This window comes from Danio aesculapii, chromosome 25, assembly GCF_903798145.1.
Source record: "Danio aesculapii chromosome 25, fDanAes4.1, whole genome shotgun sequence".
In the NCBI taxonomy this organism is placed as follows: Eukaryota; Metazoa; Chordata; class Actinopteri; order Cypriniformes; family Danionidae; genus Danio; species Danio aesculapii.
Window position 1 is genome coordinate 31,177,790 of NC_079459.1, and position 144,179 is coordinate 31,321,968.

At 35.5% G+C, this 144,179-nt stretch overlaps 5 protein-coding genes across 6 annotated transcripts in view; 4 read left to right on the plus strand and 1 right to left on the minus strand.

The window, feature by feature from the left end:
* rbpms2a (RNA binding protein, mRNA processing factor 2a) overlaps positions 1–1,944 on the plus strand; it is a 16,924-nt gene extending 14,980 nt beyond the window's left edge. For both annotated transcript variants that reach the window (XM_056452111.1, XM_056452112.1), the window contains exons 7-8: positions 1,133–1,205; positions 1,275–1,944. In XM_056452111.1, the coding sequence (XP_056308086.1) occupies positions 1,133–1,198 (66 nt within the window). In that variant the 3' untranslated portion in view covers positions 1,199–1,205; positions 1,275–1,944. The remainder of the gene's footprint in view (positions 1–1,132; positions 1,206–1,274) is intronic.
* A 7,648-nt stretch (positions 1,945–9,592) lies between these two features.
* LOC130219316 (AP-3 complex subunit beta-2) lies at positions 9,593–92,800 on the plus strand. Its single transcript, XM_056451687.1, has 27 exons — positions 9,593–9,753; positions 32,210–32,285; positions 39,897–39,971; positions 40,075–40,079; positions 42,896–43,057; positions 43,460–43,526; positions 43,613–43,795; positions 45,859–46,035; positions 50,940–51,037; positions 53,347–53,401; positions 56,718–56,789; positions 56,960–57,022; positions 59,115–59,247; positions 61,573–61,682; positions 61,767–61,943; positions 64,968–65,154; positions 66,974–67,092; positions 73,739–73,853; positions 76,259–76,457; positions 76,546–76,717; positions 78,690–78,777; positions 78,851–78,960; positions 79,197–79,425; positions 80,853–80,937; positions 81,307–81,404; positions 87,145–87,283; positions 91,447–92,800. Exons 1-27 carry the CDS (start codon positions 9,647–9,649, stop codon positions 91,595–91,597), a joined length of 3,252 nt encoding a protein of 1,083 aa, XP_056307662.1. The 5' UTR covers positions 9,593–9,646; the 3' UTR covers positions 91,598–92,800.
* Positions 92,801–101,885: 9,085 nt separating this feature from the next.
* Positions 101,886–117,890, plus strand: cpeb1a (cytoplasmic polyadenylation element binding protein 1a). The gene is made up of 11 exons (XM_056451661.1): positions 101,886–102,022; positions 102,102–102,275; positions 107,150–107,358; positions 108,288–108,543; positions 110,152–110,265; positions 110,364–110,453; positions 111,409–111,545; positions 113,804–114,002; positions 114,283–114,377; positions 114,462–114,542; positions 116,923–117,890. The coding sequence occupies exons 1-11, from the start codon at positions 101,998–102,000 to the stop codon at positions 117,031–117,033; spliced, it is 1,491 nt and encodes a 496-aa protein (XP_056307636.1). The 5' UTR covers positions 101,886–101,997; the 3' UTR covers positions 117,034–117,890.
* sv2 (synaptic vesicle glycoprotein 2) lies at positions 117,891–130,928 on the minus strand. Its single transcript, XM_056451660.1, has 13 exons — positions 130,778–130,928; positions 128,605–128,661; positions 128,339–128,500; positions 127,465–127,627; positions 127,254–127,375; positions 124,001–124,164; positions 122,471–122,551; positions 122,290–122,388; positions 122,030–122,118; positions 121,026–121,153; positions 120,849–120,944; positions 120,352–120,511; positions 117,891–120,008 (listed from the first exon to the last, which is right to left on the minus strand). The coding sequence occupies exons 1-13, from the start codon at positions 130,839–130,841 to the stop codon at positions 119,825–119,827; spliced, it is 1,569 nt and encodes a 522-aa protein (XP_056307635.1). The 5' UTR covers positions 130,842–130,928; the 3' UTR covers positions 117,891–119,824.
* A 358-nt stretch (positions 130,929–131,286) lies between these two features.
* snx1a (sorting nexin 1a) overlaps positions 131,287–144,179 on the plus strand; it is a 27,331-nt gene continuing 14,438 nt past the window's right edge. The window contains exons 1-3 of the mRNA XM_056451594.1: positions 131,287–131,436; positions 137,263–137,842; positions 142,948–143,084. Coding sequence (XP_056307569.1) covers positions 131,335–131,436; positions 137,263–137,842; positions 142,948–143,084 — 819 coding nt within the window. The 5' untranslated portion in view covers positions 131,287–131,334. The remainder of the gene's footprint in view (positions 131,437–137,262; positions 137,843–142,947; positions 143,085–144,179) is intronic.

Genomic DNA, 144,179 nt, shown 5'->3' on the forward strand with positions numbered 1-144,179 from the left:
CATCTTGCTGAAAGATGTTTATAGATGCGCTGATAAGAGTTTCCTGCTGGCGTCTGGTCATTAGCACAGCTCGCATTGCTTCATTGTGAAGCATGCAGTAAAAATGCCTCTTTCTGCTCCAGTTTCAATACTCACTATAAATGTAGCACACACACACACACACACACACATATATACATATATATTTATATATATATATATATATATATATATATATATATATATATATATATATATATATATATATATATATATATATATATATATATATATATATATATATATATATATATATATATATATAATTTTTTTTTTTATTATTATTTGTTTATTGTTTTTATTACACACACAAAGCTTGTTTTTGCAATAGTAGTGATTTTAATAAAGGTATTTGAACACTACAATTCATATGAAACGGAGTATACTTTTGTTTTTTAATAATAATAACTATATCTATAAAATAAATCGATGATAAATGTTAATTTATTATTATTATTAAGTAAATTCTATCATGATGATAAAATGAAATCCATTTATATAATATATAAATGTTGTTGTTGTTATTATATAAATAATAAATGGTCATTTTTATAATAATAATAATAATAATAATAAATCTATAAGAAATGATGATAAAATTAATCAACAAATAAAATATTTATATAATATATTATTTATAATGTATTTTTATTATTAATTAACAGTAGCAATAAATCATTTATATAATAATAATAATAATAATAATAATAATAATAATAATAATAATAATTTATTAACTTGTATATATTATATAAATATTTTATTTGTTTAGATTTTTATTATTTTTTTTATATTTATTTATTTTATATTATATAAATAAAAATGGTCTTACTACTGCTGTTAATAATAATAATAATAATAATAATAATAATAGTTGCCATAGTAATGATACTAAAATATGTATGCATTTATGTATTTTTTATTTATTTAAATGTATTAATGCATCTTATAATAAATAAATAAATAGTGTAGCCTATAGAGTAGTAGTAAATTCTAGTTCTCAATTTGACACATTTATGACTTAATAAAACATTAGTCTGAGAAATATTCCCATTAAATCAAATCTCATTGAATATTTCTATCTCCCCCGTAGATGCGCTGGTATCCGTCTCCCTCTGAAAGTTCTCAGCCGGGATGGAAATCACGTCAGTTCTGTTAAATAATCAGTGAGTATCAGTCATTTACCTCATCGCTGGTCTTTTCCTGAACATAAGCTGATCTTCTTCTCTCCACAGATGCCGACCAACACCAGATGTTTGGTTCTCCTTTTCTCCCTCCTGTGTGAACGAAGGACAACTGGGCTCAGCATTTAATTTAATCAGGTTTATTTAACGGACAATCAAAAGCATGAAGGATTATTTTTCTTGAAGCGGTAGAGATACTGAGGACTCGCGGTACTGTTTCAAAACGCGTCTCGCTGCTCTTGTAGATGTACGTTTTCATCGTTCTGCATGCGTAAAGGCATGAGTTTTAAAATGCAAACTACTTGTCTGTTTATTCGCAAGTCCCAGTTTTTTTCCAGCCTCTCGTTTCTATCATTTGTAAAAGGTGAAGACATGAATTCGTTTGTTTTTTTAACTGACGACATATGCACTGGGTATTTGTTTTTGTTTGTGATCCTGATGCAAGTTTTTTCGTCTTCATGCGTCTTGCCCTGAATTCACAGACCCTCCGCTATCTGTGTCTGCTTTGAGAATATTTGAACAAAAAAAAAAAAAAAGAAATGTACAAGTGTTTCTGTACATTGTGTAATGAGTATTTATGCATTTATTTTTGTTTCGTGCAATTAAATAAGTATATATGTATGAGCAGTTTAGTGTTGCCTTGTTATTATTTTGTGGTTGTTGATGATAGTAACGCTTTACAATAACCGAACATGAATAATGATGTATTATGTAAACTAAACATTTACTTTTATTATGAATTAATGATGAGTTAAGGCACGCGCTAATCATAAACTAACTTTAACATGTGTCGCATGAGTTGCCATAGTAATGATACTAAAATATGTATGCATTTATGTATTTTTTATCATTAATTTAAATGTATTAATGCATCTTATAATAAATAAATAATGTAGCCTATAGAGTAGTAGTAAATTCTAGTTCTCAATTTGACACATTTATGACTTACATTTATAACGGCGATCTTCGTTAGTTATGATGTTAATGTATTAACATTTTAAGCTTGCGCTAAATGTAACCAATATGAACTCATGAGCTGTTCTTGTATGATTGTCATGACTTTACTTGCAGGGGAACATCACCATTAACTCATCCTTAACTACTCCTGAACCCATGTGTTTAAACTGATGTTGACAGCACACGTTTCTATTGTCTATTTTAGTGCATTTACACTGAATAACATGCATAAAGAGTTCATGAGTAGTTAAGAATGAGTTATGATGTGCCCCTCCAAGTAAAGTCATGATATAATTATACATTAACCATCATGGACTCATGAACTGTTAATGTATGATTGCCATGACTTTACTTGCGGTGGCACATCACTATTAACTCGTCCTTAACTACTCATGAACTCTTGTGTTTAAACTGTTGATGTTGACAGAAAACATTTCTATTGTTATTCAGTGTAAATGCACTAAATCAGGGGTCACCAATCTTGGTCCTGGAGGGCCGGTGTCCCTGCAGGGTTTAGCTCCAGCTTGCCTCAACACACCTGCCTGGATGTTTCAAGTTTACCTAGTAAGACTTTAATTAGCTTGTTCAGGTGCGTTTTGATTAGGGTTGGAGCTAAAATCTGCAAGACACCGGCCCTCCAGGAACAAGTTTGGTGACCCCTGCACTAAATGGACACGCGTAAAGAGTTCATGAGTAGTTAAGAATGAGTTTTATGATGTGCCCCTCCAAGTAAAGTCATGATATAATTGTACATTAACCATCGTGGACTCATGAGCTGTTAATGTATGATTGTCATGACTTGCGGTGGCACATCACTATTAACTTGTCCTTAACTACTAATGAACTCTTGTGTTTAAACTGTTGATGTTGACTGAACACTTTTCTATTAGTTGTTCAGTGTAAACGCACTAAATGGACATGCACAGTGTTCAGGGGTAGTTAAGAATGGGTTTTAAGATTGTGCCCCTCCAAGTAAAGTCATGATATAATTATACATTAACCATCGTGGACTCATGAGCTGTTAATGTATGATTGTCATGACTTTACTTGCGGTGGCACATCACTATTAATTCGTCCTTAACTACTCATTAACTCTTGTGTTTAAACTGTTGATGTTGACTGAACACTTTTCTATTAGTTGTTCAGTGTAAATGCACTAAATGGACATGCACAGAGTTCATGGGTAGTTAAGAATGGGTTTTTAAGATTGTGCCCCCCAAGTAAAGTCATGAAATAATTCTACATTAACCATCGTGAACTCATGAGCTGTTAATTGTTACATTATTTGAACTGTTGTTGACTGAACACTTTTCTATTGTTATTCAGTGTAAACGCACTAGACTGACGTCCATAAGGAGTTCATGAGTATTTAAGATTTAGTTAATGATGATGTGACCCTAGTAAAGACATGATAGAATTATACATTAACAGCTCATGAGTTCATGTTGGTTAAACGAAGCATAAACTAATGTGGTAATACATGAATTGACAAGCTCATGTGTGAATAACAGCAATCTTAATTACTTGTTAGCACATGATTGCTTATGTGACTCTTGTTGTAGCTGGTTCATAATTATCGCATGAATCCATAATAAAGTAATATTTAGTTTACATATTAATACATCATGTACTGCTATTGTAAAGCGTTATCTTGTTAATTCAGTCTATAATCTGTTTGGAGTAAATAAGTGCAATTCTTTTCTTTTTTTTGTTTGTTTTTTTGCTCTGTGTTACTGAAGTTTCCCAACTGTGGCAGTACTGCGACTTTAAATGGACTGCTAACATGAGATTGCTGTATTATATTAAAAAAAAAGTCAATCTTTTTTTTTCAGAATGTGAAACTGGAGAATAAAAGGAAATCTGAGGATGTTGCATGTTTCGAGTGAGTTTTGTTCCCTTGTATGGTGGTTTTTTCTGTAACTGTATGGGGTATTTTAGTGTTCATATCTGCTCTCTCGTCTCCATGTTTTGCCTTTTAAGGCATCAGATCCCAACCAGCTGTTTCCAAAGCTTCATCTAATCGCAACACAAGCACAGATCTGGCCGGCGTTTATTTGAGCAGCGCTAGTGTTTTCAAACTACGTCTGAAAGTCTAATGAAAGGATATCAGTGGGTAATTCAATTTGTTTGAATGGCACTTTTACAATGTGTTCCAGATCAGCTTTGCTAGAAATAGTGCTTTACTAACTGCCAAGTGAGCAGTTTGAGGGATGTTTATGAAAGACTGGGGGCGGGGGGGCTTATTCGTTTTGGCCATTTATTTTCTAGACCGCAGCTGTTTGGAGGGCTGAAAATGCATGCGTTTATCAAAATAAAATAAAAAACGTTTTCAAAGTGCAAGTTTTTAAGATATTGTTATCGTTTTAAGTATTAAAACCATAATTTTTGTGAATACTGACGTAATCCACATGTAATTTTTTTTGTTTAGGCGTAAATGTGTGAACTTAAACCAAATCAGTGTGTGTATATAAGCTGGCATCACCATATACTGGCCTGTCATGAACTGGGGCGGATCTAACCAATAAGCAAGGTAAGTGGCTGAAAAATCTGAGGGCACCCAAATAAATACGTAGAAGTATAAATGATACCTATTAATTATAAATAACATTGTTTTCTATTATATTTTGTACGGTGAGGGTCTAAAATTTTTAATTTTATCGTAATTAGTACATCTGCGTAAATGTGTCCCTCACCTTCAAACATGAACCAGTCAAATCAGTAAAGATTGTTTTTCAGTCAAGTCGAGCTTTGTCATTCTGCTACATGTGTGGACATACAGAGGAACCAAATGTTGTGTCTCGCTGGAACACAGTGCTACATAAAATAATCAATACAAACACAACATTTTTTTTTTTTTTTTTTAAATTAAATAAAAAATTCTATGCATAACTAACATATAAGTTATGAATTCATCTTAAGAAAACATCATTTCAAAAGTTTTACAAGATGCTTTACATGTTATTTTGCATTAAAATGAAATGTAGAAAAGACGATTGAATGATATAAAGGGGGGGGGGGGGCATCAAAATAAAAATTAATGCACAAAAGGTGCATTTTTAGAACTTTTGGGCTCCATGGCTGGAATCGCTAAAGGCCCCAAAATCACTAAATCCGCCCCTGGTCATGAAGAACACACCATTTTAAGTCAAGAGATGCTTAACCTTACAAGGCGGAGCTTTAGAATAGCAGTGTATGCGTCTAAAATGTACTACATTACTGGATAATGTTAGATTAAAATGTGCATGGACGGTATTCACCTTATTCTTTGTGTACGAGTGGGCGTAGCCATGTGAATCTTTTTGCCTCAAGACTTCCGGTCTCGTTCACTTTCATTCAGTTTTAGACGTTAAAAACGGCTTGTTCTGCTGCTTGATGTTGCAAACTAATATTTTCTTATTATATGATTCTGCTTTGTCTGGATAATCATGCAAATACTTGTTTGTAGAGAAAGTAGTTTGACCGTTTTCTGTGGTTTATTATTCCCAGTCATTTCTCCCAAAGGTAACTCAATCGGAAGTTCTAAAACAATGGCAAAAACTAGCACACTTTCACATTGAGGAATAAGGTCAACAAACAAAGTCAAAGTAATATTGATTTATATTTAGGATCTCTTTGAATCTGTGCATGTAGAAATCTAAAGAGGCCTAAATCGATTCTATGAATCTACATCATTGAATCTATTTACTTCTGTAACTATTTCAGTATTTTTGTTTTCAGGTGTTTTGAATATGCAAATGTTTCAATTTGAATGCAGCTCAGTTTATAAAATAAGCTAATCTCTTCTGCCTAATAATGGATTTATGAGACCTACTGTAGCTTTGTTCACTAAAAAGTTGGTTCTAATTGGATTAGCATTGTAAATCTGAAATACAAGTTCAGTTTCTCAGTCATTCAAACTCAACATTTGATGCAAGTTGAAAAATTCTGTAACAGTGGACAAGAAAAAGAATTTGTGTGTTGATTTCTCATGAATTTCTTCCTTCCGTATAAGTCATGCTAACCACATTATGCACATTTTGTTGAATGCTTAGTTTTGGTTGGCTGATGAACACTGTGCTGTTATTTTCAGATAAACGCACAGATGAAGTAGTTCCAGCAGGTTTTGACTGCTTTACAGTTCACTACGCTGAATTATTTCAATTATTTCACAGCCAAAAAATTAAAACTGAAGACTTTGGATGAAATGTGTAAAGATACTAGTCCTATATGGGAGCAGTTTGAGGACAAAAAAGTGATAAATGTTTTGTAATACAACATTTGAACAGTGTCTTTAAGAGTGGGAACCATAGTAGGCTATAAGCAGAAAGATTGACTTGAGATCTATGTATTTATATACATTTCTTCTGCCTTTTAGTAGATATGAGAGACTTGCTTTGTTTACCAAGTGGTTCTAATTGGATATGCAACCTAAACCATAAGTAATTTTTTTATTTCATGTTTCAGTTTAGGTACTATACTCAAATCATTCTGCATAAATCTGCAAAATTTGTACAAAATTATGCACAGAAATGGCAAATATTGTCCGTAGATTCTCTCTGGCCCTGGATATTAGTCGGCCTACTGTTCAGTATGCTGTTCTGGAGTAAATAATCCAGAAGTGCTGTCAGTACTGGTATTTATAAACCATGTAAACATGTTTCTGTCATGAAAGATATGTGTAATGTTGAAACATGGCTGAAAAAATGTTTGTCTGCCTTTGACTTTGGAGAATTTTCTGAATCCAACAGAAGTTTTTACGATTTCTCTCAACTATATTTGAGAAAATAAGATCTATCTATCTATCTATCTATCTATCTATCTATCTATCTATCTATCTATCTATCTATCTATCTATCTATCTATCTATCTGTGTTTCGATGACTAGGCTACAACAGTCTTTTTGTTAGCTTTGCATGAGATCGTAAGATGGCATGATGTCATGTTGGTATTTACATTAAAGTGTCAAAAAGACCCTTATAGAAAGCATTTCAGTAGCTTGATAAACAGAGAAAGGTTTGTGTTTGTTTAGTCGGGCTGACGTAAACTTTTGGCCTCAGAAATTCAAACCCAAACACCTACAGCGCAGACTCGCGCCAAGACTCAGGGTTTTATTGGTCTGCTTTCTGTGACGTACTTTTACAGAATGATGTCATATGTTTCTATTTTCGGCCTCTGGCTCTTAGTTATGCACGTTAATTCAATGTATAGACAATAAATATATTGTGTGTAAATTTAATCCATGCAGTACATAAAGGAAGAGTGACTTACGCAACGCTAGGTGAGGTGTGACATGAAGCTCTCCCTGCGGGAAAAAGCGAGTGATGGAGCGCTGCCGCCATCTTGTGGATAATCCTGACAAAATCAAACAAGAAATCGTACAAAATTACTACAAATTGTTATATAAATGTTTTTAAAAATGCATAATGTTGCCATGTAGCCTAATGTTTACATGTGGATTTGGATAAAAACAATTTAAACATGCTAAAGGTCACGCAAAGAACTGACTTTTGATTGGCCCAGAAAACTTTGCTAAAAATCAGAACCATTTTTAGTCTTATGTATATTTCCCTGTAGATAGATTTGAGGAAACACATAGCCTGAATGATTTCTCATATAGTTTTCGGAAACCTAATCAGGTCTTTCACTTGAATTTATATTTTAATTACATTTAATATATGCTAATTTATTCTCAGGAAAAAAAAAAATCAAATGCTGATTTTCCCCCTCTGTTTTAATGCAGTAATTCACTAAACTGTGAAGAACTACAATATAAAATATATTAAAAGATTTTATAATTATAGTTGAGGGCATAAAATATAGTATTTAGGCTATATAGACCATATTTAAAATGTGTAGTAAACAGTTGAATTCACTATTTGAACTTAGTTTTGACTGAATCTTCATTAAATATTTTGCCAAATTCTAAATGATTTTTTGGTGCTTGTTTTAGATGTAAAATACAAAACCGGCTTTAAAAAAAGTTCATAAAGGGCTTTGCTGTTGTTTAGAAGCATCACGATACTTAATTTTTTTTTTAATTAATTTACAATACTAATAAAATAAAAAAAAATACTGAAATTAAATACTTTTTTATATAAGTGCAAAAGATTGAATGCAAACAATATTAATATTTTTTTTCCCTACCGTATCTTACATGTAGGAATCACAGGTCCTCGCTCACACATGCGCGCGTCCCTGGCCCTGTCCGCTTAATCGCCGCGGAGGGGTCACGTGACTCGACCTTTTGAATCCATATAAAAATAATGAAAATTCTTGTAAGGTTATTGTTTTATTTAGCCAAAAGGTAACTTCAATATGCGTTGCTTTTTGGTTATTTTAAAAAGAACCTACGGTTAATATTCATTAATGGTTGTTTTTTAGGTTTTGTTTCTTAATATTTTGTTAGCATTCCTAGAATGTTCCGGGAATAATGAATGGTTAGCTGGGAGTTGATTTTGTTTTTATTTCACCTTATACTTTACCATCTTTTAAATCCTGGCAACTGAGGTCACCTTTCCCCCCATTTACTAGAAAAACAGTGTGAATTAAAAGCCAGGGGTAATGTTGGTTAAGTACAGTCTAAACTGTTTTATATATATTCATATATATGTTATATATGTTTCATATATCTTTTAAAGTTGAAGCTATCTTTTACATTTAAAGCTGTCATTTACTTTTTTCCTGCTACATCTCCATTATATCTCTAGTTGAAACTTCACATAGTATAACCGTTTGGAACCAATAAAGTTCTGTTAACATTATTCATCGGTTCTTCTTTTTTTATAACAAAAAAAATGTAACCTTCGTTTTTTTCATCGTATCTTGCAGGTAAGAATCAGTGTAGAGGTGCTCGCGCACGCATGCGCGCTCCACGTCCCTGTCCGTTTCAGCACCGCGTAACGGGTCACGTGACTGAGTCTTCGCGCCAGCTTGTTTAAACCAAATGTTCTCTAATGGTTGTTTTTTCTACTTTTTCATTTTTAACAATTTGCTTGCGTTCCCAGAATGATAAATGGTTAGCTGGAAGGAGTCTTTATTTCACATTATGTACTTTAGAGGCTAATTTTAAATCCACAGTTTACCAAGTAAAAAGGTTGTTTACGGAAAAAGGGACCTTCAATCAAGATTTAAAATATGTAATTTTGGTTACGTGATGTAAACTGTTTTATATATTTTACATTTGAAACTGTCATCTAGGCTACATCTTTTTTCTTTGTCCGGCCATCTCAACATGACTAGTTGATTTTTCACACAGTAACCCTGGGTTAACGTCTGGAACCAAGTAAATGTTCTGGTAACATTCTTCATCGATACTTGTTTTTATATTAAAAAAAAAGTTAACCTTCATTTTTTCACCGTATCTTGCAGGTAGGAATCAGTGCTCGCTCACGCATGCGCGCGCCCAGGCCCTGTCCGCTTCAGCACCGTGTAACGGGTCACGTGACTCAGTCTCCGCTCGCCGCCGCTCCGCATCATCAGCAGCAGAGATGTCCGCGAGCTCCGCGTTCAGCGATGAGAAAGGAGGCTCTTCCAGCGAGCCCGAGTACGGCCACGACCCGGCCAGCGGGGGCATCTTCTCCTCCGACTATAAAAGGTAAGACACGCCGAGTCAGTGCGCCCGGTGAACGCTCGCCTCCGGGAGCGGCCCACCGGAGCGTTTACCGTCAGAAAATCTCAGACGGGATAAGGGGCGCATGCGCGGATGAACGAGTGAATGCTGTGGAAAAACAAAGAGATGATAAACACGATGAAAGGTTGTGATGAATTCGTGTGAACGGAGTGTGTGCAGGTGTGTGTTTATCGTGTGTTCGTGCTTCAGCACCGGTTGGTGGACAGCGCTCCGGTCCTATATGATGACTTCTGTGCTGTTTAACACCTGCTTCAGTCGTTTATTAGCTGAAATTATATGTCTTTATCGTTAATAGCGATTTGCAGTGATTTATCGTTGTTTTATAATTACAAATATAGCCCTGTGATCTTTATCTCTCGCTATCCAGTCTTCAGAATTGCTAGCATTATGCTTACTAGCACAGCTACCTCTATTTGCTAACACTGGGTCAACCTTTTTTTAACCAAACATGAACGTTCTTGTAACATTCTTCTGGTTTTCTTTAGCCAAAAAGTACCTTCAATACATTGCTTTTTGATTATTATATCTTAAAGTAAAGCTACGTTAAATGTTCTCCAATGGTTGTTTTTCTGTTTTGGTTCCTAACATTTGCTAGCATTCCCATTTGCTAGCATTCCCAGAACATTCCAGGAATGATAAATTGTTAGTTTTTGTCTTTATTTCACATTTATACTTGTTATACCAACCACTCCATTAAAATAACTACTGGATTTTTAACATGCTAACCCCGGGTTAGTGGTTTTTGAAACTAAATAACAATCTAAAGGGAGCCTATAATGCTTTTAATGTTTACAACTGTAAATTAACATTCCCAGAACGCTCAGGGAATTTAAAAAATGAGTCTGAGAGTTGTTTAATTCATTGTGCTTTATTCTGGGTTTTTAATTCATGCTGTTTATCTTCGGCACTCAATATAAGTAATCACAAAATTACATGCTGTTTAACAGGGATAAAAGTGACCTTAATGTAACGGAGGCCAGCTAGTCATGGCTGTGCATGTAAACCCCACTCCTTTGACCTCTAAAGGTGCTCTAGCGACAGACGCTAGAGGCCATGGTCTTTAGCCTCCTTGGTAGAGCACCAGACTCCAATGCCGGAAGGTCGCCGTTTGATCCCAGCTCGGAGCGGGTTGGGTGGCGTAGGACCGGCTGGGTTACATTGGTGCCGTGACCCGGATGGGAGTGAGGTTTATGGGGGTGAGTGTAACGGAGGCCAGCTAGTAAGTGCTGTGCAGGTAAACCTCACTCCTCTGACCTCTAAAGGTGCTCTAGTGACAGACACTAGAGGCTATGGTCTTTAGCCTCCTTGGTAGAGCACCCGACTCCAATGCGGAAAGTCGCCAGTTCGAATCCAGCTTGGAGCAGGTTGGGTGGCGTAGGACCGGCAGGGTTACATTAAGTTTAACCTATTTTTCTTCTACTTTTATGTATATCTGAGGTTGTTTTCATTGAAGTAGATATCTACAGTACATCAAGTTCTTCCTTCACTCTCATTCCGTGTCTATCTCTTGTAAGGATGTGAAGATTAAATCTAAGAGATGGCTATCATTGTTGCCAGATGCTCATTCTCTGTCTGTGGCTTTATTTATAGCGCTTTAGATCAGTGTGATGTGTGAAGAATTTCAAGGCTCTGTCTGTTTTTGCTCTACTCTCCCTGTAGCTAATGGTTTCAGACTTTATTTATTTAAATTGTGATCCTAAAATCATTGTCATTTAAAATGTGTTTTTGGAAGCTTGGATCCAGTGTTGATCAATAACTAAAATTAATTTAATGTAAAATAATTAACAATGTATATTATATATGTAACAGAGGCCAGCTAGCGAAGAGCTATGCAGCCTCAAAAGGTGCTCTAGTGACAGACACTATAGAGGTCATGGTCTTTAGCCTCCTTATCAGAGCAACCGACTCCCATACAATGAATCGCCAGTTAGATCCCAGCTCAAACCGGGTTGGGTGCAGTAGGACTGGTAGGTTACAAATGGGGGCTCGTCCGGGACGGGAGTGAGGTTTAGGAGAGTGACTGTAACGGAGGCCAGCTAGTGAAGTGCTATGCAGGTAAACCTCACTCCTCTGAACTCAAAAGGTGCTCTACCGACAGACACTATAGAGGCCATGGTCTTTAGCTTCCTTGTTAGAGCAACCGACTCCCATAGAATGACTTGCCAGTTCAATCTCAGCTCAGACCGGGTTGGGTGCGGTAGGACCAGTGGGTTACATATATTTTAAAAATTATGTTTAAATTAAAATACCAAAATTACTATAATTGTAAAACTGCTAAATGGAAATGCATACGTAATGCCAGAATAGCACTTTTTAAATTAAATCTGGCTTTTTACTCAATCATTTAGTTTTTTTCCCTCTCAAACACTAGAGGGAGCCAAACACACACTTATTTTCACATCCTTTTTCTGTAACTTCAGTCAGAAGACTCACTCATTCTGTCAACAAACTTGACTTTACTACTGGTTTACTCCTTAGTGCTGGAAATAGTGTTTGAACTGAAATACTAATTATTCAAAATGTTAAAATGACTTTTATCATCACTTTTGATCAATTTAATGCTGACTAAATAAAATATCTTAAATCTCTGTGACCAAAAAAATAAATAAAGCAAAAATTACATTGACTCCAAGCTCATGAATGTGTTAGTGGATGTGGTAAAAATTAAAGTGAAATAAAAAAATCAGACTCAAATTTTACACAGCAGAGATTTCGGTGGTGATACAGCATTAACTCCACCAGGTGGCACTGTAATATCACAATTGATGTTTTAAGAAGCAAAGAGGCTTATTGGTGAAAGACAAAAGTTTATAATATCATTAAAAGGTTTATAATATAATTTTTTATTCTGTTTTAATGTAACAACAGTGTGAAAAGAATTTATTTATTTATTAGTGTGTAAATTTAGAAAAACTGTAACTTCCTCATCTGAAACGTTTATTTTCTGATGATTTAATCATGGCCATATGGGCCAAAAACTGTAACCAATAATATAATTATCTAGGGGGGGGGGGGGGGGTATGTGGGGCTGCGCAAGTAGACTACAGGATGGAAGGACAAAAAAAATTTTTTTTTTTTTGTAAATTTATGATCTTTGTTCGGATTCATCGGCATACCTGTCAACCCTCCCGTTTTTCCTGGATTCTCACGTATTTTACAGTTCTATCCCAATATCATCCCATACAGGTATTTTCCCGTATTTCTCCCGTATTTTCAGTCTTTCACTGAAGGGTGGTAATTAAACATTTAAAAGCCGAGCCTACCTATATGCAACCCATAAAGCCGAACCACCAGGGGCCGCCCCTTGCTCTTAAATGTGAATCTGTTCTGTGCTTTTGCTTTGTTTAGGCATGAAAAACACTTTAAAATAAATAAAAAAAAACGGCTGGATTCCCTTTCCTTTTCATTACAGGTGCCGTCTCCCCTTCATATGCAATCCTCAAAACAGTCATATAGCGGTGCGTGACTGTCAGCTGACGCGCCCCATAGTGATAAATTAGACGCTGTTTCCCAAACGGATTCTGTACGCGCTATTTAAAGCAGAGCGAAAGTCTGGGTTTTGGGTGTGTTTGAACAGACATATTCACATAATTAATAATAAAAATATCTAAAGATGACGATCTTGGTGGAGTTTTTTCAAACACAACAAATTTCGTCCTTAATGAGCATAAAAAGTTAGAGCAATTGAAAGCTTTCATTATATCGTTAAATGTGTGCATTTTTAAAGTGACACCTGTTATTTAATGTAATCAAACTTAAAAATCTAAATAAATTAGAGATTCATTCGTTGCTCTTTAATCAGAATGTGTAAGTTATACAGTGAAGAAACGGCTGAGATTTGATTGCTTGATTCTATTTCCTTATAATAGCTATTAACTTTAATAAGCTGAATTGTTTGCTAATGTATTTGCTGCTAATGTATACTATTAAATTTTTCTTTTGTAAATAATAATAATAAAACATATTACTGACCATTTATCTGTTTATTTACAATGAAAAAGCTCCAAATGAACATATTTAGTAATTTTTTTAAGGGGGGTTGGTGGAATCCCTTATTATGGTGGGCATATCCCTTATTTTCTCATCCCAATGTTGACAGGTTTGTTCATCGGATCTATTTTCGCTGCTAAAATAAACTAAAACTTCATTATTTCATCAAAAATATAAGTTTATAAGACTTAATATTATTAACTTGATTGAACTGTCATATGAAATCAGTGTCACATTTTCAATCGTGAGGAGATGGTCAATTGTCAGCTCTCTTAAGGCTGATTTATACTTCTGCATCAAGCGTATGCGTATGCTACGGCGCGGCCTACGCCTACCTCTCAAAAAAATGTAGCAACACGACGCGTAGCGCAAGCTCTGTGATTGGTCGGCTTGGTAGCGCTGATGAGTGTGGGCGGGAACGAGAGCCACGCGAGCCCAATAGAGCGATTGTTTACAAGTGTGGAGTGCCGTGAAGGAGCTCCAGATGGAAAGTTTTGTTTTGTGTTTACCTTATGGTTAACGTTGTTGCACGTCCGCCGGTTCCTGCCTTAAAATGAGCGAGTTTGAGCCACTTGTACATTAAGGAAGCGTTCATGAAAAAACAAAACACCAGCGAAGAAACCCGACACAGAGGAACATAAACACCTCACTGCCAACCAGTGTTGCCAGATGTTGCTGACTGTTTCCAGCCCAAAAGCTCTCGAAAAACCACTGAAAACCAAAAAGCGCCGCCCAACAATTAATAGACTATAATAACCTCGGTGGAGGCTGAGGAGCGGGGGTGGGGGGTGGGGTTGTATCGTGTCGGGAAGGGAGATCACAAGTGTTTCTACACTGTTCTAAGCATATGTATGCGAAGAACAGGGGCTGTGGCATCTCTTTGGGAGTTCAAAACAGGTGTATGAGGGCAGAATGGGGCTGGCGGGCACGCTGTTGCAAACCGCCAAAATTTTCACTACCCGCCTGTCATTTTTTTCCCGCAAAAATAAATTCAAAACCGCCCAATCTGGCAACACTGCTGCCAACTAGCGTTTTCTTTGTTGCAGAAGTATAAATGCACAGTGGGTCACGCCGATTACTTGACGCAGAAGTAGGTATGTGATGTATGTTGCTGAACTGTATTCAAATGTTGTAAATATAAAAACACCACATTTTTCAAATGTAACTGCAGTGTGTAAATATAGTTTATTTGTGTGTGCTGCGCTCATAAACTAGCTTGGGGGGGGCTAGCTTGCAAAAGGTTGAGAATCCCTGTTGTAATATATTTTATTTCCCACTTTACATTCAAGTTTCTCTCAAAAAAATGTCACAATATATACATTGAATGCTTTTCTCTTTTGATGATGTAATCAAGGCCATAGGGGCGGAGTCAAAACAGTAACCAATCACAAATTTGATCTCCCAACTTAGTTTCTTTCATAAATATGTCCTCATACGAACATGAAAGGCACTGTAAATGTGTCTTATTTGTTGTGAATGATGCAGAAATATGACAGCGGCTGGCATAAATATTTCCTCTCTCTGCATCTCATCATTTTCTGTGTTTTTGGCTGGGTTGTCACAGATCCCTGACACTGTTGCGCTGCAGGACTCATCAGTATATGTGTGTGTGTGTTATTGCAGTTCGACTGGTTCCACGGTAAACATGAGGACTAGCGATCCTCACATGCTGTTGCTGTTGGCAACACGTCTCTCTGATGTGCTACTGTACAGCTCTCTGTTAACAGCTGAATTAACAGAGAAGCAGAGACGCTAATCTATAGAGAGTCACGCTCAAATATTCATGAGGCTGCTGGAGATCAGACACACTCTGTATGTGACTTTAGAGAGATTCGGAGTTTCTGACGCATGAAAATGTCTCTGTAGAGGTCAGTGGCTTTTAGCACTGCGCTGTGAATTCTGCGTCTGTCTGTGAATTTGTTGTTTTTTTTCTCTCTGTGGCTCAGAAATGCCACGTTGGATGCTGGCAGTATGAATCTGATCAAATGAATCAAACAGGATCATTCGGTTTGATGAATTGAACTGTGTGGCTCAGTGGCTCAGATACTGTAACCTCACAGCAAGAAGGTCGCTGGTTCGAGTCCCAGCTGGGCCAGTTGGCATTTCTGTGTGGAGTTTGGGTGTTTCCCAGTACTGGGTTGCGTCTGGAAGGGCATACACTGCATAAAACATATGCTGGAATAGTTGGTGATTCATTCCGCTGTGGCGACCCCTGATAAATAAGAGACTAAACCAAAGGAAAATGATTCAATGAATGAATTGAACTGTAAATACATTTGACTGAAGAATTTGACTAAAGTATACTGATTCATATGAATCAAACTGTGTCCGGTATAATGAAACAGAATAATTTTAATCGAAATGAATAGCACACTGTGACCATGAATGAAATTGAATCAGATGATTCAAATGAATCAAACTGTGTCAAACAAAATTAATTGAATCGCTTCAATCAAAATGGATTGGAGAGAATGAAACTGAATCAAACTGAGTCAGATGGATTCAAATGAATCAAACTGTGTCGTATAATTAATTAAATCACTTCAGTCAAAATGCATCAGAGAGAATGAAACTGAATCAAGCTGAATCAGATAGATACAAATGAATCACGCTGTATCAAATGGAATGAAAGTGAAAAGATCTCGCTCTGATTGAAATAAACCAAACTGCCATGCAGAATGAACTGAATCATATTAATGAAATTGAACTGGAGAATAAGAAACTTACTTGAAATGATTCAAACTGTGTCATACATAATAATTGAATCACTTCAATCAAAATGCATTGGAGAGAATGAAACTGAATCAAACTAATTCAGATGGATTCAAATGAATCAAACTGTATCAAATGGAATGAAAGTGAAAAGAACTCGCTCTGATTGAAATCAAACCAAACTGCCATACGGAATGAACTGAATCATTTTAATGAAACTGAACTGGAGAAAAAGGAACTCAATAAGTTGATTCAAATGAATCAAACTGTATCAAACAGAATGAACACGAAAAGAACTCAGTCTGATTTAAATTATAATAGACTTTCATATTGAATGAACTGAATCGTTTTAATGAACTAGACAAAACTTCATCAGGTAGATTTAAATGAATCAAACTGATTTTAATCGGATTATTTGAAATACACATGCTTTGATTCATACAGATTAATTTGACTCAAGCTATCACACAGGTTGACATTAATCATATAGTCATGCATTTTGAATGAGACATACAATCTGAATCAAACTGCAGCAGAGGAATTCAAGTGAATCAAACAGAATGAAAGCAAATTAAATAATATCACTGATTTCTATTGAATAGAATGACAGTAAACTGAATTGATTCATACTATAATTAAATTGAATAAAACTCATACGTATTGAGACAAAGTAAATTCTGGCTAGCAAAATTAACTGAGCTGATCTGATGAAATTGCATCAGACAATAAAAGAAATAAATCAGAATGATCAGTGAATGAAACAGTTGTTAAATGCTATATTTGGCATACATTCCTAGTGTACTTCTTTATGGTTTCGTCATGATTTATGGCCTACTTTAAAAAAATAGCATGTGTAGAATATTATGCATTAGTAAAACAATAGCATGCAACATTGTTGTCACATGACTTTACATTCAGCAAGTGAAGAGGATTTGCATTTTAACAATGGTTATTCCATATTTTCAAGCTAGTTTTGTGTAATATAAACAGTTTTAGATTATTAGCCCTCATGATTAACCCAAATGATCTTTAACAGAGCAAGGAATTTTTCACAGTATTTCCTATAATATTTTTTCTTCTGGAGAAAGTCTTTTTTATTTTATTTCAGCTAGAATGAAAGCAGTTTTAATAATTTTTAAAACAATTTTAAGGTCAATATTATTAGCCCCTTTAAGCCATATTTGTTTTCGATAGTCTACAGCAGTATTTCCCAACCCTGTTCCTGAAGGCACACCAACAGTTCACATTTTCAACCTCTCCCTAATCAAACACACCTGAATCAACTTACCATAACATCAGAAGAGACTCCAACACCTGAAGTTAATGGGTCAGAAAAGGGAGACATCCAAAATATGTACTGTTGGTGTGCCTCCAGGAACAGGGTTGGGAAACACTGGTCTACAGAACAAACCATCGTTATACAATAACTTGCCTAATTACCCTAACCTGCCTAATTAACCTAGTTAAGCCTTTAAATGTCACTTTAAGCTGAATTCTAGTCTCTTGAAAAATATCTAGTGAAATATTATTTACTGTCATCATGATAAAAGAAATCAGTTATTAGAATTGAGTTATTAAAACTATTATGCTAAAAATGTGTTAAAAATATCCTATTTCCGTTAAGCAGAAACTGTGGAAAAAATATTCAGGAGGGCTAATAATTCTGACTTTAACTGTTTATCTATTTTAACCTTTGGCAAGTGGATCAGATCGAGAGTCAAACAGAAACAGAAGGCGCCATTGAGATGAATGGGAATCCTGACACATCAGTGTCTCTATTTGTGCTGCTGCGTGTTTTTGATCTAGCATTCAAAAAGGCGAATAATAACACAGTGGTTGTGCATTTTAACATCCCGAGGAGGGGGGGATTTTCCAGCGACAGGCTTTTCTCTGAGCAGCGTTTCTAGCTGAGTCATATCAGAGAGAGGGAGAGGCGGTCGACCCTTGCAGAAAATACGATAGAAAAGAGGACGAGGGACTGAAAAATGTGCCAGAGAGCTGGGAAAGAGCGATGGTGTGAATGAAAGGAGAGAAGGGGGGAGTGGGCGTGGCTTGTATGCAGTGGGCGGGGCTTAGCTCTGCTCAGCCATCAGAGCAGTGTGTGCTCCATCAGTCGGCTCTGAGCAGCAGGAAGAAAACGGCTTTTTCTGCTCCTCACGCGGAAAGATAATACAGACGCAGAGCTGTTTGATGGAAACAGCTCAAGGCCAGACCTCAGGATTCAGTACAACAGGCTGATACACGCTTTGTTTTGGCGTACTGCTGCTTTTGATACGGATTCTACAGGTGTGTGTGGGAGTTAGGATCATCTACAGGTGTGTTTACCTGCCTCAGGGATCTACCGAGCCATGACCACCATGCAGAAGTTGCTCCAGCTGCCGGTGAACGCGGTGAATATCGTGAAGAGCGTACAGGGGGTCGCTCAGGGTCAAGAGGAGGCCCTCAGCCCGGTGCTGACCCCCGATAGTGGCCCGCAGAACTGGTACAGCGCAGTTCAGCCTGAAGAACTCAGACATTTGAGATCCAGCGGGTTCGGTGGAGGGGGAGGGGGGGAGGGGTCTGAGGATCGGCCCGCCCAGGAGGAGGGGCTCACCAGCGTACAATCGCAACCTTTACGGTACGACAGAACGCACGTGTGATGTGATGAACTGCAAATGTTAATGATTGTTTTTAATGACGTGATTAAAAAAACAATTAATAATTAATCAATTAAATTTAAATAATTAAAAAATGTACATTAAAATAGATAAAATTAGTACACGTTGAATTACTTAGTTATATCGTTGTTGTATAAAGTTGTAAATTACAATGAATAGCACTGTATAGCTGTACAATAAATTTAAATGCATGTTAACCAAATTTCACTTCATACGAATTATATGTGTAATAAAATTTACAACATTTCATTTAATTAATTATACTATTTAATTAGGTAGTAAATGATTGTAATTGAAATGCGTAATATAATTGTAACTAAAATGAATATATTTCTGGGTCTTCCGGCTATGGAGTAAGGTGCGTAGAAGAAGGGCTCCCGATCTACATTGTTTAATTAAACCTGTTGCACGCTAAATATCTTCAGTTACCGTTAATTGATTAGTTTAGAACATTCTCAACCAAAATATGAGAATTCCAAGCTGAAGCAAAGCTCATTCTTCAGTTCCACCAACAACAAAATCTACAGCTAGCATCGCAGGCAAGTTAGCAGTCATGGCTGCCACCTCCAATGTGGAAAAACAAGTCACGACAGAAACTTTCGAATCCGTATATCTATAGACCTGTTGATTTTTGAAGTAACTAAACAGCGTGTTAGTATATATATATATATATATATATATATATATATATATATATATATATATATATATATACAGTTGAAGTCAGAATTATTAGCCCTCCTTTTGAATTTTTTTACACAGAACAGAGCAAGGAAATTTTCACAGTATGTCTGATAATATTTTTTCTTCTGGAGAAAGTATTTTTTATTTTGTTTCAGCTAGAATAAAAGCAGTTTTTAATGTTTTAATAACCATTTTAAGGACAAAATTATTAGTCCCTTTAAGCTATATTTTTTTCGATAGTCTACAGAACAAACCATCATTATACAATAACTTGCCTAATTACCCTAACCTGCCTAGTTACCCTAATTAGTAAAGCGTTTAAATGTCACTTTAAGCTGTATAGAAGTGTCTTGAATAATCTAGTCAAATAATATTTACTGTCATGGAAAGATAAAATAAATCAGTTATAAGAAACGAGTTATTAAAGCTATTATATATATATAACAAATAATTTAATTCATCTATATGCTGTTTATGTAAATATATGCATGTCATTTACCATTATGCAGATATATTTAGATTAAATATAAAATAAATTATAGGGTATTTTAATTTGAAAACTCCTATACGCTAAATAAATTGATTTCATGTTAATCATTAATTAATATATAATTTAATATAATATATTGTTAAATATATGCATTTATTTTAAGTAATACATATATATAATTGCATTAAAGAACTATATTTAAACATTTGAATCTTTAACTACATATAAAAACAGGTGTACATTTATTTAAAAAATATTATGAACAGATATATAATAATGCACATTAGATATAATTTTGATTAAAATATTTTAATTTATATTAAGCTTATATCATTAAAATGTGACTGGACTTATTTTTGATTTCAGACATTTGAGGACAGTTTTACACATTATTGAAGCCCCTTTAAAGATATTGCTATTATATACTGATATTAGTGTTTTTCTGCTCTTCTGTATCTCCTCTGCATGTTTTTATACACTCTTAAGTTTATAATAGTCTGCTGTGCACCTGCTTGTACAATGACACAAGAAAAATACGGTAGATTTTCTTGGAGATCTTTCTCCACACCTGATCCAGAAGACTCTTAACTCAGAGTTTGTGTCTTGAGCTCCTCAACAGGCTGTAATAGAGAGACTGAAACCCTGTGGAGTGTTGAATTATGAATAACTTTAATAATATGGAGCTGAAAGAGTCTCATGCATGAAGAAAGAGAGACGATAGGAGATATATTGCAAATCGGATTCTCTGCAGGGACACCATATTGCATTATGGCTATATGAAATGGCTTTTTTTTCTTAGTTAAATGTTCCTCTCATGGAGATTTGGAAAGACAAGGCTTTGCTTTGTGCTACTGGATATGTTTTACATGCTCTTGTGTTGTTGCTGTGACTTTAATAAGCATCAAATTTCCTTTAAATGGTTTTACATTTAGACTTTTTATAGCAACAGCAACAGTATGAAGAGATAATTGATGATGAGCTGTTGAATTATTCGACAATAATAGACACCAGTGGTGCAGTAGGTAGTGCTCACAGCAAAAAGGTCGCTGGTTCGAGCCTCAGCTGGGTCAGTTGGCATTTCTGTGTGGAGTTTGCATGTCCTCCCTGCGTTTGCATGGGTTTCCTCCAGGTGCTCCGGTTTCCCCCACAAGTCCAAAGACATGTGGTATAGGTGAATTAGGTATGAGTGTGAGTTGGGTGAATGAGTGTGAGTGAGTGAGTGTGTATGGATGTTTCCCAGAGATGGGTTGCGGCTGGAAGGGCATCCGCTGAATAAACTGTGCTTGATAAGTTGGTGGTTCATTCCGCTGTGGCGACTCGGGATTAATAAAGGGACTAAGCCGAAAAGAAAATGAATGAATGAATAATACACACCTCAAGATACCTCATGTAGAAATTTGATATATATGACTAATTTTGCAATTTACATATACGTTGATTCATTCATGTTCAGATTTCACATATATAAAATAAGTCATATATGCATCATAGACTTTAAACTGATGCAAAGATTTTTGTTTACAGTTTTTTTCAACCATTGGAATTACAAATATGTTCAAGTGTTTTATATGGTTGCCGAGAGAGCTTAACGCACTGCAATTTAAGAAAACGCACTAGCCGGGACGCCACTAGCTTGCATGGTTCGGGATCTATAGAGCTGCGCATCGTTGGATTTGCTCTTCAGTATTTGGACTCTCAGTAGTGATTATTAATCCACACTGAACTGAGCTCAACTGAACTGAACTTAAACACTACAAACTGAACTACACTGTTCCTATTTACTATGACCTTTTATGTGAAGCTGCTATGACACAATCTACATTGTATAAGCACTATACAAATAAAGGTCAATTGAATTGAATTGAATAGAAAAGAAACACCTCAAATTAAGAGAACATCTTCATCGGTTTGACAGCACTAGGCATGGGCTGGTGTAAGATTCAGACAGTATGATAACCTTGGATAAAAATATGACGGTTTCATGGTATCACGGTATTGTGCTCACTGCTCTAAAATATGTTCTATTTCAGTGTCTGGGTAAAAAACAAACACTTTTTCCCCCTTTAAAACAATATTTTCTATTTTTTAAAAAAGATTTATGATATTTTGGAGCAGTAAACACATCAGGCTAAATAATTCAACTGAATCATAGACTTCTGCTGTCTTCATTTGTTTCAAAAACATAGATTTATTTACAATTTAAAACGGCATCTTTGGATATTTTTTCTGCTGAAGATACTGCTGTGCTCCAAAAAAAAAAAAAAAAGTAAATAAAAAAATCTTACACATACCTTAGGAACGATATTACCAAAAATTTTGGCGGTTTTAAAACCTTGATGTTTCCAAACAGCGGTATACCTTGAAAACGCTTATCGTCCCATGCCTAGACAGCACACACGCTCAGAACGCAAACACTAATTAATGAGTAATGAGGGAATGAGTTTTCATTGCATTACATAACGTAATATTTTAGTGATGTCAAAACAGACAATGGTCCTCACAGATATGTTTATTCAGGGTCATAACTCTACATCTGAGGAATCACTAACCTTCACCTCTTAAATGGTAAAGCATATCAAACATTGCTGGACAAAACGTGTAAGTGTAATGAACAGTGTTTGAACACAGAGCTTATTATTCGCAATCTTCGAAAAGCCTATAGGAAAATCCTATGGGGATTTTTTTGATGAAACCAGTTTTATGCTAGCAGTTGATTAGCCTAGAAGATGACGTCATAGTTCCCCCACTCTATTACGTTGCTCCGGGTATGTTTGGCTGCACGTTTCAGATGACAATTCCACTAGAGGGCGCAGTGTATATTTTTTTGCAAATCTGAAATACGTTACTTATAGTAGGTTTAGTTGCATGTTTCAGATACAGTAGAAGGCAGGGCTTGTCCTACAGATCATCTAGTGAACCACTGAGCTTAACACGATCAATATTGTTTTCAGAAGCAAACATAGAGAAAAGTGCACTGCGAATACGACCACATAGTTTTACCATGTTACCTAGCTTCTCTCTTGGTGAACTGTTCTTCACCAGGCTTGCGAGCAAACTAGCCATGCCCGAAAAATTCTCCATCTGAAGATAGACAGGTGACGCAAACATGTTCGACTACAAATCGCAGCGTTGATTTGTGGTATTTATTTGTTGTTGTGCAAAGAACTCCATAAATATAATCCTTTACTCATCAGTAATATGTCCCTGTAAATATTATTAGGGTGAAAAGGAGCAAAAGCTATTGCAGTTAAACTGCCCCCTAGTGTTCACTTTACCTAAAAACTGCAGTCAAACGTATGTTCACATATTTCGTATTTAAACAAAATGCATCAAGCACCTCATATTTTTTCAGGGGCGGAGTGTATATTTTGTGCAAATCTGAAATATGTTACTTAGATTCAGATACACATCCTTCTTGTATAGTAGAAGGCGGGGCTTGTCCTACAGATCACCCAGCGAACCACTGATCTAAACCCGATCAATAGGATCTTCAGAAGCAAACATAGAGAAAAGTGCACTGCGAATAAGACCACATAGTTTTACCATGTTACCTAGTTTGTCTCTTGATGAACAGCTTCACCAGGCATGCGAGCAAACTGGCCATGCCTGAAAAGTTCTCCATATGGAGAAAAACAGGTGATGCAAACATATTCAACTACAAATCGAAGAGTTTTGATTTGCTGTTGCGAAAAGAACTGCATAAAATAAGCTTTATTTGTCAATAATATATCCCTGTAAATATCATTAGCATTAAAAGGAACAAAAGCTGTTGCAGTCACACTGCCCCCTGGTGTTCACTCTACCTAAAAACGGCAGTCAAATGTATGTTTAAATGTGTTTTTGAGGCACATATTTCTTATTTAAACAAAATGCATCAAGCACCTCATTTTTTCAGGGGCGTAGTGTATATTTCTTTGCAAAATCTGAAATACGTTAGTTAGATTCTGTTGCATGTTTCAGGTACACTTCCTTCTTGTATAGTAGAAGGCAGGGCTTGTCCTACAGATCACCTAGCGAACCACTGATCTAAACCCGATCAATAGTATCTTCAGAAGCAAGCACAGAGAAAAGTGCACTGCGAATAAGACCACATAGTTTTACCATGTTACCTAGTTTGTCTCTTGATGAACAGCTTCACCAGGCTTGCGATCAAACTGGCCATGCCTGAAAAGTTCTCCATATGGAGATAGAAAGGTGACGCAAACATATTCAACTACAAATCGAAGAGTTTTGATGTGCTGTTGTGAAAAGTACTGCATAAAAATAAGCTTTATTTGTCAATAATATATCCCTGCAAATATCATTAGCATGAAAAGGAACAAAGCTGTTGCAGTCACACTGCCCCCTAGTGTTCACTCTACCTAAAAACGGCAGTCAAATGTATGTTTAAATGTTTTTGAGGCACATATTTCGTATTTAAACAAAATGCATCAAGCACCTCATATTTTTTCAGGGGCGGAGTGTATATTTCTTTGCAAAATCTGAAATACGTTAGTTTGATTCTGTTGCATGTTTCAGAGACACGTCCTTCTAGTAGAGAAGGTCCTGCAGATCTTGTCCTACAGATCACCTAGCGAACCGCTGAGCTAAACCCGATCAATAGTGTTTTCAGAAGCAAGCACAGAGAAAAGTGCACTGCGAATACGACCACATGGTTTTACCATGTTACCTAGCTTCTCTCTTGATGAATAGCTTCACCAGGCATGCGAGCAATCTGGCCATGCCTGAAAAGTTCTCCATATGGAGATAGACAGGTGATGCAAACATATTCAACTACAAATCGAAGAGTTTTGATTTGCTGTTGCGAAATGAACTGCATAAAAATAAGCTTTATTTGTCAATAATATATCCCTGTAAATATCATTAGCATGAAAAGGAACAAAAGCTGTTGCAGTCACACTGCCCCCTAGTGTTCACTCTACCTAAAAACGGCAGTCAAATGTATGTTTAAATGTGTTTTTGAGGCACATATTTCTTATTTAAACAAAATGCATCAAGCACCTCATTTTTTCAGGGGCGTAGTGTATATTTCTTTGCAAAATCTGAAATATGTTAGTTAGATTCTGTTGCATGTTTCAGGTACACGTCCTTCTTGTATAGTAGAAGGCAGGGCTTTTCTACAGATCACCTAGCGAACCACTGAGCTAAACACGATCAATAGTATCTTCAGAAGCAAACACAGAGAAAAGTGCACTGCGAATATGACCACATAGTTTTACCATGTTACCTAGTTTCACTCTTGATGAACAGCTTCACCAGGCTTGCGATCAAACTGGCCATGCCTGAAAAGTTCTCCATATGGAGAAAAACAGGTGACGCAAACATATTCGACTACAAATCGAAGAGTTTTGATGTGCTGTTGCGAAAAGTACTGCATAAAAATAAGCTTTATTTGTCAATAATATATCCCTGTAAATATCATTAGCATGAAAAGGAACAAAGCTGTTGCAGTCACACTGCCCCCTAGTGTTCACTCTACCTAAAAACGGCAGTCAAATGTATGTTTAAATGTGTTTTTGAGGCACATATTTCTTATTTAAACAAAACGCATCAAGCACCTCATATTTTTTTGAGGTTCTGTTTTGGCCAACGAGCTTTCCATTAGTGAAATACCCCCTCTCCCCACTGTTGTAAATACCCAGAGTCAGATCTCTCGTCAGGACTAATTAATTTGCTAAAAGCTTCAGTATGTAAATCAAAGCACTGGTGTTCATGCGCTGCAGGTCAGGAGAGAAAGCCATTACAGGTTTGCATTCCCTCTGCATGCAGCAGCTCACACTGTGATCCTTCCTGCGACGCTGCATTGATAATCCCAAGCGACATGCAGTGCATTGAGTTTGTGGCGTATGAGATAAGAATCGCGGTATTTGACTGTAGCCTGTCTGCTGAATCACCAAGCTCGCGTTCATCCTCTTACGTCGCTCCGATCACGACCCACTGCTCGTGCATGTGCGCGCGCGTGTGTGTTTGTATGCGAGATAACCAAAGATGACTGAGTGCATCCAAAACACGCTCATGCATGGTAGGAAACACCACCCACACCTTCTCTCACACTGATATCTGACAGCGTTTATTTGGTGTGAGGCTCTACGGACCCTTCCAGCTTAATGAAAGCCGCCGAGGGAATCTTTATGGTTGTGTTGGGTGGGAGACTCTGGCAGCAAATCCATTCGCTGGAGTTTATTGCTCTCTTTGTTGCTGTGGAAACGCCAGAGAGCAGGACCTGGGTGTGTTTGCGAGATATCATAGTGGTTTAATTCCGGCGGCGGCGTGACAGTCAGTCACCGGGGGAATGTTTTTAATTAATGAATTGTGTTATCTCTCCGCTTTATAACGCTATTTGGAGGGAGCATGCGCACTCTGATTGGCTTGTTTGGAAAATGCTGAGATATGATTGGACATGGCATTATGATTGGCCTGTTTTTTCTGATCTATGATGACATCAGTGGAAATCCGGTGTTGCATCACTGCCTTTCAGGAGTTCATTTGAATATTAAAGTAGCGTGTGAGGTCAAAGCCAATCTGAAATCTTGATAAATTTAAATATATATATTTTAATGACCAGATTTTTTTATTATAATTTTTTTATAATGTTCATTTTAGGTCAGGCAGAAAATAATATCTCTGTATAAATAATATAGATACATAAACACATACACAAACACCATAAAAACCCACACACTAATTCACCGAACAAGAAAGTGTCAAGAAAACAGTTCATTTGAATATTATAGCAGCACGCGAGCTCATAGCCAGTCTGGATAAATTTGAGTAAATATTTAATGATCAGATTCTATTAGGTTCATCTTAGATCAGCCAGGAAATAACAAATCTGTATAAATGATATAGATACATACACACACACAAACACCATAAAACCCACACACAAGTTCAATTGACCGCACATGAAAGTGTCCGTTCAATATTATAGCAGCATTTTCATTTGTTCGTTGGAATATTATAGCAGCACGTGAAATCAGAGCCAATCTGGATAAATTTAAATATATTTAATGATCAGATTTTATTAGTTTCATCTTAGGTCAGCCAGAAAATAAGAATAACTCTGAATAAATAATATAGATGCATATACATATACACAAACACCATAGAAACCCACAGAGTAGTTCAGTTCACAAGCAAGAAAGTGTCACAATACAATACAAAACACAATTAAACACTATAAACATATTAAGATAAAATATCATACACAAATTGATGTGTACGTAAAATAATATTAAATAATAAATAAGTATATTAATTAATGACCAGATTTCCTGACCAGTTGATTAATTGATGACCAGTATTTATTTAATTAAAGATACTATAATTAGAAACTTTTTGAAATATTATTTCAGTTTAAATAACTGTTTTCAATTTATGGGCTCTATCATACACGCGGCGCAATAAGGAGCAAGACGTGTTTGCCCTGACGTGTTGCTATTTTCAGACCAACGCAACCTTAATTTTCCCGTTTTCCACCACATTGTTGAAATAGCAAATACATTTGCGGCACTTTGTGGACTCATGGGTGTTTCGGTTTAGAAAGGAGGAGTGTTGCGCCTCGCTTACACATTGCTTAATACACACAGGATGTAGAGCAATACGCAAATATCTGTACTAATGAAAAAGAGTTAAAGGATTCAAATATTATAAAAATTATTACTTTCTATATAAATATAAAAACCCCCGCCTTCATCCCGGGGGGCTTTTTTAGTTTATTCATGACAACTTGCTTTTGTATAATGTTATAATTATTAGTATTATTATTTATTATATTCATATTTATATTTGTTTTATTAAAAACAAGCTTAGATTTGTCCACCTGTCAGGTTTTGGACTTATGGGGCATAGCATATGTGTTTAGATATAAGTCAGTTTTTGACCACACTTCGTTATTATTGTTAATTTATTCGAAAATTAGAACTGAATTTAGAAATAGTTTTGAAAAAAATCTTTGTGCTTAACAACCTAAATAAATTATGTAGGCTAAAGGATGTCTATGCGTACAACACCGTTTCCTCATCCTTTCCTTTCCTTATCGTCCTTATACGTTTCCTTATCGAAAGAGAGAAAGAGAAAGTAAAAATAAAGGCCAACTGGAGGAGGCTTATTCTTTATCCTCTCGCTGCAGATGGTCTGTTTAACTGTTTTCTCGCTAGTGAAGAGTTCAGTTTTTCCACTTACAAAGTCCGCCATGTATATACGGATGAGCCATGGCGCGGCACAACTGACACTTAAAGGGAATGGGAGATGAGACTCTGATTGATTTATTCTCAAAACACACTCATAACACACTCATTAAGAGAATAAGCTCAACCCTGTTAGACCATGCGCCACAGCGCAGAGTGTATTTTTCCGTCCTTAAAATAGCATGAGTGGATTCGGACACGGCCTTAATGCTTTTGCGCCATGTGCTTTAGACTTTGCCATGCGCTTTAGACTAAAATAGAGCCCTAAATGTTTTAAGATGCTATTTATTGCAGATTTTATAAGCAAAAGTTTTGCTCTCTTCAGTGTCACATGATGTTTCAGAAATCATTAAGATGATAATTTAATAATATGATGTTTGCCACTCAATTTTTTATTAATGTCAATATTGAAAATATTGTTCTACTTATATTACATTGATTATTTGAAATTTTAAATCTTTTCCTTGTAATATTAATATTTTGCAACATTTCAAGCATTACACTGTCACTTTTGATCTGTTAAATCTGTTAAAATGGTTGTTATTATTAATAAGTAAAACCTACAATATAAATCTCAACACATAATTTGAATTGTGTAATCAAATTAATAAGATTTTGACAAAAAAGAAAGAAAATCGATATCATCACTGCCACAAAATCAAGCAACTTTTAAAACAAACACATTAATTTCTTTTAGAATCTGAGCATAGTTTGATATACAGCGGGGAAAATAAGTATTGAACAGGTCACCATTTTTCTCACACAACCAAGAAATCCATATTTGCAAAGAAAATAAATATAATTAGTTTATAAATGAAGTTATGTGTAATAAAATGAAATTACACAGGGAAAAAGTATTGAACACATGAAGAAAGGGAGGTGTACAAAGGCAGTGAAAGCCCAGACAGCAGCTGAAATCTCTCAGTAGTTATTCAGCAACTCTCTGCCCTTCATCAGTGTAAATGAATATCAGCTGCTTCAGTCCAACATCTATAGTACCAGGATGATAAAGATGAAACCATTGCAGCAAGGCAATGATCCAAAACACAGCCAAGGAAACTCTCAAATGCTTTCAGAGAAAGAAAATCAAGCTGTAGAATGGCCCAGCCAATCACCTGACTTAAATCCAATAGAAAATACAAATTAAAGATCAAAGATTAAAGATTTTGTTTTATTTTTATGTTCGTATTGTTTGGGTTTTTACCAAAATCTGGTTTAATTCCATGTCAACAGCTCCTTTAGAAATATTCTTCCCAGGAAAAAACATGACGAGTTCAATACTTATTTTCAGCGCTGTAAGTGCACTCAAAACAAATAAAAATTGGTGGGTTAAAAAGTGTTGTTTACATTAAATCTGAAAAGTGAACACAACATATTTGACCCAACAATCAATGGGTTACAACAACCCAGCATTTTCCCAAGTGTGATAGACTACTGCAGATCCTATTCATTCGCTCGGTTTGTGTGAATGTGTGTGTACTGTATGTGTGAACAGATGTCAGTGTGTTAGTGTGATTAATGGGAGAGAGACTCATCTCTCCATCTTTCACTCCACTGATCTTTACACACTCAAGGTGAGCTTTATTTAAATTGATTTTATCCTCACAGCAAGAAGGCGACAGTGGTTCGAGGCCCAGCTGTGCCAGTTGGCATTTCTGTGTGGAGTTTGCATGTTCTCCCCGTGTTGGCATGGGTTTCCTCGGGGTGCTCTGGTTTCCCCTATAGTCTAAAGACATGCCCTATAGGTGAATTGAATAAACTAAATTGCCCGTAGTTTATGAGTGTGTGTGTGTAAATGAGAGTCTATGGGTGTTTCCCAGCACTGGGTTACAGCTGGAAGGTCATCCGCTGCCTAAAACATATGCTGAAATAGTTGGCGGTTCATTCCGCTGTGGTAAAAATTTAGTTTTATTACTCTAATAATAGCTAAAGAGGTTATTCTCCAATATTGGAAAGCTAAACATTGATTAAACATTGATTAAACATTGATTAAACATTGATTAAACATTCTTTCTTTCTTTCTTTCTTTCTTTCTTTCTTGCTTTCTTGCTTGCTTTCTTGCTTTCTTTCTTTGTTTCCTTTCTTTCTTTCTTTCCTTCTTTCTTGCTTGCTTTCTTGCTTTCTTGCTTTCTTTCTTTCTTTCTTTCTTTCTTTCCTTCTTTCTTTCTTTCTTTCTTGCTTGCTTGCTTGCTTGCTTGCTTTCTTGCTTTCTTTCTTTCTTTCTTTCTTTCTTTCCTTTCTTTCCTTCTTTCTTTCTTTCTTTCTTTCTTTCTTTCTTTCTTTCTTTCTTTCTTTCTTTCTTTCTTTCTTTCTTTCTTTCTTTCTTTCTTTCTTTCCTTTCCTTTCCTTTCCTTCTTTCTTTCTTTCTTTCTTTCTTTCTTTCCTTTCCTTCTTTCTTTCTTTCCTTCTTTCTTTCTTTCTTTCTTTCTTTCTTTCTTTCTTTCTTTCTTTCTTTCTTTCTTTCCTTTCCTTTCCTTCTTTCTTTCTTTCTTTCTTTCCTTTCCTTCTTTCTTTCTTTCTTCTTTCTTTCTTTCTTTCTTTCTTTCTTTCTTTCTTTCTTCTTTCTTTCTTTCTTTCTTTCTTTCCTTCTTTCTTTCTTTCTTTCCTTCTTTCTTTCTTTCTTTCCTTCTTTCTTTCTTTCTTTCCTTCTTTCTTTCTTTCTTTCTTTCTTTCTTGCTTGCTTGCTTGCTTTCTTGCTTCTTTCTTTCTTTCTTTCTTTCTTTCTTTCTTTCTTTCTTTCTTTCTTTCTTTCCTTTCTTTCTTTCTTTCTTTCTTTCTTTCTTTCTTTCTTTCTTTCTTTCTTTCTTTCCTTTCCTTTCCTTCTTTCTTTCTTTCTTTCCTTTCCTTCTTTCTTTCTTTCCTTCTTTCTTTCTTTCTTTCTTTCTTTCTTTCTTTCTTTCTTTCTTTCTTTCTTTCTTTCTTTCCTTTCTTTCTTTCTTTCTTTCTTTCTTTCTTTCTTTCTTTCCTTTCCTTTCCTTCTTTCTTTCTTTCCTTTCCTTCTTTCTTTCTTTCTTTCTTTCTTTCTTTCTTTCCTTCTTTCTTTCTTTCTTTCTTTCCTTCTTTCTTTCTTTCCTTTCTTTCTTTCTTTCTTTCTTTCTTTCTTTCTTTCTTTCTTTCCTTTCCTTTCCTTCTTTCTTTCTTTCTTCCTTTCTTTCTTTCTTTCTTTCTTTCTTTCTTTCTTTCTTTCTTTCTTTCTTTCTTTCTTTCTTTCTTTCTTTCTTTCTTTCCTTCTTTCTTGCTTTCTTTCCTTTCTTTCTTTCTTTCCTTTCTTTCTTTCTTTCTTTCTTTCTTTCTTTCTTCATATGCTGAAATAGTTGGCGGTTCATTCCGCTGTGGTGACCCCTGATCAATAAGGGACTAAGCCGAAGATATATGAATGAATAGTGTGTCCGAATTTAAGTCTTCTTCGTAGCAGAAGCAAATAGAAGGGCTTTGTCTATCCACGTGTCGCTTATGAAACTGGAAATCATGCAGCGGATGGCATTTATGGGTGTGTTTTTGTCAGATGTGTGCGAATGCTTTTGATGGAGGTCTTAATTATATTTTCTCTGGTTCGTTTTTCTGAGCTGCTGAAGGTCCGCAGGGCTGAGATGTGTTTCTCTCAATGATCTTACAATGGACACCTTCCTGAGATTGTTAAAAGAGCAAGAACAAGAACAGCTGGTGAAACTTCTGTCTTTTGTGCTTGATTTCTTCAGACACGATGACCTGAAGGAGATGCTGGACAGTAATAAAGACTCCCTGAAGCTGGAGGCCATGAAGCGCATCGTAGCGGTGAGTAAAAGTTTATTGTGCTGCAAATAGATTTTTTAAAGGGCACCTATGGTAAAAAATCTACTTTTCAAGCTGTTTGGACAGCCATATGTGCATGTATGGTGTATAGACCGTCATATTGGGGTGAATGTAAACACACCCAGTGCTTTTTTTTCCAATTTAACAACATAAAAACGGTGGACCGATTGGAGCGGTTTTTAAACCGACTTTTACGTAGGAGTGCGATCCCCCCGCCCACCAATATTGATTGACAGGCGCGTCATCATATCCTCAGTTTGTTGATTCACGTCCGCCATTTTCAGCGTGAGTCGAAGCAGTATCACTAAAGGAACACGCTAGCTCTATTTTTAGATGCAAGGCTCATTGGGCTCAACAAAGAGCAATATTCTCCACATTATCGCTCTAATCGGAATTATTGGTTGTATCTTTAGGTAGGTTTGCAAACATGTGTACTTCTCATTGAGTCTACCTTATACTTCAGCCGTTTGCATTTCTCGCGATCCCAGAAGCTCCCTGTAATCTTAACTAGCATGCGTTTTAGAATTCTAAACATCGGTTTCTATCAGGGTACACTCAAGTCGACGGCTGGGCGCCGCGGACCGCTGCAGAAACCTATGTTTAGAATTCAATAATGCGTGGCGCGACGATTCGGGACACTTCATGTTTCTGCCGCGCCACAGAGAGTGTCTGGTGTGCCGTGTCGCGGCTTCGAGCGGCGCATCCGGTGCCTCAGTCAAAGTTAATTCAGTGTGCGTGGTTATTAGTTTCTGTGTACAAGCTCGGCACTTGAAACTAGCACACAGATGGCTGTAAAACTGTACAAAGACGCAAATGATTTTGTACTCTCTGCTTGGTCTGTGTCAGAGTCGTACATGTACGACTGAATGCTGTACCTCTCACTCCTACTCCTTCTCGCAGTCTGCCTGTCAGACTCTGTTGCAAACGCAGAGCGGGTGAGCTCATGGCCCCACCCCCTTGTTACGTTGGCGGGAAGCCGAAACTAATTTACATGTGAAGCAACACACCCCTAAATCAGCGAACTGTGGACACGCCCCCAACATGACACTTTTTAACACATTATAATAAAAAAATCTGAATTGTGTTTTAAACTGAACCTAAACTGGCACACTCAGAAGAACCATAATATTAATATTAAATCTTAAAAAAGAGGTAAACTATGGGCCCTTTAAATGTTTTCCAGTAGGATTTCGAATGTTATACGATGTTTGTTAGTACCTAAAATATACGAAAAATTGCTGAATCAAGATTAATTTATCTAACATTATTCTTATATATTCAGTTGAAGTTATTCACACTCCTGTGAATTCTTTTCTTCTTTTTCCCAAACGATGTTTAACAAGGCAAGGAATTTTTCACAGTATTTCCTATAATATTTTTTCTCCTGGAGAAAGTCTTGTTTTATTTCAGATAAAATAAAAGCAGTTTTTAATTTAAAAAAAACAAACATTTTATTGTTAGCCCCCTTAAGCAATATTTTCTCGATTGTCTACAGAAGAAACCATCATTACACAATGTTTATATTTGTTTACCTTAGGGTTCTATAAGGAGGTTGCAACTAATACAAGATGCAGCAGTCAGAGTTTTAATGAAATTGAAGAAACGAGAACATATTACACCAGCATTAATAGAATTACACTGGTTACCAGTGCACCGAAGGATACATTTTAAGATTCTTTTATTAGTTTATAACAGTGTTTCCCAACCCTGTTCCTGAAGGCACACCAACAGTACACATTTTCAATGTCTCCCTAATCAAACACGCCTGAATCACCTAATTAGAACATAAGAAGAGACTCCAAAACCTGAAGTTAATTAATCAGGTAAGGGAGACGTCCAAAATATGTACTGTTGGTGTGCCTCCAGGAACAGGGTTGGGAAACACTGGTTTATAAGGCACTCCATAACCTGACACCTTCTTACATTTCTGACTGCTTATTGAGAGACAATCCAAGCCGTTTGCTCCGCTCTTCCAGCGCTGGACTTCACTCTGTAAATCTAATATGATCTGGCGGCACCTCTTTTAGTCACTATGCTCCAAAATTTTGAAATTGTCTCCCAAATGAAGTGAAAGTATCCCCCAGCATTCATGTTTTTAATAAGTGTGTTAAGACGCACCTGTTTAAAACTGCATATGAATATAACAGTATGTGAAGTGTATGCATTATATGTATATATGTACAGTAGGTGTATGTATGAAGGCATGTACAGTGTGTGCATGTAAGGACTATTGTGTGTGTGATTGTGTAGATATATGTACATGTATGCTTTTATCTGAGTATATATTTGTTGTTTACTTTGCTTTATTTGTCTATACACTTTTTTTTTTTTGTTTGTTTATTTTGCTATGCTTGTTTGTCTGTTGTTTGTGAAGCGCTTTGAGTTGCATGTATGTAGGAAAAGTGCTATCCAAATGAAATCCATCATTATTTTTATTATTAATGACTTGAATAATTAACCTGGTTAAGCCTTTAAATGTCAGTTTAAGCTGAATACCAGTGTCTTGATAAATATCTGTCATCATGGCAAAGATTAAAGAAATCAGGTATTAAAAATGAGTTATTAAAGCTGTTATGTTTATAAATGTACTGGAAAAAAATCATCAGTTAAACAGAAATTAGGGAAAACAGTTAAAATACATGTACTAAGATATTTGTATAGAAAAAAACGAATTTTGTTATAGTGGATTCTGTTTACATCTATTTAGTGAAGTATTTAAATGTATAATGTTTTATTTAGGATGGTTCTGCACTCCTGTACAGACATTTAAGTTGGGAGTAACAGAAATGTGTTTTTATTGTTCCTGAGACAGAAATACTTGTCTCTCCTTTATTCAGTTATTTATCTAGTATATTTTAGGAAATGGAAGTTGCACCACATCATGTAAAATTGAGTTATATTACTCTAATAATAGCTAAAGAGGTTATTCTCCAATATTGGAAAGCTAAACATTGATTAAACATTGATTAAACATTGATTATTGCCTGAACTATTAGTTATGGGAAGTATGAAAGGATTAGATCTTATGCGAAATTGTGGTGACCCTTTATTATTATTTTCTTTCCTTCTTTCTTTCTTTCTTTCTTTCTTCTTTCTTTCTTTCTTTCTTTCTTTCTTTCTTTCTTTCTTTCTTTCTTTCTTTCTTTCTTTCTTTCTTTCTTTCTTTCTTCCTTCCTTTCTTTCTTTATTTCTTTATTTCTTTCTTTCTTTCCTTTCTTTCTTTCTTTCTTTCTTCCTTCCTTCTTCGTTTCTTTCTTTCTTTCTTTCTTTCTTTCTTTTCTTTCTTTCTTTCTTTCTTTCTTTCTTTCTTTCTTTCTTTCTTTCTTCCTTCCTTTCTTTCTGTATTTCTTTATTTCTTTCTTTCTTTCCTTTCTTTCTTTCTTTCTTTCTTCCTTCCTTCCTTCGTTTCTTTCTTTCTTTCTTTCTTCCTTTCTTTCTTTCCTTTCTTTCTTTCTTTCTTTCCTTTCTTTCTTTCTTTCTTTCTTTCTTCCTTCCTTCCTTCCTTCCTTCCTTCTTTCTTTCTTTCTTTCTTTCTTTCTTTTCTTTCTTTCTTTCTTTCTTTCTTTCTTTCTTTCTTTCTTTCTTTCTTTTCTTTCTTTCCTTTCTTTCTTTCTTTCTTTCTTTCTTTCTTCCTTCCTTCCTTCCTTCTTTCTTTCTTTCTTTCTTTCTTTCTTTCTTTCTTTCTTTCTTTCTTTCTTTCTTTCTTTCTTTCTTTCTTTCCTTTCCTTTCTTTCTTTCTTTCTTTCTTTCTTTCTTTCTTTTCTTTCTTTCTTTCTTTCTTTCTTTCTTTCTTTCTCTTGTTGAGAAACTGATTAGATATTCTTTTGAAGGAAGGAATTAATTAATTTATTTATTTATTTATTTATTTGTTTATTTATTTATTTATTTATTTATTTATCTATTTATTTATTTATTTATTTTTTTTTTACCAAAGTAAACTCTTTACTAATAAATATGTGAATTATGAAACTGGCCCTATTTATTTTGAGTGATAGAATGTCATTATATGGTGTCTTAATCTTAATTGTGTTTCAATGAATTAAAATAATAATAATAATAATAATAATAATAATAATAATAATAATAATAATAATAATAAAATATTAAATAAATAATAAATAATATTAATAAATAATAAAAAAATAAATAAAAATGAAACATTTTATTTCCAATAAATATGTGAATTACAAAACTGGCCCTGTTTATTTTGTGAATAGAATGTATGGTGTCTTAATTATTATATGGTGTCTTAATCTAAATTGTGTTTCAATAAAATAACATGTAAAAATAAAATTAAATTAAATTAAACAAATACATGGTATTGCCAAATCGATTTTATTCTCTAGTTTTAAACATGAACTCACTTTATTTTTGTAAAGAGAAAAAATAATATTCAGAGACACTTCTTTTCACATTTTCAGTTTTTCATTAGGATTACATTAGTCCTGTTTTGAATCTGCCACTATGCTGACACACAGGCATTTGTAGCCCCGCCCTCTTTTGAAAAGAGCATAATCTTATTTGAATTTAAAGCAACAGTTACCACAACGGCCCTTTTTGGATCAAAGCCTAAAAGGGTCAGTTTTAAAGAGTTATAAAACATTATCTGTGGGGTATTTTGAGCTGAAACTTCACATACACACTATAGGGACATCAGAGACTTATTTTACATCTAGTAATAAAGAACTTAATAGGACCCCTTTAAACTCAATTTTCACCAACAACAACATCCCAGCGCACCCATCAGATCGGACGTCAAACCGCACACAAACACACACAAATCTACATCCATTCTTTACCATTTCAGGAAAAACACATCAGGCCTCATGTCAGTAATTATATGACTGTGTAAACAGACAGAAAGCTGCAACTGAGGGCAGTAAATACCGCAGTCGCTGTGTGTTTTCTGAAGTCTCTGGGCTTATTTGTAAATGTTGCATCAGGTCTGTTTCTACAAGCCATTTCCAACAAGCTCTTTAGAAAAGAGGACTGAAATACGAAAAAGCGTTTATTATTGATGAGCGGTTTTAGTGTCGCTGTATTGTGAAGGATCAGATCAGAGCTGAAATATTTATCAGTCAGGGCCACAAACAGTCACCTGATACTGTTTCCGTTCACACACAGCACGGGCAGATCGTTCCTGCAGGAGGACAGGAAAACTATGCTTTTTTAAATGACTTATCATTTATTTCTGCCACACGTTTCTGCCACAGGAGGAGCTAACAGTTGTGAGGTATAGAGTCAGAAAGAAAGTCACAATTCAAACGAATTTCTTGTTTCTTAAAAACAAAAAGGGAACTACAGGTCAGACTATTTTGTCACTAATTCAGCCAAAAAGAGTCAGAGTTATACACTGAACTTGTGCGTTTACAACTAAGAGGAAAAAAAGTTTTTGTGAAGTTTGTCTGAGTTTAAAATCTTGCGATTCTCCTTTTTTATCTCACAAATGACTTTTCACTCGCAATGTGATTTATTTATTTATTTATTTATTTATTTATTTATTTATTTATTTATTTATTATTAATATTTATTATTAATATTTATTTATTATTAATATTTATATATTTATTTATTTATATTTATTTATTTATTTATTATTAATATTTATTTATTATTATTTATTTATTTATTTATTTATTTATTTATATATTTATTTATTTATTTATTTTTTTATTTATATTTATTTATTTTTTATTTATTATTAATATTTATTTATTATTATTATTTATTTATTTATTTATGTATATTTATTTATTTATTTATTATTAATATTTATTTATTATTATTATTATTTTATTTATTTATTTATTATTATTAGTTTATTTTTATTTATTTATTATTTTTATATTTATATTTTTATTTTTATTCATTCATTCGTTTTCCTTCGGCTCAGTTCCTTTATTCATCAGGGGTCGCCACAGCGGAATGAACCGCCAACTATTCCGGGATAGGTTTTACGCAGCGGATGCCCTTCCATCTGCAACCCAGTACTGGGAAACACCCATACACTCTCACATTCACACACATACACTACGTACAATTTAGTTTAGTCAATTCAAAAGTAGGATTTTGTGAATTGTTTGTTTATCAATTCCAAGTTTAATATCTTGCGATTCTCTGATTTTATCACGCAAATTACTTTTTACTCACAGTGTTATTTATTTATCTATTTATTTTATTTATTTATTTGTTTGTTTTTTATTGTTTGTTTGTCTGTTCTGAATTTAATTCTCATAATTGTCAGATTTGTAACATTGTCTTGTATTTCTCATATATATTTTTTACGGAAATTCATCATTTACTAACCCTTCACTTGTTCCAAAGCTTTCTTGAGTTTCTTTCATCTATTAAAAACAAAAGAAGATATTTTGAAGAATGCTAAAATCCTGTAACCATTGACTTCCATATGTATATGTTTTTCCTACTATAGATGTCTTAGCGTAAGCCTTTCTAACATTCTTCAAAACATCTTCTTTTGTTTTTAAGAGAAAAAAAGAAATAGAGTAATAGTGAGTAAATTTTCATTTTTGGGTGAACTGGCCCTTTAAATGAGAATTCATCAGAAAATGAATTTATTACAGTAAGTGTACATTTTATGTGTCCAAAGGTCGCCGTATAAATGTATCAATGCATACAGTTGATGTCAGAAAGATTAGCCCTCCTGTGATTTTATTTTATTTTATTTTTTTATTATTTTCTAAATTATGTTTAAAAAAGCAAGGAATTTTTTTCAGTATTTCCTATAATATTTTTTCTTCTGGAGAAAGTCTTAATTGTTTTATTCCGGCTATAAAAGCATTTTTTAAGCCATTTTAAGGTCAATATTATTAGCCCCCTTAAGCTATTTTTTTTATTGTCCACAGAACAAACCATCATTATACAATGACTTGCCTAACTACCCTAACTTGCCTAATTAACCTAGTTAAGCCTTTAAATGTCACTTTAAGATGAATAATAGTATCTTATATCTAGTCGAATATTATTTACTGTCATCATGGCAAAGATAAAATAAATCAGTTATTAGAAATGATTATTAAAGCTATTATGTTTAGAAATGTGTTGAAAAAAATCCGTCAAACAGAAATTGGGGAAAAAAGATACAGGGAGGGCTAATTTTGCAGGAGGGCTAATAATTCTGACTTCAATATATTTTTTTCATAATTGGACAAATTATTGCAGTCTCAGTCCCCATAAGTTCTTTAAAGGAACAGTTCACCCAAAACTGAAAATTCTGTCATCATTTTCACACCCTTCACTTGTTCTTAAACCTTAAAAACAATAGAAGATATTTTGAAGAATGCTAAAAACCTGTTACCATTGACTTCCATAGTATTTTTTGCCTAATATAAATGTCTTAACATTAGGGTTTCTAACATTCTTCAAAATATCACCCACCTGTGGGTTATTAAATAGTGAGTACATTTTCATTTTCGAGTGAACTGTCTCTTTAAATGAGAGTAACTTCAAAGCGATGGTTCATCAGATAATAGAATTATTATGGAATGTGCACATTTTAACTGTCCAAAGGACACTGTATAAGTGTATCAAAGCATTCAGCACCTCAGCATCTGTCTTTTGGTTGTTTTTCCACAGATGATCGCACGTGGTAAAAACGCCTCGGATCTTTTCCCTGCGGTGGTGAAGAACGTGGCCTGTAAGAACATCGAGGTAAGATAAAAAACACACAAGAAAACACCTCACAGCTCCTGGACGTCAGATATTCTGGCTCATATTAAACTTTAATCCTGTGTTAATAAGCAACAGTGACGAGGATGAGTTCATGAGTCACAAAAAGCTGGAGTGATGAGTCACACACACACACACACACACACACACACACACACACGCAAATACATGCTAAACTGTGTGTCATCTGTGTGCTTGTGTCACAGGTGAAGAAGCTGGTGTATGTGTATCTGGTGCGCTACGCTGAAGAGCAGCAGGATCTCGCTCTGCTGTCCATTTCTACCTTCCAGAGAGGATTGAAGGTCTTGAATAACACAAAATACACACACAATGCATTATTCATCTAAACGCACAACACATCTCTCACTATATCAAGAATATACATTCAAGTTTTCTTTTTTGTTGTCATTCAACACATCATAGCTGTATGGTAACATCTATTAATGCGTTTACTAACATGAACTAATCATCAACAGCACTTGTGCAGCATTTATTAATCATAATTGAACATTTACTAATGCATTATTAACATCCAAGTCCATGCTTGTTAACATTAGTTAATGCACCGTGAGTTAACATTAACTAACAATGAACAACTGTATTTACATTAACTAACGTTAACTAACATGAACAAATACTGTAGTAAATGGATTATTCATTGTTTGTTCATGTTAGTAAATGCATTAATTAACATTAACTAATGAACCTTATTGTAAAGTGTGACCATATATATATATATATATGTATATATAATGTTTTAAATTAAAAAGAAAAGTAAAAAATAAGAAAAATCTTAATGGATTATAATTGTTGTTATTATTAAATTATATGTTTTTTTAATATTGTAGTAGTACTTAAAATAAATATATAAATATTTAAATAAATATAATAAATGATAATAATATTTAAAAAATTATAATTAAAATGTAAATAAATTAAATATGTTAGTTTGAAGTGTTTTAAAATAGATTTTTCATTGGCTAAAGATTAATTATTAAAAACAGAATTATTTGTATTGTAGTTTCTAATAATCTAATAAATGTATTTTCCCACTTTAATTCAGTTGTATTTACAGAAATATTTTAAATCATTTAAAAATATTCACATATGCACACCCGGATAACTTTTTTTTATATGATTTAAAATATTTGTTGTTGTTTGTTTTAATTTAGTTATGTAAAAATATTTAATATAAAAGTAGTAAAATGTATATATATTGTCATATGATTAATTAATTCCTTAAATAAAAATAAATAATAAGTATTATAATAATACTTAATATATAATAAATATTTTATACATTTTATATATAGTAAAAAAAAAAAAAAATATATATATATATATATATATATATATATATATATATATATATATATATATATATATATATATATATATATATATATAGTTTGAAGTGTTTTAAAATAAATTTATTGCAATATTACTTTTCCTTGGCTAAAATTTAAGAATAATTTGTAATGCCCTTTTATTTAATTACATTATTTTCTGCTTTAATTCTGTTGTATTTACAGAAATATTTGAAATTATTTTAATTAATGATAATCCAGTTTTGCAATTTACGTACTTTTGACTGCAATAGGATACAGGATACATCATTAAGTGGTACTTTTCCCTTGTTTGCTTTTGGATTTTATCATTAGCATCTAGCTAGATTCATCATCATTATTATTTTTGTCTATTATGTTATAAGCTGCAGTAGTTTGTGCTTAATTTTTCTACTCAAAACTGTCATAGAAAATCCTTACAAACCTGTCCCATGTGCTGCAAGAGGTGTTGATAAATATTAAATCCAAAAGTCAGATAAAGTTTTCCAAATCTGAAAAGAATAATACACCATATCCCCACATACACTCATTTGGTCAAACTGCCTATTCAAAATGAACTGAAACAACACAATTCTTGAGGTTCTTTTGGGGGTAACCTTGTTGTTTTATGTTCCATTTACTTAAATTAGTAAAAAACGATTGAGCTAACTTAATTCCTTCTTGTTGTTCCGACACAATTCGGTAATTAAAGCTAGCTTTTTCCAGTTGAGGCAACTATCCAAATTAAAGTCTTTTTTGTCCTTTAACGACTTTAAAAGGGTAATACATATTTTTATCTCGACTCGACTAGATTATTGTAATGTCCTCTATGTGGGTATTAGCCATACCTCCATTACTCTTCTGCAGAGGGTGCACAATGCTGCAGCACGTTTGCTGACGGGGACACGCAAACAGGACCACATTACACCTATACTGGCTTCTCTTCATTGGCTTCCTACAGTTTAGGATACATTTTAAAATTTTAGTTTTGGTGTTTAAATGCCTAAATGGATTAGCACCAAGATACTTGTCCTCATTAATCCAATTGTACACTCCATCAAGGGCACTTAGATGTACTGATCAGCTACTTTTGGCTGTTCCACGCCCAAGGTTAAAAACCATGGGGGACCGTGCCTTTGCAGTGGTGGCCCCCAAACTTTGGAATAATTTGCCTCCCTACGTTGGGCAGGCTGCAACCCTTTCTGTTTTTAAATCAAGTCTTAAAACCCATTTTTACTCTTTGGCTTTTAATACCATATGAGAGTCATGTGTCTGTTGAATTTGTCCTTTGTTTTAAATGGTGTATGTGTGTACAGCACTTTGGTAAGCACTTGTTGTTTTTAAAAAGCGCTTTATAAATAAACTTTGACTTGACTTGACTTGACTTGACAAATCGATTGTGTGGAACCAACATTTCTTTACAGTGTAGTACTGAGATTACACCAATAGTAAACTAATAGTCGAATGCTCATTACACACTCTTCATGTGTGGCGTTATGGTCACTTAAATGCCCTCTAGTGTTCAGATGTGTGAGTCCCATTATTGGAGCATCAGTGAATGAATGAACGTGCTGTTGTCAGGATCCCAAACCAGCTGATCCGAGCGAGCGCCCTGCGTGTGCTGTCCAGCATCAGAGTGACCATCATCGTCCCCATCATGATGCTGGCCATCAAAGAAGCTGCGTCGGACATGTCTCCATACGTCCGCAAGACCGCAGCGCACGCCATCCCGAAACTACACAGGTACACACACACACCAAAGATATCACATTAGCTCATTCTAATGTTCTTTATTAGCAGGGTTTATTAAAAAATGAGGTACAGTTGAAGCCACAATTTAAAGGAACGTTCACCCAAAACTGACATTCACTAACTCTTTACTTGTTCCAAACCTTAATGAGTTTAAATTAATCTGTTAAAAACAAAAGAAGATATTTTGAAGAATGCTAAAAACCTGTAACCATTGACTTCCATGGTATTTGTTTTTCCTACAATAGATGTCTTAGCCTAAGTGTTTCTAGCGTTCTTCAAAACATCTTCTGGATTAGTGGCTAAATGCTTCAGCTTGTAGTTTATCTAGTAGCTTTGTGGCTTTGTTTGCACAATGTCAGAGCTGATGGTCTTTTGTCTCTGTGTTTTCTTCAGTCTGGACCCAGAGCAGAAAGATCAGCTGATTGAAGTGATCGAGAAGCTGCTGGCTGATAAAACCACAGTGAGTGAGCCGGTCATTTCAGCTCATCACTGAAGTATAGTCTTCATTCCTCAAGTCTCTGTCTGTCTGTCTGTGTTTGTGTTTAGCTGGTAGCAGGCAGTGTGGTGATGGCGTTTGAAGAAGTGTGTCCCGACCGCATTGACCTGATCCACAAGAACTACCGTAAGCTGTGTAACCTGCTGATCGACGTGGAGGAGTGGGGTCAGGTGGTCATCATCAACATGCTGACGCGCTATGCCAGAACACAGTTCCTCAACCCCAACATCAACGTGAGGGTCATTAGTACACATCTTACTCTTAAAGTCCCTGTGAAATCAAAATAATGTTTTTTAGATGCTAGTATCAGTTTGTTAGTCTTAAAGTGGCCGTGAAGTAGAAGTTAAGATTGTCTTTTTTTTCCATATCATGATGTACAACCAACTGAAACAGTCATGAAATGAGAAAAAGGCTGATGCATGATTTCAGAGGAAGACTGAAGAATGGACGAAAGCAGGGCAGCAACGGGACGCGCCCTGATAGCCCCAACATAAATGACGGATAGCCCCAACATAAATGACTGATAGCCCCACCCTTAAGAACTGATAGCTCCACGCTAAAGCACTGATAGACCAACCCTAAAGGACTGATAGCCCCACTCTTAAGGACTGATAGCCCCACACTTAAGGACTGATAGCCCCACATTTAAGGACTGATAGCCCCTCCCTAAAGGACTGATAGCCCCACCCTAAAGCACTGAAAGACCAACCCTAAAGGACTGATAGCCTCGCCCTAAATTACTGATATCCTCACTCTAAAAGTCTGATAGCTCAGCCCTAAAGTACTAATATCCTCGCCCTAAAACATTGATATCCACTGCCCTAAAAGACTGATTGCCCCGCCCTAAAGTACTGATATCCCCACCCTAAAACACGGATATCCACTGCCCTAAAAGACTGATTGCCCTGCCCTAAAGTACTGATATCCCCACCCTAAAACACGGATATCCACTGCCCTAAAAGACTGATTGCCCCGCCCTAAAGTACTGATATTTCCACCCTAAAACACTTATATCCTCGCCCTAAAAAACTGATAGCCCCGCCCTAAAGCACTAATATCCCTGCTCTAAAAGACTGATAGCCCCGCTCTAAATTACTGATTTCCATGCCCTAAAATACTGATAGCCCCGCCCTAAAGAACTGATATCCCCGCCCTAAAAGACTGATAGCCCCGCCCTAAATTACTGATATCCTCGCCCTAAAAGTCTGATAGTCCCGCCCTAAAATACTGATATCTCCACCCTAAAGGACTGATAGCCCTGCCCTAAAGTACTGATATGCCCGCCCTAAAAGTCTGATAATTCTGCCCTAAAGTACTGATATCCCCGCCCTATAAAGCAGGTCGCTCTGCGCCACGCAGCGTCATACATTTTAGAATTCTAAACATAGGTTTCTATCAGGGTACACACACCAGCGCCGCAAGTCGGTGGCTGTCCGCGGCACCTAGCCACGACTCGAATGTCCGCGTCTGGTGTGTGATACTTTTAGCTGTCATGTGCACGCTGTGTCGCGGCGCCGAGCGGCGCTTCCAGTGTGCGACCTGCTTAAGACTGATAGCCTGCCCTAAAGCACTGTTAGCCCCGCCCTAAAGCACTGATAGCCCCACCCTGAAGGACCGAAATACCAGCTCTAAAGGACTGATGTTCCTGCCCTAAAGCACTGATAGACCCACCCTAAAGTACCGAAAGACCCGCTCTAAAGGACTGATATCCCTGCCCTAAAGCACTGATAGCTCCGCCCTAGAGTACTGATATTCCCGCCCCAAAGTACTGATATCCCCGTCGTAAAGGACTGATAGCCCCGCCCTAAAAGACTGATAGCAAGTCCTAAAGTACTGATTATCCCACCCTAAAGGACTGATAACTCCAGCCTAAAGTACCTATATCCCCGTCCTAAAGGTTTGATAGCCCCACCCTAACAGATTTATTTGCATGGAGAAATTAGCATTGAGATTTATACATTAAAACTGGCAGTTTGTCACTTCTGCCTAAATGGATCAATGATTTTATTGACATCACCTCTCATCACGTTTCTCATCAAATCTTCTGACCATTGAAATGCTCTCTAGTATTTCACATGCCCCGCTCTCTTCAAGATGCTATTGCTAAATGCTATCAAGCTCAAACACTCTCACTGGCAGAGCTGTGATTAACCTGAAATGCTATTGGCTGTTTTTTTTAAAGGGGAGGAGCTTCTCAATGTCTCACCCTGTCTTCAATTATCAGATCAAATTATGTCACACATCAAACTAAAATGCACATTTTAAAGCGCTTCACAAGATGTGTGTCTGTGCACAGGAGTCTCTGTTGGAGGAGGGCAGCGAGAAGGCTTTCTACGCCTCTGATGATGAGGAAGATGAAGATAAGAAAGCCGAGGTGGCGGCTCTGGCCAAGAGGAAGCCGTATGTGATGGACCCCGATCACAGACTCCTGCTGAGAAACACCAAGCCTCTACTGCAAAGCCGCAACGCTGCCGTAAGTCACACTTTACTATAGGTGAATTATTGATTATTCTTTTTTTTTATATACCCAAAATACTTTATTATTTACAAACTGATCATTAATTTTACTTTATTTTTTATTAGTCCTCGGTTATTTTGATACATCAGCATACAAATACAGTCTCGGTCATACAGTGGAGGTAAAAAATAGTAAAGGGGGAAATATACAAACAGGTTAACATGGTAATACAGTCAAGCTAGGAGCAAAAAATATATACCATAGAATAGAAAATCTGGAGAAATGATTGATGTAATGCCAAAAAGGTGTCCATAGCTGCCAGAAGTCATCTGACTCTTGATGTATATCATAGGTGAGTTTCTCAAGTGGAAATAACGCACACACTTGAGACAACCGAATTATTGATTAATCTAATTAAACATCCTTATTGCTGTTATTATTATCTTAATATGATAGTGTTATTTAAAATTACCCAGTGTTGGGTTGCAGCTGGAAGGGCATCCGCTGCATGAAACATATGCTGGATAGGTTGGCGGATCATTGCCCATGATTAATAAAGGGACTAAGCTGAAAAGAAAATGAATGAATGAATGCTTCACTACATAATGATTATTATTTAGAAACAATTACTTATGCTATTTTAATGCTATAATGGCAAAATTTTACGTTTAATTTAATGATTTAAGAACAAACTTTTATTTTAATCTGTCAGACATTTTAATTGAGCATCAGTCCGGTCGGTCTCTTCAGTCATCTAACCAGAGACTGTTATGCATCCCTAAGTCGAGGCTGAAATGCAGAGGTGACCGTGCTTTCGCAGTAGCTGGTCCTAGACTGTGGAATGCTCTGCCCCTCTGTATCAGATCTGTTTCATCACTGTCTGTTTTTAAATCTAGGTTAAAAACTTATCTCTTTGATTTGGCGTTTTATCAGTGAGAATTGTCTGTTTTAGCAATAATTTTATAATTTTATATATACGTTTGTTTTTTATCTGTTTTGATTTGTACTGTGCAGCACATTGGTCAACCTCTGGTTGTATTAAATAGTGCTATAGAAATAAAATTGACATTGACATAAATTATATTGTTAGTTTTATTTTTTTATTTTGTCAAGCTGTGCCCTAATTTTTCTAATTCTGCTTGACTACAAATTATTTATTATTATTTAAAAATATAGTTTATTTACTTGTAATAATTGTCTAAAATGTTTACGTTATTATTGAGTGTGTGAATTTGAGTGTAATTTCCTACTTTCCTCTGAAAATTAATTTCAAACAAAACAAAAATGCTCTAATTTCAGTATTCTGTTCAGTATTGCGTAGTATTCATTCATTCATTTTCCTTCGGTTTAGTCCCTTTATTCATCAGGGGTCGCCACTGCGGAATGAACCACCAACTATTCCGGCATATGTTTTACACAGCGGATGCCCTCCCAGCTGCAACCCTGGTACTGGGAAACACACTCAATCACACTCAGACACTACGGCCAGTTTAGTTTATTCGATTCACCTATAGTGCATGCTTTTGGACTGTGGGGGAAACCGAAGCACCCGGAGGAAACCCACGCCAACACGGGGAGAACATGCAAACTCCACACAGAAATGCCAACTGACCCAGCCGGGACTCGAACCAGCGACCTTCTTGCTGTGAGGCGACAGTGCTAACCACTGAGCCATAGTGTCACCCCTGCTTAAAATATTAAACATAAAATGTATTTTAAATTTATTATGCATATGCATCATTTTCAGATTTTTTTTTTTAGAAGTATTTATCCGGAACCATTTTTGAAATCTTTTCCCCTCTCGAGTAAATGTACATTTAAATTAAATTTATATATTAGATTTAATTACAGTTCAGGAATTTAATTGCACTTCAGGAACTTGAAATGCCAAGTTGAATCTGATTGGAGCACAATCTTGTTTCTAAAAAAAAAAGTGCACATCAAATTAGAAAAAAAAAGCATTTCTAAATATATGTAAAGCCATTTAAAAGTGTAAATAAAAGTGTCTGCCAGACGCATAAATGTAATTTAGTTTTATAGTCATTAATTTTTATTTTATTTTATTAAAAATAAGTAATATTTATTAATAATAATAATAATAATAATAATTATAATACTTATTATTATTATTATTATTATTATTATTACAACAAATATCCTCCTGAGACCCTGCCCATTGACGTGTGTCCTCTGTAGTGGACATTGTGTTTTCATGAATTTTCTATGAATTTTTTGAGCTACTCTGTCAAGTCCTGTTGTACTGTTCAGAGGACATCCTGGGCTTTCTAGTGATATGTCATTTGATTGGCTGGCATGCTAGGATACACTTTTTACACTACACTGCATGGCTGACTTACAAAAAAGCACATTTTATGGTAAGGAGGGAGGTTTGTAAAATGTAGCTTTTTAAATGTTTAAATAATGTTTAAATAATTATTACATATATATTTGTTTATTAAAGTGTCAGGAACAATACATTTAGCTTGTTTGTGTTTCAAAATATCAGCCTTTTTAAATGTCCACTCTAGTGGACACCAGGACCATTTCATTTCTTCTTTTCGGCTTAGTCTCTTTATTAAAAAAAGGGGTCACCACAGCGGAATGAACCGCCAACTTATCCAGCATATGTTTTACGCAGCGGATGCCCTTCCAGCCGCAACCCATCACTGGGAAACCCATACACACTTATTAACACACACATACACTACGGACAATTTAGCCTACCCAATTCACCTGTACCCGCATGTCTTTGGACTGTGTGGGAAACCGGAGCACCCAGAGGAAACCCACGCAAACGCAGGGAGAACATGCAAACTCCACACAGAAACACCAACTGACCCAGACGAGGCTCGAACCCACGACCTTGCTGTGAGGCGACAGCACTAGCTACTGCGCCACTGCATCAACACCAGAACCATCTTTATTTAAAGAGCCCATATTATGGGTTTTTGAAAATGCTCTTCCATGTAGTGTGTAACACAGCTCTAAGTGAAGTGAAATATCCAGCTAAGGCTTAAATCTGTAAGTGTACAGTGTTTAAAACTATTGATTCATCTATAAAAGAGTCGACTCATAGTGCTTCAAACGAGTCGTCTTGATAACGAGTCATTAGGTGTTTCGCGATGACGCGGCTACGAAACACAAGCCTCGCCAGTAGTTACGCGCGCAAACCAGGGAGATTTGAAACCTGCGGCCCCGCCCACTAACACAGAAAAAACACTAGACACACACACACACAGACGCCGCCGGTCGAATGAAGTCACGCTGTGCTCAGATGGATAATATTGACAGTCTCTACCCAAAGATGAAACTGTGAAGAGTCAGTGGTTGAGGTTTATTCACTAGTGTAAGTAAGTGCGATTAAAATTGTTGCCTCGTTTACTCTAGCTTGCAAATTATGTATTTATTGTGTTTTGTTACTTGTTAACCTGATACAGTACACGCGGTTACTCTTTATATTCTCTTATCGCATGTAAGCCACGTTGAAAACGCGACGCGTTCCGCTTTGTTTACGGATTTAACGTTAAATGCTTTTGTGAGCTCTGCCGTTTGTCGTTGCTATGGCCATCGTAAGCTAGGAGACAGGAGACTCGTGTCGATCTCCCTAGTTCTGAGGAGGAGCGTGATGTGTGTGTGTGTTTGTGTTTGTGTGTGTGAGAAAAAGAGCAGGTCGAGTGTGTGATGGCTAGGAGACAGGAGACGCGTGTCGCTCTCCCTAGTTCTTCTGAGGAGCGTAATGTGCGCGTGCGTGTGTGTGTGTGTGTGTGTGTGTGTGTGTGTGTGTGAGAGAGAGAGAGAAAAAGAGCAGGTAGAGTGTGTGACAGCTAGGAGACTCGCGTCGATCTCCCCAGTTCTTCTGAGGAGGGTTGTGTGTGTGTGTGTGTGTGAAAAAAGCCTTACACTATGAAGCGCGTGTGCACTGTGACTACTTTTATATTGTTGATTAGCAGCTGGGCATTTCACTCTGTCTCGTGCTGAAGCCTGTCACTGTCGACCAATCGCAGCAGGCTGTCATTGGTCCAATCAGCGCAGATTAGCTTCGCGCTGAGGAGGGGGTTGGGAACAAATGAATCACTGAACGATTCATATGGGAGTCGTTGGGATAATTAGGTAAAAATAAATGCAGATTATAAGACCATCAAAGTGTTTTTTGACCTTGCATGCATATTAGACTGTTGTTGGAGACCCTTACAACCTAAATATGACCCTATTTCATCTATAATATGGGCTCTTTAATTAACGACTGCATGTTGTAGGGAGCAGAACTGAAGCAGAGAGGATTCTTTATAAGATAGTTGAGGGAGACTCGGACTTAGAGTCTGACAATCTGACTATAAGAGAATTAGAGAATGACAATCAGTTTTAAATCGCTTTTATGTTAAATGTTAAATTTGTTTTGGATTAACATCACTTCTTTCTTTTGTGTGTTTTTTTTTTTTTGTTTTTTGAGTTCGGCTCTCTTTTAGACTAAACTGTTTCAGGAATTTCAATACAAAAGGAAAAAATGGATTTTGTTTAGTTTTTGTTACATTAATATTGGATGTTCAGTTTTGTTGTCTGAGTTTGGCGGTCGTTTCGAACTAAAATCGTCCTTAATTAAAAATAAAAACAAAATGTAAAAACTCTAAATCGTAAAATATTTTTAACCCAAAGGATGTAGGAAATCACAGAAAAAAGAAAAAAAAAAGAAAAAAAATGATTTGGCTCTCAGGAGAATATTTAACAATTGTGGCGACCCCAGATTAATAAAGGCACTAAGCCGAAAGAAAATGAATGAATGTATTATCACATTAGTGTCAGTTTTTCCTAAATATATTGTTGTTTTTTAATACATGTTTAACCCTTGAGTCTCCTTTAACGACCTTTAAACTGGAGAACAGTTTTCAGCACATAATGAACCTCTCTCTGTGTCTCTATAGGTGGTGATGGCAGTGGCTCAGCTCTACTTCCATTTGGCTCCTAAAGCAGAGGTGGGCGTCATTGCTAAGGCTTTGGTCAGGCTAATGCGCAGTCACAGGTGAGTCACAAACACTCACACTGATAATGAAAGCAGGTTTTCCTTCTGACGTCCTCAAAGCTGTGACGCAGCAGCATCCAGTCTTCTGGTTAATGAAGCGCGGTTGATCGTCTGATTACATCATTAGTAAATGCGGATGAAACATCACAACATACGTGTTGTAAATACTATAATATACATAATACACTTTATTATAGTATGGTTAAAACATAATATTTACTATTCTACAGTGGCTAGTAACACAGCAGCTATAGTAATATAAACAAAAGATTGGATTTTCTAAAACTACTATGAGCTACAGTATATTATACTACAATACACCACATTTTAATGTAGTAAAAACTAAAGTATACTACAGTATTTTAGTTTATGAGTTGACTGTAGTTGATACTACAGTATGCTGGACTATTCACTAACTAAGTGTTGTAAATACTATAATAAGTACTACATAAGTATGGTTAAAACAATTCATAGTATTTACTATTCTACAGTTGCTAGTAACACAGCAGCTATAGTAATATAAACTAAAAATTGGATACTGTAGTTTTCAACAACTACTATGAGCTATATTATTCAACAATACACCACACATTAATATAGTAAAAACTAAAGTATACTGCAGTATTTATTATAGTTTATTAGTTGACTGTAGTTGATACTTACTAGACTATTCATTAATTGTGATTTATTAAGTGTTGTAAATGCTATAATATATACAGTAAAATACACTGTTCTGTAGTATATTTTAAAAACACTTTATATAGAATTTACTATAAATTACTGTAGTATTTTTTCATATGGATTGACTGTGTATGGAAGACTATTATAATGCAGTGAGAATGAGCCTATAAGATATCAAATGCGACCATATATATATATATATATATATATATATATATATATATATATATATATATATATATATATATATATATATATATATATATATATATATATATATATATATATATATATATATATAAAATAGGTGGGCATAGATAATTATTTTTTCTAGATTAACCTCTGTAATCTTGGAATTAATGTAAATTAATCTAGATTAAAATGGCTCATTTGAATTCTGCCGAAGGCATTCAGAATATATGTGCTACCCAAATAATAAGTCTTTGAGGACGGGTTTCTCAAGCCAGGTGGCGCATTAGACCAGGGGGTTATCTCCTGTTTCCAAAATGCATCACAAACTGCTTGAGAAACTATTCTACTATGATAATTGGTGATGAAAATAAATCATGTTCAATAAGATGTACTTGTGTTTACTAACTGTTTATTCAGTTAAACATGAATTTTGAACTGTAGGCCTACATAAGCTCCAAACAGCGATTTTTGATTACCCTAATCTGACTAAAGTCATAACTGAACTAAACAGAAATGGAATTAAGACATGTGGAGTACACAGATATTAGTGGCATTATTGAAGTAAACACCGCAATCAAACTATTACCGTCATGTAGGACTTTTCGCCAAATTTTCCGACAAGATCCACACACGCGGCTGTCAGTAAAGGACTGCACACACACACACACACATTGCGACATGCGGAAGTTTTTTATTTCCATTCGGCGTGCGTTATTAAATTCCATAACACTCTCACCAGTCCTTACTCCTTATTTGCATCTAATACCCCAGTTTATCATGGGGGCATGAATGAAATGTTCATGAGTGAAAGTGAAACTGCCGAACTGCAGTTAAAGTCACCCAAAATTACAGGAAACTTTAACATGAAAGCACTTCACGTAAACACCTTAATTATATTATTGTCTATTAAGGCAAATAACTAGACTACAGATGTCCATGTAAACGTAGTCAGTAATGTCTTCCAAGTAAGTGAAAGACCCATAAGGGCATGCTGCTGATTTGATTCAGAAGGGCACTCTTTTTGTCAGACAGCAAGTGGTGGGCTGTTATTGGCGTTAACGTGCTGCGTTATACATTACATTACTTTACATTGCGTTATATCTATACAGTTTTTTAATATTAAGATTTAATATTGTTCTTATAATATTGAAATTGATTTAATACCACAAGTGAACAACCATGAAATTAATGTTGAGTGTGTTACGTTTCATACACGATTTGCTAAGGAAAATATTTCCAATTAAAGTCAGAACAGAACACTTATTTGTTTTGTTTCCTAATGATTCTTTTTTTGAACAAATCTTTGATTCAGTGAATCATTGATTCGAAAGCCAGCACAAAAACACACTACGGAAAATATTGCTGTTATTTTTGGTCGTTATTACAAACCCATAATTGTGTATCAACAGCTGCTGTGTGTTTTTCTGTGTCTGCAGTGAAGTGCAGTACGTCGTGCTTCAAAACGTGGCCACCATGACCATCAAGAGAAGGGTGAGCGATTCACTATTTAACACACTAAACTTTACACAAAAAACAAGTCTTGCTTAAATCAATTGCAAATATGCCCTGGTTCAATCCTGTGTGTTCAAGACAATTTCACTGTCTGGAAAACTGCAGCGCATTATGAAGAATAAAATTAGAAGTCATGTTTTTTTGTACATAATAAATGAGCTTTAGAGGCACTGTCAACACAATAATAATCGCAGTCATGTTATTTTGTGTTCAGGTACCTGATGTTTAGAAACCTAGTGTTTTAAAGGTCATTAAACCCCTCCAAAAAATGTATAGATTTTAGCTTAGCCTTTTCAGAATTATTAAAAGAGAATTTGAGCTAGTGTGATTGTATGCCAAGTTGATTTTAAAGGGATAGTTCACTTAAAACAGTTTTTTTTCCATCATTTACTCTCTCTCATGTGGTTTTAAACCTTTGTGAGTTTCTTTCTTCTGTTGAAAAATATAGAAGATATTTCGAAAAATGCCAGCAGCTGACACTCATTAACTTGCAAGGTTTTCCTCACTATGAAAAGAATGCTGCTTGCTGGCTCCCATTGACATCCATAGTAGGAAAGATATGTACTATAGAAGTCAATAGGTGTCAGCTACCAGCACTTAATCTGAATATATATTCAATAGAAGAAAGAAATAAGTGAAGGGTGAGTAAAAGATGGCAGATTTTTTTGTATTTTTGGGTGAACTATCCCTTTAACATTTCATTTAAAAAAAGAAAACACTAGTATGTGTTTTCATGTCGCTAGTCCTTATCTAATAAATACTAGTACAGAGGGAAAAGATCAACAAAGGCTCGTTGGAAATATGTGCCCAGAGCTACACTTTTGAGAACTGAGAAATATGTGCTCGCGGGTACATGTATATGCATTTTGTGTGTAAAACAAACACTATAGGGTGGTACTGCTCACTGCTTACCTCCATACGGACGACTTTTCCAGCATGACTGGTTTGCTAGTTCACTACAAATGGCGTCAAACTTGGGCGGCCAAGCAGTGTGGACCAGGGTTCGAGTCCGGCAAAGAACGGTGTCAGAAATCAGGTGAAACGAAACCCTAAAAAAGCAGTGCGAGATCGTGGTAGAAGCACGCAGCCGCAATGGCTTTTCTCTTATAGTGTGCTTTTGAAAACACTATCGGTTGGGTTTTGGGAAGGGAGTGTGTTCGTGACGTTCATGAGAAGGATATTGAAATTGGCAGAAATGTACACAGCAGCCTCTGGTGGATTTACAAGAAATGGCACATATAAATAAATGTACCCCTAGCAACATATTTGAGATTGTCAAAAATGTACACAAGCTGTGTCTCAATTTAGAGCCTGCATCCTCCGAAGGATGCAGACTTCAAAGATGAGTCCTTCGAAGTCCAATGACAGGCTATGAAACTTGGGATGTTCGAGGCCGTGATGGATCCACCGGTTTTGTCCTTCCTTATCTGGAAAACAAAGGACGCATATGGAGGCTGCATTTGAAGGAGCTTTCGAATTTCTTTGAAATGAGACAACATACGTCGCGCCTTGCACCTCGAATGCATTATTCTGAGGATGCAGCCTCTGAAATGAGACACAGCTACAGTGTCCTTTAGTGGATTTGTGAAATCATAAACTGCAAAAAGACGTAGCTCCCGGTATTTATTTCTCGGTTCTCAAAAATGTAGCCCTGAGCACATATTCCTAATGAGCCTGGGATGGAAAACATACTAATATGCAATTTTAAAAGTACTAGTGGCGTAAAATAGATATGTTTTATAGATTAAATGTTAAAACAGCTTGCCATAGTCGGCGCAATAGCCTAGTGGTTAGCGCATGGACATATGGTGCAGTAGCACGTCAGGGCATCACGAGTTCGAATCCCGGCTCGAGGACATTTCCCTACCCTACCCCCCTCTCTCTCTCCAACTTCGCTTCCTGTCCTAAATACTGTCCTATCTAATAAAGGCAAAAATAGCCAAAAATAAATCTAAAAAAAAAAAACACAGCTTGCCATAGTGATTGAGATCAGTCTGAATGCATGTTAAAGAGCCCATATTATACATGAAATAGGGTCATATTTAGGTTGTAAGGGTCTCCAACAACAGTCTAATATGCATGCAAGGTCAAACAACACTTTCATGGTCTTATAATCTGCAATTATTTTTACCTAATTATTCCAGCGACTCCCATATGAATCGTTCAGCGATTCATTTGTTCCCAACCCCTCCTCAGCGCGAAGCTAATTTGCGCTGATTGGACCGATGACAGCCTGTTGCGATTGGTTGACGACACTGACAGGCTTCAGGGCAAGACAGAGTGAAATGCCTAATCATCGATATAAAAGCAGCTAATCATCGATATAAAAGTAGTCACAGTGCACACACGCTTCATAGTGGATTTTGGCTGCCAGTGGGTGAATGTAAATACAGACGATGGACTAGAAAATACTGACGACTAACTATTTTATCAAGCAAAAAGTCCACGAACTGTCGAGGAGATCTCCTAGCAGTCTACTTGCTCTTTTCACACACACACACACGCACAAACACAGGGCCGGCGCGTCCAGAATAGAGACGGCGCGGCGGCGACACCTCCCTAACCGTCCTCAGTTACACCCCCCACCCCCCGTCCCCCCCCACCCCCCAAGGCTTCGATTTAAACCGCGAGTTTGGGTGAACTGTCAATAATATCCATCTGCACAGCGTGACTTCATTCGACCGGTGTCTGTGTGTGTCTCTGTGTGTGTGTGTGTGTGTGTGACTTTTTTTCTGTTAGTGGGCGGGGCCGCAGGTTTCAAATCTCCCGGTCTTGCGCGTGCAACTACTTGTGTTTCGTGGCTGCGTCATCGCGAAACACCTAATGACTCGTTATCAAGACGACTCGTTTGAAGCACTATGAGTCGACTCTTTTATAGATGAATCAATAGTTTTAAACACTGTACACTTACAGATTTAAGCCTTAGCTGGATATTTCACTTCACTTAGAGCTATGTTACACACTACATGGAAGGGCATTTTCAAAAACCCATAATATGGGCTCTTTAATACCAGGTAGAAGGATTCGTTGATTCATGATTTGCTCCAGATAATGCAGTATATTGATGAATGTTGCTGCAAATTAAAGAAAATTGCTTCAATATCATTCAAAAACATTCTGATTCAGTGTTAAACTGACAACATCTTTGTGTTTGTGTTTTTGTTTAATGATTTGACCTCGAGGCCATTTGAAAAGCTTTTCTGCAAACACTCAGTCAGCATTAAAAATGTTTTATGCATACATTTGCATGCTGTTTTGGTGTTGTGTTCTGAATATGCAGTGTTTTGTCTTTTAGGGAATGTTTGAGCCGTATCTGAAGAGTTTTTATATCCGCTCCACCGACCCGACGCAAATCAAAATTCTCAAGGTGAAGCTGCATTTTGCTTTGAAACATGTTTTATTTATTGTGTGCTTTCATATTATGTCATGAAGTTATTTCTCTTAAGAATTTTGAGTCAGAGTGTTTTAAAAAACTTTAATAATTAAAATATGTTTTTAATTTAACTCTGATGATTTTATTCTCTCTTTGTGACACAGCTGGAGGTTTTGACTAATTTGGCTAACGAGACGAACATCTCCACCATCTTGAGAGAATTTCAGGTCTCATTTTTACACTGTTTAATATAATATATCATTTAAAAGTTTGGGCTTGGTGTGATTTTAGGAATATTATACTGTAACTCAAACAGTAATATTTGAGAAGATGTGATCCTGGGCCATAAAATCATAAGTGCACATGTTTTGAAATTAGGATAGGACAATATTTAGCAGAAATAAAAAAAAATTTAATGGTGGAGGTATACAAATGTATTATTAGATTAGATTAGTGCGACATGGTGGCTCAGTGATTAGCACTGTGTTCTCACAGCAAGAAGGTCACTGGTTCGAGCCTCGGCTGGGTCAGTTAGCATTTCTGTGGGGAGTTTGCATGTTCTCCCCGTGTTGGCGTGGGTTTCCTCCGGGTGCTCTTGGTTCCCCCACAAGTCCAAAAACATGCGCTATAGGGGAATTGGGTAAACTAAATTGGCCGTATTTTATGTGTGTGAATGAGTGTGTATGGGTGTTTTCCGGTGTTGGGTTGCAGCTGGAAGGGCATCCGATGCGTAAAACATATGCTGGTTAAGTTGGCGGTTCATTCCGCTGTGACAACCCTAGATGAAAAAAGGGGCTAAGCCAAAACAAAAATGAATGAATAAATGAATGATTCTGAGAGTACAAAAAAAAAAATATTGAGGAAATGGTCTTTAAAATTGCATAAAAGCATATTTAGCAATACAAATTACTACGTTTTGATATATTTCCTCTTGGAAATTTACAAAATGTCTTTACTGGAAATTATATTTATTTAATATTCTAATTATTTTTGACTTAACAGAAACCCTATCCCATACAATTAATTTTTTTCATTGCCAAAAATATACCTGTGCAAGATGATCCATGGTCACATAATAAACATATATTATATTATATTATATTATATTATATTATATTATATTATATTATATTATATTATATTATATTATATTATATTATATTATATTATATTACTGTATATTATATTATATTATATTATATTATATTATATTATATTATATTATATTATATTATATTATATTATGTTATATTATATTGTATTGTATTGTGTTATGTTATGTTATGTTATGTTATGTTATGTTATGTTATGTTATGTTATGTTGTATTGTATTGTATTGTATTGTATTATATTATATTATATTATGTTATGTTATATTATATTATGTTATGTTATATTATATTATATTATATTATATTATATTATATTATATTATATTATATTATTTTATATTATATTATATTATATTATATTACATTATATTATATTATATTATATTATATTATATTATATTATTTTATATTCAGATGAACTGTTTTCTATTCATAGATAAAATGCAATGCATATCTGTAAGCTGAAAGCTGAATATTTATAATTCATCCTCTTCAGTGTCACGTGATACTTCAGAAGTCATTTTAATATGCTAATTTGTTGCACAAGAATCATTTCTGTTTAGTATAAATTTTGAAAACAGTTTCTGCAAAATTAATTTGAGGAGCCCATAACCTTATTAGGATTCTTTAATAAAAATGAATGCTTAAATATAAGAAAAATAGAAATATTTTGTAACATTAAAAATATCTTTACGTTCACTTTGATCGATTTATATGCAATCGAATCGAATTTTTTTACATTCTGCTGTATCGTTTACTCACACTTGGGTTGTACAAATCATGTGTAATTTTATTTGGAAATATTTGAAAGAATAGTTATCAAACAGATCTCGCTATTCATTTACTTTCATAGTATTTGTTTTCAACTATGGCAGTAAATAGGTAGATCTGGTTACCCACATCTGTGTTCAGCAGAGCAAAGTAATATATGGGTGTGAAAAACCTGAGGGTGAGTAAATGGTAATAGTATTTAAAATTTTGGGGTGAACTATCCTTTTAGAGTGGGTAAAAAGGTTGGAAATTAAATATTGACCTAAACTATTAAACCTTCTGTTTCTCAGAATTATACATTTTAACTTGTAATTGTGTGAATTATTTTGTCTACCAACTGTAGTCAATGTGTTGTAGTATAATCTGGAATATACATGTATGCGTTGTAGTTAATCCAGAATATAGAGAATCAAATGTGTCTCTGTTTGTGTTGTAGACATATATTAAGAGCATGGATAAGGATTTTGTTGCAGCCAGCATTCAGGCTATTGGTCGCTGTGCTACAAACATCGGTGAGGTCAGAGACACATGTCTGAACGGCCTCGTACAGCTGCTGTCCAACAGAGACGGTGAGAAAATGGGTTTTTTGCTTAACAAAACGGCTTTTAATTCCCACACTGGCTGCAATTGTCCATTATATGAAATAAATATCCATAATGTCACCACATTTGTTGTTTAAGAGGTTCTTATTAAGCAATGAAGATAAACGGGTGTCATGTTTTAGCATACAGACAATTAAAAAGTAAATCAAAACAAACCTTTATATTTGCTTGAGGAAGTCTGGTCAGAGAAATGTGGGAATGTGATTGAATAGAAGTGTGAGGCCTGAAATGAAAGAGTTTTAGGTCATAGTGTTCTGGGTTGTTGCTAATGTTGTTATGTGGCTGCTACAGCATGTTTTAGCATTGCTGCTATGTTTTAGCACATTTTGTCATGCTTTACAACATTGTTAGCATGTAGCATGACATCATTTTGCATGTTGTTATCATGTTTTAGAACACTTTAAACATTTCATTTGCATTTTTACCACATTGATAGTATGTTTTAGAACATTGCTAGCATGTTTAGCGCTTTGTTAGCATGTTTAGTAAAATGCTATCAGGCCTTAAAGCTTTGTTTCAGTAGTATTTTCTCCCACGTTTCAAGCATGTATCAAGCACAATATTAGCATTTTTATAATGTTGTTAGCATGTTTAAACGTTGCTGGTGTGATTTGGAACATTGCTAACATGTTTCAGGACATTGTTAGCATGTTTAACTAACTAACTTTTGTTAGTTAGTTTGCTTTGTTACCATGTCAGTAGCATTTTTCCCACACAACAAGCATGTATTACCACACTGTTAGGATTTTAACCACATTGTTGGCATGTTTAATATTGCTGTTAGTATGATTTAGAAAATTGCTAGCATGTTTCATCACATTGTTAGCATGTTTTGTACACTGGTGTCAGGTCTTAAAGCTCTATTACCATGTTAGTAGTATTTTCCCAGAAAACAAGCATATATTACCACACTGTTAGGATTTTTACCACAGTGTTATGTTTGCGTATTGTTATCAGTATGTTTTGGAACATTGCTAACATGTTTTAGCACATTGTTAGCATGTTTAGTAAAAATATATGAGGTCTTAAAGTTCTGTTACCATATCAGTAGCATTGTCCCCAGTTGCTTGCATGCATCAGCACACTGTTAACATTATTTACCACATTGTTAGCATGTTTAAATATTGTTGTTAGTGTGATTTTGAAAATTGCTAGCATGTTTCATCACATTGTTAGCATGTTTTGTAAACTGTGTCAGGTCTTGAAGCTTTATTACCATGTTAGTAGTATTTTCCCCAGAAAACAAGCATATATTACCACACTGTTAGGATTTTTACCATATTGTTATGTTTAAGTATTGTTGTTAGTATGTTTTGGAACATTGCTAGCATGTTTTAGCACATTGTTAGCATGTTTAGTAAAAATATATGAGGTCTTAAAGTTCTGTTACCATATCAGTAGCATTGTCCCCAGTTGCTAGCATTCATCAGCACACTGTTAACATTATTTACCACATTGTTAGCATGTTTTAATATTGTTGTTTGTGTAATTTTGAATATTGCTAGCACGTTTCATCACATTGTTAGCATGTTTTGTACACTGGTATTGGGTCTTAATGCTTTATTACCATGTTAGTTGTATTTTCCCCAGACTACAAGCATATATTACCACACTGTTATGATTTTCACCACATTATTATGTTTTAGTATTGTTGTTAGTATGTTTTGGAACATCGCTAGCATGTTTTAGTGCATTGTTAGCATGTTTAGTAAAATTAAATGAGCTCTTAAAGTTATGTTACCACATCAGTAGCATTGTCCCCAGATGCTAGCATGCATTAGCATACTTTTAACATCATTTACCACAATGTTGACATGTTTTAATGTTGATTTGGAACATTGCTAGCATGTTTCAGCACATTGTTAGCATGTTTCATACACTGGTATCAGGTTTTGTTACCATGTCAGGAGCATTTTCTCCACACTACGAACATGTATTACCACACTGTTCGGATTTTTACCACATTGTTGCAAGCATGCATTAGCACACTGGATTTTTACCTCATTGTTAGCATGTTTTAATATTATTGGTAGCATGTTTCATTGCATTGTTAGCATGTTAGCATTGATAGATATTTCTAGCAGATTTGAAAATGTTAATATGTTTTTGGTATTGTTTGCTAACATAGCATGTTTGAACATTACTATCATGTTTAGCACATTAAGAAGATGTTGCTAGCGTGTTTCTTTACATGCAGTTAGCTTTTTACCCATTGCTAACATGTTTTGCCATATCAAGCAACATTTACTGTGTGATTTGTGTGCTAATGGTGATATTTGTGTGTGTTTTCAGAGTTAGTTGTGGCCGAATCAGTGGTGGTGATCAAAAAGCTTCTCCAGATGCAGCCTGAGCAGCACAGTGACATCATCAAACACATGGCCAAACTCATCGACAACATTCAGGTAGAGTTTTGATATGAACTGCGAACGTTTACAATTTAAACAGCCTTTGTAGACCTGACCTGACTTTGTTTGTGTTTGTCTCAGGTCCCGATGGCTCGAGCCAGCATCCTGTGGCTGATCGGCGAGTACTGTGAACACGTCCCCAAAATTGCCCCCGATGTCCTCCGAAAAATGGCCAAAACCTTCACTAACGAGGAGGACATCGTCAAGCTGCAGATCATCAACCTGGCTGCCAAACTGTACCTTACTAACTCAAAGCAGGTGAGTGGACAAACACATGGCTGTGGTCAGTGTCAGAGGGGTGTTGATTTAGTGTTTTATGTTTACATACTATTACAGTTATATAGTTATATTTTTGTATATTTTCCAGTTTATTATATTATATTATATTATATTATATTATATTATATTATATTATATTATATTATATTATATTATATTATATTATATTATATTATATTATATTGTATTATATTATATTATATTATATTATATTATATTATATTATATTATATTATATTATTTTTTTTATGTTATGTTATGTTACGTTACGTTACTTTACGTTATATTATATTATATTATATTATATTATATTATATTATATTATATTGTATTGTATTATATTATATTATATTATATTATATTATATTATATTATATTATATTATATTATATTATATTATATTGTATTATATTATATTATATTATATTATATTATATTATATTATATTATATTATATTATATTATATTATATTATATTATATTATTTTTTTTATGTTATGTTATGTTATGTTATGTTATGTTATGTTATGTTATGTTATGTTATGTTATGTTACGTTACTTTACGTTATATTATATTATATTATATTATATTATATTATATTATATTATATTATATTATATTATATTATATTACATTATATTATATTATATTATATTATATTATATTATATTATATTATATTATATTATATTATATTATATTATGTTATATTATGTTATGTTATGTTATGTTATGTTATGTTATATTATATTATTTTATATTATGTTACTTTATGTTATGTTATATTATATTATATTATATTATATTATATTATATTATATTATATTATGTTATATTATGTTATGTTATGTTATGTTATGTTATGTTATATTATATTATTTTATATTATGTTACTTTATGTTATGTTATATTATATTATATTATATTATATTATATTATATTATATTATATTATATTATATTATATTATGTTATATTATGTTATGTTATGTTATGTTATATTATATTATATTATATTATATTATATTATGTTATGTTATGTTATGTTATGTTATGTTATGTTATGTTATATTATATTATATTATATTATATTATATTATATTATATTATGTTATGTTATGTTATGTTATGTTATGTTATATTATATTATATTATGTTATGTTATATTATATTATATTATATTATATTATATTATATTATATTATATTATATTATATTATATTATATTATATTATATTATATTATATTATATTATGTTATATTATGTTATGTTATGTTATGTTATGTTATGTTATGTTATATTATATTATTTTATATTATGTTACTTTATGTTATGTTATATTATATTATATTATATTATATTATATTATATTATATTATATTATATTATATTATATTATATTATATTATATTATATTATATTATATTATATTATGTTATATTATGTTATGTTATATTATATTATGTTATGTTATATTATATTATATTATATTATATTATATTATATTATATTATATTATGTTATGTTATGTTATGTTATGTTATGTTATGTTATGTTATGTTATATTATATTATGTTATGTTATGTTATGTTATGTTATGTTATGTTATGTTATGTTATGTTATGTTATGTTATATTATATTATATTATATTATATTATATTATATTATGTTATATTATGTTATGTTATGTTATATTATATTATTTTATATTATGTTACTTTATGTTATGTTATATTATATTATATTATATTATATTATATTATATTATATTATATTATATTATATTATATTATATTATATTATATTATATTATATTATATTATATTATTTTTTTTATGTTATGTTATGTTATGTTATGTTATGTTATGTTATGTTATGTTATGTTATGTTGTGTTATGTTATGTTATGTTATGTTATGTTATGTTATGTTATGTTATGTTATGTTATGTTATGTTATGTTATGTTACGTTACGTTACGTTACGTTACTTTACGTTATATTATATTATATTATATTATATTATATTATATTATATTATATTATATTATATTATATTATATTATATTATTTTATATTATGTTATATTATGTTATGTTATATTATATTATGTTATGTTATATTATATTATATTATATTATATTATATTATGTTATGTTATGTTATGTTATGTTATGTTATGTTATGTTATGTTATGTTATATTATATTATTTTATATTATGTTACTTTATGTTATGTTATGTTATATTATATTATATTATATTATATTATATTACATTACATTACATTACATTACATTACATTATATTATATTATATTATATTATTTTTTTATGTTATGTTATGTTATGTTATGTTATGTTATGTTATGTTATGTTATGTTATGTTATGTTATGTTATGTTATATTATATTATATTATATTATATTGTATTATATTATATAAATTTTTATTATATTGATTTATATTATGTTATTATATTATGTTATAGTACTTTATATTATATTATATTATATTATGTTATGTTATGTTATGTTATGTTTTGTTATATTATACTATATTATATTATATTACTTTATGTTATGTTATGTTATATTATATTATATTATATTATATTATATTATATTATATTATATTATATTATATTATATTATATTATATTATATTATATTATATTACATTATATATTATAGTTTATTATAGTTTATTATATTATACAACAAAGATTGGAGAAATAATTTGTCAACTTGACTAAAATGTGTATCATGTCATAGATTTAATCTGAAAAAAAAAACAGCAATGGAAAAAAAGATTACAGAAATATTTGTAAAATTTAAACAAATGTACTTTTCAGTGTTCCAGGTAAAAAATAAAAAAACATATTCATGCATATTGACAAAAATATCAGTCATTTGATAGAAAGATTTAAGTTTATTGTGAAATGAAGTGTGGTGATAGAATCAGTGCTATACAGTAGTATAATATAGTAAGACTTTTCTGCCTTTCAGACTAAACTGTTGACTCAGTATGTACTGAACCTGGCGAAATATGACCAAAACTATGACATCAGAGATCGTGCCCGCTTCATCCGTCAACTCATTGTGCCCACCGATAAGAGCGGCGCTCTCAGCAAATACGCCAAGAAGCTTTTCCTTGCACTGAAGCCTGCTCCCGTCCTGGAGTCTCCATTTAAAGGTACAGTCAGGCATTTTATAGTTTATATTAATAATTTGTAGCATTATAGAATCCTCAGCATGTCAGTATTGAGATCGGTTCAGATGTTTCTCCTAAAATGACTCTTAATGTTAACATACATATGGAGTTTAAAGGTATAAAATCAATCTGATTGGAAATATGGAAGTTCATAATGAGAACATTTGATTTGCACACAGACTTTAGCATAGTTTCGGGTATTACAGATTTTATAGAATTTATAAATACAGTCAAGCAAAAAAATTATTATGATTGAAATATTATTTTTAATTAAATAGATAAAATTAAAAAAAATAACTAATAAAAATTCTTTCACTCTTGACTGTATATACAGGAACAACCAAAATGTTTTCATTCTTTTTCAATCTTCATTTTTTTAACCACACTTAGTTTTTCCTTTTTTTTATTTTGTTTTTCATTAAATTGTTTAAACATTTTAAATCAAGATTAATTAAGACTAATTTGAGAGGCAAAATGCCTTTAAAAAAATAAATTAAGTTACTCTCTGCTTAAAAATAGCAAAAAATCTGCCAGTGGGGTAAGAAAAATAAACATATTTTTCTTTTTAACAAAGTTTTCATATTTTATCATTTATTTTCATTGTTTTTGCAAATTTGTCACATTTTATATTTGCAAATAACAGGTTTTGTAAAATATTGTTCATGTAATATTTTGCTTAATTTTCCATTATATTCCATTTCCGTTATTCAATTCAAGTTTATTTGTAAAGTGATTTTTTCACAATAATTATTGTTTTAAAGCAGCTTTACAAAAGATTCATATTATTGCATTACAATCAAATTCATAAAAGTAAAGGTTAGTTATTATTATTATTATTATTATTATTATTATTATAGTTAAAAAAGCTAAATTAAGTTACTCAATGGTTAAAAATAGCAAAAATCTCCCAGTGAGGTAAGAAAAATAAATGTTTTTTTTTTTGTTTTAATAAAAGTTTTATATTTTATTTATAATTATTTTTTTTGCGAATTTTTCACATTTTATATTTGCATTTACTAAGTTTTGTAAAAAAAAATTTCATATAATATGTTGCTTCATTTTCCATTATATTCCATTTCCGTTATTAAATTCAATTCAACTCAAATTTATTTGTTTATCGCTTTTTACAATATTTATCGTTTCAAAGCAGCTTTACAAAAGGTGCACACTATTGCACAACAATCAAATTCCGAAAAGCTAAAGTTTTTAGTTATTATTATTATTATTATTATTATTATTATTATTATTATAGTTACAGTTGAAATCAGAATTATTATCTCTCCTGAATTATTAATAACACATTTTTTTAAACTTAATATTTTTAATAACTAATTTCTGATAGCTGATTTTGTTTATCTTTGCCATGATGACAGTACATAATATTTGACTAGATATTTTTCAAGACACTAGTATTCAGCTTAAAGGCTTAACTAGGGTAATTAGGTTATTTCGGCAAGTCATTGTATAACGATGGTTTGTTCTGTAGACATTCAAAACAAATATTGCTTAAGGGGGCTAATAATATTGACCTTTAAATGGTTTTAAAACTATTAAAACTGCTTTTATTCAAGCCGAAATAAAACGAATAAGATTTTTCCGGAAGAAAAAATATTATAGGAAATATTAATGGGAAAAATTCCTTGCTCTGTTAAACATCATTTGGGAAATATTTGAAGAAGAAAAAAAAAATCACAGGAGGGCTAATCATTTTGACTTTAACTCTATATATTATTATAGCTAGCTAAAACAAACTAATAATAACTAAACAATTTTTGTGGTAAATTTCTTTGTACCTTTGCAGACAGAGATCACTTCCAGCTGGGGTCACTGTCTCACCTGCTGAACGCTAAGGCCTCCGGATACCAGGAGCTGCCCGACTGGCCCGAATCGGCACCCGACCCGTCCGTGCGCAACGTGGAGGTGAAGGATTCTGTGTGTGCAGGGCGAACAGTTCTGACAGAGGCAGGGCCAGTGCTTCTCCTACAGACCACCAGAGGGAGCTCCGACATGCAAGACCTCCCAAAGAAACGCCCCAAAGCGCTGACAAAAACACACGCTACGCTCAATCACTTTTATATCGCTCACTTTCCTCGCTCATTAGCATAACTCCACCCTCATGACGCATAAATCACACACTCTGCATTCCAACGGGGTGGTTACGACTCATCCTGCAGCCCTATTGGTGGATTTGGAAAAGCTATTTTGGTTATTAACGATTAATATACCGCAACAGTCGGGTTTTGAAAGGTAGCTAATTTGTTTAAGAAAAATAGCTTCAGACTAGACCAATCAGGTATGAGGTGAATCACAAGATTACAAAGTTTGATTTGAAGCCGTTGTACACAATGGCTTTAATGAGGGAAATCCCATATAGCATTGCGAATGACGCATTTAAATTAACGGAGAAAAATAAATTGATTAAGGTTGTTGATTGTGTCTATAGAAATATGCTAATTTAAATACTTTAATTATTACTATATTAAAGTACTTTAAGAGTGTAGTGAGATTCAATTACGTCATGCTTCATCAGAGTGGGCGGAGCTAAGCATCTTATTTGATGCGCTTTGCTTGCTGCGACTCTGATTGGTGGAATTTTTTCTAAGCATCATGGGTAATGAAGTTTTTCTGTGTGAATTCCACTATTAAAGTTAAAATTTACAATGCAACTGTATTTTAATACCTTCTCTTACCGTTAGTATGGCGCATTTAAAATTTTGCACAATTTTATATGGTGCAATTAAAATTACGAGAAAAATAAAATGATTAATTTAGGGGTGTTGATTGTGTCTACAGAAATAGGCTTATTTAAAGTATTAAAGTATTTTAAGAGTGTTGTGAGATTCAATTACATCATGCTTCATCAGAGTGGGCGGGGCTAATAATCTTATTTGGCGCGCTTTGTTAGCTGCGACTCTGATTAGTGGAATTTTTTCTAAGCATCATGGGTAATGAAGTTTTTTTGCTTAAATTCCACTATTAAAGTCAAAATATAGAATGCTACTGTATATTAATACCTTCTCTTACCGTTAGTTTGGCACGTTTAAAATTTGGCACAATTTTATATGGTGCATTTAAAATTACGGAGAAAAATAAAATGATTAATTTACGGTTGTGTCTATAGAAATATGCTAATTTAAAGTATTAAAGTATTTTAAGAGTGTAGTGAGATTAAGTTAAGTCATGCTTCATCAGAGTGGGCGGGCTAAAAATATAATTTGGCACGCTTTGATTGCTGCAACTCTCTTGATTGGTTGAATGTTCTAAAAGCATTATGGGTAATGAAATTTTTCTGCAACTGTATAAATACTTTCTCTCACCGTTAGTTTGGCGCATTTAAAATTTGGCACAATTTTATATGGCACATTTAAAATTATGAAGAAAAATAAAACGATTAATTTAATGTTGTGTTTATAGAAATATGCAAATTTAAAATATTAAAGTATTGTAAGAGTGTAGTGAGATTCAGTTACATCATGCTTCATCAGATTGGGCGGGGCTAATAATCTTATTTGGCGCGCTTTGCTTGCTGCGACTCTTAGATTGGTGGAATTTTCTATAAGCATCATGGGTAATGAAGTTTTTCTGCTTGAATTCTATTAAAGTCAAAATTTACAATGCAACTGTATTTTAATACCTTCTCTTACCGTTAGTTTGGCGCATTTAAAACTTGGCACAATTTTATATGGTGCATTTAAAATTACGGAGAGTTGTAAAATTACGAAGGTTGTGTCTATAGAATTGTCTCTCTGATTGGTGGCATTTTTTCTAAGCATCATGAAGTTTTTCGGCGTGAATTCCACTATTAAAGTCAAAGTTTACAATGCAAAGTATTAAAGCATTTTAAGATTGTAGTGAGAATTGCATCATGCTTCATCTGAGTGGGCGGAGCTAAGAATCTTATTTGGGATTTAAGATTTAATTTCGAGATATTTGGACTAGAAATTCGTCAACAATTCAGAAAAGACAGGAAAGACTGGAGAGTTTTTCACTTCTGAAACCTGACTGTTGCGCTTTATTATGTCAAAATAGGCTTAAAATTGAGCATTCCTTCAAACGAAAATGATTTTAAAAAACAAATTCTGGAATTCAATCAACTCTTTCAAAACCTGGAATTCTAGAATTATCCTGAGTTCCAGAGCCGACTCTATAGGCACACCCACATACATTCACACAAGCCACTCCTTCCTGATTAATATTCCATGATCAAACCTTGCATATGCATGAGGTCTGCACCGCACACTGATCGGTCAGGGTCTTGAAAATCCAGCTCAGGTTTTTGTCTGCATAATCATGTTTGTTATTTCATCACGCACTCATCATTCCCAGCAGATTTCTAGCCGTTTTATCCCTCTCCGGCATTCATCCGCATCTCTGTCTGTTTATGTTTCCCATCCACCATATTGTCCAGCAAGAGGAGGTGGTAGACACCAGTGAGGGCCGAATCGGTCTTTTGGGAGACTGGAGAGAGGTGCCCACAAGAGTGCAGTGGCTTCTCTCCCTGTCCACCTTACTTTACTTAAAGTGTGTGTGTTTTTCGTGTGTCACTCTGAAATCTGCTGACCTCATTTCCTGCCATGCAAGCCATCAAAAACCGTCATATTAATGTTGCACTTCCATTACTGTGACACCAAATGCTCAGCAAAGCATCACTCGTAATGCAGATTTGTTTTTGACATTTTGAGTACATGATTAGAGAACTCTAAACGAAGGGGTGAATTCACTAAACACACACTTTTGCGCAATAGTTTTTGTAAACACCTGCATATACATTACCTGTAAGAATTTATCTAGGACAGGAGGCGCTAAACAGCATTGTAGATATATTTGTGAGCCTTAGATGAATTAGTAAAGCAATATAATTTAGACTATCTGCAAGCGTCTTAGTAAAATACGGCAAATTGCGGTAATCTGCCACATTCATAGTACTCAAATTGTATTGAATATATGGACTTGCTTACGCTGTTACACTAATTGCGTAATTTGCATATTAAATTGATTGCTGAAGAAACTCGGATGTAAATTGATGTTTAGTGAATTCCCCTCTGAAGTTCACACCAGGAGCGATAACTGTAATAATAACTATAATAGCACCCACGCTAGCAATACCGCAGTTTATTCTGAGCAGAAACTGCAGTTTAATTTCGTTAGCTGCTTTAAATGCTTGAGCATTTTATTAGTGAGCGGACTGTTATTTTATTTCTACATTTCCATAGCAGTATCGTTGATCTGTGTCGTTTATGTTGTTATAGTTATAGTAGTTGTTTTGTTATAGTATTTATATTATGCTATATAGTGTTAATAGTTGTAGTGTGCATATAGAATTAAGCTCTGTTCACACCAAGACCACTAAATTTAATGATAGATTATCAATATTAGCCAACATTGGCTCATTTTGAAAGCGTAGCTCTATATAAATTTCTTGAGATTGCGAATTATGTAGCTAGAAGTACGTATGGCTGCATTTCGTCTTTAAAATGAATGCTACGGGCGGTATGACGCCGTTCCTTTTCGCGCTTACCAGCTGACCGCTTACCTCAGAATGGACGGCTTTCCCGCTGTTACCTGTTTGTCCAGTAGCTTGCCTGTACGTCGGCTGACTTGAGACTCAGAGAGTTGGCTACGACGACGATCTTCGAGTCCGGCGAAGAACGATTCCAGATAGTAAGACAAAAACAGAAGCCAAAAAATAAAATAAGCAAGTAAATAACAGGGTGAGAATGTGGTAAAATCTGAAAACGTGGTTACAATCAGGCGAGGGCTTTTCTTTTTCTGGATTGCTTTTTAAAACTGTCAGGTGGGTTTAGGGAAGTGGGTGGGCGGGTCAATCAGTGCTTTTGAAAACACTGTCGGTTGGGTTTAGGGAAGGAGGTGGGTGGGTCAGTCAGTCAGTCAGTCAGTCAGTCGAATAGCAGCCTCTAGTGGATTTACATGAGAATAGCAGGCGCAAATGGCACTCGCTAGAGAAATTTAAGATATAAAAAGCGTACACCGCGGCCTCTGCTGGATTCGCGAAAACAAAAACTGCAAAAAAAGTAGCTCCTGGGACCTATTTAATGCTCTCCAGAAATGTATATAGGGCTACGTTGTAGAATGAGCCTAGGTTGATATTAGCATATAAAACATTCTTAGTTATTTAGTGCACACTGCAGTTTTGTCGTCTGCTTGTGCTCTTTAAAATAGGATGAATTGTGATGTTTTTATCATTTATGGCATGGAAAAAGTCTAAAAGTAATAATTCTCACAATGTTATTATCATTATAGGTTGTTTTATTGTTCGTCACTTGGAATAGCATTGTTCCAGAAAGTGATTCCAGCGATATTGTTGTTTATGTTAATAATTCAGTTCACACTAAGAAGACTTACTATATTAGCATTTATGCTAATTAACAATAGCATTCTGTTTGTTATTTTTAAGATGTCCTTTTTGCACATTTCATGTTCTTACTTTAATCATTTTATTTAATTATGGATAATTACATGCAACTAATCCTAAATCTACCTAGCATTCTCACCATATAGCAAGTACATGCGATTAATGAATATTACCAAAGACTATAGAATACACAAGACGTGTCACTTGTATAGTTTTGAATGAGGAAAAGTGTAACGGTCAATATGGAGAATAAAGCTGCGCCTACTAGTACAGGAGCCAATCATCGATTGGTATAGATTGAGGATTCTGCAGGGGAGGGATTCAGACCATATGTAAATTTCTGTGTCTATAAAGACAGTTGTTGATTCATTTTATTGGGTATTCCTAATATGAAATTGAATCGGCAAGCAATTTTGGAGAATTTGATGTTTCCCCATTCAAACAGAATACCCGAGAGGCATTTCAAATATGGCCGCCAAGTGAAATTACTTGCTTTAAAGGAACTTTGATATTACTCAGCAGTTAAATCAGTAGTTACAGTAACAAGGACACCTCAAAATAAAGTATAACCGAACTGTGTCGTCTGCCAATTTAAATGCGCAAAACTCTATAAAGCAGAATAGATTCTGATTGGCTGGGTGACGCGGTGGCGCAGTAGGTAGTGCTGTCGCTTCACAGCAAGAAGGTCGCTGGTTCTCCCCACTTTCGCATGGGTTTCCTCCGGGTGCTCTGGTTTCCCCATAGTCCAGAGACATGCGGTACAGGTGAATTAGATAGGCTAAATTGTCCATGGTAATAAGTGTGTATGGATGTTTCCCAGAGAGGGGTTGCAGCTGGAAGGGCATCCACTGCGTAAAAACATCTTCTGGATAAGTTGCCGGTTCATTCCGCTGTGGCGGAAAGCTTGGCTAATTTGTACAAATTCATACGAGTTCAGTCAGTTTACGATTTTAAAAAGGGGTGGGGTTTGGTATAAATTCGCCACTACATTTACAAAACGTAAAAAATATATAGTATTCATTCGTTCATTTTCCCTCGGCTTAGGCCCTTATTTATAAGGGATCACCACAACGGAATGAACCGCCAACTATTTCGACATAAGTTTTACACAGCGGATGCCCTTCCAGCCCCAACCCAGTACTAGGAAATATATAGTATAGATACTTGCTTTTTTTCAGTTACCAGCAAGAAAAAAATCCAACATTATCATTATTCTGTCACTGTTGATAAACATGTTAGCATCCACACTAGCAATAACATTCTGCCTCTTATTATAAGTGTCTGTTGCAGTTTTGTTGTCCGCCGCTTTAAATGCTCAAGCTCTTTAAGGTAGGACGAATTCTGATTGGCTGAAAATATTTTCTTAAATGTGTAGTTAAAGATATCGTCCTTGGTGCGAACTGGTCTTGACCTTTCCATTGCTTCACCTGAAGCTGTTAGCCAATCATGGACGTAATACACATGCTAATTTGTTGACAAAGTGCAACCTGAATCCTTGTGTGTACTTTTTAAAATCTTTTTTCTGTTCTGTTCTGTTCTGTTTCTTTTCTTTCCTCTTCTTCTGGCCATCTCACAGCATCATTCTTGCGTTTCTTTTTATTCTTTCCTGTTTGCCAGGTTATTAGGCTGCTCGAAAGAGTCACCACTTTAACCAGCGTGAGTCTGTCAGTCACCCTTAGCGTCAGACCCAAAGAGCTTTTGCCACCAGCCTAGCGTAGCATCTATACTGTGCTAGTCAGCCTTTCCCTTTCCTCAGCCCTTGCTCTACGATTAAAGACCAGAATCCTGAAATAAAAAGGCACCTCAGAACAGGCCTACAGCGCTGATGCTAGTTGCTAATCGCTAATTTATGCTCCAAACATGCATTTTTTACTTCAAAGGAAAGTTGATCTTGCGTAATTCAGTCCTGGAGGTCTTTTTGGGGGTCTTTTTTTTTTGGATGTGATTTGTTTCATTTAAACGTCTTAGCATTCACAAGGAGAATGAAAGTGGCCATGAATGCACAAACCTTCCCTGCTGTAGTAACCAAACGCTGAGCCAGTCTCAACAACTGTAATTATATTAGTGTATAAACGAAGACGCTTGCTTCTTGTAAAGAGGCATTCATGGCTGTTATACCAACCTCTTTCTCTCTGATAAGGTTGTCCAGGTGAATTTGAGCTCATGTTGATGGTGTTTTGCCACTTTTTGTAGATTCCGGAGTGGAGCAAATGCACAAGCCGGAAGGATCGTAAGGAGAAGAAAGTGGAGAAGCCGTTTTACTCAGACTCTGAAGGAGAATCTGGACCGACTGAATCAGCAGATAGCGGTAGGCGTTTTATAATTTTATTTACCTAAAAGTGACCTGCAAAAATCACTTTTACAAGGGGTCTAAATACAGTTGTGTGGCAGAAGTGTGTGAATATAGCCTGCCTCTAATGGTAAAGATTAATTAATTCTAATTTTTATAATCAAACTTCATAAAAACAGTCTGCAGAAACACTTTGATTGACATTCCCCACACCTATTTGTGATGATCTCTCACTCATTAGCATAGACAGACCTGAGTGAGAAGCAACCGTCCGCCATTAGAGTTTTCAACCCATACCTGCTGAAGATAATGTCAGCGACTAAGAGGCATCATAAATGCGGAGTTTTAGGGATGTACTCACACTAGGCTAGCCGAACCGTGCCCGGGCACGTTTGACCCCTATTTCCCAGTTCGTATGACAAGTGTTATTGTTATATGCCAGTGATAAACATTATTGTTTCAAAATAATACAAAAAATTCATAGAATGGCTAATAATTTTGACTTCAACTGTAAATATTAGATGAGTTATAACTTAAATAAGTTTGTCACTAATGATATTAAATGAAAATTTATTTAAACTGGAATTAAAGTTTTAAATGAAGTCTAAATATTACCACTGACAAAAAAACACATGCGCAATAATAAAATGGAAAATTACATTTCTTCTAAATTATTTGTAAAATTTAATGGTAATTTGGGAGAAAATCAATTTTGCAACAAATTCAGTGTAGCAAAATAAAAATATATATAGATTAATCTAAAAATGTTCAAAAATGTCAAATAGAAAAAAATAATAATTTTGAATTTAAAAAATAATTAAAGACCATGACACTAAGCAGTGTGATTTATTTATTTATTTATTTATTTATTTATTTATTTATTTATTTATTTATTTATTTATTTATTTATTTATTTATTTATTTATTTATTTATTTATTTTCGCTAATTCTTCCTCTAAGCAGTGTGATTTATTTATTTATTTATTTATTTATTTATTTGTTTTTGCTAACCCTACCTCTAAGCAGTGTGATTTATTTATTTATTTATTTATTTATTTATTTATTTATTTATTTATTTATTTATTTTTGCTAATCCTACCTCTAAGCAGTGTGATTTATTTATTTATTTATTTGTTTTTGCTAACCCTACCTCTAAGCAGTGTGATTTATTTATTTATTTATTTATTTGTTTTGATAACCCTACCTCTAAGCAGTGTGATTTATTTATTTATTTATTTATTTGTTTTGATAACCCTACCTCTAAGCAGTGTGATTTATTTATTTATTTATTTATTTGTTTTGATAACCCTACCTCTAAGCAGTGTGATTTATTTATTTATTTATTTATTTTCGCTAATTCTTCCTCTAAGCAGTGTGATTGATTTATTTATTTATTTATTTTCGCTAATTCTTCCTCTAAGCAGTGTAATTTATTTATTTGCTTATTTATTTATTTATTTATTTATTTGTTTGTTGCTAATGCTAGCTCTAAGCAGTGTGATTTATTTATTTATTTGTTTGTTTGTTTGTTTATTTATTTATTTATTTTCGCTAATTCTTCCTCTAAGCAGTGTGATTTATTTATTTATTTATTTATTTATTTGTTTTTGCTAACCCTACCTCTAAGCAGTGTGATTTATTTATTTATTTATTTATTTATTTATTTATTTATTTATTTATTTTTGCTAATCCTACCTCTAAGCAGTGTGATTTATTTATTTATTTGTTTGTTTGTTTGTTTATTTATTTATTTATTTTCGCTAATTCTTCCTCTAAGCAGTGTGATTTATTTATTTATTTATTTATTTGTTTGTTTGTTTATTGATTTATTTGTTGCTAATGCTAGCTCTAAGCAGTGTGATTTATTTATTTATTTGTTTGTTTGTTTATTTATTTATTTATTTTCGCTAATTCTTCCTCTAAGCAGTGTGATTTGTTTACTTATTTGTTTATTTATTTATTTGTTTGTTTATTTATTTGTTTATTTATTTATTTATTTATTTATTTATTTATTTATTTATTTATTTATTTATTTATTTATTTATTTATTTGTTTGTTTGTTTGTTTATTTATTTGTTTATTTATTTATTTGTTTGTTTATTTATTTGTTTATTTATTTATTTGTTTGTTTATTTATTTGTTTATTTATTTATTTATTTATTTATTTATTTATTTTCGCTAATTCTTCCTCTAAGCAGTGTGATTTATTTTATTTTATTTTTCGCTAACTCTACCTCTAAGCAGTGTGATTTATTTATTTATTTATTTTCGCTAATTCTTCCTCTAAGCAGTGTGATTTATTTATTTATTTATTTTCGCTAATTCTTCCTCTAAGCAGTGTGATTTTATTTATTTGTTTATTTATTTATTTGCTTATTTATTTGTTTATGCATTTATTAATTTTTTGCTCGTTCCCTCTACAGAATCAGATTCAGGCAGCGGGTCAGAAAGCGCAAGCGGCAGTGAAGAAAGCAGATCCGCCAGATCTGCTTCAGAGAGCGAAGACAGCGGAGAAGAGAGTGAATCTGAGGAAGAAGAGGAAGACGAAGAGGATCAAAAGAAAAAAAAGAAAAGACTGGAAAAGACCAAAACTAAGAAGCCGGTGGAGGAGAGTGCAGAGAGGTACAACATCCACAGACTTGCACCAGCCAATGTTTGAATCAGTTTCTTTCTCTTTTCATCATGTTGTTCTTCTTCATTATCTCTACAGTGAGCAGAGCAGTGGTGCAGAGGACAGGAAACGAAGCAGGAAGATGGTGAAGAATCAAAAAAGTGTGTCAGAATCAGACAGCGAATCAGAGAGCAGCGAATCAGAGGAGGAGGAGTCGGAGGAGGAGTCAGAGGAGGAGTCTGAGTCGGACACTGACATCAGGAAGAAGAAGGTTTGACCAGTTTAAAATGGAATACTAGCCTACTAATGAGAATCGATAGTATAGAATACTATATAATATTGAATGGAATACTAGCCTACTAACTAGAATTGATTGTAAAGAATACTATGTATAGTATTGAATGGAATATTAGCTACTAACTAGAATAAGAAATAAGTCATTCTGTATAAAATGGATTTAAATACTAGCCCACTAACTAGAATTGGTTGTTTAGAATACTACATATAATATTGAATGGAATGCTAGCCTACTAACTAGAATCGATAGTTCAGAATTCTACATATAATATTGAATGTAATATTAGCCTACTAACTAGAATCAATAGTTTAGAATACTACATACAATACTGAATGGAATACTAGCCTACTAACTAGAATCAATAGGTCAGAATACTATATAAAATTCTGAATGGAATATTACCTACTAACAAGAATAAAAAACATGAAATACTATATCAAACTGATTCAAATACTAACCTACTACATAAAATATTGAATGGAATACTAGCCTACTAACTAGAATCGATAGTTTAGAATACTACATACAATATTGAATGGAATACTAGCCTACTAACTAGAATCAATAGTTTAGAATACTATATAAAATACTGAATGGAATACTTGCCTACTAACTAGAATCAATAGTTTAGAATACTATATAAAATACTGAATGGAATATTACCTACTAACTAGAATCGATAGTTTAGAATACTATATAAAATACTGAATGGAATATTACCTACTAACTAGAATCGATAGTTTAGAATACTATATAAAATACTGAATGCAATATTACCTACTAACTAGAATCAATAGTTTAGAATACTATATAAAATACTGAATGGAATATTACCTACTAACTAGAATCAATAGTTTAGAATACTATATAAAATACTGAATGGAATATTACCTACTAACTAGAATCAATAGTTTAGAATACTATATAAAATACTGAATGGAATACTAGCCTACTAACTAGAATTGATAGTTCAGCATACTATATAAAATTCTGAATGGAATATTACCTACTAACTAGAATAAAAAATATGAAATACTGTATAAAACTGATTCAAATACTAGCCTACTACATATAATATTGAATGGAATACTTGCCTACTAACTAGAATCGATAGTTTAGAATACTACATACAATACTGAATGGAATATTACCTACTAATGCAAAGCCACATTCTGCACATGTTACAAAGTTCTGGCTGCTTAGGAAGAGGATACAGGTACTTGACTGGCCTGTCTGCAGTCCAATAGAGAATATGTGGCGCATTTTGAAGCTCAAAATGCGACAATGAAGATCCTGTACTGTTGCCCACCCTTAGACTTCTTTGCAGGTATAATGCGACAAAATTACACCTGAAACACTTCATCACTTGGTGTCTTCAGTCCCTAAATGTCTTTTAAGTGTTGTGAAAAGAAATGGCAACCTTACAAAATAGTAAATGCTTTCCTGTTCCGACTTTATTTTAAATGTGTTGCGAAATACAAGTCAAAGTTAATTTAGAAATCGCTGCTTTCTTTTTTATTTGCTTTTTCCGATCTGTCTCAACTTATTCTGTTTTGGGGTTGTAGTATAAATAGTAGCCTAAGGATACTAAACTTTGTTTGTATGGACAATTATGTGCTGTGTTGACCACAATGTTTTGTCTATGGAAAAATGTAGTTGGCTACATAGGATGCCATGCAGGAAACTTCTTATTCAACATGTCAGGGTTATTATTCTTAATGAAAACTTTTTTATTAAACTAAAAAAATTAATAAATAAAACAAATTCATAATATTAATAAAAACAGTACCAGTATAAAAGTATATAAAAGAATTTAGACTAGTCTACAGTGCAGCACTAGCTCACAATTTAGTCAATATTTGTACACAATACATAGTATATAAATGAAACTATGATTTGCATAAGCACAGATATTTCATGCATTCGTTTGTCTTGTTTCCTTCAGACCGCCGTATCAAAACCACCTCCCAAACCATCCAAAAAAGAGAGCAAGAAGGAGACTAAAGAAATGTCTTTGCTGGATCTGGATGACTGTGAGTAAAACCAGCGTACAAGACCAGAGACTCTAATGGCTGAAAATAAACGTGTATAATCTGTCTTTCTCAGTTGAACCATCTCCAGCATCGGCTCCGGTGACTCCGGTTAACTTCTTGTCCAGCAGTCTGGTGTCCGATCTGGAGGGTTTGTCACTGACCGACACTATTCTGGCCCCTACAGTGAGTCCTGCAAGCACCAAAAAACCAATGCATTTACGTTTAGTCATTTAGCAGACACTTTTGTCCAAAGCAACTTACAATTGAGGAGGCATTCAGCGATTCAACAAGAAGAGGCAATACACACAGGAAGTGCTAATTACACTAATTACGCTAGTTTGTTGGTATGAAGATTAAGTGCTAGAGTAAGGAGTGTATAATGCATTTGAATGAACTATTTTCCCCCCATTTTCATGCAGACCATCGCACCGTCTGGTTCAATAAAGATGTACGAGCTCTTGCACCGTATAACAGGCGAGGGTCTAGCGGTAGAGTACTGCTTCAGTCGGCAGCCCTTCAGTCCAGACCCCAACATGGTGGCTGTCCAGATCCAGTTCACCAACAACACCAACTCCGAGACCAAAAACCTGCACATCGAGGAGCCGCGGCTGCAGTCCGGCATGAGGATCCGAGAGTTCTCTGAGATAGGTCTGAAAACCGCCTCAGTAGGAGCTTAAACCTCCACACATAAATAATTAGCAAAATATAAACATCAGAAACCAGCAAACCGTGCTATAGCCACTAACAAATTTCATGTTAGTTGTATCTGTTAGCAACATTATCCTTGCTAAAAACATGCTAGCAGCATACTAATTCATGTTAACAAATTCATGTTAGTTGCATCTGTTAGCAACATTATCTGTGCTAGAAACATGCTAGCAGCATACTAATTCATGTTAACAAATTCGTGTTAGTTGCATCTGTTAGCAACATTATCCATGCTAGAAACATGCTAGCAGCATACTAATTCATGTTAACAAATTCATGTTAGTTGCATCTGTTAGCAACATTATCCGTGCTAGAAACATGCTAGCAACATACTAGTTTATGTTAGTTGCATCTGTTAGCAACATTTTCCATGCTAGAAACATGCTAGCAGCATACTAATTCATGTTAACAAATTCATGTTAGCTGCATCTGTTAGCAACATTATCCATGCTAGAAAGATAATAATACATGTTAGCAAATTCATGTTAGTTGCATCTGTTAGCAACATTTTCAATGCTAGAACATGCTAGCAACATACTAGTTCATGTTAATTGTATCTGTTAGCAACATGCTAGAAACATGCTAGCAACATACTAATTCATGTTAATAAGTTCATGTTAGTTGTATCTGTTAGCAACATTATCCATGCTAGAAACATGATAATTCATGTTAGCAAATTAATGTTAGTTGTATCCTTTAGCAACATTTTCCATGCTAGAAACATGCTAGCATCATACTGATTCATGTTAATAAATTCATGTTAGTTGCATCTGTTAGCAACATTATCCATGCTAGAAACATTTTAATTCATGTTAGTTTTATCCATTAGAAACATTTCCAAGCTAGAAACATGCTAGCAACATACTAATTTGTGTTAGCAAATTCATGTTAGTTGTATCTGTTAGCAACATTATGCATGCTAGAAACATGCTAGCAACATAGTAATTCATGTGAAAAAAAATCATGCTAGTTGCATCGTTAGCAACATTATCCATACTAGAAACATGCTTGCATCATACTGATTCAGCTTAGCAAATTCATGTTAGTTGCATCTGTTATCAACATTATCCATGCTGGAAACATGCTAATTCATGTTAGTTGCATCCGTTTGTAACATTTGCCATGCTAAAACATGCTAGCAACTACTAATTAATGTTAGCAAACTCATGTTAGTTGCATCCATTAGCAACATTATCCATGCTAGAAACATGCTAGCAACATACTAAATGTTGTTAGCAAATTGTGAATTTGTGTCAGCATCGTTACCAACATGTTATTTCTGATTAACAATAGGTTAACCTTGGGCACTTTCTGTGTAGGCGCTTTTCTGTGACTTTATTTTTGTATCGTCTGCATTGTACTTTCAGAGGTGTTAGCTGCAAATGAATCTGTTACCGTGGTGATGGGAATAGATTTCTGCGATTCTACGCAAGCAGCAAACTTCCAGCTGTGGTGAGTGTTTAAAGGCAGCTGAATTACACACTTCTGCTTCCTCACATCCATCTACAGTATGATGATGTTACATTATACCGACGGTAAACATAACTGAGGTTTTCCTGAATGTTGCCCACTGCTTATAAACTAAAGCACATAAATATAATATCTGAAATGTTTTCAGTAAATGTATGTTTTACATTTTTTATTTAGAAATAAATGCTAATTTAATATGCACTACAGTAATGATGGAATACATAATTAATATATTTGAATGAAAAATATATAAAGATGAATATGAATAAATGAATACATTTTGTGAATATAACACACACAAACACACACATATTTATATATATATATATATTTTTAAATTCTCTGTTTCAGTACTCACACCCGTAAGTTCTTCGTTTCAATCCAGCCACCCGTCGGGGAGCTCATGACTCCAGCGTTTCTGACGGAAAACGACTTTAAGAAGGAGCAAGGTTAGTGAACCCCAGCCATTCATATTTAATCGTGTACAGGCCTGCGCACTATTGCTCCATTTTCATTAAACATCTCTTGTCGGCGCCAGCGGCGTAGTGGTTAGTGCGTCGACACGTGCACTCCGGTGCTCGCGGTGACCCAAGTTCGATTCCCGCCTCGCGGTCCTGTGCCGATCCTTTCCCTCTCTCTGCTCCCCATGCTTTCCTGTCAATACTCTCTACTGTCGTATCTAATAAAGGTGAAAAGTCCTAAAAAATAATAATTAAAAAAAAAAAAAAAACATCTCTTGTTCTCTGCCTATGCAGAAGCATGACATTTGTTTTCAAGAGCTGAAATGAGAAGGAAAGTTCTGCGCCTTATTATTCATCAAACATGGCCTCATTTTTAGGTTTCCTGGGATTTATCAAGCCCCAATCCACATTTTCACAGTTCTTTTGTGCTCTAAAACAGCATAGTTATTTAGCCAGAATATTCCCTCTCGATACCTTAAGCCCATTTCTTGTGTTCTGTTAGCATTAGCTTTTAAGTAAACATAAAGTGGCTGATAACTTTTTAAAGATATTGCCTACTTAAATAATTTACTAGAAGGAGTATCCATGTGCCAAACGAATCTAGCACACTTAACATAATGCAAATAGTGTGCGATTTGGAATTAGCACATTAGCTTAAAGTACATTTTTAATCCATGGTCGCATAAAGGCTAATATATTTTTAAAGATACTGCCTACTTAATTCACTAGAAGGATTATCCATGTGCCAAATAAATCTAGCACACTTTATAGTGCAAATATTGTGCAATTTTGAATTAGCGCATTAGCTCATTAACTTGAAGTACAATTTTAATCCACCATTGCATAAAGTTTTTAAGATATTGCCTACTTAAATAATTCACTAGAAGGAGTATCCATGTGCCAAAGAAAATCTAGCACACTCCATAGTGCAAATAGTTAGCAATTTGGGATTAGCGCATTAGCTCATTAGTTTGAAGCACATTTGTAGTCCATCGTTGCATAAAGGCTAATATCTTTTTAAAGATACTGCCTACTTAAATAATATACTAGAAGGATTAGCCATATACTAAAAAATCTAGCACACTTCATAGTACAAATAGTGTGCGATTTGGAATTAGCGCATTAACTTGAAGTACATTTTTAATCCACCGTAACATAAAGGCCATTATTTTTTTGAAGACATTGTTTACTTAAATAATTCATCAGAAGGAGTATCCATTTGCCAAATGAATCTAGCACACTTCATAGTACAGATAGTTAGTGATTTAATGTTAGCACATTAGCTTGAAGTACATTTTTAATCCGTTATTGTATAAAGTGGCTAATACCTTTTTAAAGATATTGCCCACTTAAATAATTCACTACAAAGAGTATCCATGTGCCAAACGAATCTAGCACACTTAACATGATGCAAATAGTGTGCGATTTGGAATTAGCACATTAGCGCATTAGCTTGAAGTTCATTTTTAATCCACGGTTGCATAAATGCTAATATATTTTTAAAGATACTGCCTACTTAATTCACTAGAAGGAGTATCCATGTGCCAAATAAATCTAGCACACTTTATAGTGCAAATAGTGTGCAATTTGGAATTAGCGCATTAGCTCATTAACTTGAAGTACAATTTTAATCCACCATTGCATAAAGTGGCTAATACCTTTTTAAAGATATTGCCTACTTAAATAATTCACTAGGAGTATCCATGTACTAAAAATCTAGCACACTTCATAGTACAAATAGTGTGCGATTTGGAATTAGCTCATTAGCATAAAGTACATTTTAATCCACCGTTGCAAAAAGGCTATTATTTTATTTTAAGACATTGTCTAAAAGGAGTATCCATGTGCCAAATGAATCTAGCACACTTCATAGTACAGATAGTTAGTGATTTAATGTTAGCACATTAGCTTGAAGTACATTTTTAATCCATTATTGCATGAAGTGGCTAATACCTTTTTAAAGATGTTGCCTACTTAAATAATTCATTAGAAGGAGTATCCATGTGCCGAACGAATCTAGCACACCTAACATAATGCAAATAGTGTGCGATTTCGAATTCAGTGTTTGTTAGTTAGCATGTTGCTAACAGTTAACTTTAAACATGTTTCTTGGGTTAACCTACAGTATGAATGTTTTTGTTGAAACAAATTAGTTTACCATCCTCATCTTTTCCTCTTCGACTGGGTTATTTTGATGCTGTTCATTAGAGAATCTTTTAAATGGTAAGTTTTTTTCTAATGTAGACAAATTAGCATAGCACTTAGTCGCATATATACCCCTTAGCCCCTGATTTTATTTATACAAACACACACAACCAGCTTACACTGAACGTTCTCTGAACAGAGGTCCTCACACAAATGTAACTAAGAGCTATCTGCTCTTAATGAATGTCATTAAAACATTTACACAAAAAAGGTTGTTTACATACAGTGGAGAAAATAAGTATTGAACACGTCATGTTTTTTCCTGGGAGGAATATTTCTAATGGAGCTGTTGACATGGAATTGAACCAGATTTTGGTAAAAACCCAAACAACACGAACATATAAATAAAACAAAACACAAACATCTGAAAAATGAGTGATGTTTAATAACAATGAAATGACACAAGGAGAAAGTGCTGAACTACTGAAATATATATAACACTTTATATAAAAGGCTTTTTTACTGACGGCAGCTTAAAGGCGCCTCTCATATGGAGAATGAAGACACGTGCGTTGCACAGGTGTGAGTTTTTCACAGACTTCAACAGAGTGTGATCTTGATGGTTCTGTGGGTCTCGTCTATCAAATCTGATCTTTATTTTGTATTTCCTATTGGATTCAAGTCAGGTGATTGGCTGGGCCATTCTACAGCTTGATTTTCTTTCTCTGAAAGCATTTGAGTTTTTCCTTGGCTGTGTTTTGGATCATTGTCTTGCTGAAATGGTTCCATCTTTATCAACCTGCTAATGTAGATGTTGAACTGAAGCAGCTAATATTCATTTACAATAAGGAAGGGCAGAGAGTTGCTGAAAAAACTACTTAGAGATTTCAGCTGCTGTCTGAGCTTTCACTGCATTTCTATACCTTCCTTTCTTCATTTATTCAATACATTTCCCCTGTGTCATTTCATTTTATTACATATAACTTCATTTGTAAACTAATTAAATTTGTTTTCTTTGCATATATGGATTTCTTTGGTTGTTTCAAACATCCAGGGAAATTTTCAAGTCAACAGCACCTTTATAAATGTGTTTTCTGAGAAAAATGGTGACTTGTTCAATGAATTTTTTCCCCGCTGTATTGTTTACAATTATTAGTAGTTGGAAAATGCTACATTATTTTTAAAAAGTTATAGAAAGTTCTTTCAGAAAGTTCAGAAAACATTCAAACGTGATGTTCCAAATGTTCCAAAAGAGTAATTTTAGAAATGGTTACCAACTGATGAAATGGAACACACCCTTAAAGGGACAGTTCATCAAAAATGTCAATTCTAGCATTTATTTACTCTCAAGCTGTTCCAAATCAAATAGTTTCTCTTTTCTGTTGAATGCAAATGTTTTGAAATATTTTGTCAACCAGATGGCACCCATTTACTTCCATAGTACTGAAAAATACTATGGAAGTCAATGGAAAGAAATACTATAGAAGTCAAGGGGAAAAAATATTATGGAAGTCAAAGGGAAAAATATATTATGGAGTCAATGGGGAAAATACTATGGAATTCAATGGTGAAAAAATACTATGGAATTCAATAGGGAAAAATACTATGGAAGTCAATGGGAAAAAATACTATGCAATTCAATGGGGAAAAAATACTATGGAAGTCAATGGGAAAAAATACTATGGAATTCAATGGGGAAAAATACTATGGAAGTCAATGGGAAAAAATACTATGCAATTCAATGGGGAAAAATACTATGGAAGTCAATGGGAAAAACTACTATGGAATTCAATGGGGGAAAATACTATGGAAGTCAATGGGAAAAATACTATGGAATTCAATGGGAAAGATATACTATGGAGTCAATGGGGAAAATACTATGGAAGTCAATGGGGAAAAAATATTATGGACGTCAATGGGAAAGATATACTATGGAGTCAATGGGGAAAATACTATAGAAGTCAATAAAAAAATACTATGGAAGTTAATGGGGAAAAATACTATGGAATTCAATGGGGAAAAAATACTTTGGAAGTCAATGGGAAAAATACCTTGGAATTCAAAGGGAAAGATATACCATGGAGTCAGTGGGGAAAATATTATGGAAGTCAATGGGGAAAAATATTATGGACGTCAATGGGAAAGATATACTATGGAGTCAATGGGAAAAATACTATGGAAGTCAATGAAAAAAATTCTATGGAAGTCAATGAGAAAAAATACTATGGAAGTCAATGGGGAAAATACTATGGAAGTCAATGGGGAATAATACTATGGAAGTCAGTGGAAAATAAATGCTATTGAAGTCAATGAGAAAAAAATACTATGGAAGTCAATGGGAAACAATACTATGGAATTCAATGGGGAAAATACTATGGAAGTCTTTGAGAAAAAACTCTATGGAAGTCTTTGAGAAAAAAATACTATGGAATTTAATGGGGAAAAATACTGTGGAAGTCTTTGAGAAAAAATACTATGGAAGTCAATGGGGAAAAAATATTATGGAATTCAATGGGGAAAAAATACTATGGAAGTCTTTGAGAAAAAATACTATGAAAGTCAATGGGAAAAAAATATTATGGAAGTCAATGGACACCATCAACTATCTGGCTACCAAAGCATCTTCATATGTGTTTGACTGAAGTCAGAAACTCCTGAAACACCTCCAGGTTAAGTAAATGATGACAATATTAATTTTTGGATGAGCTATCCCTCTAACAAATGTGTTACAAAGCAAAACATTTGGACATTTGGCACGTTTTATATAACTTAATGGGAATGTTAGCAGAATATTTGTTTTCATTTTTGTTAGCTGCACACCCCCTCCGTCTGCCTCCCTCCCTTTCACCACAGTCTCCAGTTATTGCCTTGGCGACTGTTACCATGACTATGCATTTCTTCACAGCATGTCAAGGTAACAGTATGTGCATCTGAGCTTCAGAAACACTGAATATGTCTGATCGGCCCTGAAAGATCACGACTCTCCAGCACACTCAAGACCAGCACTTATACGGAAGCTTAGAATTAACTGCATTCAAACTGTTTTTGTGGACAGTAAATACACCTCGACCCGACTCATGCACTGACTTTAGCATGCCGCTTAGCTAACAATGCTATTTATTTACTTACATTGAATTATTTTCTATTTACACTATAATGTCTGCAGTGCTGCTTTAAACCTGGGAAAAATATTTTTTGCTGCCTACTTTTTACAGACTTTAAGGGATAGTTCACCCAAAGATGAAAATTCTGTCATCGTTAGCTCGTTTACTCGCTTACAAAACCTTCTGTTGAACACAAAGAAGATATTTGGAAGAATGTTGAAAACCTGTGACCAATGACTTCCATAGCATTTGTTTTTTTTATTATGGAAGTCAATGGTTACCAGTTTTCACAATATAATCTTCTATGTTCAACAGAAGAAAGAAACTCATAAATGTTTGAAAACCACCTGAGGGTGGAGTAAATAGTGGGTAATTTTTCATTTTTGGGTGAACTATCCCTTTAAGATCAAAAATGGACCTGTGATTCTTGCCCAGACTGTTTGGTGAAACCTTAATCTGCCCTCTGTCTCCTTTCGCAGGCAAACTGATGGGAATGAATGAGATCTCAGAGAAGTTGACGCTGGGAGACAAGTGTGTGAATGAACACGTCATCGTTGAGAGAGTCACAGCCACTGCCAACTTAAGCAGAGTTCCCTGCGGTTCAGATAAAGAGTGCAGGTAACAAACATACACCCATACACCCTGTCCAAAATCGAGATTCTAATGACCATTCAGTCGTAATATAATGATGCATTGACTGATATGTGGCCGACTGCTGTTTTGAGGTGATATGAGTGTAATTTGAAACCAAAATATGACAAATGTTCAATTCAATTCAATTCACCTTTATTTGTATAGCGCTTATACAATGTAGATTGTGTCAAAGCAGCTTCACATAAAAGGTCACAGTAAATAGGAACAGTGTAGTTCAGTTTGTAGTGTTTAAGTTCAGTTCAGTTTAGCTCAGTTCAGTGTGGTTTAATAATCACTCCTGAGAGTCCAAATATTGAAGGGCAAATCCAACGATGCGCAGCTCTACAGATCCCGAACCATGCAAGCCAGTGACGACAAATGTGATGCCTGATATTCTTATAGATGGAGTACACACAGGCCAGGATTAAGAATTCAGAGGCCCTTGGGCACAATGTCTTGTAGGCCCCCTACCTAGCCGCACCCCTATAGTTGAATTAATATTTTAAAAATAAATTTAATCATAATGTATTATGCATTTTTAAAATAAGTGATATACAGTTCATATATTTCTAGTCCACAAAGATTTAACTTATTTTTAAAGCATTTAAAGCACACTTTGAAAAATAAATGAATGGATTTTAATATACTTGTTCAAGTTCACAGAAGCAATACTAAAAATTTACATTTAAGGGTATTTTTAATGTATGACTTCTACAAACTTATAATGCAAATGATTTGGATATAGCACCTCTCCAATCCAGTTCTATGAAGTTCTATGAGTCCTCCATAATACACACACTTATTAATGATTCCTACTTGTCTTCCTTGTGATGAAGAGTAGGTCAAATCTAATATGCAATGGAGAAAAAAAGAACGTGTTCCTCATGATCGATTGCGTCAAAACATGATGCCATGCGTTTTACGAGCTACGCCACTCACGCTGCTGTGTAGCGCTCTTTAGTTATGTTGTCTCTGTCAATCAAACGGTGATGGGCGAGAATCACCTAATTAGTTCATTTCAACGAGGTGTGCTATTTGCTCTTAGCCTAAGTAGACACTCCAAAATCGGCATTCAATACCCGCCCCCCTCGCAGGGACCCCAAATGCGCACACGCCCCTTGGCCTGTGCCCATAATACTCATTGGTTAATCCAGCCCAGAGTACACACCAATGTGCTATTAGGGACAAGGCTGTCCACACCAAAGATGATAACTAATGATAATAGCAACGTTTTTAAAAGTTATTATAACATTTTAAAGAATACCAGAGTTCACTCCAGGAGAGAAAGTCAGAACTTGTAATATGTAGCCCCCAATTCTGAAAACAAAATTCAACATTTTGAGATATGCCTACAACAATTACAGTCAGTAAACTGCCAAATATGAACAAAACAATCTAAATATAAAACAAATATGCATATTATTGTAGCTAATAATAAGGTAACACTTTATTTTGATGGTCCATTTGAGTATTAGTAGACTGTCTGCTTAATATTTGTTGACATGCTCCTTCAACAGACATTTAACTGACTATAAGAAACTTTACAGGGACATGTCAACTTACACTAACCCTAACCCCAACAGTCTACTTATAATCTAATGAGGATTCGTTGGCATGTAGATACAATGTAACTTAAATTCAGCAAACGGGCCAAAATATCAAAATAAAGTGTGACCAATATTAAAAATAGGCTAAAAGAACAAAACTAGGTGGCACCGTGGCTCAGTGGTTAGCACATTCACTTCACAACAAGAAGGTTGCTGGTTCGAGTCCCAGCTGGGCAGGTTGGCATTTCTATGTGGAGTTTGCATGTTCTCCCCGTGTTCAATTCAATTAAAATTATGATTATTTCTGTAGCGCTTTAACAATGTAGATTGTGTCAAAGCAGCTCAACATAGAAATTCTGGTATATTGAAACAGTGTCAGTCCAGTTTTCAGAGTTTAAGTTTGGTTTAGCGTGAGTTTCCTCCGGGTGCTCTGGTTTCCCTCACAGTCCAAAGACGTGCGTGATTTGGGTAAACAAAATTGGCCATAGTGTGTGAATGCAAGAGTGTACGGGTGCTTCCCAATACTGGGTTGTGGCTGGAAGGGCATCCGCTGCGTAAAACATATGCCAGAATAATTGGTGGTTCATTCCACTGTGGCAACCCCTGATAAAAAGGGACTAAGCTGAAGGAAAATGAATCAACAAAACCCATGAAAGTTTAGGTTCACTTTCTCGCTAAAAAGTGCTTGTTCATTACCCTTCATCATTAATTTACTTTGACCCTTGAAAAAAGCATCTGTTTTGTGAGAAGTGCTTCCCATATGATATGTGAACGACCGGACAGCTTTACTTTGACATGTACTCGAGCAAGAATGACGTCGACTAAAATTTTCTGTCGTACACCACGCCACACCATTAGTACCCTTTTGGCAGTGGAAACGCAAGCCTGATAAAGGTGACCCGTACCGTACCACTCAGTAGAAATGGGCCAAAAGTGGTGGGGTATGGTTCGCTTTTAGGTACCTTTTGACAGTGGAAACAGACATAAAAGCGTACCGACCCGTACTGTATTGTACCACTCAGTGTAAATGGGCCAAAAGTGGTGTGGTATGGTTCGCTTTTATGTACATTATGACAGTGGAAATGGACATAAAAGCGTACCGACCTGTACCATATCGTACCGCTAAGTGGAAAGAGCCAAAAGTAGTGGGATATGGTTCACTTTTAGGTACACTTTGACAGTAGAAATGGACATAAAAGCGTAGACCCGTACCGTATCGTACCACTCAGTGAAAACGGGCCAAAAGTGGTTCAGTATGGTTCGCTTTTAGGTACACTTTGACAGTGGAAATGGACATAAAAGCGTACCGACCTGTACTGTATCGTACCACTCAGTAGAAACGAGCCAAAAGGGGTGCGGTATTATTTGCTTTTACATACATTTTAACAGTGGAATTGAATATTAAAGCGTACCGAACCAAACCGTATTGTACCACTCGGTGGAAACGATCCATTTGGTACCTTTTGACAGTGGAAACAGACATAAAAGCGTATCAACCCGTACTATATCGTACCACTCAGTGGAAATGGGCTATTTGACATGAGTGGACATTGCTCCACAGCGCCCTCACACCTTGGTGCTTATGACAAGAATAGCATGTGTGGTTATCTTTTTTTTAAAGTGAATCAGGTATAAATCACCATCATGCATGAATGATTGAAGCACGGCGTCTCAGTGGTTAGCACTGTCGCCTCACAGCAAGAAGGTCGCTGGTTCGAGTCACGGCTGGGCCGGTTGGCATTTCTGTATGGAGTTCGCATGTTCTCCCCATGTCGGTTTCCTCTGGGTGCTCCGGTTTCCCCCACAGTCCAAACACATGCGCTGTAGGTGAATTAAATAAACTAAATTGACCTGTAGTGTATGAGTGTGTGTGAATGTGAGAATGTATGGGTTTTTCCCAGTACTGGGTTGCGGCTGGAAGTGCAAAACATGCCAGAAAAGTTGGCGGTTCATTCCGCTGTGGCCACCCCTGATAAATAAGAGACTAAGCCAAAGGAATGAATGATCACATTACACAAAAACCGAAATCACACGTCAAAATAACACATTCTCAATATTTTTGAGACCCCCTAATATATCACAAATCATGTTTTCAGGGGAGCCCATGTATTAATAACAGTAGCCGAGCTTCCCTGAGCTCCCCCTTAGGTCGCACCCTGCACCTGAACTACTTCCAATATGATATATCACAGAAATCTGCCTCAGTTTTGTACGTCTGTATGTGCTTTACAGTATGTGGGTTTGACTTAAAGCAGGGGTGTCAAACTCAGTTCCTGGAGGGCCGCAGCTCTGCAGACTTTATTTCCAAACCTGCTTCAACACACCAATCTGTAGGTATCAAACAAGCCTAAAGCACTCAATTAGCTGGATCAGCTGTGTTTAGTTAGGGTTGGAACTAAACTGTGCAGAGCTGCGGCCCTCCAGGAACTGAGTTTGACACCTGTGCCTTAAAGGGTCTTTATTAAATCTGTAAATTAAATAGCTGTTTAAATATGTCAAACTCTTTCATTCTTCACTTTCTTCGCCTGTGTTTTTCTGGCCTGTGATCTTCTGAATGCTCAGTTCTCCTCCTCCCCCTCCTCCTTCCGCTCCTGTGTACAGATTCGCAGGTAAAACGGTGAGCAGCGGGAGTCTGGTTCTGGTCACCGTGGCCATGAAGGACGGCGCAGGAGCTCAGCTGACGGTCAACTGCGAGAAGATGGTGATCGGCACGATGTTGGTGAAGGATATTCTACAGGCCCTGTCGCAGTGATGAGCGCCACGTACACCAGTTCACTTTCATCTGTAGATATTTCTCCAACGCGATCTGGCTTGTAGCATCAAAAATATACTGCTGACGTCAGAACAGCAGCAGCATTCAACAACCATTTCTCTGTTGACGTTGCATGGCATCAGAGAGCGTGAGTAGAGATGGTCAGGATTACTGCGCAAACCTGTGTCCATTTTAGTTTAGGATGTGCAATAGATAATACGTTGTACATTAGGCAATAGCTTATATTCAACTCTGCTCCGTGAAACACTAGACTAATGTTTGCTTTCAGATCAGATGCAGCCTTTATTATCTTTTGTCAGTGGATGGGAAATCTTCTGGGTTTATTTATAGATTTTAGGCCTCATTTTTTTTATGTAGCATTCTACATTGGATCTGCTGTATGAAAAGCTTGTTTCTGCTACTGAATTAGCACGTGTTCTCTGAATTCCAAGAATTAAAGGTCAGAATTACATATGGCGTTTCTGTGTGGAGTTTGCATGTTCTCCCTGCGTTGGCGTGGGTTTCCTCCGGGTGCTCCGGTTTCCCCCACAGTCCAAAGACATGCAGGTGAATTGGGTAGGCTAAATTGTCCGTAGTGTATGAGTGTGAATGAGTGCGTATGGGTGTTTCCCAGAGATGGGTTGCAGCTGGAAGGGCATCCGCTGCGTAAAACATATGCTGGATAAGTTGGCGGTTCATTCCGCTGTGGCGACCCCAGATTAATAAAGGGACTAAGCCGAAAAAAAATGAATGATTTCTGTGTGGAGTTTGCATGTTCTCCCCATGTTGGCGTGGGTTTTTTCCAGTTACTCCGGTTTCCCCCATAGTACAAAAACATGTGCTATAGGTGAATTGAATAAATTAAATTGGCCGTAGTCTATGAGTGTTTGTGAATGTGAGAGTGTATGGGTGTTTCCCAGTACTGGGTTGCAGCTGGAAGGGCATCCGCTGTTTGAAACATATGCCGGAATAGTTGGCAGTTTATTCTGCTGTGGCAATGCCTGATAAATCAGAGACTTAAACCTGGTTTATACTTCTGCGTCGAGTGATCGGCGTGACCATTGGCGCAGGCCTTGTGCGTTGCCATGCATTCATACTTCTCTGCAATAACACTTCGGAAACACTAGCTGTCAGTGAGGTTTTAATGTCGAGTTTCTTCGCTGGTGTTTAGTTTTTTCAGAAAGCTACCTTAATGTACAAGCCTACTAGCTCTTATCTATGAGTTGATAACCTCTGCTTACGCCCATTCAATCGAGTCTGGTTAAATTAGATTAGATTAGGTCAAAAATTAACTGCTTTTAAATCCTGTAGTAACAGAAACAAGCTTCCCCAGATCCCTCCACACATCAACAGCAGACGAGTTTCCAGAAAAATCCCATCAAACATCCACTGTAATATCTGATGATTTCTGCTGGATCATTATGGTTAAATCTCCACCGGCCATCAGTAAGACTTTACTGCCTTCATCTCAGACTGTAGCAGCTTCACCAGGTCTCTCTTTTTCTCTATCTGCAAATGTGAATCTGCTGACTTCAGGACTGGTGTATCACTCGTATGACTCAAATCTGAAGCCGTTTATCCTGGTCAAGACGCCGTTAGTAGTTAGTTATACGTTTTTTTTATTATTATTAGTTTCTGTATGATGATGTGCTTGTCCGCATAAACCAGATCTTCCTGCTCCCCGAGGTTAAAAACCAAATCCAGCTTCATCTCTGTGTGACTGTGGGAAAAATCATGTGTTGTTTGAATATTATATCTCTATTTATTATAAAGAGTTTTAATGTCAATAAAAGAGAGAACGAACACACGTCGACCGGCTTGTCTTTTTTTTGTGTATATGGATTTATTTAGGGTTTATTTGCAGTTGGTTTGGGCGTCACGGTGACTCAGTGGTTAGTAGGTTTCCCCCACAGTCCAAACACTTGCGCTATAGGGGAATTGGATTAACTAAATTGGCCATAGTGTATGAGTGTGTGGGTGTTTCCCAGTACTGGGTTGCAGCTGGAAGGGCATCCGCTGCATAAAACATATGCTGGAATAGTTGGTGGTTCATTCCCGCTGTGGAGACCCCTGACTAAGCCGAAGAAGAATGAATGAATAATCAGCTCAACTTACATCAATCAAACTGACTAAAAATATCCAGTAAACTTTGTATAGCTTAAAAAAGTTTAGTTAAACCTGATTAACTTATTAAAATGGGTTAAAACAACTTAAATATGTTTGTTGTCTTGGGGTTTTGCCGTTAAATATTTTACATTGTGTACAATATTGTAGATGGATGTTGTTTGGACATTTTAGACCATAATAAAATATGTTTTGAACATTTTTTGAATACACTCCTATAAATTCTGGAATTTATAGGACCAAATTTAACCCAACATCTGGGTTTGTCCATATTTTGCGCAATTTACAGAAGATTACTCAGTATATTTTTATTGTGTATTTTATTAGAGTGGCAAGATGAACATGCCACATACATTCCAAAAATTGATGGGTTGTTTTAACCCAACATTCAGTCAGATATGCCCCCCCCCCTAAAAAGGTGTCATTGGTGACATTCGGTTTGTCCATATTTGACCCAACATCAAATATGATTGAAACAACTCAGCATTATTGAGTGTGTGTGTGTGTGTGTGTGCGCGTGCGTGCGTGCGTGCGTGCGTGCCTGCGTGCGTGTGTGTGTGTGTGTTATTTTTGGGGAGCAGTGGTGGATTTAGGCATGGGCAATAGGGGCGATCGCCCAGGGTGGCGTCCTGCACAGGGAGACGATGGGAAAAAAGTGCCCCAGTAAAAATCAGCTGTGCCCCAGTAAAAGCTTTGATACGATCTAATTTATGCAAGTGTTTTAATCTATAGTGGTAATCCCAGAATAAAGATGTTAGGGGTCATTCACATTTTGTCTTTTGCACAGGCAAATTTGTTATTCTCTATGTGCAAATGAAACAACGCTGGTGAAAGCAAATTGACGCATGTGCGCCTCAAACGTGGATCTATCTCTCAATACATTACTTTTGAGGTGGGCCGTGCCCCAGTAGAGCTTTGTCTAGCGACGCCCCTGGGTTTGGGTTAACTTTAATGGGCTATATGACGATATAATTGATGACTTTGCAGATAAAAAGACAAGAAATGTCCTGATGTATTAGTAATATTAGGAAAATTTCAGTTTGTTTGTGTGCTGTTTGAATTGGGAGTTATAAAAAGTCAATCCTTTATTTCTCAGGAGTTGTGGGGGGATATATGGTGTGGTTTGCCCAGGGTGCCATTTAAACTAGAACCGCCACTGTTGGGGAGTACAAGTGAGATAAATTGTGTGTATCTCTCTCTCTCACACACACACATACACACGTTTTTTTTTTGTTGTTTTTTTTTTTTGTAAAATGTGAGGACTGAAGAAGATTTTTATTTACTAAACCTATATGAAGACACATTTAATTGGGTGAGTGGAGGGCCCTACGTATCTGCCATTATATATCTTTGAAAACAGGTGATAGGTTAAGGCAAAGGGGTCATAAAAGAGCACGAGAGAGGACTTGGGGATGCATTGAGAACCATCTGTGTCAGAAAGGCATGAAATGTATACAACACATGTTGAAACTGTCATGTATATTTGAAAAGACACATACTGTATGGGAGAGAAGAGTCCAGTTTAGATGTTTGAAACATAGATACTAGTCATGATTACCAAATGTGAACTGTATGTGGAAAAACGGTGATGATTCTATTAGATCTGTACATTATAAGGGCCAACAGGAAGAGGGGTCTTTAAATAGGGGTCGTAAAGGAGTAGGAGCTGGGAGAGGCCTGTTGAACCAGTAAACAGCTGTGAAAACACAAAGGTGGGAGGAAGCAAGGATAAAGGGGATAGCAAATTTTTTTTTTTTATCAATATATTTTTTATTATTTTCACATCAATCATTTACAGAGTCATTTCAGTATACATGTAAACATTCTTTTCTAACCACCCTCCACCCCTTTCCCACCCTCCCAAGACAGAACACTTAAACAGACATACTTGTGAGACATCGAGCTGATGTGTAAATTAAGAGGAAATAAACAATAAACAAACAATAATGACAAATACAGGATTAAAGCAATGAAGTGTCATATTTTTCCATCCGTATTTTCAGTCAATGTAACATCCAAGTTATTCATGTATTCAATAAATTTACCCCAAGTCTTCTCAAACATTGAAGAGTTTTTTTTAAGATTAAACATTATTTTTTCAACAGGAACATAAGTAGAAAGTTCTCTAAGCCATACAATATGACTTGGTGGTTCTACTGATTTCCAATGTACAGCAATGCATTTCTTTGCTGCTATCAGAGCCATTTCAATTAAACGTAAATTTTTCCTTTGATCGAACAGAAGAACCGATTCATCCCCCAACAACATAAATCTTGGATCAGGTAAAAGGTTAACATTGGTAATTTTACTAATAGTTTGTATTATATTTCTCCAATAGGTTTTAAGTTTGGAACATGTCCAAAACATATGAAATAATGTACCAACCTCAATCTTACATCTAGAACAATGTTCCGAATATGAATCACTTATTCTGTGCAATCGTTCAGGTGTATAATATACCCTGTGTAAAATATTAAACTGTATTAATGTATGTCTACTATTAAATGAAAATGTTAAGGCACTTTTACAGATATGTTCCCAAGTATCTTGATCAAAAATGCATTCTAAATCTTTCTCCCATTTAAGTTTTGAAGATGACACATCCGTCCCATACAAATCGTTAAGGTTGTTATACATATAAGACACAAACCCTTTGGGTTCTTTTCTCTTTCTTATGATAGCATCTATTGGGAGGGAAGAGAGAGGTCCTAAATTACCCTTTTGCATTGTGGTAATATAGTGTCTCACCTGAATATATTTAAAAAAATGTTTAACAGGAAGGGAAAACTTTAATCTCAATTGTTCAAATGTCATAAGTATGCCCTGCTCATATAAATCTCCAAACATCTGTATTCCTTTTTGTACCAGTATTGTGTTATTCCATCTCTTAATGCTTCAGGAAGAGATGGGTTACAGTGAAACGGAGTATTATTATATATTGAAAGTCAAATTTGAGGGACACTGCATTTGTCCTGGGGAGAGACTGAGATGGGTCTGCTCCAGGCTGTCTCTCCTTTTTTGGGAAATATTCCAATATTCTTCTGATATTCATAACCCCAGTCTGAGCTTGATTTAGTAAGAGAAAAGCCAGAAACCACAACAGGACATGCCATAGGTTTTCATTGTTTTTCTACTGTACAGACTGTATTTTCTATTGGCCTACCCCTAAAGCTTTTTGAGAAATGAGGACATCAGCAGTGTCCTCGTAATTCACCACCTTCTTGGTAATAACTGTGTCATACCTGTGTCATTATACAGATTTGTTTCCAGGTATGTCACAAAAACATGTATACACACACACACACACACACACACACGCACACTAATACATCAGGTCTGTAGCATAATTAAGATGACTAACTCAGAATAAATACCAAATATTAAAGTATAAACCTTATTGAAATGAATTATAATTCAAGTAAGCGTGAAATATATATTATTATATTAATTATAATTAATATCATACCAATATAATTAATTACAGTGTATATTCATATATTATAATTAATATTAATTAGAATAAATATATAAAAATATGTTTATTTTATTGTTATAATTTTCTGGCCAGTTTTGTGGCTCCTGAATGACCAAAAATAACGTTCCCATGATATTTGAGTAGTTACGAAGTAGTTACGAAGTATTTGCTGCATCATTGATCATTTTTTTAATTGATTATCAGTGCTTCAGGCCAATTCAGATAGCAAAAGGAGACTACAAGAATCCCGGGTTGTTGTAACTCAAATGTTAGGTAATAAAAACCTGTCAAATAAATTAAATAGATAAATCAGCAGCTAAGCTGAAGGAGAGTGAGTGAGTGAGTGAGTGAGTGAGTTTGGTTTTTTCCATATCTGACCCAACGTTACAACAACCCAGCATTTTTTATTTATTTTTGGTAAATGTCAAAACAATTACCATAACAACAAAATATTGACAAAATAACGTCGTGTAGCTGAAATTATAGAATGATGTTTATTGCAATACATATTTAAAACGCATTTACAAAACTGGAAACAACAACAACATTGTAGTTACAGAAATATAAACATGCACTGTATGCTGATTGATTGCGTATGTGCGCGTCACTGGCCTCCTGCGCGCGCGCGTGCGTGCGTTAATAGGAGTCATGCACCTGCTTCATGCTGGAATGGTGCTGCTGTCTTAAACTCGTTTGTCCTGCAGTGGCGTAATACTCGTTTTAGGGAGCCTGAACGGTTTCTTAAAGTCCAAATTGTCGTGTTTTTGTTCTTTCAGGTTCCATTTAGACGCTGTTTATGGATTTTTGCCGGGTAAGAGACGGTATATATGTGTGTGAGAGAGACTAAGTGTGTAAGCACAATTTCAGTTTATCGCATATCAACGGCGCGAATTTAACACAATACCGAAAAACCGAAGTAGCAAACGAGGCAAACAACAAGAGAGAGTATACTGAGGAATAAAAACAGAAACATTTCGACTGTGTGAGATAAATAGTAGAACAACAGCTAAGTTTGACGTTCACTTTTTGCGATATGTTCCCTTAATAGTAAATTAAGTCTTAATAAGTCGAGAAAGATAGTATAAACTAAAATGAGTATGACTATAAACTAAAATGAGTATGAGTAGTGAGCTTACTTGCTTTTGAGACTCATATTCCCTTAATAGTCAAGTTTTCCATTTAGTAGGTAAAGAAATATAAATTAAAATAGCATAAGCAAGTCCTAACTCATGTCCAAGTAGTGAGCTTACTAGCTTTTGAGATTCGTGTTCACTAAATAGTACAGTTAGTTTAGTTTAGTGTGTCTCAAAATATTGTTAGAGAGATATCTGTACTTCCTAGACAGTCAAATGTTCTCAAATTTGAGTATAAGTAAGTTTATTTTACTAGTTGCATAAATTAAAGTGTATGTTAATGTGATTTGACCCTTTCTGCGTGCATGGAACAAACAACACTGCTGTTTCTTTTAACAGGGAGAGAAGAATCGCTGTTATCCCGCTAATGGAGAATGGTTAGCTCACAGGGCCTTTGGGCCCTTCATAATGGCCAAACAACACACAGATTGGAAACACACACTTGGTGAGATTCACACAAATAGCCTAAAGTAAATGTGACAATAAACTTGAGCGTAATTACATATTCTTGGTCTTATTGTGAACATGCTATTTCTTCATAATGTTTATTAAACATTTCAGAGTGGTAACACTTTACAAAAAGGTTCCAATAGGTATAAAAAAGTAAATGAAATCTAACAATGCACAATGCATTTGTTACAATGTTTGCGTTAAGTTACAATGTTTGCGTTAAGTTACAATGTTTGCGTTAAGTTACAATGTTGCGATTGTTAAAATGATAAATCCTTCATTTTTTATGTTAGCTCAGATACGTTGTCCGCTGATAAAAATGATTCAAAGATGATTACTTGGATTTACTACATTTTATAAGGCAAGTGCTTGTAAACAATTTATTTGGGCTGAATTTAAACAAACAAATCAAGTTAAACATTACTAAATTTAATTTGTTTGTTTAAATTCAATCCATATAAGTTTTGCAGAAATAATTTTTTCAGTGTATTCGCTAACTCAACTTTAATTAGCGGCAGCTAATTGGCTATAATGTATGTGTGTGAATGAGTGTGTGGGTGTTTCCCAGTACAGGGTTGCAGCTGGAAGGGCATCCGCTGCATAAAACATGCTGGAATAGTTGTCGGTTCATTCCGCTGTGGCAACCCCTGATGAATAAAGGGACCAAGCCGAAGGAAAATGAATGAATGAACTTTTATTAGCTGGATTTGTGCACACTGTTGGCTGCAATTAAATTACTTATCTGCTGAAAAGTAAAGTAAGGGATCACTTTAGTTTAGGGAACGTAATTACAGTTACTTATTTGTACTTGGCTTATATATTGTACATAAATTCAACAGTTCTATATATCACTTTAGAGAAGCAAAGGATGGTTCCAGAAAGCAGGTAATACAAAAGCCAAAAATTAAATAAACATGTAAATAACAGGGTGAGAATGTGGTAAGATCTGAAAACGTAATAAATATCAGGCGGCTTTTCTTTTTCTGGATTGCTTTTGAAAACACTATCGGTTGGGTTTAGGGAAGGGGGTGGATGGGGGATCAGCTGGTCAGTCAGTCAACAGCGGCCTCTGGTGGACTTACACGAGAACAGCAGGAGCGAATGGCACTCGCAAGAGAAATCTGAGATCTGAAAAAGCGTTCACAGCGGCCTCTGGTGGATTCACGAAAACAAAAATTGCTCTTGGGACATATTTGGCGATCTCCAGAAACGTATATAGGACTACGTATCAATAATGAGCCTGGGTTGTTTTAAACACCAGGTTGCTTCAAATGATGAAAGATCGCGCATTAACCCATAATATTGATAATCGATTATAATTCTGGATTTATCTTCTGAGTGTATACTTCTGAGTTATCACATACATTTTGCTCAACTTTGTATTTCCGTGTGATATAAATCACCATTTTTGCTTGACCTATTAAAAAAAAAGGTATTATGTTTGTTTTCTTGCATGCTTAAAACCTCAAATAAACAATTTCTTAGTAAAAAATGACATCAAAACAGTAAAAAAGCATACTCAAATCCAATCAAATAATGACCTTAACCTCTCTATAAAAAAGCATGAAAATTGTCTCTTTCTGAAAAAAAAAAGATAGTTATCCATAACCTCAGAATTTAACACTGATACGAAATCCAACCCAGGCTCATTCTGAGAACGTAGCCCTATATACAGTTCTGGAGAGAGTCAAATATGTCCTAGGATCTATGTTTTTTTGCAGTTTTTGTTTTCGGGAGTCTGAAATGTGTACGCTTTTTGAGATCTTGGATTTCTCTTTCGAGTGCCATTTGCACCTGCTGTTCTCATGTAAATCCACCAGAGGCCGCTGTCGACTGACTCACTGGATGGCCGATCGACTGACCCACCCTCCTCCTTCACTAAACCAAGCAATAGTATTTTCAAAAGCACCGAATGATCCAACCACCCACTTCCCTAAACCCCATCTGACAGTTTTCAAAAGCAATCCAGAAAAAGAAAAGCCCTCACCTGATTTTTATTCTCGTTTTCAGATTTTACCACATTCTCACCCTGTTATTTACTTCTTAATTTTGTTTTTCGGCTTCTGTTTTTGTTTTACCTGCTTTCTGGAACCGTTCTTCGCCGGACTCAAACCCCGTCATCACGGTCAACAGCTATCCACTTTACAAACTGGTAACAGCGGAAAAGCCGTCCACATGGAGGTAAGTGGTCAGCTGGTAGCGCGAAAAGGAACGCTGTCATACCACCCCGTACCGTTCGTTATAAAGACGAAATGCAGCCATACGTACTTCTGGCTACAAAATTCATGATCTTCAGGGGGTTGGGGTTAGGTGCGCGCAAACTGGGGACACCTAGTTCAAAAAGCTGAAGGCGCGGGGGGGGGGAAGTTTTCTGGGAGACAGAACAATACGGGAGGTGGGCGGGAGATGGGTCTGAAAAACGGGAGACTCCCGGGAGTGTTGGCAGGTATGGTGTGGGTTTCCTCCAGGTGGTCCAGTTTCCCCCACAGTCCAAAAACATGCGCTATAGGTGACTTGAATTAGCTAAATTGGCTGTAGTGTATGAGTGTGAATGAGAGTGTATGGGTGTTTCCCAGTGATGGGTTGCAGCTGGAAGGGCATCTGCTGTGTAAAACAAATGCTGGATAAGTTGGCGGTTCATTCCGCTGTGGTGACCCCTGTTAATAAAGAAACTAATCCAATAAGAAAATGAATGAATTAATTAATTACTGTCCTATCCTAAAATATTGTTTGTTAAATGTAGTTTACTCTGGTTTATTATTATCATATTTTTATTATTATTATTTACTACTACTATTTACTGTGTTTACTGTGATTTTTATATATAAATATTAATGTTCTTTTAATGTAAACTTTATAAATGCTTTATAAATGGCTATACATTTATAACATTAGTCATACCAATAAAGCAATTATTGAACTGAATTGAAAGAGAGAGAGAGAGAGAGAGAGAGAGACTCGGATTAGCTGAATCACAGTCTGTCTGTCTCTCTGCTGAGTCAGGCCATGAGCGACAGACAGCACACGTGATTCACACACACACACACACACACAGACGGGCGGCGCTTTGGCTGTTCTGCCAGACCGAGAGAGAGTGTGTGTGTGTGTGTGTGTGTGATGGAGTGAATGAGTGTGGCTTTAGCACTGGCAGCAGTGTGTGAGGTTTCAGCCGGTCGCTCACATGTTTAACAGGTCAGTGATGAACACACAGTGGTACGATGAGCTCGTCTGGACCAGCGGAAGGTCTGTACGGGACATGAGCTTGTGTGTGTGTGTGTGTGTGGTGTGTGTGACTCTCTCTCTCTCTTTCTCTCTGCTGTAGATGGTTCAGGCTCTTCCACAGTTAGCAGTATGCTGTTGGCTCCAGAGCAGCAGGATCATCCGGCCGACGTGCCCAGCGGTGAAGAGCTCAGTCTGGACCTGCTGTCGCTCGCTGTTCCCTGCTGGTATCAGGAGCTCTGGAGCAGCCCTGAAGCCCAGCGGGACGTCCAGACCTGTGAGTCAACCTGTGTGCATGTGTGTGTATGTGTGCGTGTGTAGACTGCTCCTGTGTGTCAAGATGGTTTAGGACTCTTTGAGTTTTGTGATCGCGCTGCTATCTATCTATCTATCTATCTATCTATCTATCTATCTATCTATCTATCTATCTATCTATCTATCTATCTATCTATCTATCTATCTATCTATCTATCTATCTGTCTGTCTGTCTGTCTGTCTGTCTGTCTGTCTGTCTGTCTGTCTGTCTGTCTATATCATTCTATATCCATCCATCCATCCATCTGTCTATCTGTCTGTCTGTCGTTCTCTATCTATCTATCTATCTATCTATCTATCTATCTATCTATCTATCTATCTATCTATCTATCTATCTATCTATCTATCTATCTATCTATCTATCGCTCTATCGCTCTATCTATCTATCTATCTATCTCTATCTATCTATCTATCTATCTATCTATCTATCTATCTATCTATCTATCTATCTATCTATCTATCTATCTATCTATCTATCTATCTATCTATCTATCTATCTATCTATCGCTCTATCGCTCTATCTATCTATCTATCTATCTATCTCTATCTATCTATCTATCTATCTATCTATCTATCTATCTATCTGTCCGTCCGTCCGTCCGTCCGTCCGTCCGTCCGTCCGTCCGTCCGTCCGTCCGTCCGTCCGTCCGTCCGTCCGTCCGTCCGTCCGTCCGTCCGTCCGTCCGTCCGTCCGTCCGTCCGTCCGTCCGTCTGTCTGTCTGCCTGTCAATCTATCACTCTGTCGTTATCTATCTATCTATCTATCTATCTATCTATCTATCTATCTATCTATCTATCTATCTATCTATCTATCGCTCTATCGCTCTATCGTTCTATATATATCTATCTATCCATCCATCCATCCATCCATCCATCCATCCATCCATCCATCCATCCATCTATCTGTCTATCTATCTATCACTCTGTCGTTCTCTATCTATCTATCTATCTATCTATCTATCTATCTATCTATCTATCTATCTATCTATCTATCTATCTATCTATCTATCTATCTATCTATCTATCTATCTATCTATCGTTCTGTCTTTAGTAAAGTACCTATAAATAAGCAAATTGAATTTAAATTTGTACTGAGACTTATACTGAAAATAAGTATAAATAAAAGCTATATTTGGAAATAAAAATGTTGTTAGCCATAGTTCATTTAAATGCTAAAAGGTAGATTTATATAGACATGTTTACTTTATTTACATGTACATTCATATGTAAAAAGGTCATATAAAAATAAAAACTGTTAATTGTAACTAATAATTTAATTCTAAATGACATTAAAAAATATGAAATTAAAAACTGAATATTTAAAATAGTTATACTGTTTATATACAATACTGATATGAGCACAGTGAATTGTAATTAATTATAATATATAATAAAATAAAATATAGAATTTAAGTGGTCATTATAAACATGAAAATAAAACTAATTCATTAGAATAGATGTCTTTTATATATTTTTGTACACTGAAGCACTAACAGTACTGCTAAAGAAATGTTTTTGTCAGTTTGTATGTGCGTGCGTGCGTGCGTGCGTGTGTGTGTGTGTGTGTGTGTGTGTGTGTGTGTGTGTGTGTTGGTGGATTGTTCTGGAAGCTCTGAACTCTACTGATGTCTCATAACTTAATTTCTCACTCATGACTAATCATTTTCACACCGTTCACAAGGACAGAACGCTGGCTTCATCAGCATTGCTTGCGTTTCATTTTGACTTTCCCTTTAGTCTCCCTGTCTCCGATTACAAGCGTAAATGTGTCCATCCCTGATTTAAATGAAAGCCATGATGTGCCTAGGGTTTGTTCTGACCCAAATCCAGTAATACACACACCCACACACACAGAGCTCATTTCTGCTGTCTCATTCAGCATTCATTCCCATTTATTCAGTGCTATTTTCATGACGCTCTAAAGAAATGCACAAATTATAAACACACACACCCAGTCTGCCACTTTAGTTCTAGATATTCATTCAGAGGTCTTTATTCAATTCTCATTCACAGGCTCTCAATTTGAAAGTTTAATTTGATTCATTCATTCATTCATTCATTTTCTTTTCAGCTTAGTCCCTTTATTAACCTGGGGTCGCCACAGCGGAATGAACCGCCAACTTATCCAGCATATGTTTTACACAGAAGATGCCCTTCCAGCTGCAACCCATCACTGGGAAATATCCATACTCACTCATTCACACTCATACACTACGGACAATTCACCCTACCCAATTTGGACTGTGGGGGAAACCAACGCGAACATGGGGAGAACATGCAAACTCCACACAGAAATGCCAACCAGCGACCTTCTTGCTGTAAGGGCGATTGTGCTTCCCACTGCGCCACCGTGACGCCTATTTTAATTCAATACATTTAATTTCAATACAACTCGATTTTGCAAACATAGATTTAACCCATATGCTATTGATATTTCTAAAAATGCCTTTCTATTTTAGATTTGTAAATAAGTCATGATAATATGAAATAATATAGCTTGTTTTTTTATTTAAAGACCCCAAATTATATACACATAGATTTTAAATACATCAAATTGATTCTACATGTTAATAAAGCTGTGAAACATATTCAGCGAAGACCATAGAATTTTTTGTTTGTTTTATCTATTTAATTTTATTGGCATAAACAATGTATTTTAAGGTTGCTGTCCCTTTAAAGCACAGGTGTCAAATCCAGTTCCCAGTGGGCCGCAGCTCTGCACAGTTTAGTTCCAACCCTGCTTTAACACACTTACCGTTAGGTTTCAAACAAGCCTGAAGCACTCGATTAGTTTGATCAGGTGTGTTTAATTTGGGTTAAAGCTAAACTGTGCAGAGCTGCGGCCCTCCAGGAACTGAGTTTGACACCTGTGCTTTAAGACATCATATACACAGATAATATCTCTGAACTGCTTTCACTTTCGACTTGACTGAGTTTACATGAATTTAACATGTTTACATCAATATTGTAATGATATTTCAGCACATAACTGTGTATTAAACTGTTCAATTGTAATAATGCACAAAAGTGAAGTGAATCTTTCAGAATATAGTACAAACCGATTCATGGCTATTGATAATTTATACCGAATCAACCATTTTTGTTTATGATAAATTTACTTTCTTTTCTTTCTTTTTTCTTAAGACATTATACACAGATAGACTTAAGTCTAGATGTTAGACTTGACTGACTTTACATGAGTTTTACATGGATTCTCAGCAAGATTTCAACACATAATTGTCTATATAACTGTTTGAATTAAAATAAGCCACAAAAATGAAGCCAATCTTTCTGAATATAGTATAAAAACTGATTAATGGCTATTGAGAATCGTTATCAAATCAACCATTTTTATTTATGATAAATTTTCTTTCTTTCTTTCTTTCTTTCTTTCACATTATACAAGTCTCTTTAAGGCAAGTCATTTCACTCGGCAGCCATCTTTGAAACACCCCTCGGGCAGTATGCTCGGGCATACTGTGTGAATGGGGAAACATCAAATTCTCCAAAACTGTTCGCCAAGCTTATGATTACACTACTTGCTATACGCTTTTATACACATATACACTTATTTAACAACACACTTTACATGCCAATTTGCACATAACAGCTGCACATATAGCGTTGTATATAGTAATAAACATGTACATACACTTGTCAATCTGTATATTTGCACTCACTACTAACTTCTATTTTTTAAAATATATTTATTATCCTGTTGCACTGTAGAAGCTCTGTCACGAAAACAAATTCCTAGTATGTGTGAACATACCTGGCAATAAAGCTCTTTCTGATTCTGATTCTGATTAAATATTTTGAATCACCAATAAAATTAAACAGCGACTGTCTCATAAGTTTCATTTCTAAACGTTCGAATCAAACAAAATCGGCATATTTTCAGGTTCCCTGAGCTAATGCGCATTTGCACTTGAAAGGAACGAGATCACGACACCAACCTCATTTATGGCCGTTATATACACATTGTCATCCTCTGAATAATGATTGTCAGATCGCGCTGCTCTTCTAAAGTAATCCACAATTTGGTCTTGATGGCAAATCTCCTCCAGAAATGATAGCAACTTGTTTACAAGTTTGTGGGTGTGAGTAGTTGCTGTCATGTGATGTGCGTGTTCATTTCATACAGATTACCAAACTAGAAAACTTTTGTTTTCAAGTGTAGCTGGTTAATTTAAAATCACAGATATTAAGCTTTATGTGGATATTTTCCTTGTGTCTGTGAAGCAAATATTCGCTGAGATTCCAGTGTGATTGTTGACCACATAAACTGTCGTGAGCCCTTAGAAACGTCAGTCTATAGTGATCAATGATTGGCCCCTGTACTAGTAGGCGTGGCTTCATTTGCCATATTGACTCATACATTTTTCCCCATTCAAAACTATCCTAGTGACACGTCTTGTGTATTCTAGAGTCTTTGATTATACACAGATATACACAGATCTGCATTTCGTTGCCTTGTACTTGTACATGTGTGATGACAATAAATTGAATCTAATCTAATCTAAATATAATGTCTCTGAACTGCTTTCACGTTAGACTTGCCTGACTTTACATGAGTTTTACATGAATTCTCAGCAAGGTTTCAACACAGAATTGTGTATTTAACTGTTTGAATTGAAGTAAGCCACAAAACTGAAGCAAATCTCTCAGAATGTAGTAAAAGAAACTGATTCATGGCTGTTGAGAAACAATATCGAATCAACCGTTTCTTTAAATTGATAAATTGACTTTTTAATCCATCTCTTTTTCCCCAGGCCTACATTTTTGTGTCTGTCTGATTAAAAACGCCACAAAAAAATAACACATTTTGTTGTGCAGCGTTGAATCTCTTGGGTTCGCCACGAGCTGATGGTGATTGGGGTGAGCATCAGGCTCTCCAGGCTGATGCGTCTGCAGGAGGAGGAGATTCGCTGGAGTGTTTGTCCAGACTGATTCCCACACTGGAGACTCACTCTCTGCTGCACTCCGGCTCCAGCAGCCCTGTCAACTCAGAGAACAGCGCCGTCTCTTCAGGGTCAGAACACCTGGTGAGCAAACCTATAGACGCTTTTCACATTTCCAGGTTTCTCAGTTGTGGATGTTGTCATAGTCGGGTAAACTTGGAGCACAGTGAAGGGGAGTACAACAATTTAATTTAATATAATAATAAAAGAAAAACGTTCCGATGGTGTTATCAAGGCTTTCAAAAATGGGGAAAAAATTATGTGATACTGATAACGACAGCCAGAAGAGAGAACGTTCTCATACACGCTGCATTAGAAACACCTCGAGTGGGAATTAGTTTTTTGTAAAGTGATGCAAAGATGATATACCACATACACATATAATATTCAGATGTTTTTATATACATTTTTTGCAATTTTTTTGCTATTTTTTATGCAAAAGCTCAATATCTCAAAATAGCTGAGATTTTTGAATGCTTGAAATTCAAATGCAGATTTAGCTATTTGTACATGTGATTTTTCTAGGTTAAAGGTCAAACCTGTTTTGATTGCTGTAATTTCAGTGCATCACTGATTGCATAGTGGATCAAACTTTTTTGTTAATTTTACTAGAGTTTCACGAGTTCACACTTGCAATAGTTTCAGAATAAAGCGTATTTGGCGTGCTGTCCGGGGAGAGGGCTCTGAGCTCGGGGAAGACACCCAAACTCGAGTTATTCCTCTTATCAGGAAGCAGAGAGGAATAGGGATTCGAGCAAAGTATCTAGCCCGGCCCCAGAACGCTCCCCCCGGGATTGTAATGCTTAAGAGGTGAGGTGACGGGGTGGTGGAGGGATGCTAAAGTCGTAAGATGCTGCAGGTAAGACAGCTTTGGTATATATAGGGGTTTGGTCAAGAACTGATTGGATAATAGAATAATTGTCAATGACGTATTTGATACTGAAACTTCTGCGCGTGCTCCTCCCGAAATTTGTTTATAAAACATCACTTATTAATCTGTGTCTCTCCATCAGGCGTCTTTTAGAGTTTCTCCTCCGTTGCCGATGCTGCCTTTGGGACTGCGTGTGGAGGAGCTGAAACTGGGCTCAGATGTTGGGTTGGATCAGAATCCGCTAAACACCTTCATGAACGCCCCCAGTGGCCGGGCCGAGGGCTCCATTTTCGGCCGCTGGTCCACAGGTCCCGTCTGGCCCGGCTGGGACACTGTGGGCTTGAATAAACCCTTATTCTGCATCGAGAGAGAGGCAAAGCTTCATAAACAAGCTGCAGGTAAACTTTGACATCAGCAAAAAAAAGTGTAACTTATTTAAGTTAACTTATGAGCTAAATCAACACAATTCTTGAGTTTCACAATTCTTGGGGGGGGGTGTAGTTGTTTTATGGTCAATCCAATTAAATTTGTAAAAACAATTAAGTTAACTTAATAAATTTGTGTTGGAACAGCATGAAGGAACTGTGTGAAATCCAGCATTTTTACAGTGTTTAAATATACATCAAATTATGACAAGACATATTTTTGGCAAGCTCACAATACGGGAAAGGTAGTTATTATTAGTCAATGTATTTATTTACTAAGTAAATAAATATCTTTGACACAATCTACATTGTAAAAGTGCTATAGAAATAAACATTATTTTATTAAAGATTTATTCTGTTTATTATTATATTAAAGGCCTTTATTCTGCAAAATACTATATCCCCTTATTACACGGCTACTTGAAACAAATCATAAAAATTAGACAAAAAACATTGTTCTGTGCCATAACAATTTATTAATTCTTTAATTAAATGCAAAGCTGACAGAAACGAAAACAGCTGATTGGAGTATACACTAACCTGTGCATTATTCAGTCACAAGATGGCGCCAAACAGTCACAAACGCAAAACTGACAGAAATGAAACAGCTGATGGAGTATACACTAACCTGCGCATTATTCAGTCACAAGATGGCGCCAAACAGTCAAAAACACAAAGCTGACAGAAACGAAAACAGCTGATGGAGTATACACTAACCTGTGCATTATTCAGTCACAAGATGGCGCCAAACAGTCAAAAACCCAAAACTGAAAAAAACAACACTGGCTGAATAAAGCTTATACTGACCATACATAATATTAATTCACAAGATGGCACGGTCAACAGTCAAAAATACGCTGCATGACAGACAAGCAGTGGCATGGAGGGGATGGGGGACGGTTGGTTGACATGTCGTGGATGAAAGTAAGAACCTGGGGGGCGGGGTGGGGGGTGGGGAGTAGAGGGAGGTCTTTCGCTTACAAAAGTTCAGGAGCAGGGGGTTTCTGGGGGGAGTCGCATACACTTCCCTTACTATTCTGCCTTTATGGACTTTGGCCATGTTCTCTGTTCCCGGATGAGTCTGTGTTATTCAGCAGTTGTTATCTCAGAATACCTCGGAATATCATGACTGACAAATCAGAATCGAGTATTCCAGATAGCCATGTAATAAAATGTACTATGTGTGCCGTATTGTAAAGTGTTAATTTTTCATATATTACCAATGTTATGTTGCTGCTGGAAGGGCATCCGCTGCATAAAAATATATATGTATATGCCAGAGTAATTGGCAGTTCATTCTGCTGTGGTGAACCCTGATAAATCAGGGACTAAACCAAAGAAAAGTGAGTAACAATGTTTTTTCTAGTAATAATAACAGATGGTGGTCCTCTTGCAATACCGTCATGACCCACTGGGGGCAGTGGCGCACATGTTGAAAACCACTGATATAATCATCTAAATTCACCAATCTTTCTTCATATTTTGTGGCTATTATTCAAGGTTGTGTATGGTTACAAATATATCTGCACTCTGTCTGGCATTTATTCATATTTTTTGATTTTCTGATTGATCTTCTCACAGCCGTGAATGAAGCCTCGTACACCTGGGAGGGCAGTCTTCCTCCGCGCCACTACAAAACCCCAGTGTACTCCTGTAAAGTGTTTCTGGGAGGAGTGCCGTGGGACATCACAGAGGGTGATCTGACCACACACACGTCTCGCATGGAGATATTATAAATCAGATCATATTTCAGAACACGGTTTGTGAATGACAGTGTTTCTTTCTCTGTGCAGCGAGTCTGCTGAGCACATTTAGTGTATTTGGCCCATTGAAAGTGGAGTGGCCTGGTAAAGATGGTAAACATCCGCGATGTCCTCCTCAAGGTAACAGTAAAGTTCTTTTTAATTGTAGCAAATATTATTTTACAATAGAGTAACATCATACTATGTAGGCTAGATGCAATAAAGCACCACTATTTAACCTTATAGCGCCATATATACATTTATAAGCCGTCCTGTAATATTTTTTTTATTCGTATTTCAAATATTTCCCAAGTAATGTTTAACAAAGCAGGAACATTTTTCACAGTATCTACTTTTTTTCTGGAGACACTTGTATGTCTTACAGACTGAATGTAACTTAAAGTAACTAAAATGTGTGTTATGTGCTGTCAACATGGTAAAGACAAAAGAAAGTAGTTTTTAGAAATGAGTTATTAAAATTATTATGTTTAAAAATGTGTTGGAAAAAAATCTGTTGTAACATGACTTTCTCAAGATTCTAGATTCATTCATTCATTTTCCTTCAGCTTAGTCCCTTTATTCATCAGGGTCACCACAGCGGAATGAACCGTCAATTTATTCAGCATATGTTTTACACAGTGGATGCCCTTCCAGCTGCAACCCAGTACTGGGAAACACCCAAACACCCATTCACACACATACACTACGGCTGATTTAGTTTATTTAATTCACCTGTACCGCATGTCTTTGGATTGTGGGGGAAACCGGAGCGCCCGGAGGAAACTCACGTGAACACAGGGAGAACATGCAAACTCCGAACGCCAACTGACCCAGCGACCTTCTTGCTGTGTGGTAGCAGTGCTAACCACTGAGCATTTTTCCAAATAATGTGTCAAAGTACACATATTTTCTCACCAAAAATCGCTTCATTTGCTGAAACAGAGAAAGTTGTGGCCAAATTAAGACTCAAAATCACCTCAGAGTGGATGAAAACATCCCCAACAGTACAGCAGAGTTCATTCAACCCCTATTTGACCCACTAGTCTATATATTAATGCTATATAGTGAAAGGAAGTGTTGATTTGTGTCCCTGTAGGTTATGTGTATCTGCTGTTTGACTGGGAGAAGTCTGTGAAGTCTCTCCTGCAGGCCTGTACTCAACACTGCCTGCAGGCCGACGACTATCTCCAGTTTTACTACAAACTCTCCAGCAGGAGGATCCACAGCAAAGACGTGAGGAGAAAACATGTGCTGCATCCCTATTCGCATACTATCCGTCCTAAATATTATTCAAAAATAAAATTAGTGTGTCCCGAACTGCAGTATGTTGAAAAGAGTATGCCAAAGGTTCCCGGATTGTCTACTATTTCCAGGAGAAATGGAGTATATGCACACAGACTTTTATTTTTTAGTCCGCCAGCCCAATCGCTTCCAGTGAAATGTTTTGCATAACAAAATCGCCACATTTAAGGTCTGATTTCTTCAAAAATCAGTGATCTTCACTGCATGATAGATATAACTCTGGTAACTCTGGTGTTATTTAAATGGGAGCGGGCGGCCTAACAATATAGTGTTCCAAAGTCCAGACGTTATTTCGGAACAGCATATCTGTGATTTTCTCATTCATATTGAGCACCAGTACAGCCAGTACTCACCAGACTGTTACACATGCTGAACGCATGACCAGTGCTTTCTGCACATGCTTTTTTTTCGCACAGTATGTGTGCGCATCATCTGCATAATAGTCCTCAAAGCGGGCATTACCAACATGGGAGAGAAAAGTCAAGGTGTGCTGTCCTTCAGGCTGCATTAAAAAACGGTCAGTTTACTGTTAGAAGACTCACATCAGGCAAATCTGATGTATAGGAGTCTTTTTCATGCGTTATAGATGTGTTGTGAATTTCTCTAGTCTGGCTCACGGCACCAAACTGTTGTGAAATTCTAAGACGAGCCCAAAAAAACAAGGGAGAACGGTTATCTTCAAAACAGAATCCTTTAATAAGAAGAACTCAGCGTGGCTGTGGCGTCATCAAAAGAAACTCTCAACTGTACAGCAGGCATGTTTTATATAGTTTACAGACAGTGATTCATAGGGGTGGAGACAAACCTAAACAAAGCATGCAAATGAAGAGTAAATTGCCTTTCCAGTCCCGATCTGATCAGCATATAAGTACCCATTCACGATACATTTTAGCATTAAAACAGTGTGCAAATGATGTTCTGGAGACAGAAACTGTCCGACCTGTTGACCGGCTTGAGAAGAAAATAGACAGCCGTGCTGTGAAACTGACAATTTGCATTACTTTGGAGACAGTCAGAGCTCAGGAAACCAAGACATTTAAAGGTCTGTCACACCCTAAAAACAACTTTTGAGTTATATATAGATTATATAAATTTATATTTCCACAGATGCAAACGGATAAAAAAATTACCCTTTGCGCAATGTGATAATACCTCAAAGTTTTACCCTTTAGCAGTCAAAAGACTGGAACCTCAGGTTTAAGGCGGCACACATGTCTCATCACAAAGGGGCAAACAAAACTGACATTTAGCGTACAATCCTTGCACAACCTACAGTTTTATCTGTGATCTCTCTCTGTTGGTAGTACCCAATTTAAACGTGAGATTTTGGAAACCAGATCTAAATTTATCGGGAACGGTCGGGTCGGGTAGAAAATTGTTCTAGGCGGGCAGCAGATGAACGAAGACTCAATATACAGCAGGAGCGATCAGATGCAGATTAAATCCTAGCGTGAGCAAGACTAAAAAATGTGTCCCATGCAGACCTCTAGTAAAAATTATATACAAACTACAAACATGGCAGACGCACGAGACCAACTGTCAAGTAGAGAGGCTTCAGTAAAGTTGTTTGATTGACTATTAATTCATATCTAGCCAACTGGAAAAGATTTAAATCACATTTTAACTGCAACAACAATGTGAACTTAAATCAAGATTTGTTTTGCATAATTATCCAAACACCGGAGGAGATTTCTCAGCATGAAAGACTGCTGCTGTATGAAAGAAATGTGTATGATATGACAAGATGATTGACAGGGTACGTAACTAAGCAACATAATGTTAATGTCCCAAAGCTTGCATACTTATATGATGCACACTCAAAAGTATGTACTTTTTCTTTACAAAAGAAGTACATACTTTTAGGAACTAGTGTACGTATGCAAATTGGGATGCAGCAGCGCTCTTAAATATTCACTATCAGTTCAGTTCAAGTGTTTAGCGCTTTTTACAATAATTATTGTTTCAAAGCAGCTTGGTTATTATAATAACTAAAGTTATTAGTTACCATAACTTTATTAGTTACTAATAGCTTTTAACCGTTCTACATAACCATAGTTAACCTGCAGTTATATAGTATAGTTGATGTCTATGTTTACATGTTCAATAAAGTGTATTATACGCGCATTAAGTGTATGTGTTGTCACTATCAGTAACCCCTGACCTTTGACCCCGACCTCCTGTTTCCGCAGGTGCAGGTCATCCCGTGGGTGATTTCAGACAGTAATTTCATCCGCTGTCCCTCTCAGCGTCTTTGCCGCAGTAAGACTGTGTTTGTGGGCGCTCTTCACGGGATGCTGAACGCTGAGGGTCTGGCCCACATCATGGATGAGCTCTTCGGGGGCGTCATGTACGCAGGCATCGACACAGACAAGCACAAGTATCCTATAGGTCTGTGCGTGCATCTGTAGTCTATATTAAATAATGCTCTTGTCATTTTAAAGTGCCCCACTTAAACATCTTTGATAAATGTTAAACCAATGTTGCGTGTAACTACTTACTCTAATTAAATTACTAAATACCCTGAAAAACTAAAGTTACTTTAATTTTCAGGTTATTTAATTACAGTTACTCATAATATACTTGCCTTAAATATTATAAATCTAAACAGAGACAAAAACAGGGGACGTAAAAAGACATAATGAGTAAATGAGCTGCTTTCTTGATCTAGGTTCAGGCAGAGTGACGTTCAGGAGCCAGAGGAGTTACTTGAAAGCGGTGACTGCAGCATTTGTGCAGATAAAAACCTCCAAGTTTACCAAGAAGGTGCGGATTAGGGATCAAATAAACCATGGCATGAGGTCAGCCCAGTTTATTTACCTCGTTTCTGTTTCTGTCTTGCCTCTGTAGGTCCAGATTGACCCATATCTGGATGACTCCATCTGCCAAATATGTAGCAGTCAGCCCGGGCCGTTCTTCTGTAGGGCTCAGGTATGGAATCAGATGAGTTACCTGTTCAGGTGTACACAGTTATAAACACCTGCTGAATATGTAGAGCTGTGGCAAAAAAATCTTTGAGGCTAGTTTTTACCAACAATTGGGTTTTAGACTTGTTTTAACAGGAGGTATTGCTTATGTATGCTTATGTATCAGACAGCAGATGGCTCTAGGCTAGTTTTTAATACCAGATGGCGCTCTAGGATAGTTTTTAACAACAGATGTCCTCTAGGCTAGTTTTTAACAGCAGATGGCTCCCTAGGCTAGTTTTTAATAGCAGATGATGCTCTAATCTATTTTTGAACAGCAGACGGCACTTTAGGCTAGTTTTGAACAGCAGACAGCGCTCTGGGATAGCTTTTAACAGGAGACAGGGCTCTAGACCAGTTTTTAACTGCAGACAGCGCTCTGGGCTAGCTTTTAACAAGAGACAGGGCTCTAGACTAGTTTTTAACTGCAGACAGTGATCTAGGCTAGTATTTAATAGCAGATGATGCTCTAGACTACTTTTGAACAGCAGACGGCATTCTATGCTCATTTTTATCAGGAGACAGGGCTCTAGACTGGTTGTTGACAACAGATATGGCGCTCTGTGCAAGTTTTCAACAGCAGACGACACTCTAGGCTAGTTTTGAACAGCAGACGGCACTTTAGGCTAGTTTTGAACAGCAGACGGCACTTTAGGACAGTTTTGAACAGCAGACAGCAATTTAGGCTAGTTTTGAACAGCAGATAGCACTCTAGGCTAGTTTTTAACAACCGATGTGGTGCTCTATGCTAGTTTTCAACAGCAGACAGTGCTCTATGCTAGTTTTTAATAGCAGATGATGCTCTAGACTAGTTTTTAACAGCAGACGGCGCTCTAGGCTAGCTTTTAGCAGGAGACAGTGCTCTAGACTAGTTTTTGACAACAGATATGGTGCTCTATGCTAGTTTTCAACAGCAGACAGTCCTCTATGCTAGTTTTTAATAGCAGATGATGCTCTAGACTAGTTTTGAACAGCAGACGGTGCTCTAGGCTAGCTTTTAGCAGGAGACAGTGCTCTAGACTAGTTTTTGACAACAGATATGGTGCTCTATGCTAGTTTTCAACAGCAGACAGTGCTCTAGGCTAGTTTTTAATAGCAGATGACGCTCTAGACTAGTTTTTAACAGCAGACGGCGCTCTAGGCTAGCTTTTAGCAGGAGACAGTTCTCTAGACTAGTTTTTGACAACAAATATGGTGCTCTATGCTAGTTTTCAACAGCAGACAGTGCTCTAGGCTAGTTTTTAATAGCAGATGACGCTCTAGACTAGTTTTGAACAGCAGACAGCGCTCGGCTAGCTTTTAGCAGGAGACAGTGCTCTAGACTAGTTTTTGACAACAGATATGGTGCTCTATGCTAGTTTTCAACAGCAGACAGTGCTCTAGGCTAGTTTTTAATAGCAGATGACGCTCTAGACTAGTTTTGAACAGCAGACAGCGCTCTAGGCTAGCTTTTAACAGGAGACAGTGCTCTAGACTAGTTTTTAACAACAGATATTGTGCTCTATGGTAGTTTTCAACAGCAGACGGTGCTCTATGCTAGTTTTTAATAGCAGATGATGACTAGTTTTGAACAGCAGACGGCACTTTAGGCTAGTTTTGAACAGCAGACAGCGCTCTAGGCTAGCTTTTAACAGGAGACAGGGCTCTAGACTAGCTTTTAACAGCAGACAGTGCTCTAGGCTAATTTTCAACAGCAGACGGCGCTCTAGGCTCGTTTTTAACAGGAGACTGTAATCTGCTCCAGACTAGCTTTTAACAACAGAGGCACGCTAGGATTGTTTTTAACAACTGATGGGGCTCTAAACTAGCTTTTAATAGCAGATGATGCTCTAGGCTAGTTTTAACAGCACTCTAGGCTAGTTTTGGTGGATATGCGCCTTCAAGGTTTTCAATTAAAATCAGTTGCCCACTGTTTCTTTCCATTCATTTGCCTTCTGTATTTGTAAGCAGACTTAGAAAAAATGATTTGTAATAATAATAATAATAATAATAATACTGCTTATTGGCTTCCAGATATAAAGAGTTGTCGGTTATTGTCATGTGCATTCCTATGTTGTAACTTGTGATAGGTCATAGTATTTCAGCTCATTAGTGTATAAATAAAACCAGACTGGCTTCATGTCAACCGTGTCATGTATAAAACAGCTTGTTATATAATTTGAAGTGGCAAACGGCTATTTTGTATTACTTGAATGTATTGTCATAATAATCACACTGGTTCATACCACAAGTAGTTTGACCATTTACTGTCATGTTTTTTCCCCGCAATGGCAAATGAAGTCCTAACATATTTGCAGAAAAAAAGCTTTGCATTATGACTAAAGCACATTTCTAACTCTTTTCAGGCCTGTTTTAAGTACTACTGTCGGTCATGCTGGCATTGGCGTCACTCTCTGGATGTGTTGAGCAGCCATCAGCCTCTCATGCGCAACCAGAAGAGCCTGAACCCAACCTAAACCCCCCACGCGGGGAAGAGTCCGGACTCACTTCACTGTTTTGGGATGTTTGTGTGAGGGAAGTTTCTGCGTTGTATTGCACTGCTCTCATTCTCGTTCATCAAGCCTCTATGCACAGTGAAGGGTTCATCGATGGTGACCCGTTTGCACAGTTAACTAGACAGCCATCGCCATGGAGATCTGATTTTAATAGTCGTGTTTTTATTTTAGATTTGGCATGCACAGAATATTAGTTTATTATCTCGCAGGTTTGACCCTTTGATGCAGGCAAATGCCAGTCGGTGCCTTTGGCTTCTCTTTATTTTAGTATTTATTTAAAGGCTTTTCTACTGCTGGTTTTGGCTTTTATGTGAACAGATGCTTTAGTCTTTTTTTAACGCTCTATTAAGTGGTTGATGAGCATCTTGACTTGTGAAATGCTCCAGGAAGTGACATCACAGCGGGCTGATGCTGTTGCTTAGCGCCGTCGTCAATCCTCCATTACATTGAATACAACACTGTTAGGATCTCTGTGGTGTACATAGTTTTATTTTAATCAAATAGCAGCTTTTATTTTAAATATAGCACTAGGGAAACGTTTGCCAGTGGTTTTAAAGATGTTTATTTGAGCTGATGGAGGTGGCGCCCTCGCTTTGAGTTCTTGTTTGTGTTAATAAACACTCATAAACCTTTGTTGAGTATGTGCGATACTCTGGTTTCTCACTCAAGCCGTGCCAAAGAGCTTCATCTCTTCCTCGTTGCCTTTTTGTGGCCGCTTTTTAGGGTTTCAAAGTCTCTACCTCATTGCTCTGCAAGTATCGCCATGATTATTTACAATTGTTCAGATCGGACTAAATAAAGTTGTTGAAGCATCAGAATTCTGCTGGATGTTCGTTTATTTCAGTGCACAAACAATAAAGTGCTACAAAATGAATAAATTCAGTCAAATATACAGAAAAATTCCGTAAAATCATCAAAATGGTTGTTAAAAAAGTAATTATTGATTATAAATGTATACAAATTCTTAAAGAGATTCTTATAATGCCTCTTAATAGAAGATGTAAAGGAAGTCTCTGCTGTCCCTGAGTGTGTGTGTAAAGTTTTAGTTCAGATACCACACAGATAATGCTTTATAACTGTTTGAAACTGAATTTATAGACTTTTATTGTGTCGTTTTGGTGACTGTCCCTTTAAATGAGATTGTGCTCTTTTTTAGAAGAGGGCGGAGCTACAGATGCCTGTGTGTCAGCATAGTGGCAGATTCACAAACATGAAACACAAAATTGATGACACGTACTGTACAAAGGCAGAATGTCAGTCAAAGTGTTTCTGCAGACTGTTTTTATCAAGTGTGATTATAAAAAATAAAATGAATACATTTTTACCATTAGAAACTGGTTATATTCACACACTGTCGCCACACAAATGTGTTTAAACCCCTTATCAAAGCGATTTTTGCATAATAGGTCTTTTACTTCTTTAAGGCTGGGCTAAATATAGATTTCTCAAGTTTAATAGATTCTCATTCTGAATCTTTTTTTCTCACCAAAAAGGAAATTCACTAATAATTTCTTTACCCTCAAGCCATCCAAACAAATATTGGGAACAGCAAAATGGAAGGCCATCATGTTTCTTGCATGTATATTATCTTTGCTTTGCCTGTATGTGTTTTTTAACTCAAAGTGCTGTTAGTCATTGACTTACATTTTAAAATGATCAAGAATCAAAGTTTTAGCTAAAAATCTTCTTTAATGAATCAAGAATGGCCTAATGGTGAGTAAATTACCAGCAAATATTCATTAGGGGTGAACTATCCCTTCGAGATAATGATTCACGCTGCCGATTACTCTCAGCATTTTACCATAATTAAAGACTGTACCGTTTTTGACACATGGAATGGCATGAAAAACTCTTTGTGGTCGGACTTCTCAAAGTGCAAACTGCAAAATCTTTGGTTTAGAGTTTTGCTCCCAGAATTACACATATGACTTGGACTGTTCAGCCAAAAATGAAAATACTCACGTTTTACTCTCCCTCAAGTGTTTCCAAACCTTTATGAGTTTTTTCTTCTGTCAAACACTAAAGAAGATATAAATGTTGTAAACCTGTAACCACTGACATCCATAGTACGGATTGACTTCCCTATTATGGATGTCAATAGTTACTATTTTCTGACATTTTTCAAAGTATCTTCTTTTGTGTTCAATGGAAGAACAAAACTAAAATAGGTTTGTTACAAGTGATGACCATTTTTTATTAGTTTTGGGTGAACTACAGTTGAAGTCAGAATTATTAGCTCTCCTGTATATTTTCTGTTTAATATTTTTAACACATTTCTGAACATAATAGTTTGAATAACTGATTTATTTTATCTTTGCCATGATGACAGTACATAATAATTTACTAGATATTTTTCAAGATGCTAGTATTCATCTTAAAGTGACATTTAAAGGCTTAACTAGGTTAATTAGGCAAGTTAGGGTATTTAGGAAAGTTATTGTATAATGATGGTTTGTTCTGTAAACAACCGATGAAAAAATATATAGCTTAAGGGGGCTAATAATTTTGACCTTAAAATGGTTTTAAAAAAAATTAAAAACTGCTTTTATTCTAGCCAAAATAAAACAAATAAGACTTTCTCCAGAAGAAAAAATATTATAGGAAATACTGTGAAAAATTCCTGAATCTGTTAAACATAATCTGGGAAATATTTGAAAAAGACAAATTAATTCACAGGAGGGCGAATCATTTTGACTTCAACTGTACCTCTTTAATGCCTGAGTGTGTGTGTGTGTGTGTGTGTGCATGTGCATCATGTGAGTTGAGTCTGTTTAGTTTGAGGCAGACACAGAGCCGCCAGTCCTCCCGCCAGCAGGAGCACACACACCATCATCAGAGGAACGGCACAGCTCGAGTCCACCAGCTGCCCGAAAACCACATTGCCCATGATGGCTGCCACTCGACCCACTCCAGTGAGGACCCCCAGAGCCGAGGAGCTGCATGGCAGAGAGGACAGTCAAGGTCATTCTTTAGTGTTCTTATCGCTATTTTGCATTCTTTAATGTTTTTCTGATGTTTGCAGATGTTTTAACGTTATTTTACATTATTTGCATATGCTTATAATAAAAATAATTTTTAATACACTAGAATAAATGCTTTTATTACATTTAGCATTGTGTTATCAGAATAAATACATTTAAATAAAAACAAAAGTTGCTATAAATTGTGATACGGTTTTACAATACTACTGCTTTAATTGGACTTTTGACCTAATTATTTCCAAAAGTGTAAATGGCTGCCCTGCATATTGCATTATAATCTCTGAATACTGGTGTTTACCGTAGTTGTGTGGGGTAAAGTTCTGTCCCAACGACATCCAGAGCGTTCCAGGAGATGACAGAAACGCCACTGAACACACAGGACACGATCAGACTCTGAGTTTTAGTCTTCACCACGTAAATGATGAACACACTCACGCCAGACACCAGTAAACTGATGGCTACGAACAGAGAAAAAAAACACATTATAGTCGACCTGTTGTACTTTATTGGTTGTTTACTACTTGGCAAACATTAAAGATATCACAGTAATGTAATATACCATACTGTAAATGCCCTAATTTGAGTTTTAAAAAAGCACAAAACACAATTTTATTATGCGTCTCTTTAAATGTAAATGAGCTGCTTCTCCCCGCCCCTTTTCCAGAATAGGGCGGAGCTTTTACAGCCCATGCTTTGGATACTCAGACTTAAAAAAAAATCCGTTTAGACTCCTCATTGACAGGATTCCTTTAATTGTATTTGTAATATTTTGAGTTAGATGATAACTCTACGAACACAAAAGGATTTTCCCGCCGATTCTGTCCATGAGGAGAATAGTGAAGATGTTTCCTGGTAAGTTTGAAGCCGCCGTTATAAAACCCTCCATGTACACTGAAACGCAAGCAAAAGAGATATAAATATGACGACTAAATAAAATATATGCATTTTAGAAAATATTTCAGTAACATTAACCTGCAGTTTTGACTGGATAGCAGTTTTCGTTCTCTGTGTTTTGGGCTCGGGACATGTTTGCACATGGAGAACCTCCATCTTCTGCCCTCTTGAAAAGCTCTGGAAACCACATCCATAACCCATAATACCTGCACAAAGAGGTTTACATCCTATAGTCATACTTAATTCAGAAGTTGCGTCATTTAAAATGAAGCTAGCTAATCAAAACAGCTGGTTAGCCAGTCAGAACTGAGCTTATTTACATAAGAGCAATTTACATAATGGTATACGACATGGCCGATATAATACTAGATATCTTAAAGGTATATTAGCAAAAAACATACTGTGTGAAAAGTAAGCCAATCAGAACCAAGCTCATTTGCACATTAACATCGTAATGTAGTACATAAATCTTAAAGGTACAGTAAAAATAAAAAAAACAGCCTGTATTGTGGTTAGCCAATCAGAAAAGAGCTCATTTACATAATTATGTACAACATGGCAGATATAAATCTAGATATCTTAAAGTTATACTAGCAAAACACAGACTGTGTGAAATGTAAGCTAATCAGAACCAAGCTCATTTACATATTAAAGACGTAGAATATAGATATTAAAGAAACCATAAACAGCCTGTATTGTGGTTAGCCAATCAGAAAAGAGCTAATTTACATAATAGTGTACAACATGGCGATATAAATCCAGATATCTTAAAGGAACATAAACAAAAAACAGTCTGTATTGTAGTTAGCCAATCAGAAAAGAGCTAAAAGAGCTCATTTAAATAATGACGTACAACATGGCGATATAAATCCACATTTCTTAAAGGTATAGTAGGATAAAAGGCACAGTAACAACAAATGGCCTGTGTTTTGGTTAGCCAATCAGTAAAGTGCTTATTTACATAATGAGCATTTTTCTGCTCATTATGTAAATGAATAGTGAATAGTCCAAAAATATTTATTTTTAGAGAAAATACATTGGTAGAATGCTGAGCTTATTCATTTTTAAATGTAGTTTAGTACCCAAATGAGATGCAGAAAAAGATGATCAGCAGAACGACACTTCTGGAAGCCAGCGGTCTGACAAACAACTGTTTCAGTGGGACTAGAGCCTGTAGAAGAACAACAATACTTCATGTCAATTAATAGTTTCTAAAAAAAAAAAAAATATATATATATATATATATATATATATATATATATATATATATATATATTTTTATATATATATATATATATATATATATATATATATATATATATAGTTTACATAACAAGTGAACCTGTTTGAGCTGACTGGTGAAGCGCTGTAATCTTAAGCCGCTGTGACTGGGTCTGTTTTTCACTTCATCATCTTTAGGTCTGATCATGAGCCCTGACGCCTGTTAACACAAACTCATATTCATGAAAGGAAAACCCATAATAATTAAGTTACTTTTATTACGGTGGGAAAGATTGGCTTACAGGAAATGGTTTTGTGGCACCTCTGTTATTCAGTTTGTATATCTTCTGGAACACAGATAAAGCCTCCATCTCACGTCCGGCCTGTGGTGGAGAAATATACACTAGAATAATGTATATTAGGGATGGAGAAACATATACTAGAAGAATGTACATTAGGGACACACCGATATGGCATTTTTGACCAATACAATAACCGATAACTCTTTAGATTTGGGGGTAGATAGCCGATATTTAATTATAAGTTATTTTTCTGTATGATTGCAAAAACAAAAGTGTACAATTGATTTTATTATTTTAAAACCTTATCTTTTCTGAACTTTTTTAATGGCCAACCTTAATTTATATAAATAAAATATCAAAAAACATCTACTGGCTGTCCAAAAAAAGGCATAAATAAAACAACCAAGTCACTGAACATTAACCAAAATCAGAATATCAGTAAAAAAAAACAGGCAGGCAGCAAGTGGAAGTAATACCTAATTTATCAGTTTAAAGATATCAACCTAATTTTGTTATCACACCAATAATGATAACATTAATAATAGCATTTATCGGCCGATACCGATATGACCACCGATATATTGTGCGTTCTTAAAGGGCACCTAGGTTACTCCTTTTTCCAGATTTAAGATAAGTCTTTTGTGTCCCTAGAATGTGTCTGTAAAGTTTCAGCTCAAAACAACCATCAGAGTGTTTGTTATAGCTGTCTGAAGGGTCTGTGTTATAGCTGGTAAAACATGGTTGCTGTTTTTTTGTACTGGGCCTTTAAGGCTAGTCCTCACACAGAGAGAGACAGAGATAGCGTGCGCGTTTAGCTTTGCACTCTGTTTGCACGCATATGTGACAGGATTCAGGTTAATCCTCACTGCTGTATGAATATCTGTTATGTTAATGTACAAAATAAACCTGATTTAACGTCCACAAACTGGGATTAAAGCGTCTTCTCTTATAATTGTTCTGACACGCGGTGTCGCTAAGCTAAATCGCTGTAATTCATTACACACATGCTCTGTTTTAAAACATTTTAAACATGTGAAACTCAGTCTTGATCACATTTGATGATGATTGATGATCTTACCGAACCGAACACGCCTTTTATTCCCGGTTGCTTTGCGCACGTCTGGTCTTGTTGATATGATTATACACGTGACTACCGGGACATGTTAATACGCACAGCTGTCAATCAATTCGGTGGGCGGGGGGACCGCACTCCTACGTCAAGTTGCAGTCGATCTGAAAACCGCTCCAATTGGTCCACCGTTTTTATGTTGTTAAATTTGAAAAAAAAAGGACTGGGTGAGTTTATATCACCTCAATATGACTGTCTACACTATATCTACACACATGTCTGTCCAAACAGCTTTAAAAGTATTTTTCACCATAGGTACCCTTTAATGTATATTCATGCCATTTCTGCAGGTATTAGAAATCAACCCTAACTCTAAATTCTACAGCTATAACATGATATATTGAATATTTACAACATATGGTTAAAATTTCGATTCATTTAGGATTTGGATCGTTCTGAACCTCCATGAGGAACTTTGGGCTTTCCAGCATGAAGAGTCTGAAAATCAGTGCTGATGACAGACTGGGAATCGAGCAGAGGACCACAAAAAGACGCCAACTCTTAAACTCCAACCAGCCCCAGTCAGCATTCAGAGATGTCCTGGGAATCACCAGCCACGCCACACCTGGACACAATATATATATTCAAATCAATACTAATGTGTGGATTTACTGTGTGCATGATGACAGGTGAGTACAGCCTGCTGATCTGTTTAATCAAATCAAATTTATTTATGAAGCACAATAAAAACCAGTAATTGACCAATGTGATGTACAAAATGTCTGCTAAAAACACATACACATTTAATAAATTGTATATATTAATTTATGTGTGTGTATATACAATGTACATACTGTATATTATGGTTTCGCTTGAGAAATGTACAAATTTATAAATATACATTTATTTATGACTGTTTTAGTGTGATTAATCAATATTAATTAATAATAAATCTTAGTTTTTACATAGTATTATTTACTATGTACATAGATAATAGATATTTAATTGTGCTGGGCAAAGATAACTTGCGATTAATAGCATCCAAAATAAAAGTTATATTATAAGTTATATATATTGATATTGCAATGTGAGTATACGCAATTGTCACAAAGCAAGATATGCAATATTGAGTCTGGATTATAGTTGACCAGCTAAGAGATACAGAACATGTGATTTTTTAGAGTCGCTGCTAAGTTTAACCACAATAGAGTGAAGGTTTATTATTTGCATGTGTTTTTAAGGCCTGTGAATGAGCATTTCAAGAGAGTTTAGAACATTTGGACACAAAAGATTACGATGTTTGAAGGTGTATCAAAGATTTATTGTATTTCAATTTTTATACAGAATTTGTACGATTTATGCAACAGCAACAAAAAATTCTTACTTAGAATATTTTGTCCTGTTTCTAAAGTAAAAACAAGTAAAAACAAGATTATTTTACTTTCCCCATTGGCAGATAATTTAGCTTGTTTTAATTAAAAACTCTTAATTTTGACTCATTTATTCTGAAGGTGAAAACAAATCAATATTTTTACTTGCTCTAAGAATTTTTAGATATTAAAAATGACTAGAATGACTAGACAAAGCAAATACAGTTGAAGTCAAAATTATTAGCCCCCCTTTGATTTTCTTTTTTAAATATTTCCCAAATGATGTTTAACAGAGTAAGGAAATGTTCACAGTATGTCTGATAATATTTTTTCTTCTGGAGAAAGTCTTATTTGTTTTATTTCGGCTAGAATAAAAGCAGTTTTACATTTTTTTAAAACCATTTTAAAGTCAATATTATTAGCCCCTTTAAGCTATCATTTTTTTCGACTGTCTACAGAACAAACCATCATTATACAATAACTTCCCTAAATACTCTAACCTGCCTAGTTAACCTAATTAACCTAGTTAAGCCTTTAAAAGTCACTTTAAGCTGTATAGAAGTGTATTTAAAAAATCTAGCAAAATATTATTTACTTTCATCATGGCAAAGATAAAATAAATCAGTTATTAGAAATGAGTTATTAAAACTATTATATTTAGAAATGTCCTGAGAAAATCTTCTCTCCGTTAAACAGAAAAAATAAACGGGGCTAATAATTCTGACTTCAACTGTACATTTTTCATTGTGATTATTCAATTTCTGTACCATAATACTGCTAGGCTCCCCAGAAAACCATCAAATAGTGCTATTCAATTCATCTTGTGAAACTGTATTCCTATCGCAATATTTAGCACAGAAAATCAAATCTTGCAATATCAGATTTGTCCAATATCGTGCAGCCCTATATATATTCATTCATTAATTTTTTGGGCTTAGTCTTTTTATTAATCAGGGGTCGCCACAGCAGAATGAACCGCCAACTTATCCAGAATATGTTTTACGCAGCGAATGCCCTTTCAGCTGCAACCCATCACTGGGAAACACCCATACACACTCTTTCACATACATACATACATACATACACTATGAAGAGTTTAGCTTATTTAATTCACTTATAGCACATGTCTTTGGACTTGTGGGGGGAAACAGGGCACAAAAAAACTAAATAGATATTTCAGGGGCGTCGCTAGACCCAATTTACTGGGGCATGTAAAAATCTCCAGTGCCCCAGTAAAAATCTCCAGTGCCCCAGTAAATGCATTGAGATATGATTTACTTCATCATGCTTTGATGAACTTATGTTTTACTTCACAAGTGTATTTATTAAGAGTGGTAATTCCGAAATAAAGACGTTATACTCTATGTGCAACCGAACCAACGCTGGTGAAAGCAGTGCAATCAAGCAAACTGACGCATCTCCGTATGTCCGCAGAGAATCCGCGCACCTCTCGCACACGCTGCTCTTCTCCCGGTGCGAGACCTGGTAGTTAACATGTGCGCCAAAAAAGTAGGCAACTTGCTGCTCACGCGCCGCTCATGCGTTGTAAAACCGGCGTAACAGCCTTTTTTGTTTTGCAAGTCGACAAAACTAAAGTTTAAACAATATGGCGGTGATCTTACTAAGCGTGCCTCCTGATAGATATTTTTTTTGTATGAAGTATGAAAAGGTAAGACTTAATAAAACCTAACGTTAATTCTCTGCCATGTGTCAACTCTAAGACAACAGATAATTCTATAAAACATATTTTTTGTATTTTAGTGAATTGTCTATAGAATTTCATTCAAATGAAATCAATATTTACGCAAAAGATTTCTTAAATGATTTTAGCATATCACTCCAGTTGTTAATTAACATTGTTTTCCAGTTACATTTAAGATTATTTAGAATAATAATTGTATAATAACAAGAATACTTTTATTTATAATAAATATTTATTTAAAAAAAAAAAAATATATATATATATATATATATATATATATATATATATATATATATATATATATATATATAATAAAAAATAAATATATATATATATATAGGGGGAGGGAGTGCGTGCCCCAGTAGAGCTTTATGTCTAGCAACACCCCTGAGATATTTATATATAATCTGCATCGTGTATTTATATTACACGTGAATCATGAATACACATCACACACACACATGTGCAGATACCAGCTTTTATTTTGAGTGTGATTAATCATATTTAATCATTTCCCAGCACAAGTCTATGTACTTTATATTATTGACTTTATATGTTTAGTTATGACTTTTTGGATACAGATGATTGTCTTAACTCTTCATTTCGCAGGCGCTTTTCTCTCAAACGATTTTTTTTTTTTACCTGCAGCTAAAATATTTCCAGCCATCCAGAAGGCTGCCAGAGCACTAATCATCGCCCCCCTCCTCAAACACGGCTGAAACTCCGAAAAATATGAGAAGATGACAGGAATGGAGCCGCCGACCCTGAGAATGAGACACAGATGCATTTATGTCATTCTTGTGATACCACTGCATGTAACAAAAAAAATCCATTATCGGCATGTTATTATTACCCCACTCCACTGAAGAACCGCAAGAGCAGAAAGAGCCAGAAAGTTGGTGCCAAACTGGCCACCGCCCCGAATGTGCCATTGACAGCCAGAGAAACCACCAGGATGCTCCGCCTTCCTCTGCGATCAGCCAGAAAGCCCCAGACACAACCGCCCACCATCATCCCTGCAGGAGCAAACACACTATCTTACTCAACACATGATCAGCACAACAAAGTCACGCTAATGTCAGCAGATTTAATCACTGGGTCAGTTAAGTATGAAACGGAGAGCATGACACTGCAGTTTTCACATAAACACACTTCAAAGTTCAACCAAACTGGGAACTAATTGGATTTGTGACACGATTTAAAGCAGCCGTGACCGACCCTGTTCCTGGAGATCGACCTTCCTGCAGATTTCAGTTGCAACCCATATCAAACACACCTGCCTGTAATTATCAAGTGCTGTTCAGGTCCTAATTAATTGGTTCAGGTGTGTTTGATCAGGGTTGGAGCTGAACTTTGCAGGAAGGTCGATCTCCAGGAACAGGGTTGAGCACCACTCATTTAAAGGGATAGTCCACACAAAGATCACAAGTGGTTCAAAACTTTTATGATTTCTTTGGTCTGTTGAACACAAAATAAGATAGTTTGAAGAATGTTGGAATAAACCACTGACATCCATAGACGGATGGGCTAATCATTTTGACTCCAACTGTACGTGGTATGTATTGGGTATATGTCTTTTTTTAAAGCATCATGATTATTATTGATACCTCCTTCATTATTATTGATAGCATTGTTGCCATCTTTACAGAATATTAACTTCATCATCACCGGCTTCAGTGTTATTATTATGAATCAAATATGGAGACAGAAACAGGATAGATGATAACCTAGAAAGATGCTGGCGGTGAGGATGCCCATGTCGGCCGAGCTGAGTTGGAGGTCACAGCGGGCAGTGGGCAGCAGGAACGACACACACAGGATCTCCACCGCATCGCTGGCGTTTGCCCATCCACAGACTACTAACAGCAGCCAATGGAAGAGACCAAACCCTGCTCACACACACACAGAGAGAAACATGAGCCGACCACTGCATCTGAACATCTGTATGATGGTAAATGTGGAAAATATGATGGAGAAATAGAGATGACTTTACCTGCTTTCTCAACAGCCTCCTCATATGAAAGTTTCTTTCTGCTGGACGCCTGCTCTTCTGAATGACAGAACCATTTATCAGCAACTTAACATCAGCAAAAATGTCCCGTGTTGGGGTATGTGTCATTAAATAGAATTATTTAAATTAATTCAATAATATAGGCTAATTTATAAAGCATTTACATATGAAATTGTCTCTCCTTAGGCAAAAACAGAGAGGCAGGTTTTAAATAAAAAATTATTTACACACCTCAGTATTTTGTTGGACCTCAATGACAGACTTTGAGCAAACTTTTTAACTTTTTTCAGTTTACTTCAATGCTCATTTGCATAAATGAAGTTTAATGTTTTGCACCCACTATTTAAATCATATATGGTAACTATATTATATATGGTAATGAAATATTAAATTATATATTAATATATCAGAGTACCATGGTATTAGCAACTTCATTCATTTTCCTTCGGCTTAGTCTCTATTTCAGACGTCGCCACAGTGGAATGAACCACCAACTATTCCTGAATATTTTTACGCAGCAGATGCCCTTTCTGCCACAACCCAATACTAAGAAACACCTATACACACTCATTCATGCTCACACTACGGCCAATTAAGTTCACCCAATTCACCTATAGTGCATTTCTTTAGATTGTGGGGGCGAACAGGAGCACCCGGAGAAAACCCACACCAAGACAGGGAGAACATGTAAACTCCACAAAGAAATGCCAACTGGTCCAACAGCTGGGACTTGAACCAGTGACCTTCTTGCTGTGAAGACAGTGATAACCACTAAGCCACCGGCATTAGCAACTTAAAATCAGCAAAAAAAGTCCCCTTTTAAACAATTCACTCACTTTCCTTCGGCTTATCAGAGGTCGCCACAGAGGAATGAACTACCAATTACTCTGGCATTGTTTTATGCAGTCACTCCCCAATTTAGATAGAATTGTTAAAACTAATTTAATAAAATAGACATTTAAAAGCATTTACGTGTTATTTTTTTCTCTTTTTTGGGCAAAATAAAATGTATACATGAGCAGTTTCAGCGTTATGAATGTGACATTTGCAGTAAAAACTCAAAACATAAATTCACATAGAAAGTATACGTTAACATTATATTGAAACATCTGTGTATATTTTTCAGAACAACTAACCACAGAGTTATAATTTCAGAAAAATATCAATCTGTAAACATGTTTTGTACTTTAAGGAATATGAACATGGATGTGACCAAAAAAGTCTGCGAGTTTGCAGTAAACAACATGCTTAGTAGAAATTCTGTGAATTAAACTGCACAACCCAAAAGAAACGATGCTTATCAATAGGATAAGAGTTAGCTCACTATAAAACAAACATAACTGATTGAAATTTTATTTAATATTTTAGCATTTATGAGGAAAAAGCTTCGTTATGGATGTGACCGATGTGAAATTGCCATTCGTGTTACTTTAATAAATCAAATACAACTGTTTAAAAACATTGACAGAGATGTTTTTTTTTAGTATTTCTAAAGTATTGTAATACAATACTTTACAATACAAATACCTGCCTACACAAAAAATTAGAAACGGTTTCCGTATTTTAGTTAAAACTTAATTTTTCTCATGGCAAGGTTGACATTTGCATGGAATTGCTCACATTTTTATATATAATATTATATTTTAGATATAACAATTCAGACATATTTACGCTCAATATGTATTATTATATCTCAGTATTTTGTTGGACCTCAATGACAGCCATTAAGCCAACATTTTAGTCCATTGTATGAAGATTTTTTTTTGTTTATAAATGTCATAGTTTACTTCTAACCTTATTTGCATAAACTAACTAGTGTCCTACACCCACTAGTAAAACATATGAACAATTATATATGGTAACCATATTATATATGTTAATCATTTATTATATTATATTTGGTAATTCATATTTTTGGTTTGACGTGTTTATCAGAATGCCATAGTATTACCACAGTACTTTTTTTGCATACAAATTCTCGTGCATAACAAGTCACCAGATTTAATAGTATATACATCTGGTAAAAGAGAGTCTGTATCAACACTGTACTCATCTTTAACACGATCGCAATATCCAAAACCTAAATACTGTAAACATTTCACAACACAATCCAGTTCCATTATACGTGTTTAACGAGAAAAAGGTGCATTTTTACCGTCTTCTTCAATATGAGTGGACGATAGCAGAGGTTCTGTATCCTCACAAGACAGCCGAGGCATATTAATATTTAAAATGTAAGAATTATGAGTGTAAACTACATGATCAGAAAACGGAAGATTGAATTTTCTGCTGTACTTCTGTAAACAGACGCGTGAGGGGCGTGGTTTTGTCTGACGTCACGAGCTGGTCACGACAAGACCCGCCCAATGTCATTTAAATGTTTTGAATAAATATCTAATATTCTTCTTTGCACGCTAAACCATATAAAGAATCATAATAAATCCGTATTAGATATAAAATAACGATTTACATTAAAACATTTTTAAATCTATATTTTACAGTCTATGATTTAAATACATATAAGTGTGGGAGGGGTTTATCAGCGTGACGCAATGAACGAAAGCCCGCCCCTTTTTTTCCACCAGCAGGGGTCGCTGTTTCTCCCACTCTCTTTCTCCACTACTCGTCAACGTCGCTCTCTCGTTTTTTGGTCTCTCCTGCTTGTAATAAAGATTTTCCGTGTGTGTGTGTCGAGTGTGTGTGGAGCTGAAGATGGCGGCCAGCTCGGAGCGCAGTCCTCCTCCTTTCCCGGACTCAGAGGAGCCCGAGCTGCTGGAGGACAGTGACGAGGGCGCGGACGCGTTCACGGGCACGGTGAGTAACGCAATATAGCACATTTATGAAGCTAATCACCTGTATAATTCATTCAAACACACACAGCGAGAAAAAGAGCGACCACTTTCACTTCTCTGACACCCTCAAATCTGCCAGTTCTTCTTCTTCAGCCGCACATTCTGCACATCTACCCCTTCACATTGAGTTTACCGCTATCATATACGCTGATTGATGAAATAAACGTGTCGTTTTCGTTATAGCGTCACATTTTGGGTTTAGATTGGAGTTTAGGCCTCCTGTATGTGACATGGTGAACTTCTTGGAGGACTTTGAGTGAATAAATATAACAAGTTATGTGAATTGAGGTAAAGTTGGTTTTATATTCGCACATTTGGACTTTCTCCTTAATAATATCATATCAGAAAGGTATTATTTGCTAATGCTAAATAGGGTAATCATATTAGCAGCTAAAGACTATCGAAGTACAACATTACTTTTGAGGTAAAGTTGATTTTATATTTGCACATTCGTTCAATGACAACTTGTGACACTCCCTATGTTCTTTACCATGGTGCTTTGAATATTCTGTCTCAAATCATATGTAAGTATGACTTCAAAACAATATTAGCACTATTTAATTGACTGAACAATGTACTTCGATAGTCTTTGCCTGCTAATATGAATTTCTTATTTAGAATTTGCGCATAATACTTTTCTGAAAATATAATATTAAAGAGAGTCTAAATGTGTGAATATAAAACCAAATTTACCTCAATAACATTGTTCACAGTCAATTAAAAAGTGCTAATGTTGTTTTAAGTCATACTTGCATATGATTTCAATATTCAAAGTATCATGGTAAACATTATAGGGAACAAGTTGTCACTGAACCAATGTGCGAACATAAAACCAACTTTACCTCAATAGTAGGTGACCCATTTTCCAGGTCAAACTGTTAGAAAAGTGTGTTTTGTGTTATGTGGAAAGTCATGTGCAAATCTCTTATGCAAAAACTAGACATAGATCATAAATGTATATACTAATAAATGTACATGCACACAGGGTGCAGAGCTAGGAAGGCAGGACTGTCTCTAGTAAAATTAACTCATAAGCACAGCAGCCTTTATTTACTCTGTGTAATATGTTCAGGTCAAAGTACTGATGTGCTTCTGGTCATGTGAGTCTCAGATGTGAGCAGAAACGCCCTTTTTTTCTTTTGCAAGTCTTTATTTTGGGTAGGTTTTTCTGCGTGGGAAGGGATTTCCAGTTACTGTATGAGTCATGATGGGGTGGATTGGTGTTTAAAGGGACAATTAATCTAAAAAATGCTAATAAGCTGTACATTTACTCACCCTCAGGCCATCACATGCCGAAGGTGACTGTGTTTCTTAGGTTGAACATTATAGAGGTGTTTCTTTTGTTGTTGAATTTTTTTTTTGGCTGAAACTGGCGAAACGAATTTGGGACGATAACCGTTTTCAAGGTATAGCCCGTTTGGAAAAGTCAAGGTTTTAAAACCACAAATTTTCTACCATACCGTTTCCAAGGTATGTGTAAGATTTTTTTTATATACGTTTTTTTTTTTTTTAGCTTTTTAGGACAACAGTATTTCCAGCAGAAAAGATATCCTAAAATGCCATTTTAATTGTAAAGAAATCTGTGTTTTAGAAACTAATGAAGACAGCAGAAGTTAATGATTCATTTGAATTATCTAGCCTGACGCTTCAGTGTTTCAAAATACTTTAAATGTTTCTCAAAAAGTATATATTGTATTCAAAGGGAATAAAAGTTTTTGTTCTTTACCTAGATAATTAAAAATAACTTATTTTAGAGCAGTAATCACTGTGAAACCGTGATATTTTTTTTATCCAAGGTTATCATACCGTCAGAATCTTATACCGACCCATGCCTAATTACAGCTAGGGCTGCTCAATATATCGTTTGAGCATCGATATCGCAATGTGTGCGTCCGCAATGGTCACATCGCAAGACATGCAATGTTGAGTTGGGATTATAGATAACCACCGCAGGTCAAAACACATGGGGTTTGTTTAAACACTGCAGAATTAAACCATAATAGAGTGAAAGTTTATCATCTGCATGTGTTAAGGCATGTGACTGTGTGAGCATTTTAAGAGTTCAAAGCATATTAGTTGTGCATAAAGGTTATTTTTTTATTGAATTACTTCTATAATGAAGACTCTGCTGTGTTTTTTTTACGTTTGATTATTTAATGTCTGTTCCTGAATACTGATTCTCTCCAGAAAAACCATAAAACATGATTTATTTTACTTTAACATTTGCTCCATTGTGTTTATTTAGCACTGTAGTTTCTTATGTTTATAATAAATTACATAAAGATATTTATATTTCACTTCCCTACAAAATAATCCCAATATTATTATTATTATTATTATTATTATATAATTATTATTGATTTATTTATTCATTTATTTTTCAGTTTAACAGAAAAGGAAAAGTCAAAGGTTTGGAAACCACTTAAGGGGGTGTAAATAAGGATACTAGAAGTCACACTGGGTGAATTTTATAGATTATATCCACTATAGAATCGGTCAATTCAGTATGACACAAGGTTTTAATCAAGCGGCAACCTCCCGCTCTCTCTCGGGAAGCCAATACGGAAGTAACTGAAACTGCAATTCATCAAAATTCCGCTAGTCCTGGCTCCATAATAGAGCAAGTTGCAATTGGGCCCACTGTTAGAATGGCCAATTTTACAACAGAAAAAAAGGTGTTTACAGCCTGGTACAAAGAACGATTTTGGTTCATATAGCTATTATTACCCTCCATGACAACTGTGAGGGGGGTGAATTTTTTTATAACTCATCCATTTCCTTTATTTTAGGTTATATTAAGTTTGCATAATTAAGGGCGTGGCCACTTGAGTGACAGCTAGGTCTCGCTGGTCGCCGTCACTTCACCTCAGCTGAATCCGGCAGATTAGCCACTGATCTCGGCATATTCATCGTATTTTTGTTCTGTTTTATGTGGCTTTACACAGTCAGCTGCCTTTTGGACTTATTTCTTACAATTATCAGATGATATGGGATGCTGTGTGCATTTAATTGTGCTCACAAACCATTCACGTGGCCTCGTTTCCCATGTGAGTAAAGTTATATACTTGTATACCATCGCTATAAATGTAATAGTTTTATTTAAGGTCATTTATCATTAATATTTTTCTTTAGACCCATAAAGCACTCCAGAATGTGCCAGATTGATTAGCTGTAGGCTCTAGAACAGTCATCTGAAGCGTTGTCATACAGTGTTATGCTGGATTTCATCAAGAGTCTTGCATTTACTAACACAGACTATATTTGAAGTGTTTGGAAGTAATTCGCGTTTTCCTCCTGTAGAAAAACGTCATAAGAACAATGCTTACTGGCTCAATGTATTACTACAGTGTTTTTAAAAGTCTAAACACTTTATTGATATAGTGTACAGCCAAGCACATGTGGTCAGAACACAAACGAGTCGCAGGTAATGAAGTATCAAGCGTTTCTCCCAAAGTAAAGTCTGTCTGCTAGGTCTAAGCAAAGTGCCAGCAGGCGTTTGTAGCTCCGCCCACTCTCCGCCTCTTTGCCCTTATTTGGTATCCCGCCGTGGGTGCGATGACGCGCGAACAAAATGGCGACGGTTGGCCGCGCCTACTAGTAGCTTCTTTTGCAGTGTTCAGAAACCTATGGGTGACGTCACGGATGCTCCGTCCATATATTTTACAGTCTATGGTTTTAATACTCGGAGAAGATCCTCTCATGTGTTTTCTTTGCATAAATAGCTTTATTTCTGTGTGGAATTTATTCTTTTTAGTTACATTTACTCAATTAGCAGAGGCTTTTATCCAAAGCGACTTGCGAGTGAGAATAAAAGAAGCTCTTCATCAGAGAGCTGCAGTATATGAATGCTATGACCTTGTCTAAGTTATTTTTTTATTTGTTTATTTATTTTTTCCTTCTGAGCACAAAGAGTCCGATCATTCTTTTGAAGAGATTTTTAACACTGTTAAACCGAATACCAGCTTTACAGGTTTTTAGCAAAAATAAATAGTAAAAACTTTATATAGTCTTAACTACAGTATATATTAAAAATATACGTAAATTAGCCTTTTTTTTTTTTGTATTTTGGGATTTCACGTTTTAATTGTTATTTTTACCCTTTTTTCTGCTTTTGAATTGCATTATGGGATCTTGATCTTACTTCCAACAACGTTTAACCTTGAAAAGTTTGAAGCAGTGACTTTTATTATCATATTTAATAGTTGAAATGGATATATTGTCTGGGTTGGTCTTGTCTATCATGATACAAAAGCCTTGTAATAAATTGCCAGTACATTTTATTTACTGTTATGTCTCTATTTATTATTTCTTATACATTATATTATTTCAAACTAGTAAAATGTCAATAAGTCGAGAACGGTATAAACAGAGGTCTGAGTCAGCTCCAAGTTAGTGGGCTGTACAAACCTGTTTTTTTTTTTAATTAATTTATTTTTATTTATTTAAAGGGCACCTAGGTTAGCCCTTTTTTCAGATTTAATATAAGTGTTTTGCGTCTCCAGAATGTTTCTGTAAAGTTTCAGCTCAAAACACCCATCAGATTTTTCATTATACCTTTTGCAAGATTCTATTTTATAAATTTTTTCACTAGGGTGCTGTTTTGTCGTACTGCGTCTTTAAGGCTAGTCCTCCCCGCCCATCGTTTCTACGTGCATTAATCTCCTCCCTCGGCTGTGTCAGACAACAGACAGACTTAAAGAAAGCAGATCGCACGCAGCGTTTGTGAGAAATACTACATTAAGAACTTTACCAATGAGTATTTGTTGTGCAGTTGCATCGATGAGTCACACACAATGTCGTTACAAAGTTCACGCGCGCACACACACACACAGATACACTCGCACCCAGACAGACAGAGCGCGCGCTTAAGCTTTACACTCTTTCTGCACGCATGTGTCAGGATACAGGTTAATCTCCACTGCTGTATGGATATCTGTTATGTTAATGTACAAAATAAACCTGATTTAACGTCCACAAACCGGGACTGAAGCGTCTTCCTTTATAATTGTTCTGACACGCGGCTGTGCTGATGAAGTAAAGCTGAAGTAAATCGCTGTAATTCATTACACACATGCTCTGTTTTAAAACATTTTAAACTTGTGAAACTCAGTCTTGATCATATTTGATGATGATTGGTGATCCTAGCGAACTGAACAGACCTTTCATTCCCAGTTGCCTTGCGCACGTCTGGTCTTGTTGATATGATTATACATGTGACTACTGGGACATGTTAATACTCACAGCTGTCAATCAATTTGGTGGGCGGGGGGGGCCGCACTCCTACGTCAAGTTGCGGTCGATCTGAAAACCGCTCCAATTGGTCCACCGTTTTATGTTGTTAAATTGAAAAAAAAAGCACTGGGTGTGTTTATTTCACCCAAATATGACGGTCTATACACCATACATGCACATATGTCTGTCCAAACAGCTTGAAAAGTAGATTTTTCACCATAGGTGCCATTTAATGTCTTGCACATGACACAGAGTCCAATATTTTGCTTTGTTAATGTCTACACCTACCCCAATCCTAAGTCCAACCTCACAGTAACTTGATGTGTATTATTAATGTCTACTCCACCTACAGCACCTAAACCAAGCCTACTTGTGTTGTAAGTCCCTCCCACTGGGAGGTCTCCGGGCTGCAGCGATGCCTACTTGAATAGGCCACTTTGATAAACTGTAGAGTTGAATTTTCAATGAATCACAAAATATGGAAACTGGTAATTAACACAGATTTTTTACAGTACAGAATGTCGTTAAAACTAAATAATTTCCGTCTCATTCGCAGTCAATCTCTGAGATGGATTCTCCATCACCGGACACAACCGGCCATTCAAAAGACATCTTCAGCGATCCGGCAGAAGACATCTTCAGCGATCCTCTCAGCGACATTAACTCCGAACCCAAGAAGAACGCAGACATCAAGATCCCGTCTCCTGCTAGCGATGAAGCCGTCGACCTGTTCAGCGACCCGCTGGATGATGATGAACCCTCAGAAATGAGTTCACCCGAGGTCCAAAATCCTGTGCCAGATCTCTCAAACGAGCCTGCAGAAGCGCCAAAGTCTGATAACAAAAAGCAGATTTTCGAACACCCTGCAAAAGTCAAGAAAGCGGCTAGTTCAGAGCTGTTTGATGATGATGAAGATGATGAGGATCTGTTTCAAGAGCCGTTTAAACCAGTGACGAAGAAGCCTCAGGTCTCAGTGCCGCCTCTGGACGTTTATACAGAGGTGAAGGTCAAGCCACAGGTTAAAGATGACCCAACAGATCTGTTCACCGAGGAAGCTTTAACGCCACCAGCCAGCAAACCTGCCACAAACACCAGGACCAATGGAGTGCACTCTGAGGAGCAGGATCTGTTCTCAGGTACAGCACAGTTCACCTGATAGGGGCTCTATCACACAGATTGGGTTTTGCTATTCCAATGTAGGGGGACACGGTGGCCTAGTGGGTAGCACTGTCGCCACAGCAAGAAAGTGGCTGGGTTGAGCCCCGGCTGGGTCATTTGGCATTTCTGTGTGGAGTTTGCATGTTTTCCTGTTTTGGCATGGGTTTCCTCTAGGTGCTCCAGTTTCCCCCACAGTCCAAAGACATGCGGTACAGGTGTATTGGGTAAGCTAAATAGTCTGTAGTGTATGTGTGTGAATGCAAGAGTGAATCCGTGTTTCCCAGTGTTGGGATGCAGCTGGAAGTGCATCCGCTGCATAGAACATATGCTTGATAAGTTGGCGGTTCATTTCGTGGTGGCGACCCCTGATTAATGAAGAGATTTTGCCGAAAAGAAAATGAATGAATGAATGAAAAATATTCCAATGTACTACTTTTTATGGTTGCATGGTTTACTGGTACTTTGGTAGTACCATGATACTATGGCTCCAAAAATACTGACTAGTGCCACTGTAGTTTGTAAACAGTAGTATCATCATTAATGGTTCTACAATATTTAAAAATATTGCATGTGGAAAAGTGACTAAAATACTCACGCATTTGTGTCAGCAAAAAATAAATAAAAATAGACCACTTTATTTTAATTTGAAGGTCTGTGAACCCCTTTTAGGCTGCAAAACTTAAGAATTCACACCTTTCATGGTGTTATGTGTTTTCTGCGACTTGGTTCATACATGCATTTGAATTTGTTCGTTTGTGTTCCAGTCAATATGATTCATTAACTATAATGATCATGAAAATCTCTCAAATTACTTTCGATTCTTACCTGATAAGACTGAAGAAGAAAAAACAGTAGATAAAAAACCCAAAATAACACTGAAACAATTGTGATTTGCGAGTGTTTTGCTCTCTGACTGCAATATACAGTCTGGATACCTGCTGGTTTCCCAGTACTGGGTTGTGGCTGGAAGGGCATCTGCTACGTAAAACAAATGCTGGAATAGTTGGCAGTTCATTCCACTGTGGCAACCCCTGATAAATAAGAGACTAAGCTGTAAAAAAATGAATGATACCTACCGTCTAATAAAATTAATGAGCTGTTATCATTACTATTAATCAACCTCAAAAGACTAAATTAAAATTCTTAAGGCTGAAATTAGAAAACATTGACTTTTTTTCTCTAGTCTAAATGGTTCAGTTGACTATTAGTGAAGGTAGATTTTATTTTGGTAGAATATAAGCCTATGCATTTTAGGCTGAAAAGGTATTTCTATACAATATTTAAGTCTTAACCATGTAAACCAAATAAAACCGCCTGATCTCACAAGGAAACGTAAGTATTTTACGTTTTGTCAGTTTAGTGGCTAATTCGTACTAATTCAGTCGTACGAAAATGTATGATTTTAAAAAGGAGGCGTGGCACCTAACCCCAACCGTCATTGGGTGATGAACAAATCGTACTAAATTGTACGAATTAGATCGTACGAATTCATACGATTAGCCACTAAATCAAAAAGTTACGAATTGCCGTGAGATTTCCTTGGATAAAACCAAAAACTGTGACCGCAGAACTGTGATATAAACCGAATCGATGTCAATTCAAATGCATAGGAATGTGCCACATTGGAAATGCAAGCTTGTGCAACAACTTTCACATGTCACTACGTTCCAAAATTCAAGCTCGGTCAACTCTGACCTGCAAATTTACAACATAAGATAGAAAATCAAAACGTGATGTCTCTGTACAGAAAATATATAATATGGAGCAGTCGCTCGCTCGTCTTAATAGTGTCACATGATCTTGTTTTATCCTGCCACTTTTCGCCACACCATACAACAGAATTTCACATGCTCACTCTACCGTGACTGCAGCTCTAGTCTGTTTCAAGAGTTCACACTTAGATATTGTTTGACAAATGTTAGCAGGTTTGGCATGCTGTCCCGGGAGAGTACCCTAAGCTCGGAGATAATTGAGCCGATTGAGCATGTAAGGGGAGTACGAGATCGGGTAGTTCACGAGAGCTCCCCGTGGTAAAGGAAGAAAGGGGGGAGAAGGGGTGGATGGAGGGTTTTTTCAGAAAACGAAGATAAGGGAGTCATTTTTGCTAGGCTACTTATAGTAAATTTGGATTAATCCGATTAGTTAGCTAATGATTGAAAATGCGAGACCAGCTGCGGTCAATCATACGCTCGTCATATGAACGGTCAGTCATATGCAATCATGCACGTACTCTTCTCGAAATTAGTTTGTAAAACTTCTTATTTTTTTAATCGCAACAGATTTATTAACAGGCATTAGACTTGGTGTCCAAAGTTTTTGTGTGTGGACAATTTTTTTTTAGGATATCTAATATGAAAAAACACATATTAAATAGACATCCATCAAGCGTTTGTTTACATAGAAAAACAATGGAAAACTAGCACACTTCAAATGCATTCTGTGTCAATGGCCCCTAGCTAGATATGCAACTTTTTCTTGCACATGATTCTACGTTTCAAATTATGTGCTGCACTTCCCTATTGTGGAACTTCCTGTCAAAAACACCTGAAATGAATCCTTTTAAATAAAAGGTTGTGCTGCAAATTATTGAGAGGAATATGTGGCTTGCACTTTTATTTTTATCCATCATGAAAATAACATTAAGCTTTGGTATTTTAACGTAACATTAGTATCACAAGCACGTCTATGGCACATTGTCTTTTGTTCTTCCAGATTATTTTCTCTTTGTATTGCCGACAGTGAAGTGAAATTCAATATACGTCTGTAATACTATTGTGGAAAGACTTGTTTTGAGTTAATTCCCGGTCTGCTGAAAGTCGTTTGTTAATTGTAAGAATTTTGTATGGATGGTATAACAGAGGACAATAACGACACACCCTTGTACACAGTTTATTAAGAATCAGTGTTTTTAGAGCAGGGGTGCCCAAACGTTTTCTCATGAGGGGCCAAAACCAACCTTGATTGAGGCTACTCGGCTGAAGGTAAACATACTGTAGTTGCCATGGATAATTTCCTAATTTATTAAATAATATTTAAAAATAACTAAAAGACACTGCTTTATATAACTAATACAGCATAATTTGTTTACATTTTATAATGAACTTATTACGATAAAAACAATCTCATTTATAACGGAATGGAATTGCACTAGTTTACCAGTCAAGTTGCCATGATTTGCCCACTGATGTCTTCTGCACAGTCCTCTGTCCATTGAGTGATATTGTTTCCGTTTTAAAAAAATCGGATTCACGCAGTTGCTGCAGATTTGTCGGCTGCACATCCATGATGCAAATCTCCACCTCATCCCAAAGGTGCTCTAATGGATTGAGAGCTGGTGACTGTGGAGGCCATTTGAGTACAGTTAACTCATTGTCATGAAACCAGTCTGAGATGATTCGTGCTTTATGACATGGCGTGTTATCCTGCTGGAAGTAGCCATCAGAAGATGAGTACACTGTGGTCATAAAGGGATGGACATGGTCAGCAACAATACTCGGGTAGGCTGAGGAGTTGACACTGCTCAGTTGGTACTAATGGGCCTAAAGTGGACCAAGAAAATATCCCCCACACCATTACACCACCACCACCACCAGCCTGACCCACTGATACAAGGCAGGATGGATCCATGCTTTCATGTTGTTGATGCCAAATTCTGACCCTACCATCCGAATCAGAAATCGAGACTCATCAGACCAGGCAACGTTTTTCCAAACATTCTGTTGTCCAATTTTGATGAGCCCGTGTGAATTGTTGCCTCAGTTTCCTGTTCTGGCCATTTGTCATTATCTAGAAAAAAATGTTCTCACGTCTTTAGAGAATAAAACAAATATGCTATCCTATTTGCTATCATGTCAAAATGGACCAAAGTCTCTAAGGAATATTTCCAGTATACAGTAAATCCAGGGAAAATTTCCAAGTGGTCTTTATGAATCATCACCTAACAAAATTACTGACACTTAACCTAAAATGAAAAGAACTCCCTTTAAAATTAGTTTTGTGAAATTTTGCCAAAAAAGTTTTATAATTGTTTTTAATCCTATATTAATACAAAAAGTCTAAAGAAATTTTTTCTGTTTCGTTGTTGTTTTTTTTTTTATTATTGCATTCATTAAATTTTTATTATTCAGTAAGCGCCAATAGCCTAGTGGTTAAGTGCGCTGACATGTAGCTCACGGCGACCCGAGTTTGATTCCTGGCTCAAGGTCCTTTGCCGACCCTTCCCCTCTCTCTGCTCCCAACTATTTCCTGTCAATTCTCTGCACTATTCTAACTATTAAAGGATAAAAACCCCTAAAAAATAATTATATAAAAATTTTTTATTATTCTCAATAGTTTTTGCCATGATGGAAGCAGACATGCCATTAAATAAAACATGTAAACTAAGAAAAATTTAACTTTAATATAAAAAAAATAAGGTGCGACACGGTGGCTCGGGGGTAAGCACTGTCACCTCACAGCAAAAAGGTTGCTGGTTTGAGCCCCGGCTGGGTCGGTTGGTATTTCTGTGTGGAGTTTGCATGTTCTCCCCGTGTTTGTGTGGGTTTCCTCTGGGTGCTCCGGTTTCCCCAACAGTCCAAACACATGCACTGTAGGTGAATTGGGTAAACTAAATTGACCGTAGTGTATGAGTGTATGGGTGTTTACCAGTGATGGGTTGAAGCTGGAAGGGCATTTACTGCATATGCTGGATAAGTTGGCAGTTCATGCTGCTGTGGCGACCCCTGATTAAAGAAACTAAGCTGAGGGAAAATGAATGAATGAATGTAAAAAATAAAAGGTAATGTTAATTAACCCATAATGTAAAGCTGTCTGAAGTGCGGTAGGCTGGTTGTTTTTCTCCTTTTTAAACATGTTGTATGGTCAGGAATGCCTGCACATCACTTCTGCAAGCGAGGGATGGTGAATCCGCTTTCTCAGCACAGATACAGGAAGAGGAACAGGAATTCCTCAATGCCCTTTGACCTCTGCCCTCGATTCATGCTGCCTATGGAATGTGTTTTTGCATCTGCATATGTGTGTGCGTGTGTGTTTTTAGTTTTACTTGAATCCATAAAATGCTGTGTGTGATTTATTGTGTTGTCAGAAGCTACAGTGGAGTTGTCTCTGGACAGTCCTCAAAATGACCGCAAGAAGAAAGACTCTGTGAAGCCATCAGTATCGGCTCCTGCTGCTCCTGTAGCCTCCAGCTCCAGCAAACCTCCGTCCAAAACACTCGAGGAGGTACAACACCTTTTCAGCTCTTTTAAAAAACATTTAATTAAATTTAACCAATAATAAAAATAATTTTCATGGTACTTGATTCCATTCATTTCCAGTTGACTCTTCTCACCTGATTCTTATTAACGAATCAGTCCTAAATTAATGCATTGTTTGTTTCAGGGAGTATATTTTGTAAATGTGTATTATTATTGTTATTATTATTGTTATTATTATTATTATTATTATTATTATTATTATTATATTAGCAACCCCTCATCCTTTTTTTTTGTTTATTTACTAACATCATTTACATTTTGGTATTCAATATGCATATAATTTATATGGGACTATTTATTTATTTATTTATTTTGTATTGTTCTGTTTTTATGTTAATGCTCCGTATTTGATACTTATCTGCAATATTTGCAAATAAGAAAATCAATTTTAAAAAGTTAAAATCATAAAAATTAATATTATTATTATTATTATTATTATTATTATTATTTTAAAAACTTTCACTGTAATACTGTAATTTAAGTCATTTAATGATATTTTCTTTATCTAATATTGCTAAATATTGAATTTATATATAATAATTATCTAATATTATTATTTTTAAAGTTAATTTGTATTTACTTACTTTTTTTGTGTATTATTTACCCAAAAAAAATATTTACACATCAATGTGAAACTTTAGATAAATAACTTAAAACATAAATACCAAACTAAAAAATAAAAAACATCAATACATACAGTCTTTCATTACAATGGTAAAATTAAAAACACATAGCGAAAACTGTTTTTGTTATTTAATATATATATATATATATATATATATAGGGTTATATATATTGTATATAATATTGTATATCGCAGACATGATAAATGATTAAATGATAAATGAATTTATTTTATGCATTGGTTGTTTTAAAACTAAATGTTTGTACCAGTCCTCTGGTTTCCCCCACAAGTTCAAAGACATGCGCTATGGGTGAATTGGGTAAACTAAATTGTCCGTAGTGTATGAGAGTGTATGGATTTTTCCCAGTGATGGGTTGCAGCAGGAAGGGCACCCGCTGTGTTAAAAACATATGCTGGATTAGTTGGTGGTTAATT

What these genes read in the sequence shown, in the direction of transcription:
- sv2 (XM_056451660.1), bottom strand. Translation starts at nt 130,841, where the DNA reads ATGCCTCGGCTGTCTTGTGAGGATACAGAACCTCTGCTATCGTCCACT. An exon ending in CACTCATATTGAAGAAGACG is followed by an intron (nt 128,662 to 130,777) that starts GTAAAAATGCAC and finishes TCTGTCATTCAG; the next exon opens with AAGAGCAGGCGTCCAGCAGA. An exon ending in CACCGCCAGCATCTTTCTAG is followed by an intron (nt 127,628 to 128,338) that starts GTTATCATCTAT and finishes TTGCTCCTGCAG; the next exon opens with GGATGATGGTGGGCGGTTGT.
- LOC130219316 (XM_056451687.1), top strand. Translation starts at nt 9,647, where the DNA reads ATGTCCGCGAGCTCCGCGTTCAGCGATGAGAAAGGAGGCTCTTCCAGC. An exon ending in CTGACATCAGGAAGAAGAAG is followed by an intron (nt 76,718 to 78,689) that starts GTTTGACCAGTT and finishes TGTTTCCTTCAG; the next exon opens with ACCGCCGTATCAAAACCACC. An exon ending in TTTGCTGGATCTGGATGACT is followed by an intron (nt 78,778 to 78,850) that starts GTGAGTAAAACC and finishes TGTCTTTCTCAG; the next exon opens with TTGAACCATCTCCAGCATCG.
- cpeb1a (XM_056451661.1), top strand. Translation starts at nt 101,998, where the DNA reads ATGAGCTCGTCTGGACCAGCGGAAG. An exon ending in GCTTCATAAACAAGCTGCAG is followed by an intron (nt 108,544 to 110,151) that starts GTAAACTTTGAC and finishes ATCTTCTCACAG; the next exon opens with CCGTGAATGAAGCCTCGTAC. An exon ending in CGTTCTTCTGTAGGGCTCAG is followed by an intron (nt 114,543 to 116,922) that starts GTATGGAATCAG and finishes AACTCTTTTCAG; the next exon opens with GCCTGTTTTAAGTACTACTG.